We start from the raw sequence: 144179 nt of genomic DNA, 5'->3' as shown, positions 1-144179 counted from the left end.
CAAAACAATTCTTTGCGGAGCAGCAGAGGTCATGCTTGGCTTTCACAACATATAATGCAGAGGTTTCCTTTATTTTTGAAAAACAACAACAAGGTACCAAAGTTAGAATTAAGCTGCATACACACCATACATTTAAAGCACATGACTTTCCCCAAGGAATCCTGGGAATTGTAGTCTGTTGAAGGTGCTGGGAATTGTTGGCCTCTACCAATCTTACAGCATCAAACTGAGTAATATGGCACCACTTATATTAGACAAAAATGTGTCAGGCTCCTCACTTAAATGGGAAACATGGAATGGCTTTTGCTGGTGGTTGTGTGTGTGTGTGTGTGTAAGGAGTGCCGAAAAAGGCCTCTAATAGTTGGGAGGAAAGAGCATTTCAAAATATAATGGGCCTATTTTAGCTAACATGTTGTCAGCGGTTAATGACTAGTGGTGTAACAGATGGCTTTGATGTAATTTCTTTTGAAAACACGAGATTACAAGCAGTTTATTGCATTCCTGTCACTAGACTGCTCCTTGGATACAGCCGAATGTCAACGAGGTCAAAGGTCTAAAGCCACAAGCCAAAGGATTTGTCATCGTTTTACAGGTCACTTGTTGCTATGCACTGGGCAGGCTGGACAACTCCACGGAGCCTACCCAAATGGCAGGATTGACTGTTTGTTCAGAAATCTCATAGGAAAATGTCACTTAAAATTTGATTAATATAGTTTGCATCTTTATATCCAAGTGGTCCTCCACAGAGCTCCATTAGCCATATCTAAGGCTCCCAAGTGGTCCTCTTGATCAGGCACTCACAAAACTTACAGAGTAATCCTCATATGATCTGGGAAGGAGCGGAGTGGCTGGCTCACCAATGTATCTCAAGCCCTTCCAGCTCATTCCGGCCAGGTGGGAAAAGGAGGCAATTCATTATTGCCATGCCAGTTTCAGGCTGGCAACGGCGAGGTGCACCAGAGTCATGCCAGTGGTAGGATCTGCAGGGATCTGCAACCCCCAGAGCCACAAGTGCCCCACACCACAATCTTATATGTGTCTACTCAGAAGTAAGCACTGCTGAGTTAGGTTGGGGTTTATTCCTAAGTGGCTGCTAAAAAGGATGAACCACATTTGCATGTATTGGATTTAACTTTTAAAGAAATGGGGTCTAAGAGGATGGTGCTCAGTGCTTTGAAGATATTGATAGGAGATTCAACTTTTTTTAAAAAAAAAGCAAAAAGAAAATATAGTTGGTCAAAGTTTGGCTCAACAACCTTTTTGGTATTTTGCATTCATAAGGCAACGTTAATGTAACACAAAATATCAAAATATGTAAAAAGGTGAGTGTGCTGCTCTCCTGAGAACCTGACTAACAGTGGAGTAGCATGTGGAATTCTGTCAGTGGATCCTTTTCTGACACAGGTGACTCAAGAGCATTGAGGAGTGTGGTAAATCTCTGTTCCCTCAAAAGATAAGATTTAGCTCGCTTGACAACATTTATTTCATTCGGTTGAATTATTATTATCAAAAGGTTAATGGGAACTTAGCGGACAGAGAGGGGAGGTTCATTGCTGTTGCTCCCCTGTTGTCATTGCTCTGGTAGTGGAGAGGGCAAAAAGGGTCATGTGGAGGTCAGCTTCAGGGCAATGGGACTATTTAGTCTGGAGTACTTATTAGGGAGCAATAAGAGGGGAACACATCACCCAAATCCAGTGTGATGTACAGTTGGACTAGGACCTGGGAGACCAGGGTTCAAATAACCCACTAGGCTCACTGGGTGTGACCAGTCACTTTCTCTAAGCCTAACCTACCTTACAGAGTTGTTCTGAGGACAAAACAGGTGAGGGGGAAAGAAAACAGGTGAGGGGGGAGAACCAGTGTTATTTTTCTAGAAAAAGAGGTGCCGGAACTCACAATGAACACCTCCCTTTTTTTCTTAGAATGGCAATGGTGCCCACCTGAGAGATGCCGGAATTGAGTTCCTGTGAGTTCTGGCTGGAAAAAAAGCCCTGGGGAGAACCATACAGTGGCGTAGGAAGGAGGGTGTGATGGGTGCAGGCCGCACCTGGTGTCATCACTGGGGTGTGTGTGTGTGACAAAATGGCAAAGATGCTTTTTTTTAAAAAAAAAGGGCTCACAGCACTTTTTTTTTTTAAAAAAATAGTATTATTTAAAACAAGTTTAATAACTTCGTCTTACAATTAATTAACTTCAACAAGTCAACATAATATGTATTGAAACTTTTTAGTTTCAAACGCAACCAAACATGGCTGAACTTGATGCTGTGTAATGGAGAGCGTATGGATAAGGAAGGGGAAGGGGGTGTTTCTTTCCTCCGATTCACCAAAGTCTATCTCTAGGGTTTGTACTCGAGCGAGATGTAAACAACAGGTGACTCATCATCACTCAACCCACAACCAATCCTATCCACTGCCGTGCCGGTCAGTCACCCCACGTCACTCTGTTGAGTTAGTTGTGCATTATTACTGAAGATTATAAGTGCCGCGCTGAATTTATTTTTGTTACATTTTTTAGTTCATTGATTCATTCATTGTGATCATCCTCTTCTCTATGATACGGAGTTTGGTAACATAACATAAACGTTATGGTGCATGCTATTTGTTTGTATTTGTAGGTTAAGCCAAAACTGCAAAATTGCAAAATTAAGTAAAAAGTTCATTCATAAGAAACTCCCATTGTGAAAAAAAAGTTTTAAGTGCTTATGCTCACAATGTTAAGTAAATAAACCAGAAAATAACACTTGCAACTGTAAGTATCTTATTTTTCCTTCTTTTAATAATTTCATTGTGTGTGGGGGGGGGGGGTGACAAGAAATTTTCTGCACTGGGTACCACCTGACCTTGCTATGTCACTGGAAAACCATGTACACCACCTTGAGTGCTTTGGAGGAAGGGAGGGCTATACAAGTCAGTTAATTAATTAAGAAGTAGAGAAATGGGGGGGGGAGCCATCACCCTTCCACCACAATTGCAGCAAGACTTTGGATTTGGTGGTTTGTCTACCATGGCCAGTGTGGTGTAGTGGTTAATAGCGGTAGTCACGTAATCTGGGAAACCGGGTTCGCGTCTCCGCTCCTCCACATGCAGCTGCTGGGTGACCTTGGGCCAGTCACACTTCTGTGAAGTCTCTCAGCCCCACTCACCTCACAGAGTGTTTGTTGTGGGGGAGGAAGGGAAAGGAGAATGTTAGCCGCTTTGAGACTCCTGAAGGGGAGTGAAAGGCGGGATATCAAATCCAAACTCTTCTTCTTCTTCTTCTTCATGGCTACTCCCTCCTAAAAAAAACCCTGTAGGACTGCTCTTCCTGCATTGATGAAGGGCAGTGAAGGGAATAAATCACGGAGGGGCCATAGCTCAGAGGTAGAATATTTCTTTTGCATACAGAAAGTCCCAGGTTCAGTCAGTTCGTTACTGGGGCAGGGGGCCCTCTGCTGGTTTTGGGGCCCTAATAAATGCCCAGCTCTGCCAACCTCTGGATTCACCCCTGAACATCCCTTTTCAGTGGTGGCTTCCCAACTGTGAAATGCTCTTCTCATGGCTTCTCACCTGGAATCTAATCTGATATGTTTTAGACATCAGGGTAAGACCTTTCCATTCATCCTTCAACTACTGTTTGATAGCATTTTAGCATATCCTGCCTACATTTAAACAACAAGCCTGATTTAGTGTTCCATTGTATTCTTTTTCGGAAATCAGCTTTGAAGTTGAGATGTAAAAGCCACTGCGGGTGTGTTAAAATAAATAAATAAAGTTGCTTTTTTGAGGAGTTTTACACGTTTTGTAAATATGTTGCCTGGATATGTTTGGAGCATGCTGCCAATTTCCATTCAAAAATGCAGTAGATGTCGTTCTAATGAGAAGGGCTCATCATGAAAATGTACAGTGGTCTCAAGGGAGCACAATTTAAATTGAGTGAAATGTCTTCCTTGGGGGGGGGGAAGTCTCACATTTTGTCGTTTGTTTCATGGCTTCCTTGTAGTCAAAGCAAACACAAACTACCGCATAAAATACCTGTTTAAAAGAGGAGTGAGAGTTTCATAAAAAATTTTTTTAAAAAAGATGCCAGATGCAGAATGATGGACTATCACTTTGCAAACAATTGCACACAGCAGAATTATCTGTAACCCTGAATGTATACCACTGTGCTTGGGAGTTTTCAACCCAAAATAGGACAGCCATAGCCATACAACTCAATTAAACTGAAGGACTAGGATTTAAGACGATCAGTTTCAATGGCAGTAAATTAAGCACTTTCACTTAATCTGACTCAAGAACTTCAACTCTTATGCATGGTTGACTGCGTAATAAATTTGATTTCTTTTGTGATGTATATTGATATTAGATTCCTGGGGAATCTAAATTTATAACAAAATGTTATAAGACCTGAGAATTGCTTTATATATCCTTGATAAATTCATCCTCCCTACCCCTTTAAGTCAGATTCAGGTATATGTGCAAAAAACATCTCCAAGATAGGGCTGACCTTTTTGGCTGGCTTTTGTTAGTAATGATACCAGTATTTTAAAGACACTTAAAAACAGCCTTCCTGGGTCTTCTATTACCCATGTCATTTAAAGCAGGTTAGATTAGGAACACATTTACTGCTAGCTTTATTCAATGCCTATCATGTCCAGAGGAACTAGCCTAAGGGACAGAATAAGAAACCTGACCGCTGCCAGCATCCTTTTGTCCCTCCCCATATGGGGAGGACATGATTCCACAGGATTAGCCCACAATTATGTGCTCTGGACTGATCAGTTCAGTCAATTTACTGTGTAAAGTAAATTGATCCTTTGGAACAAAGGATCCTGTATTCAGCTGTTTGTACTACAGGTAGCTGAGAAAGCCATGTGCCTCTGTAAACAGTTGTCCCTGCCCTCATGTGGAGTGGACCAGCGCCATATGGTGCCACTATGAACTTATTAACTGGTGGATTAACTCATCTCAGCATTTGGGATCCCCAGTTTCCAGCTGTGAGAATGATTGATGGGTTAACTACTGCTTCAGTCTTGAAAGTTATTTCCTCCATTTAACAGAGTCAAGAAGACAGAAAATTGCCCCCTTTGTAAATGCTAATCTCACCACTCCTTCGAACACCCAACATAACAATTTATTCAAGGCAAAGTCTTAAAATTGGTATAGTACACATCAAATGCATACTAATTAGCAATTTCTTTTGAAGGCTCTATCACTTATTAAGGGTCTCCTTTTCCATATGTTCATCATGCCCCACTTCACCCTTTAATTACAAAACAGCACTTTCTATTAATTGTGAGAAGGTACATTGTCCCCGGTATCCGTATTAAATACTACACCTTCAGAGGCCCAGTTTAGGGTCAGAGAAAAGGCCGTCATTAAAGCTTAGTACCATGGCCATCATTTTAAGCATATTCAATTTTTCCCCCTCAGTGGATGTGCTGGTTAAGGAGATTTGCTTGAAAAGAGTTTTTCTTTCAATATGTCAATTTCTGTGTTCCTGTTATAGTACTACTGGCCCTAGATAAAGAGATGGTGATTACTCCACTATGGTTAAGTGGCAATTATTCTACTGTCGACATTGAGCAAGAAAGTGCACGGTTCCCACTTGGAACCACAGCTTCAAGGTTCTCTGTCCCTCTTGTTTTGTAACCTCCCTCCCCCCAAAAAAATACACTGGGTCGTGTAATCAATGTAAGAAAAGTCAGTCCAAAAAAAATCATACATGGGACAGTATTCATGAGAAACTGGTTTTTATTGAGGTTGATTTAAAATCAACGGCAACTAATTGCACCCTTAAGTGTGTTTATCAAATAGGCTAATTCACAGATTGGACATTTCCCAGTTAGTTATGCTATGTATGGGTTATGGGTTAACACAATAAATCTGTAAAAGGAAATACACATGTACTATCAAGAACTGATCTCATGTCCTTTTTAAATTAGAAGTATAGATATTTCTTGAGCTCAACTTTTACACATTGACAAAATAAGCTTGAGGTTTTAAGCTTTTTATGGTTGTTGCTATCTACATCAAGAACTGGCAGAGAAACAACTGCTGGTCAATCTCTTACTTAGATAAAATTGGCACAATTGACAAAATCCTTGTCAACGGGATTGTTAATACTTTGGTTGAGTTTATTCATAGCTTGAAAAATGCCGCCATTAAAGTCTTGAGTGATATTTAAATAAATATATGAAACAAGTATACAGAAACTAGACATGGCAAGATGTCTTACTTCCCTCCCTCCCTCCCCTATTTTCCAGAAATAGTGTTCTCAGAGCATGTTTTAACCCTGCAAAAATAGCCACTGTTGCGTTGCTGCTCCACTTGCAGAATGGCTTTTGATTCTGTGGAGGCACCCACTAACTAAAAAGGAGAGGTGATTTTCTTCAGTTCCCCATTCAGTTCTCCTTCCATGTTATTCTGCAGGGTCCTGCAATCTTTGGAACAGATTTTCAGGGGGCTCAGGAGGCTGCAGTGGGAAGATAGCATCAGTGGAAATTGCCTCCCCTAAGAATGTGAGAGTGTTAGCTAATGACTCCATTGTAGAGGCAGCCCATCGATGAGGCTGAGTGAAGCACCAGCTCAGGTAGCAGAAACACAAGAGGCAGTGCCCAGTCTGCCCTACCACTTCTGCCACTGGAGGAATGTCCCACTCTCACTTGGGGGTGTTCCCTGGTCTTCCCTGGTGGGGATGACAAGCAGCAGTGCCTTGAGGAGCACCCCAGCTCTTTTTGAGTTTGGCGAGAGATTGAGCATTCCTCAAAGCGTTGCTACTCATCTCCCCCCCCCCCCAAGCACTTTGTGGAATGCTCCAGCTCTCACCAAACAAAGAGCTGGGGCATTCCAATGATGGTGGAAGTGAGGGGCAGATGGCTGGGGGAGGGCAGGCAGTGGCACATTCCTGTTTGACCTCAGGTGGCAAAATGGTACAGGCTTCCCCTGCTCCATTAGATCAAAAAGCTGTTCTGCAAGTGGCACAGAATTTCACCCATTGGCCTTATCAGAGAATATTGGCAGATAATTTCTCTACTATTTAAAATAACACGAATTCACATTATACAACCAAGTACTTACAACAGTGGTACAGGCTGTACGATGGACATTATTTCCATTTGGTGTTCCTATGCTACCTTTTCTTCTTATTACTATCATTTCACTTCCATTCCCCACCAGGAAACCTCTTTTGACTGATAAGAAATCCACCTCAGGATGTACCCATCTCGATACCCTTGTTGACAACTCTCAGGCATTCCTTGCAGATGTGGGAATGTATCTCAGTGTTGATTTGCCAGAATCATAAGGAAGCACCAAGTGTCAGGAATCAGCAGGAAAAAGAAATTGGTAAAGAAAGGCAGACTGGGGGGGGGGGTAGGGAATCAGCCTTCAAGGCATGTTTGAAGGCCTGCACTGAAGTTCCATAGGGAAGGAGTTACACAACCATGGGGCCACCATCAAGAAGGTCTTATCCATTGTCAGTGGTCATGCTCATAGCTCAGTGACTCACAGTTTCTGATTATATATACACACACACACACACACATATACATACATATATATATACACACACTTTAAAAGTTGGCTCCATAATGCACAAAAAGATTTAAGGGGCACATATACGTAAAACAACTTTTAAAAAATGAAACAATTTTATCATGTTTAAAAGTAATTCTATACTCTCCAAACAAGTCTGGCAAACAAACAACCAAACAGAAACAAAGCATATTTGTACAGTATCTGTTTTTGTTGTATCCAGTTAAATTATATCATTGAAATTAATGGGCTTAAGTTAACCAAATGAAGTAATTTCAATGGATCTACTCAGAGTAACAGCCATTTAGATTAAAAAAAACACACCATTAGGCAAACAAGAACTCTCAGAAATGAGCAGAACCATTTTTGTCAGGCTTTCAGTGCTTTTATAGCTAGGAAACACTCCACATGGAAATGTCTTAGAAGTTGTCTTTCTCTTGATTGTTCCAAAGAATGGTTTCCCTCCCTGCTCACGCCAGACCCCCTTCTTGGGGAAGAGACAAAATTACATCTGGCTGTCAATTTAGACAATGTGCCAGATTTCAACCTCTTGTATTTTGAAATGGGCCAATATTTTAAATACCCAAACCCATGGTTTAAAATGGAACTGACAGCCTCCTAACTACAGCCTAGCAAATGCTGATGCTATCATAATGAAATGTAATTAAATTGTCTCTGTCAGGGAGAGAGCTGACCAGTCATTCAATGTATATCTTATTGCTGTCATTCATTTAATTAGCTATTAGCTTCATTATCCTTAGGTGTTTTATTTTCAACCAAATGATCACACTTCTCTCATTCCTGACATAGCCTCTTTCTGTATTCATTCCTAAACCAACTTTTTTAAAATAATAATAAAAAATCAGACAACCCCCGCTTCCATTTGACAAGAAGAAAGTAATGCTAATCATTTTATTTCCTTTTTTAAACACAGGACTGCCAGATTGGAACCCCTAAATACTGCCTAACCAGGTGTAAGAGTAATTTCTCTCTAGAGTTTTATGTCGTTTTTTATAAAGCAGGTGTCAAAATTGACCAGTGCAGGGGTTGGCTAGGCAAAACCATCAGATGTCACGCTCTTCCTTTTAGGCACAGGGATCTAGCGGCAGAAGTGTGGGGCACTGTGGACATCGTAACTGCAGCAGGCAGCAATGGATACTACGATGAATGGTACTGAAAGCTGCTTAGAGGTACAAGGGAATCAACAAAAGTCATTTTCCACCTGTCTCTCTCCTGGTGTGGGTCATCAAACAGGGGAACCAAGAACTTCTCCATGACATTCTGAGGCCTAAAGCCAGACTTTCTCCAACCTGCTTGTTATGTACTGAGTTGAATAGGATCCAAACTGCAGCAGTCTGATTGGTCCTAGAACAATAGGATCCAAAATACAGCAGTCTGATTGGTCCTAGAACAATAGGATTCAGAATGCAGCAGTCTGATTGGTCCTAGAACAATGCAGCAGTATGATTGGTTGGCAGGAACCACCCAATCCTGCTCCAGATAGAAGTGAATCCACAACCTGATTGGCTTACAGTAGAATTCCGGAATTAGCCAATCATGTGCAGCCCATTGTGTAAATAATGTATATAAAGCAGATACTGTGAGGGGACATTCATTCATTCCTCCTCACCACTATGAGCTGAATAAAGAGCATGAATTCACTTTGCGACTCTGAGTATATTTCACTGCTGTTCTCCTGTTGTTTTGCCCTGCAAATCTAACCAGCCCCAGACAAATTGCTCATGCTAGCTAGGAGGGGTGGTGGTTGTAGTCAGTGCTATTTTTCTACAAAAAGAGGTGCCAGAACTCACCATGAACACTTCCCTCGTTCTCTTGGAATGGCAGCGACACCCACCTGAGGCATTCCAGCAAGTTCCAGCTTGTAGACCTAACCATCTGAAGGGCACCAGGCTAGAGGAGGCTATTGCTAACAGTTAAACCTGGAACCTTCTGCATGTGAAGCAGATGTGAAGCTCTGAGCTACATCCTTCCACCAAATTTCCTCCCAATTCAAATTTCAGTTTCAAAGAATGATATTTCTCAGCAAGGGAGGAAATGGTTAAAATTCCCTCTCACACCTGCTGCGGCATCATTATCAGCCTGTAGCAGATGCTATTTACAGGGTGGGTATGAATGTTTTAAAACACCCTGGCATTGTCGGCCAACTGGTGCCAAAAAAGGATAGAACTTTTTTCATGTATGCAACAACAGCAGCAAGAATACTGATCGCAAAGTATTGGAAGACACAAGATTTACCCACCTTGGAAGAATGGCAGATGAAAGTGATTGACTATATGACATTGGCGGAAATGACGAGCAGAATTCGTGACCAGGGAAAGGAGACTGCGGAAGAAGATTGGAAGAAATTTAAGATTTATCTTAAGAACTATTATAAACTTGATGAAGTTTAGAATGTCGAGATTTTACAGAGAGAAAGGGTTGCAGTAATATAAGATTAGATTAAGAAAGGACTATGATGAATTAAGATCGGAAAAAACATTTATAAGTTGCTATAAAATTTGGACATGAGGATGCAGAAAGGGGAGGTATGGGGAAGTCCGAGGAAAGAAGTTTATGAAAGGACATTTTGAAATTATATTTGTTTGTTTGTCTGTTTTTCTTTTATGTTTGTTTGTTATAAAAACTCTTGTAAAACCAATAAAAAAATTTATAAAAAAAAATGAATGTTTTAAAACACCCTGCACCTTAAATGCAAAAATGCATTTAACTGGGCTGTTAGGTGAGGTCTCAAGCACCTTCTATGTGCAGGAAGAGAACCCATTTCCAAATGTCACCATCATGGTTTTTAGGACTGTTCAGTCCATTGCGTATGCCCACCATAGTAATCCACTATCCAACAACAACAACAATAAGAAGTTAATGCTATATCAAAAGGTGAAATGCAAACTGAAGTACTAAAGTGCTCAAATTCCGAAATGCATGTTCATTTTGTAGCCTTTGCTAACAGTGTTGCATGAAATTGGATTCATGTTTTGATCAGGGGCACATGAATACCAAAATTCCATTCATGAATATGCATTTGGTCAATTCATCCCAACTCCATTGAAAATTTTTGCAGCTGCTGTGTGCCAACGGAATGTCAAAGGAATCACATGGCCTCTTTCACATCCCAGTTCAATTGAATCACTTGTATTTAAGCTGATTTAGTCCCACTGAACTCAGGCAGTCTTATCCTGTGGGTCCAATTTAGCTACAGTAGCACAAACAGTGGCTTAATTTATTTACCTACCTTCTGTTATGCTTTGACACTCTTACTATTTGCAGCTTGGATCTTAACTGTATGTCCTGTATGCATCTAATAAAAAACGACTGTGTTCTTTTTTTGCTTAGAACATTTATTGAACTTTGGATTTTGAAGGTGTGCTTCAGTTCTAAATCAGGCACTGAAGAGGCCTGGGGAAGGGTTCTGCATAATCTGAAAGTTTGCATCAAATTAGGGTCAAATTAGATATTATTCTAATTGTCTAGTTAGCAACCATGTCTGCTTTTAAAATAAAATAAAGTAAAATAAAATAAAATAAAAAATGTTAGGCATCAGGGGAGACCTGATTGCCATCAGAACTCCAGAGTGTGGGTAGCACTCTTCCTAGCTAAAATGCTAAAGAATATCTTCTCCACATTTAGGAGGTGCCAATGGAAGATTCCCCCCCCAAGATTAATTAGAGTGTGTGTGAATTTTTATTAGGATTATAGCTAAAGAGAAACAGGTGAAACCTCCCTTTCCCACACACTGCAGTCCTGATGAAAATCAGCCCTCTAGTAGTAGTAGTGGTTTTCCCAGTAGTGATGTATGGAAGTGAGAGCGGGACCATAAAGAAGGCTGATCGCCGAAGAATTGACGCTTTTGAATTATGGTGCTGGAGGAGACTCTTGAGAGTCCCATGGACTGCAAGAAGATCAAACCTCTCCATTCTTAAGGAAATCAGCCCTGAGTGCTCACTGGAAGGACAGATCGTGAAGCTGAGGCTCCAATACTTTGGCCACCTCATGAGAAGAGAAGGCTCCCTGGAAAAGACCCTGATGTTGGGAAAGATTGAGGGCACAAGGAGAAGGGGATGACAGAGGACGAGATGGTTGGATAGTGTTCTCGAAGCTACCAGCATGAGTTTGACCTAACTGTGGGAGGCAGTGGAAGACAGGAGTGCCTGGTGTGCTCTGGTCCATGGGGTCACGAAGAGTCGGACACGACTAAACAACAACAACAAAGTAGGAGTAGTATTTCAATAAAAGCAGGCGTGATTTCTAAACATGCAACTAAAGTAATATGTAATTTGGCCTGAAGTGGGCCAAGGAAAGGTATTACCTCAAGGCCAAACAGAATATGATGCCCAGTTGAAGTGCAAGGGTTATTTATTTATCATTAATAGCTGCCAAGGGAGTGTGAAAGAGATTTGTCAGGCCTACAACACACAGAGAGGCGTTTAACTCTTTCCTCTACTGCCACTTACCCTACAAAAACAGTCTTCTCCCGACTCACAGTAAGTGCCCAAAGGTGCTATTAACAATTACCTTTATATTGCACATGAAAGATTACCCAGTCAAAATCTTTTAAGCTCACTTCTGCAGCTTTCCCCAGGAAAACCCGGTTTTTAATCCTGAATGGGAACAAATGGTAGTTCAATGGTAAAGAGAGGGTCTTCATGGAGAAAGCACTAGGGCAAAAAAAGCACTCAAACCCAGTGCGGACCTGTGTCTAGAAATGTGACACAAAGGGAAGTCTGGAGAAGCCCTGATATCTAGCAATTTTTAACTGTCTATAAAATGTGTTTTGTCTATTGATCAGACTTAGAAAAACACATGCAATCAGAGGGTCAGATCTCCCACTCCAATCATTAGGTTTTTCTCTTAGAAGTTGATAGATGATAGATGATAGATAGATAGATAGATGATAGATAGATAGATAGAGATATAGATAGATAGATAGATGATAGATAGATAGATGATAGATGATAGACAGTCCACAGAGGCCCACAAAACAGGAAACAGATGTGGCTGGGGAGCAGTCAAAGAAACAACGGCTGTGTATGTACTAAACACCACTGATAAGCTGAGTCCCCAGAGTACGTGAGACTTCTATAGAGGTGAAAGGGCACAGAATTAATGAGAAGGTCTCAACAGTGAGTGTGAAGGGAAAGGTAAGTCTGTGTTCCTGGCATTGATCTTGAATGTCCTTTTATTGGACACATTGTCCAAGGTCATCAGTTACAAGTGAAGGCTTGTAATGGTCAGGTTAAATTAAGTAGAATTCTAGGATATGCCACCTAACGAAGATACTAACTCCCCACTTCATATTCCAAAAGTTAAGGCTTTTACAAATTCTCTTGCAGAACCATCTTGGCTAAATCATGGGGCCATATTTAATGATCAGATAATCAACTTTCCACTTTGCTTTTCTCTGGTGAAGCTAGATATAGGCACTTCATAAAAGGTACATGACAACTCTTACACTAAGTAAAATATCTGGGGCGGATAAGTTTCTAGGTGCTAGATGTGCAACAACCAGTAGACAGATTTATATTGTGTTTGGTGAGCCTGCCCCTCAGACGATGACACTCTGCACATGCGTAATGGCACAGTTTCCTAAATACCGTATTTTTCGCCCTATAGGATGCACCGGAACATAGGATGCACCTAATTTTTTTGGGGGGGGGGAATAAAGGGGAAATAAAATCCCCCCCCCCAGGCGCGGGGCTGGGGCGGGGGAAGCCTGAGCTTCCCCCGACCCCAGCCCCCAGAACATGCTGCTCTCCTCAAGTGTGGGAGCCCAGCGCCTGGCTCCGACGGCTTGTGGAGAGCTGTGCGAAGCTAAGCCTGGGCACGCTGCGCCTTTGCGCTGTCCCCCGAGCTTGCGGGGCTGGCGGCAAAAAAATGTACATTTTAGAAACGCACATAAAAATGCATACTAATTTTAACATGGACTTAAAAAACAATTGGAATCTCATGTGGGAAAGGGGTGAACCGAGAGATGCATCCATTCTGCTGCTTGCAGCTTCTCATAATGAGTAAGAAGTCCCAGTGCTTTTTGATGCTGTTAAAAAAAGGAGGCACCAGTATTCATATTCTGATCAAGTGCCGTGGGTGCCAGCACAAAATGGCTGCCGTGGGACCAAAACAAAAGAGGTGATGGTACTCCATACTAGCAAATTCTGTCAAAGAAAGACCACTGCTAAGCCCAGGTTTGTTGTATTAAATGGCTCCTAGTCATAACTATTGGCTAAATTGTGGTTGGTGTGACTAGCCTTCCTCCTGCCCAACTATCCAACTCCCTGGTCACATCTCTTTAATGACTAGCATGACATTTTAAAGCATTTATGGTGGTGTTGGTGGTGGTGGGGTGCTGCTGTGATGAGTAGGTGTGATTTGGTCTTCTAGGATGAATTGCAGCTGAAATACATGAATTAATTCCATGGAATAGTAATAAAGGGTAAATACAAAAAGGAGAATAGACATGCCTCTGAATCCTCAAATCTTTATCCTTGGGGATTTGGATTCCATTACAAATATTAGCAAAGATCAAGGACATTTTATTTTAAGGGCAAGTCTAATTGGAAAGGAGTTAATTCTACCAATCTGGAAGTCAGCTAAAGAAATTAAAATTGATGTGTGCAAATGTAGAGGGAAGCATTTGCTCCTTCAGGGTGCAACTTACATTTGAGCTCAACCTGAATCTCCAAGGTATCTCACTCATATATTCAGTTATATACCTGCCTCCGAGTAATGAAAATCTCCACATTACAGTTCATGAAAGTCTCTTAAGGATTTACAACTCTCATGATTTTTATCATGCCTCTCTTTTAGGTGTATTCTTAAATCCTAAATGCCTGATACCAGGTAAAACTTAGCCCCTTTATCATATTATTTTTTGATGTGGTACAGCCACATCATTTTCACACAGTGAACCGCATGTAGTAAGATTTGTGCCCTGAGTTGGTAAAGCTGATCAGGGCAGGGGCTGGGGCAGTCTTAAGGGCCAGGCTGCCTGTCACAGCTTTGGTACAGACATTTTCTTAAATCACTCCACACTGCAGTTGAAACGGTGTGGTGAGCTGGTTGCATAATGTGATTCATGCCGATTGGAAAATGACTCTGGCTCCCTCTTCAGCAGGAGTCTTCACTGTGTTGAAGCCCTTTCTGCAAATGGAGGGGCACATTTGGATTCAACCCATATTTTTCAACAATGTCAGTGTTCTCTTGTTTTTTACATTTTTATTTTTATTTACAAAGAACAATACAACTGCAATAGCCACACGTATCAGCACCTCATCGCAAAGTATGTTTTATATAAGACTTGAGGTTGAGTCCAGCATATGATTACAGCCCTGTGATGATAAATACTTGAAATTTCAGGCCATCTGAATAGTTAACATTACCTTAGCCCAGCTGTTATAAACTGGAAATGTCAGAAAAGAAAAGCTTCAGGGTGGTTGTGTATCCTGCTTTACACAGCACAGTTGTCTATTTGAAAGGATGGCAGAGGGCTGTCCTTTATTTTAAATAGTCCCCTAGCAGAAGAGCTGGTCTAAGTCCAGTCTAAAAATGAAGAACCACAGGAAAGGAGAGTAAGGACCCTGAGGCTGTCCATCAAAGGTTAGCAACTGAACAGCAGATGGGCCCAGCACACAGGTCACCGTCTTCCCTGCTATTTCTACTGAAATTTTAGTCATTTCTAAAACTCCAGATACAAGCATAAATTAGCACATGCCAGTTTTATGCAGACCTCTATCTTCTTTGGTCCTCTTTTTAAAGCAATGCTATGAAAGCAGCCACCATAGGCGCCGACTCCATGGGGCCTGAGGGGGCCCGAGCCCCCTCAAAAATTCATTTGGGGGGGCTCCGCCCCCCAATAATCTCGGGCACCCCTCCAGCAGAGCGCCACCGCCGCCCCTCCCCCAGCCCAAAATGCACAGGGTCGGGCTGCATGCCTCCTGCCCTCCCTCCCGAGCAAAAGCTCCACCCAGTTTCCTTCGGAGCTGATTAATAGGCGCAGCACGCTCTCCCCTATTCGCTCACGAAGAGGCGGCGCCACTTTATCTGCATATTCATGAACTTATTAATTATTCATGAGCTTTTGCGGGCTCCCCCAATATTTTTTATAAGTCGGCGCCCCTGGCAGCCACCTTACTTGCACCACCATGATAAGGCGCAAGTGGCTGAAACATGCCTCTTGAAGAGGCAACGGACATCAAGTGGAGCTCATTGGAGCAGCTTCCATAGATTGGCAATGGTCTGTAAAACATCTCCCAACATACCCAGTAGAGGTTAAGCAGTGAACCAGGAGGAACGCCATTCACTTCTTGATTGGGCCACGAATGCAAGTCAATATTCTCTTAGCCTCAGCATTCTGCCTCTGAAACTAATGTTGGACTATCTCATAGAGCTGTTGATAGGTTTACTAAGCTACTGTATTTGAAGTACATAAATTCAGCTTCATAGCAGAGGAGGCAAACTTGGGGAAAGCAGATAAGGAATAGACCTGTGTTAAGACTGAAAATGTATCCTGTGCCATGCATGGACTTTTGCCCCTCCTCATAAACGGCACATAAAATGGTAAAAAAACAACCGCAAAATAAATTGTGCAAAGTAAGATAAATTATTCAAATGTATGTATAACTCACACAAAGACAGTCCAGCTCTTCTTGGTGTAGAATGTGAGTGACTGTGACAGAGTATTTTGACACACATAGAAGCAGATATAGCTGTACCCAACCTCCAGGTCAGGATCTTGCAACACATCTTTACCTCTGACTTATCTCTACCATGGGCAGCCATTTTGAGTAGCCTCCAAGTGGTATATTATAATTTGATCAGGCCCTTTGAGTTCTTGAGAAAACAACAAGGGTGATTTTCAAACAAAGCTAAAACTTTGCTTACTCTGCATGCCTTGCAGGAAAGTTGCAAGGCTTAGCAGGGAATAGTGTTTTTAATTGCCTAGCAGAATTCCATCATGGAGTCTACTTTAGGCCTAGCCTTTAGTTCTTGGGTACACCTATGGTTTGAAGGATTGCAGCTGGCTCCAAAACAGGCAGCTACTGCAGTTGAGACAGAATGTGCTGTCAAGAAAATAGGAGAGAGAGAGCGCATGTCCTCTGAGAGGGTCGTTCTTCTGGGTCACAGGTGAGGAACAAAAACAGCAGGGGTTAGACTCTAGGTAGCACATGGCTATTTATTAAGGTAGAGGGGAGATGGCATCACAGGCTTTTGTGTCACCATTCTGAAAATGAAACGGGACATTAACTGATTCAGGTGAACGCTGCAAATGTTGCTACGTGTCCCCCTAAAAATAAGATCTTTGCAAACAGACATATACCCTGCTGGTACATGCTCCAGGGATTTGGAATCTGTTGCTTCATCCTGTACAAATAAGAGTTGGCCACTCTGCAGTGTCAGTTCTCTGTTTAAAAGGCTAGAGGTGTGGCAGCAACAGCTTGATTTTATCATGATATCATGAGCTTCAGGGCCACCTTGAGTGTGAGGTTGCTGTCTGTGCCTCCTACCAGTGCTGCTTCGTTATTTAGCAGCAGTTGAGCATGTGCAGTACCAGGCATGAGACAACTATGTCATTGGGAGTGGGTGGGTGGGTGGGTGGGAGTAGTTTGACATCCCACAGGGTGAGAGACTGCTGTGGTGTAAAATTGGGCCCCTCCCAGGTGAGAGATGAAAAAGGAGCATCAGATAGTCTGGTGGTGATGAGGTACAAGCCAATTAGTGCTTCAGAAATGGAAAGTATTTTATACATGTATGCTAGGCAGGGGTCCTTCCTAGGTGATTGGTGAGTCGATGGAAAGAGTGTTTGATATAGTGAATGATTATAGTGGTCATGTTGAAGAGTGTGTGAGATTGGGTGAGTGGTTGTTACGATAATGTGTGTTACAATTGTTTGAATTCTATATTATGCAGGCAACTCCCCATTTACGCAGGGGCTATGTTCCGAGGTACCACACGTTTAAGTGAAATCATGTATATCTGAAACACCATCGGAAAAGCCTGCAAACATACTATAAACCTCTGGAATCCCAAGAAAAACACTCTAAAAAACCAGCAGCACTTAGCAGATGCCAAACTCTGCCAAATTCCACCACATTCACTCCTGCCAAACCTCCTTGCTCAAACTCCAACTCTCCACAGGCTTCAACCGTCAGTGCAAAGGCTCGTGGGATTGCTAAGTGCTGTTTTCGCACCTTTTCTGTCCATTCTCAGCTCTTTTAGGGCATTTTTAGCCATTTTTAAAGTCACTTCCAGGTTCCATTCACTGCATATATGCGTGGTCACACAACAATTGGACGTACATAAATTGGTTGTTGCCCATATTGCTTTTTTAATGCTCTCTGGTTGTATTTGTATTAATATATTATTTATATGTAGGGTATTGTGTACACATTTGTCCTCATATGTAAATTATTTGACATGATTTTTATTGTGTGTGTGTGTGTAGTATTTATCTGTTGTAAACTGCTTATAATGCTAAGTGGTCTATAAATGGGAAATAACAAATAAAAATAAATAACCCACATCCCACTGAAATTAAATATTTGGGTTATGTTATGTCTCAGCAATGAATTCTCAGCACATCAAAGCTCACCAGGTTGGCCTCAGAAATGAGTTCTCATCTCAGAAGAAGAAACAAACATTACAAGGTACCAAACTCATCTGCCCCTTAGATTAAGATTTGGTTTAGAGAAGAATTCCCAGCTTCCTTCCTGCTCTTCACAACTTTGCTTCCCAATGGCATCATCAGTCCACAGGAAGAGGGAAGGAGAGAGGTCTGTCCCTTCCTTTCATTTTCCACTGCCCTCAGTGTGAAAACTTTGTTGATCCTAGGGAGATATACTTCCAAGAAGTCCTGGAATGGCAGATAGGGTGCTGAAGCTGAGAGCCACTTGATGGATTCAGGGCTGGTGGTGCATAGCTATACTTTTCAGCAGCCTTGGGGTTTTTTTAGCTATTAGATTTATTGTTTGTGACCTCAGAGTATATTGCGTTTTTTGGCCTAGAATTTGTAGTGGATGTGTCCACATATCATCTGTGCAAGGTGATGAAGCTGATCTTTCTTTCTTTCTTTCTTTCTTTCTTTCTTTCTTTCTTTCTTTCTTTCTTTCTTTCTTTCTATTTTTATTATTTTTTTACCCAAAATTTGACATTAATTTCAACAGTGATCTCTTGAATGTGTATATGCAGAAGACAGCAATAGCAGGAATCTAGTAATTCCAAGAGTGCAGCATGGCAGATGGTTTTTACCAAGAAGAAAATAAAATAAATGAGATTTTTTTAAAAAACAACAACACATACGGTATATACCTGGGGGGGGGGGGGATATCCAGGATACACAGAAATGACCCAAAAAGAGACATTTCGTCTGGAATTACTGAATGGTACCTCTTGTAAAGAGATCCTGAATTTAAGATTTTGATCCAGAATTTAAGGATGGAGGAGAAATTTGATAATATTTGGATTTAAAGGCAAACCTACCTATTTCACATTTTCTGAAATTTCTTCTTTGGTGATCACTTGTAGCCGAATAGGATTGTCTTCCATAAACACGGTTTTAACAATGAGTCCGTAAGTGACTGTGGAGGCCAATTCTGGACCCACACGTCCTTCCACAGTGGGGACATTGGTTCCTGGGTGGGAGTTGATTACAGTGTGGATTTGCCATGCGTGCCTTCCTCTTAGCACGTTTCTCCCTTGCGTTCTGAGTTTGATTGTCTTCAAAGTCCATGACACCTTTGGTAAAGGTTGTTCTCCAACTGGAGTGCTCACAGGCCAGTGTTTCCCAGTTGTCGGTGTTTAAACTACATTTTTTTAGATTTGCCTTGAGACAGTCTTTAAACTTCTTTTGTTGACCAACATTACGCTTTCCATTTTTAAGTTCAAAATAGAGTAGTTGCTTTGGAAGACGATAATCAGGCATCCGCCCAACATGGCCAGTCCAACGAAGTTGATGTTGAAGAATCATTGCTTCAACACTGGTGATTTTTGCTTCATCCAGTACACTGATATTAGTTCTCCTGTCTTCCCAAGTGATGTGTAAAATTTTTCAGAGACACCGTTGATGGACTCTTTTGAGAAGTTGGCGATGGCGTTTGTAAGTGGTCCATGTTTCACTAGCATACAGTAAGGTTGGTAGTACAATAGCTTTGTAAGCAAGCATTTTGGTTTCCTAGTCTTCAAACACTATGCATTTCAATTGGAAGAAAGCCGCACTTGCAGAGCTCAGGCAATGCAGGATTTTGGCATCAATGTTGACCCTTGTGGAAAGATAACTGCCAAGGTAGGAGAAGTGATCAACCTTTTCCAACGTTACACCATTGAGTTGGATTTGTGGCACTGCAGAGGGGTTATTTTGTACTTGTTGGTGCAGCACTTTGATTTTTTTGATGTTGAGTGACAGGCCAAGCTTTTGTAAGCTTCTGCGAAGATATTTAGGATGGTTTGGAGGTCATCCTCTGAGCATGCACACACTACGTTGTCATCAGCATACTGAAGCTCTATGACAGAAGTTATGGTAACCTTACGCTTTGCTTTCAGCCTGCTCAGATTGAAGAGCTTTCCATCTGTTCGATATATGATTTCTACCCCAGTGGGGAGTTTCCCTTCGACAAAATGTAGAATCATGGCAATGAAAATAATGAATAGAGTTGGGGCAATAACACAACCCTGTTTAACACCTGATCCCACTGTGAATGGTTCACTTTGAGAGCCATTGTTATCTGCGATTGTTGCTGGTATATTATCATGGAGGAGCTGAATGATGTTTACAAATTTATTTGGGCAGCCAATTTTCAGAAGGACAGTCCACAGGGCATTACAACTTACAGTGCCAAAAGCCTTAGTCAGGTTGATAAACACCATATAGAGGGGTTGGTTTTGCTCTCTGCATTTTTCCTGAAGCTGTCGAGTGGTGAAAATCATGTCCACTGTCCCCCTAGAAGGCCGAAAACCATATTGGGATTCAGGAAGGGTCACCTCAGATATTGTTAAGAGACGGTTTGCTAAGATCCTTGCAAAAATTCTGCTGGCCGCAGCTAATAGAGAAATGCCTCAATAGTTTCCACAATCAGTTACCTCACCTTTTAAAAAGAGATTGATAATTTTGGCATCCCTAAAGTCTGCTGGGATCGTATTAATCAGTGATCTGTCTAGCAGTTGTCGGCGCTTGTCATAGTTCTGGTAAGGAGCACATCACGTCAATGTTTAGCACAGACAATAACATAGTCTAAGAAGTGCCAGTACTTTGACCAAGGATGCCTCCATGAAGTTTTTAATTTGAAAGCCTGTGTTGGCAATAACAAGGTTATTCCTTTGAAATTTGCACTTTCTGAATTTTCCAATAAAGTTTCCCAGATAGGTAATGTGGACAAAAATGACACTAAAGTGAAATGTGCATATAAATGCATAGATTGTTGAAAACAATGTGCAAAATGTTGAAAATAACATAGAGCAGTGATTCGGAATGTGTTACTTTGGGAGTAAGGGATGATATCTAAGAATTTTTGTTGGGGTGAACTTACCAGTGGAAGTTGGGCAAAAGGGGCACTGCTAGTCCCCACCTGCCTACTTTCTTACATACACCAGGGAAAGGCACTGGCTGTCACTTTGCTGCCACTCATCTATCTCACTATTGCTGATGTAGCAGGGAGACGGGTGGGACTAAAATAAGGAGGCCCTGCCTGCCATTGGCCTGGGTTCCACCCACTGTTAGTCTCCTGGCCTTCCACCTTGCCTGCCTCAATCTACACCAGTCACCAGTGATCTTACCATAAAGGCAAAGTACTGGAGGGTTTTTTTTTGTTTTAAACATCTTTGCTTTTTTGTTAGCAGCCCATTCACATTCTTCATTTAAAAAAGAAAATGTATCCATGGGACTCTTGCTACATTCTAAGCAGTATTCAACTAACTTTCTGCTTGCACAGAACAAGGCCCTCTAGCGCAACAGGACTTTTCTGCTCTGGAGAGTTGGGAGAAGCTCTGAAACTCACAAGTAAGGAGGGGGCACAGAGCCCCATTGCCCAAGTGCAAGTCCTATTTAGCACTATGTTGAATAAAGTGTTCACTTCAGAGATGCACAATGGACACACAAAAAATGCATCTTTCCTGAATTGGGTGAAGCTAAACTCTTAAAAGCACAATGGCCTTTTGATGCTTTAAGTCCAAAAGGTCTGTGGTCCAAAGTGCTGTAAGAGTGTACCCTCATAATATCCTTCAGGGACTGAAGGAACTGAACAAATTACTCTTAAGTTTAATGACATACCTTATAACCCAGTTCTTCTATTAAAAACGTTTAAGATGGTTCAATTACTTAAATGGCAAGGGAGGATGAGGCATGATGACTACCTAATTTCAAGATAAGTATTGCGTTCCGAAAATGGAAACCCCAAATGATGCCACCCCAATTCTGAGCACTAGATTTGTGCTGCTCTGGAAAAAGTTTCTTTGCAGATACCATAGAAGGTAGGTTTTCTTTCTTTCTTTCTTTCTTTCTTTCTTTCTTTCTTTCTTTCTTTCTTTCTTTCTTTCTTTCTTTCTTTTAAAAAAGGCCTACAGCAAAGTTCCATGGTGCTGAAGGAACTTGCACTTGCACAAGTTTGTTTTCTGTTGGTATGAGGGTGCAGCTTAATGTAGATCTGTTTTGCACATTCAATTCTTGGAATGTAGATCTGTTTTGCACGTTCAATTCTTGGAATTTCCAGCTAGGGTTGGGAATATCCCATTTTTGAAACCCCAGAGAGCTGTTGTCAGTCAGTGCGGACAGTACCGAGCTATCTGGAACAATGGTTCTGACTCAGAGATGGTGACTGGTCCAAGGTCACCCATTGAGCTTCAAGACTGAGTGGGATTCGAACCCTTCTTTCCCAGGTACAACACTCTAATCATTATACCATTAAGTTTTATAGATATTTGTAGACTGATTTTATGGTATCTTCTATATTGCCATCTTGTTATATTTTATGAAAGAGTGCATTTTATTTACAAACAAACAAACAAGACGATGGAGTGCAGAAACATTTGAAGGCATTGAAACTCTTCCTCAACCTGGATGCTAAGCATTTTTTATTTTTTTTTAAGAGGGAGGGTAGGAGAGAATACAATGAAGCAGAGCATCATAAGCAAATCCTTTTCTGCAGTTTGGAAATAGTCTTAAAAATGGAATGGGGAAAGTGTTAAGGCAAATTTAATTAGGTTAGGTCATCCTAACCAGATCACAGTTTTCATCAAAAGCTACAGAGAAAAGTGGCTGCTCTCTCTTCGAAATGATAAAGGCTAGTGGTTCTTCACACACAGTGGTGTAGCGTGGGGGTGCAGGGGGGGCCGGCCGCACCGGGCGCAACATCTGGGGGTTAGGGTTAGGGGGCGCAAATCCACGGGTTAGGGGGCGCAAATCCACGGGTTAGGGGGCGCAAATCCACGGGTTAGGGGGCGCAAATCCACGGGTTAGGGGGCGCAAATTACTTGCCTTGCCCCGGGTGCTGACAACCCACGCTATGCCACTGTTCACACAGCACATAGTTAAACTATGGCACCCACTCCCACAAATGCTGTGATGGATGATTTGAAAAGAGGATTAGATCAATTCATGAAGGCTAAGGTTATCAGTGGCTGCTAGCCATGAGGCTATGCTCTACCTCTATGGTATCAGTTGCTGGGATCACAGGTAGGGGCAGTGCTGTTGTGCTCAGCTTTTGTTTGTGGGCTTTCCAATGACATTTTATTTGCCCCTGTGAAAGCAGCAGAGATACTATATTCTTCATTACTCCATTCTGTCCAATCAAAACACAAAAGGCTCTTGTCAGACAAAGAGAAAATCATGGTAGCCTTATATTATCAAAGGTGGAGGTTACTTTTAGCTGGTGCACCAGTTATAAAAGTCTATAGAAGACAAATTGAGTGGTGTTACCTAGTGGTTTGGGAGCATGCTATTTCTCACCCATTAGTGGGTGGGAGAAGGTATGGTCATCCAATGCTAGACTCCTCCACTCAGATGGCTAAATGTGGGATTCTCCTAAGGAGGGACAAACCCCACAAGTAACTGTGTTGTTCAATTAGGATACCCTTTTAAATGCTTGGTACTCAGCCTGATAAAAACTCTTGATTACTTTTGCTCACTTTTTGTGACTTGTTAATTGTTCCTAATCCAAGTATTACCATAGTTGCTTTTGGAATTTTTTCACCCAGTCACCAAAAGGGCTGCTAGCATTTTCTATCTGCTTTAGTAATATTCCAGTAACATTGTACAGAATGGAACATTAGGAAGCTCCACAGGGTGTCTGAAAAGGTATCGCACCAAAGGCAGCAAGCATTTTTTCACACAATCCTTGTACGTCATTTAGCATTAAAGGAATTAAATTGGGAAGGGATGATGTGATTAGGGCCCAGAAGGGGAAATCCTTTAAAGTCCAGAGCAGATTTTAATAAATTAGGACTATCCAATTTATGACATTGCAGCACTCGATTTTAAGAAATTCTGTCACATCCACAAGTGAAGCTTCTCCAGTTGATGGAGCCAGAGTCCTGCTGTTTTCTAACTACCAGAAAAGCAAAAGTGTGGGATTGTGCCTTCAGAACAATTGTGAAACCAAAGAATCTCATTAGTTTCTAAAACAAGAGTTCATTAGATCTAAAACAACTAATTTCAGCAGTGGTCTCCTAAAGTTTGAGGGCCATTTTCCCTCAGGAATGGCAGCAACTAGAAATGAGCTGTCAGACGAGCTTTACACAATTTTGTCTTCTAGGAGACTCCATGGCTGCTTAGGTCTTTCACACCTTGTCAACAATTTCCTTCCTTTTGTCTCCTTAAAGCAATATGTTCCTATCTCCTCATGTTTGCTATGGAAAAATGGTGAGGGAATCTAGAGAACTGATTTTGTTCTCAGTCCAGCACAGACTCACTATCATCTCTGAAGTCCTCAATGGCTTTGCTTACATATATCACCACCCTAATAGAATCATATATTCCAGCTTTTGCACTTCCTTCCTCCATCTCTACCTTCCTCCATCTCTATTGTCCAAACTTCTATTGCTCTTTCATTACACATTCTTCCTTGCCATACCCCCTCTCCAAGAATGCCACCTAGAAAACCTGTGAGATGCCACCACCATCTCCTTTCAAATCCTTCCTACCTTTTCTGTGAAACCTTGGCCTAACTCTTTTGCCATCATTCCATATTTGTGTGACTGCTCTCCTATTCCTTCTTTGTTATCCTCACTTCCTCCTCTTCCTTTCCTTCTGATGTGTTGTAAACTGTAAGTACTTCAGGGCCAAGATACCCATTTCTGTTACTCTGTAAAGCACTATGCATACTGCAGAATAAAAGCTACAACAAATAGCAGTAATAGCTGTTCCCCTACTTGGCACTCCTTTCCTCTCTCCCCACAGAGGACTCCTAGACTTGCTCTATTTTATGTAAGGTACTTCTAACCTGCCCTTCACCATTAAGTGATGTGCTAAAACCAACAATAAAATCAATTTAAGTCTGTAAACTGTTTATTATTGTTGTTGTCATTAAAGGTTTCTATTGATTTATTGGTTTGTTTGTTGCTCATATAGGATATTCTGTTTTTTAATGTTTGATGCTCTGTTGTGTTTTTATATATGTTGTAAACCATCCAGAGTGGCAGGGGAAACCCAGATTAAAAAAATTATTATTATTTATTTTTATTCCTTGATACCTACTGTCTTTAGCCTGCAGCTGAAAGTTGATAAGTTGAAAGGTATCTATTAAAAATTCATGTCCATTAATAAAAAGGTCAACCTTCTTGTTATTTCCTCCTGAACTTGATCTGCCTTTTTGATGAAGCAGAAATTGTATTGTATACCTGCAATGAGTGAAACATTAGGTATTTCAAATATGGGGAATGTTTAAACAAAAACAAATACACCAAGGAACATAACAGCTAAATTTGCAGGTGCTATTGTTTTCCTCCCTTCATTGTCTAATGAGGTTAATGACCTGGGCTGTTTCTCTTCCCCAAGCCTGGAAATACTCCTAAAAAAAATGACTTGCAAAAAGTTGAAGTACAATTCCTCAGATCTCCTGATTTTGACAGACAATGACTCTGCCATAGAATCAAAGCACTTCCTATCACAATAAATGTAGAAGCATGATTCTCTGGAGGTGTCCTTGGGGCACTGTGTACGTGTGCTTGTGTGTATATGTGTCAGAGAAAGAGGCAAAAGAAAAAGGAATACTGTATAGCATCCAGCACATAGAAGATTTGGCTTTACTGCAAATACAGCTGTGCCAGGGGACCCAGTTGCAACATAGTCTCATTGTGCTGTGCAGATGGTACCTTGACCTTTGAGTCTGGCTATACAATGCAGCCAAGGTTCCATCGATGCAACAAAATAAAACCATGTTTTAACTTGTTCAAGGGACAACTCGGTTGTCGAAGCGCGTTTCCTTGACAAGCACCTTCTTTTTAACACCGGCTAGCCTTTACAAAGCTGGTTATTCTATTATCTGCTAAAGCAAATTGTTGTTGGTGTTATAAAAGTCTCATCTATTCCCATCCTGTAACCTCTGTTGTGCAAAAGGAAACCATTTGCCAGTGGCAACAGCTGTAATTCATTCTTTTCAAGTTATGCTATTATGGATTGTTAAATAATGTAGTTTCAATAAAGCCACAGCTGGAAATTTTGCTTCCACAATGAGCAGAAGAAGAGCTCTGCTGGAATGGACCAAGCATCTATGCCTGTAAGTCCAAGATTCTGCTTCTAAAAGTGGACAGATAGATGTTTATGGGAAACCCATCGAAGGGCATGAAACCTACTCTTTGGTATCAAATAGCAATCATGCCTGAGCATCAAGTGACACTAGCAACAAAATGTAGTACTATATCTGAACCCTAACATGAGGGTTTTCTGTTCAGGGGGTCAGCCAGCCTGGAACAGGAGCCTTGCAGTACTATTCAGGCCTTCAGAGATGAAGAATTCATTTTTCTTTCCCATCCTCACTAAGGCCTCCCACTCTCTATGCTATACCACCTCAGCCAGAGGGTTTAGGTTTGGGGCTGGCGGACAGTTCTGAATTTGCACATTTGATTGCTGTACAGTGGCAAGGGAGATGCTCTGGTGAATGGAGAAGAAAGAGAAAAGAGGTATGAATGAATGTTGCCATAGAGCACAGGGAGGAGAGGGATGCTCTTGCTGCTGCTTCTTTTCTTTTTTTCTAAATGCAGAAACAAAACATCTCATGGCCCATGTGCCCCAACCTAATCCACCAGCCAGGGGTAAGGGAACCTTGTAAGCCCAAGGACCACACCTTCCTTGTGGGCAATCCACATGCCAGTGATGGGCATGGCTAAAGGCAAACGTTGTGGGCAATGGAGGTGATTCTTACCCATGGGTAGGCAAACTAAGGCCCGGGGGCTGGATCCAGCCCAATTGCCTTCTCAATCCAGACCGCAGACGGTCCGGGAATCAGTGTGTTTTTACATGAGTAGAATGTCTCCTTTTATTTAAAATGCATCTCTGGGTTATTTGTGGGGCATAGGAATTCGTTCATCCCCCCCCCAAAAAAAAAATATCGTCCGGCCCCCCACAAGGTTTGAGGGACAGTGCACCGGCCCCCTGCTGAAAAAGTTTGCTGACCTTTGTACTTACCTTTGTACCATAGGCTACATTCCAGCCAAGCCCACACACAGAGAGGCAGACAACCTCTTCCATTCAACTAAGCAAGAGCCCTTACCACAGTTTAATGACATAGTCTAGACAGACCAAAGGACCTGAGGAGGGTAGCAGCAGGGCTGGGGGTGGCTTCTGAATGGGGCAAATATATTTCTCGTGTCTGGGGTGCAAATGTGACCCAGTGGTTTTCTTTTCTCCTTCTGAGCTAGGGACATGTGTGCCTATATATTTCCCCTCAGAGGTGAAAATGCTTTGAAGTGATGGATTTTGAGGAAAACAACAACTGGAAAAGGAAGGATTAAGGGGTCTCCCCCCTTTTCTGCTCAAACTCAGCTTCCCCAATGTTATTTTTTTTGTGTGTGTGTGTGTTTTTCTAAAAATGTAACTGTGTACCCATTTATGCACAGCTTTGTTCCAGGCAGTTTCCTTGGTGCACTCTAAACCTTCATAAGGACCCAAATCAAAGAGTAATTCGGTCTGTTCTCAATGCAGATCAATGCTGAATAAACAAATAAATCCTGGTTTCTGGACCTTTTATTTCTCTGATGAAGGCATCAACCTGCAAATAACTTTTTGTTCTGTCTTGGGGCATGCTGTTGACAGCCTAAAACATAGCCTATGATTGATAAGAGAAGAACGCAGAAGGCGAAGCCAGACTAGATGGGACAGAGGTAGCGCCATTTGTGGGATCTGCTCCATTCATATAGTGTGTGTCTTATTTTGAGCCATACTCTCCCTGTACCCACCATTTGCTTCCCACAAAGGTTTTTCTTCTAATATCAGAGCTCAGCTAAAGGGTGGGAGGAGAAAACACCTGAGGAGACAGTACCTGTGGAGAACTAAGCCAGAAGCATGGGAGATTTTAGCACACCCCGTCCAAGCACCTCATTTCCCTTTTATATATGGTTGAGACGAACCATGGTTTAATCAGACAAGTCTGCTGCCACCACTTCTAGTTTGGCCTTCACACACAAGCCAATATCTTGGCCAAAGGCATCACCACACTGAAAGGATTTTGAAATGACACAATTTGGCCTCCAGGAATTTCAGGCAAATCAACCATGAAAGTAAGCATGACTCCTGCTATTTATAAGTAGACGACTTCAGAAGGTATTTGCACAATTTCTCATCTATTAGCCATGATGTCTATGCTCTGCCTCCATGGTTGGAGACAAGAATGCTTCGGAATACCAGTTGCTGGAAACCTCAGGTAGGGAGGGTGCTGTTTTGCTCAGGTCCTGCTTAAGAGGAAGATGTAGGTTAACCAATTTGGCTTTGATACATTTAGAAGACGCCTGCACAACCTTTTACCAACAGGATTATTTATACAAATGAATGGCTTGCAACTGGGTCTTTACAGCATCATTCTTAAGATTTACCCCAATTCAGCAAAAGCAACACATGCACATCGGAGCTGAAACATGCACGTTATCTACTGGACTGGAAGCCATGCACTGGAAGAACTGCCACATTAGGCCTGGTTCTGGGTCTCACATTGTTGTGTCCATTTCTCTTTAGTGGATCAGGAGCTCAACTTACAGCCCCAGCTGGATGCTTGGCACTGTACACTTTGAGAACAGTCACTTTTGTAGGGTGGCATGGATTCCAACTCACACCACATTCGAGCAAACAGTTGGTGCTGTTAAACCTAGAAGCATTGATTGACAGGAGAGTATGTATAGGGGTGTGCTGTAGCACTAGAATGTAACCATTGTCATTTACAGATTAATGTTCTTCAGTGGGAATAAAGAAATCAATCACATAAGTGGTTTGGAAAAAAATGTACAAAGATGAGTCTAGGTTTATTGCTATTGCACCCTCCACCACCTTCAACTCCCAATATGTTACAGACTCCCTTTACAATCAGGAGAGAAAAATGTTGGAGGGTAGGGATAGTTGATAGTACTGTGACTAGGAATGGGAGGATCTGCCAAGTTTGCTTCTCTTGGTTTCTCATTTTTTCCAGTCATAAATTCAGTTCTTTACATTCTGGGAGCACATGAAAAATTTTCAGCATTTTAATTCAAATTCCTCCTAATAAACATATTTTTGTATGAATCTTTTGTGAATGTACACATTTTTGTAAGCAATTTCTCCACATATAATGATTTTTTGTGAATATAATCATATTTACACTACACACACACACACACATTTTTGTAAACCTTATTTGGCTGGAGAACTGTCTCATAAAATTTAGATAAATGGATAAATGCCAATTTCAAAGGACTGCTGGGTGTTTCAGGTCTCGTACTTTTTCAGAAAGCATGAATTCAATAGATGGCCTACAAATGCAAACTGAATCAACTTTATCCTCCTTTCCTAGTACTGGTGGTACCAAATGACAATGGAACAAACTATCTGTAGGGTTGCAACAAAGCAGAAGGCTGGCAATACTGCTTTCTCCCCTCCTTTTCCCCCCAACAGCCAAATGTTCTCTTTGGTCTGTGAGTAATGGAAGAACTATCAGTAAACAGTAGCACATGTTTGGCTCGAAAACAGTTGTCAGGCTCTGATATAAAGTTTAGAACAAATTTATTTCATGCCAGGGGAAGATTGGAGGCCTCATAAAACTCTTTGGTTTCAACCCAATGAAATAAGGTTAGCAAAATACATAAACTCTGATACAGCAGAGTGAAGCATGCCTTCCATCAGCTGCAATTCACTAGTGGTTTTCCATGAGATATGCCACTGCAGCTTGGTTGCTTGACACTGGTTTCAACCAGTGTTGCATCCTTACAGCTTCTCTTCCTCCTCCCCTCCTGCCCCCACTTCTTCATGCTGTATGCCAGGCTAGGGAATTGAGATTTACTGATTGCAACCATCAGTGCTCAGTACTGATGTTTCAGCAGAATCTGCAGCAAGCCACTTGAATGATAAAGACCGTGTTAGCAAGCACCAGCCTGAGACAGAAATGCACACTTGTAGAATTAAAAACAAAACAAAACCACCAGCAGATGAGCAGCAAAAGTGGGGGCGGGGGTGGTGGAATCAGCTTTGATGATGACTGGCTTATATCATAGGGAGGAAAAAGCACCAGGCAGAAACACCATTTCGCCCCCACTCCTCCATTCTCTTATATTTCATACACCATTGATGTGATGCTGAACAAGTGCTATTAATCAAGCGGTCTGTAATTCATTAGGCACCACGGTCTACTTGAAATGTGATATTGTTCAAAGCTTCTGTAACTGATTGGGAAGAAAGTAAGCCAAGATGAATTAGTGACTGCATTTTTAAAATCAAGGGCAAACATTAATAGGGAATAGTCATTTACTTCCTGTAAACTCCCATGATAATAGGAATAATATACACAGGGCCAGCCCACCCACCTCTTCCCACTGTAGCTCCTGGTGTGATTCCCCAGTCTGCTTTAGAGGATTGAGAGACCCTCTGGAGCAGATTTGCAGGGCGTAGGCAACTGCAAGAAAATGAGAAAAGGGGGAAACTGCTTGTGCAACACTGGGTAAGTTTTATGAATCTCCTCTACTGCAAAAAAAGCTAAGAGAAGGAAATAGAGTTTTCCATAGACAGTGAATACGAATTCACTCATATTCTCAGTTGTTCTGAGTTTTTATTGGTTTTCTTTTTGTTGTGTTTTTATCAGTCTGTATTCTGCTCTATGTGCTAGAGAAGAAACAAATGTACTGCAAATATACCAAATGTACTGCTAATACCAGTTGGTACCTGACACCCAGAAAGTTGGAAAATGTATAAAAAGGGATCCAAATTGTGCTGGAAATGTTAAGAGGTTGAAGGAACCTTTATGCACATGTGGTGAACATGTAAACAAGCCAAAGATTATTGGGAAACGATCCATGTAGAGCTAAAAAAGATCTTAAAATTTACGTTTCCCCCCAAACCCGAGACCTTCCTACTAGGCTTAACATATGATGATATCCCCAAGAATTCACACTGTCCCTTCTTATATGCAACTGTAGCAGCCAGAATAATATATGCCAAAAAATGGGAGGAAAGAGAGACCTCAACTAAAGAACAATGGCAGAACGAATTTATAGAATACATGGAGCTAGCATATATGGCAGTGAAAATAAGAAACCAAATAAGAAAATAAGAAACCAACATAAGATACAGATAAGAGATGAGTGGAAATACCTGGGAGAGTACTTAAAGAGATATAATATTTAAATTAACTTACAGGTAGGAATAGCAGCATGAGCAGCAGTTACTAATAATAAGGGATGTTTATAGGACAAAACAGGGTAGAAGAAAAGGATATGCAGCAAAATAAGGTTTGAATCAGGTGCCATGGGGGGATGGACTGGGAAGTCCTGAGAGAAGTGATTTATTATGGAAAACGTATGATGTATATTCAAAAATCTGGAAAAATATATAAAGAAAAATAAATAGTTGGCATTAAGTGGCAAGTATTTATGGGCTATTTGAAAAGAACCAGGGGAGGAGGGAAGAGTCATGGTGTTACGTGGATTATCTTCCTTTATACCCACTTCTCAATGGGTAATGTAAGATACTGCACTTCTGGTTCTGATGACACAGTTAGTGTGTGTCCAACACAACTGATTGAGAAGCTGCCTTGAGGAAGTCCCTTTAAAATGAATGGCCATTGTACAAGAGCAATATCTGACATATATGTCTGCATGCCCTGTGAAACATGAGATTCAGGGCCAGCATTACAGGTGAGTGAGCTGTGTTTTCAGTCTGGGTGCCAAGCTCAAGGGGGTGCCAGTGTCTTGGTGTGACCAAGGCAAGATACCTGAGAGGTAGGTCTGGGCCCTTATCATGGACATTGCTGGGAAAGCCTAGGAAAAGGGGAATCTGTCACACTGCTAAGTTTTGCAGACTTGTGCAAGGCACATTGCTTGGCAATGCTGCTGACAGGGTGGGGTGCAGCTGAAGGCACTGTTAGCCCAGGGTGCTATTTACCTGATGAATGCCATTAAGTGGCCCTAATCCATTAAAAGAAATCACATTTATATGCTGAGGCGGGTGCACAAATAACACTTCTTTTGGAAGCAGGGTGAGCCCAGCTGCCATGTTGTCTGTCTCTGAAATACTTGCAGTCAGCTACCAGCTCCGTGTAATTCTGGACAGCCATGAACCTCAAGTGGCAGAAGAAAAGCTAAACATTTTGCTTCATGAAGAGGTTTCACAAGACATCTCAAAATGCATTTGACATCAGCCCTATTGAGAAATCTCTTTTGTTAGCGAGGAGGATTTAACTGGTCCTTTCTCTCAGGTTTATGTGTTTAATTAGCTGACAGAACAGCGAAAACAGCAGGAGCCTGAAAGCTGAGGACTCTCTGCAACAGAAAATAAATGTGGAAGCACACAGATGATCTGAATGTGTCAAACACTGTTAAGGAACAAAAACAGGGTGGAATTTAACTGGAGACCTGCTTACCTTCTTCCCATGGGCATGTGGTTGGTGATGCTGAGACTAGATTGTGGACTATAGGACAGCCTTTGGCCTGGTCTACCAGGGTTCTTCTTAGGACTGTTGCCTGACTATTGGAATGAGCTACAACAGCTTTTTGGTGCTTACTAAAAACATGCCTGGGCTCCTGGGCTTTTGCGGGTGCTTAATTTCCAATATAACATCCTTGGGGTTTTTAACTTCCATCTATATATTGCAATTTTCATGGTGATGTCTGTACTTTTCAAGTTGCTGTTTGACGCCTTGGAATTGGATGTGAAAGGCTGTATAGAAATACTTTAATAAAATAAATAATAGAAATAAATGAGAAATTCTTTGTCAAATTACCCTCAAGGCAAAGGTGTAGTGCTGTTCTTCAAGGAGTTTCGAGTAACTTCAAGAGAAAGGTATTTAAGCTGCAATCCTAATCAAGTTTACTCAGAAGTAAGTCCCACTGAATTAAGTGGGGTTTACTCCAAGGTATGTGGAGTTAGGATTACAGCCTTGGGCTGCTAACTACTGCTATGCATGCTTACCTGTGTAAAAGTCTCATTGAACACAGTGTTTGTGTAGGACTGGATTGTCAGAGCGCCTTGGATTAGAATGTCGGTAGAGGATTGGAATGTCAGAGTGCATTACACACCCCATTCAACCTATCAGCAGAAATCTGATTGATTTCAATGGCTTCCTGGATCACAAATTCTGGGAGAAACCCCACCCATAGGAAAATGTGATGCAATCAAGTAATTCCACTTATCTTGCATTCTTGAGAGTATGTCCTATTGAACTCAATGTAGCTTACTTCTGAGTAGATAGGTATAGGATTGCATAGTTCTGTAGTTCCACTGCATTTCTCATTGTTAACAGACGAGGAAATGTTCTGGAGAAAAGGAGAGAGTGCAAACCAAAAACGCCATAATTAATGCTTGCCTATATGCATGGGGATAAAGGATTCCGAGCAGCTGGGCACTGAGCTATTCACAACTATGGCTTGAAAATGGTGTTCCCTTATACTGAGATAATACATTGGTCCGTCTAGTTCAATATTATCTACGCAGGTTGGCAACGGCAGTCCAAGGTCTGAGGCAGGAACCTTCCCCCACTATACTTGGAGAGGCCAGGGACTGAACCTGGGACCTCTTTCATTCAAGGCAGATAATCTACCACAGAGCTATGGCCCTTCTGCTATGTGATCCTGCCCTTAATATCAGCTGGTGAGGTACTTTTCTGGGTTATTCTGCTGACTTATTCCTGCTGAGGTCTGGCAGGTGAATAGTGGCAAATGAGCATCTTTGTGGTGGCACTGTATTTGTGGAACTCCCTCTGCGGATTGGTGCACTTGGTGTGAACACATGTGCATTCGGCACTAGGGATGGGTGAATCCTGTCATTTTCAGTTTTGTTCCACTTCTCATTTTTCCAGTTGTAACTTCAGATCTCCACATTTCCACATCAGTTTGCTTTCTTTTTTTAAAGTACACATTTCTCCTAATTATGCACACCTTTGGAAAGCAATTTTTCTTACTATAATGCATTTTTGCATACTTTACCCTAGCATATGCATTTTTATACACATTATTAGCAGGAGAACTGCATTGCAAAATTCAGAGAAGGGGCCGTTGAAAAGCATGGCTGTATTTTGCTTTGTGTTTGCAGCTGCTGTTTTTATTTCTTTAGGTTCTTTCCACTGAAAATTTATCTGGATTTCTTTCCCTGTTACTTGTTCTGAAAATATAATAGCATCTCAAAATATAATAGCATCTATTAAGAGGCCTTAATAGCTTGTACAAGTACCTTACTCTTTTACTGTTGCCTGTTTCATCAATGTGTCACATGATCATATTTGAACTGTTATCTCTAGCCAGTCAAACTTTCTGTCTTTAAAAAAAAAATGGTGTGGGTGTATGAAGTGGTGGATTATCCAGTACTTCCAAAAGCCTGCTAGCTTGTTATGTCCAGGTGGGAGTGTGGCATTTTTCCTTTTGTCTTGCCTGGCGGATCTCCATCTTTCAGAATTACCCATCCCATTAAAATCAGTGAGGCATGGGCATGAGCCTGGCGTTCATCTGGGGCTTTGGATCCAGCAGATAAAGGCTGCCTCTTTCCTGACTCTGCCCCCAAAATGCCCTGTTTTGAGACCTCACACTGACCATCACTGGCAGTAGATTCATTCATAGAGCCAGTGTGGTGTAGTGGTTAAGAGCGGTAGACTCGTAATCTGGTGAACTGGGTTTGCGTCTCCGCTCCTCCACATGCAGCCGCTGGGTGACCTTGGGCCAGTCACACTTCTCTGAAGTCTCTCAGCCCCACTCACCTCACAGAGTGTTTGTTGTGGGGGAGGAAGGGAAAGGAGAATGTTAGCCGCTTTGAGACTCCTTCGGGTAGTGATAAAGTAGTATATCAAATCCAAACTCCTCCTCCTCCTCCTCCTCCTCCTCCTCCTCTTCTTCATTCCTTAAGAGATTTCCATGGGTATAGCAGAGAGTCTCTGAAGCAGACAATGGACACCGCTGCCCCATCCTAACTGCCTCTGTCCAGCAGACCTGGTGGGGTTAGGATTGTGCTCTCTAATAGGATCAGGACACCAATTTATTTTGTTGCTATCAAAGGTATTTCAAAGAGAATCTAGGTGCCTAAATGCCCTGTTGTTGGCCACTTTGGAGTTAAATATTTCTTCTAGAGGAGCAGAATAGCTAGCTGGATAATTCCCCCCACCCTTTTCCTTGCTGTTTGAATAATCAGCCAGCAATAAATTTACTGATCTAGAGAATTTGGCGCAAAGTGAAAGTACTGTAACTTAATGATATAAAATAACTCCTCCCTAGAAATTGAAGAAGAAAGCCTACACTTTCCTTACATTATCATACATTAGTAACAATCCCAAATAATTGTAATGTATGGAAATTGGGTTTCTTGACTAGAATAACCATCTCTTCGGCATGCAAGAGTAGTGGATAAATGCTTCATCGTCTCAAGTATTCATGGAAGAGGGACTTTTAGCAAGTGAATAAAAATATATCAATGTGAAACATGTTAACTCAGTGTAACAGTGTATAATTTAGCATTCACATTAAATGTGTGTTATAAAAGCATCATCAACTTTATTTTAGTTTTAACAGAGAAAATTAAATGCACAAATTGTGCTAATGTAATGGTGTAGCTCAGAAGTGTAACAGAGAAGTTGAAAAATCAGGATCATGCTCTGCCCCCACCCGCAACTCTGGCAACTTCTTCAGCAAATGCAATGGTTATTTTTGAGGGTTTAATTTAGCACTTAGCTTCATTCAAAAAGTCCCATTTTAGGTGCTTAAGTGAAGGGGATATGTGCTATGCAAGTTCAAATATTACATCAATGCTGGACCTAAGAACCATCTGCATTGCTAACATTGTAGGGGGGTTACACCATTTGGGACTTTTCAGTTTAGGAAAAATGGTGAGTGAGGGGAGAACCCGACAGAGCTGCAGACAATTACGTATGGTGTGGAGAATATGAATAGAGTCCCTTTCTCTCAAAATACTAGAACTCAGAGCCATACAATGAAGGTGAATGTTGGAAGATACAGGTTAGACAAAAGAAAGTACTTCACAGAGCATATAGTTAAACTGTGGAACTCAATCCCACTAGAAGTGGTGATGGTCACAAACGTGGGTGGTTTTAGGAGAATTAGGCAAATTCATGGAGGATAAGATTATCGGGGCTACTAGCCACAATCACTATGTTTTACCACCACTGTTAGATGCAGTTGCCCCCTGAATACCAGGTGCTGGGTAAAACAATTGGTTTGACACAGTTAAATCCAATTAAAACTCAGTGAAAACCCTGTGATCTGTGGAGCTCCAGAGCCTGTTTTCTGAACCATCACCATCTTAACTGGAAGTCATCTTAACCAGAAACCCAGGTGTTACATATACTCAGGTGCTAGATTTTGCGCTGCCATAATGGATATTTATCAAAGGATGGTTTGTGCCACAAACTACGCCTAAACAGAAGGCCCAAAATGCAAGACCTGTGCTCCATCACTCTCCCTCTCTTTTAACTGCTTGTCTTTGTTTTTATCTTTTAAAGTTATGATATAATCACTTTTTAACTACCAGTTTCTATCCCTTACCTGTTTTAAGCCTTATGTGTTCAGTTTATCCGTATGTTTTATCATATGCTTGTCTGTGTCCGAAATAAAGTTTGATACAGGTGTTGGAAATCACAAGTAGGGAGATGCTGTTCTGCTCATGTCCTCTTGCAGGCTTCCCATAGGCAGTTTACAAAAATATGAAATTTTTCTTCATCCTGGAAAAGAGTGACTAGTGGGGTGCCACAGGGTTCTGTCTTGGGCCCGGTCTTATTCAACATCTTTCTCAATGACTTGGATGATGGACTCAAGGGCATCCTGATCAAATTTGCAGGTGACACCAAACTGGGAGGGGTGGCTAACACCCCAGAGGACAGGATCACACTTCAAAGAGACCTTGACAGATTAGAGAACTGGGCAAAAACAAACAAGATGAACTTTAACAGGGAGAAATGTAAAGTATTGCACTTGGGCAAAAACAATGAGAGGCACAAATACAAGATGGGTGACACCTGGCTTGAGAGCAGTACATGTGAAAAGGATCTAGGAGTCTTGGTTGACCACAAACTTGACATGAGCCAACAGTGTGACGCGGCAGCTAAAAAAGCCAATGCAATTCTGGGCTGCATCAATAGGAGTATAGCATCTAGATCAAGGGAAGTAATAGTGCCACTGTATTCTGCTCTGGTCAGACCTCACCTGGAGTACTGTGTCCAGTTCTGGGCACCACAGTTCAGGGAGGACACTGACAAACTGGAACGTGTCCAGAGGAGGGCAACCAAAATGGTCAAAGGCCTGGAAACAATGCCTTATGAGGAACGGCTAAGGGAGCTGGGCATGTTTAGCCTGGAGAAGAGGAGGTTAAGGGGTGATATGATAGCCATGTTCAAATATATAAAAGGATGTCACATAGAGGAGGGAGAAAGGTTGTTTTCTGCTGCTCCAGAGAAGCGGACACGGAGCAATGGATCCAAACTACAAGAAAGAAGATTCCACCTAAACATTAGGAAGAACTTCCTGACAGTAAGAGCTGTTTGACAGTGGAATTTGCTGCCAAGGAGTGTGGTGGAGTCTCCTACTTTGGAGGTCTTTAAGCAGAGGCTTGACAACCATATGTCAGGAGTGCTCTGATGGTGTTTCCTGCCTTGGCAGGGGGTTGGACTCGATGGCCCTTGTGGTCTCTTCCAACTCTATGATTCTATGATTCTATAAAATAAAACATGAAGGTTCTTGATTTTAAAAAACACAGCCTGATTAAAGCAGATATTGAAAGTCAGCTAAAAAGAGATAAAACACATGTAACTTCCACATGTCTGAATGGGTTTACCTCACTGCTATTTTTCTAGAAAAAGAGGTGCCAGAACTCAGTATGGACATGGTCCTTGTTCTCTTGGCGCCCACCTGAGAGGTGCCGTAACTGAGTTTTGGTGAGTTCTGGCTGAAAAAGAGCCCTGGTTTGCCAAAACAAATATGTTTTAAGCAAGCACTGAAAAGACTATAGCAAATGTGCTTGTTTGATTTCAACAAATGGGGCTTCAGCCTGATCCAGAAGGACCAAGCAAATGCGCTTGTTTGATTTCAACAAGTGGGCCTGATCCAGAAGGACCCTTCTGATGACAACCTTGCAAATATGCTACTTCAACATATCCTGGGCTTTCACTGTTACTCTTGCAGTAGGGCTGCTACTGTGTAAGCCATGACACGATTAGAAAGAAGTGGCCACTTCTACTCTGATCAAGGTTGGCCTGCATATGAGGCTGACCGAAATAGTTACCTCAGGCGGCTGAATCCTATAAGGCAGTGGTTCCCCTGTAGGCCCCTTGCCTGCCCCTGCTGACGGGGTCACACAGCTTCACAGGCAGCTGCAGCTTCCAGCGAGATCTTGTGAGAGTTCTGAGGAAGATTTTCCCGTAAGATCTCACCAGAAGTCACTGTGTGTCCCCAGCAAGCAAGGCTTTGGTGGGGGTGGCAGAAGTAGAGGGGCATCTTCCTGTTTTGCCTCAGATAGCAAATGGGACAGGCTGCCCCAACTCTGATAAAAGTAAGAGGAAAGCTTTGAGAATTAACAATTTGAAGTATGCACCAGCATTGGAAACTCACTCCAAGGAACGCTGGATGGGTGCAAAGAACTGGCTACTATCCCGGTTATTGCCACTTAAGTGCTAGGAGAGAGCAGGTCACTGGATCACAACTAGGGGAAAGGAGATATATGCACCAACATAGCCTGAGTGAGGTTGTCTGCTTGTGTACACTGCAAAGAATTGGATTAGACTCTTAGGTTGGAGACAGACAAAGCTGAAGATGGCATGAAAGAGTCATCATTGCCCACGGTATGTGAAATCATTCCACTTGTCATTTCTCTTAAGTTTTGCCGGATTTTGTACCTATGCTTTCAGCTCACAAAAGATACTTGATAGATCCCAACCCAAAATATTTAGAATTTAGATCAGAGACAGCAGAAATAGTACCCTTCAGATGTTCTGGACTACAACTCCCATTAGTCCTAGCCAGCACCACCAATGTTCAGGGATGCTGGGAGTCGCAGTCCATCATATCTGGAGGGCACCAAATTGGCAACCCAATATCTGGATTTCACTAGTGTGAGTTTGCTTTTTTTTTATTTGTGTTTGGTGCATGTAATAGGAACTGAACAAAAAAGAGAGAGCACCTTTCCAGCTTAACATAGGTTTGGCAGACCCCACCCCCAAACCACAAAAATATAATACATTCTTATTACCTGCATCTTACAGATATATCCAGATGCTTTTCTTTTTACCTTTAACTCCTTACTAAAATCTTCCATATAACTCTGATTTAAGAGGTCGTTTGAGGACACTCTGCATTCCACTGTAACGAAGAGCAATATAGTTTGGAAATGTAACAAAAATGGGAACTCCCCAAAAGGATGTGGAAGTGGAATCAAAAAGTAATGGGGCAGTCAAGAGAGAGGTTTATTGAGCCAATGTGGTCCTCCTTCAGGGAAATTAAGAGAATGAACAAGTCAACATTTAGATGTACTGCTGCTCCTTCCCTTATACTTAGGGCCTGAAATGTCCTGGATTAATAGTAATCTCTTTTGCCTACACCATTGCTTTTTTGCTTCTACTTCCAGTTAGGATTTTTGTTTGCTTGCTTTAAGCCTCTACAGCACTACATCAGAAATGGAAGTGCAAGGGGTAGGAATTTATGGAGTGTCAATGAGGAAGACCTAATCATTAAAATTCTGAGCATGAAGGTCTGAGAAGGAGCTAAAGAAAACTTAGAGAATAGTAAAGGTTTGGTACATTAAAGTAGCAAAAGGGAACTTCTCTCTAGACCTATGCAATATGGTTAGAATATGGTTTCTGTTTTCCCCCAACACACACACAAATGTGCATACACATACACACACAGTTGAGCAAAACCTCTTCATTTGAGCTCTTCCGAAGGAGATGCTAATTGGCCTATAAGGAATAATCTCCCTCTGATGCACATGTGTAAATTGGCATTTAGTGAAAATTAATTAATCTAAATACAATGGTAACAACTGGAGGACATGTAATCAGATGTGGGGAGAAAAATAAGGGAGACCAAGCTAGAAAACCAAGATCTTTCCTATATTTGCAGTATTTCATGAGTATAAACCTGTTTGGTTAGAAATCACGACAAAACTTTGTAACAGGAGTCCCAATTAGTGGACCAATATCTTACAGTTTCTGATAATTTTGCACACCCTGTAAAGATGTTGATGTGTCAGATCAACAACCAAGATGAACGGAAGAATTAGGCCAATTTACACCCCACTCCTCACTTTATATTTGGAATGAAGGAGTAGGGCAGACAATCTCGAGAGGGTTTCCCCCCACCCCATGTGGTGATCCACACTATGCAGATGGGTAATCATGAGAAGTGCAATATATCACCCGGTTTCTCTCTGGTGCTGGAGAACTGGAAGTATGGTATGTTGGGAAAAGGTGTGATCGATTCTCTCTGTGCTGGGAAGCATCACGAAGGAAAGGCAGGATTTGGTTTATTTTTCATTTTTCTAAGGATCAAAGTCCAGGGGCTAATTAGCATGATCATCTGGACTGGGGGGGGGGATTTCTGTGGATAAAAATGAAGTGTAAATTTTACCCCCTACAGGCAGTGTGGCAAAATTGTCAAGAGATTGCATCTTCAAGTGGCCACAGTTCAATATGCAGCTACTGTGTCCCATCCCCGCATCTTGCGAGAGGGTGGAAATATAGCACCTAGACTTGTAGTGAAGTGCTACGGCAGCCATTTAACCACAAAGGGAATCATTCAAACCACATTCGCTCAAGCCCCACCACCTCATCACTAAAAAGAGCCGTGTGGTTCGGCCTGATGAATTATGCAGCTGATGAGTTTGCTGCTTGTGAGATACATGTCTCCTAAAGCACACTGGGTGCCTTTAAAGGGCACACATGGCTGTAAATGCACTCTGCTCATGTCTGCCGTGGTGGCAGTGTGGGCAGCACATGCATCCTAATCAAATATTGAGTATTTGTCAGAAGATACTCTGTGGACAAGCACATATCTGTGCACATATCTGGCACATGAAGCGGGAATCATGTTTATTCCCATTAGATATCAATCCAAAATTCTTCCACTTACCTGACTGGCTTCTGGGGTTGACTGCCCTCCAGAAAAATACATAACTACACATGAATATTTTTTATTTCATGTTGACCAAACCTGGTATTCAGGCTGCAGTGGTGTTAAATGCTTGGGTTGAATTCAGCGGCCTGCTTCAGTTTCAGTGGCGTAAGGATATCTGCAAGAGATGAAAACATGATTAATCAGGTGTTTACATTTATGGGTATTGAAGATGACTTTTGTTGTTGTGAACAATCTCTAATCTGTTTAAAACTTAAAGAAATTGTGAATGGTTTTCTCTCACACACCAAACTGGCTGTCTCAGAATAAAAGCATAAGAAGAGCTGGATCAGGCCAAAGGTCCTTGTCCATGGGAAGCCATAATAATAAATACCGTAATAATATTTTTATTATTTATATGCCGCCCATCTGACTGGGTTGCCCCAGCCACTCTGGGAGGCTTCCAACAAATTAAAACACAGTAAGACATCAAACAAAAAATTTCCCTATACAGGGCTACCTTCAGATGTCTTCTAAAAGTCAGATAAAGTGGTGCCTCTAGTTGCGGACACGATCCATTCTGGGGCGCCATTCGCACCCCAAAAAGTCTGCAACTAGAGCAGCGTTTCTGGGCAAGCGCAGAGCACGATAGAGCACTTTTGTGCATGTGCAAAGTGTGCAGAATGCTTTGCTGCGTTCGCAACCCGAAAAGCCGCAACGTGAAGCAAACGCAACAAGAGGTATGACTGTAGTTGTTTATTTCCTTGACATCTGATGGGAGGGCGTTCCACAGGGTGGACACAACTACTGAGAAGGCTCTTTGCCTGGTTCCCTGCAACCTCACTTCTCACAGTAAGGGAACCGCTAGAAGGCCCTTGGAGCTAGACCTCAGTCTCCAGGCTGAACAATGGGGGTGGAGACGTTCCTTCAGGTACACAGAGCCAAAGTCGTTTAAGGCTTTAAAAGTCAGCACCAACACTTTAAATTATGCTCGGAAATGTACTGGGAACCAATGTAGATCCTTTAAAAACCGGTGTCCTGGCAGCTGCTCTAAGTCACCTTCAAACATAGAGCACATCACAGTAGTCCAAGCAGAAGATAACCAGAGCATGTACCACTCTGGTGAGCCAACAAGCAGGACTGGGTGCAACAGCGTTCTCCCAACTCATGATTCCCAGAACTGATCTTCAGGAGCAACTGGCTTCTGACAATGGAGGCAGAAACATACCCATCATGATTGTTATTGTTTATCCAGTTTACATCCCACCCGTCCTTCTGAAGGTGCCCAGGGTGGCAAGGCCTCATAGTCACTGATAGTCGTATCCTCCATAAATTCTCTAATTCTCTTTCAAAGGCATCCTAGGTGGTGGCCATCACTCTATTAAATACATCGAATGTCTTTTCAAAGCATGTATTCATTGCAACACACACACACACACACACACACACACACACAATCTAGACTATATTTCCCTTGATCATATCCGGAGAACAATGTCAAAATGTAGCACAACAACAACGCACCCATAAGCAAATGATGATTGCCCAAACACTCCCAATGAAAAAAAAAATATTGGTCCTAATTATAATCACCATAGATAATTGGTAGGCAATAAGGACAAGCACAATAGTTCATTACAGCTTATCCTCAATTAGTTGACGGCTGTATTTCTCAGCATACATAATGTAATTTGGAAGGAAGGTGTGTCTATTTCTAGACAACGAGGAACAAAAAAAACGCGAGAGTCTTCTTTCCTCCAGAATTTATTATTTAGGTAGAGGACAGGTGCATTTTTAGGTAGCTTAGGCTTGTTTAGGTAAGGCACAGGAACATTTTTGCAAGGAACTGGACAAGAGAAGAATTAACACATTTTTTTGCACAATCTGAAAAATAAGGCACATGAAGCTTGCACAACCACCTCCCCACACCTTGATAATTATTAATAGAAACCTAGCATGCTGTATCTTCCTTTGAAAAGTCAAATCAAATTAAAATACAATTAGCATTATAATTCAGCCAGTTCATCCTGAGTGGCATTTTAAGAAATTAAAGCTCTGTAGCTGGTACGCTATATTTATAAAAAAATTTGCTTAGGAAACTGTGTCAAAGAGAATCACTGCAGTTTCGGCACTAGAAGCTTCAAAACCTGCCATTGCTCTATGCATCTTTTTGTTGTTAAGAGCCAAATGCAATTACAAGTGGTTTCAACCTTCACATTTAGCTCACAATCAAAATATTTATTAATGATGCGCATTCCACAGAAAAAGTATTGCTGGATGGAAGTATTGCAACAGGCATTGAACGAAATCAAAGGTGAACACCGATAGATGTCACATGAGGAAAGTAAATAAACAGAGGCAAAAAGAAACGGAGTAAACAGAGTAAAAAAAAAGGATATAGATCAATCAAAAAAATCAATACAGTCATAAACATATGGTGAAAAGATAATTAATTCTTTTCTTTTGTATGTGTTCCTCTCAAAAGCATCTTGCTTTGTATGCAGCTCTTTCATGTCTCATCACACTTCTTTTTATCACTGCAGTATTTTCTATCCTTCCAAAGATTTTTATCTGTCAGATGTTTTTTGATACTAATATTTTAAACATGCAGCATGTTAGTAGCAGCAAAAGTCTTAATATACTTTCTGCATGGATATCATGAATCACCTCATTGATGAGTGCATATTTGAAGGGTTTCTAACCATCAAACATCAAAACATTTTAGCTATTAGAAAGGTGACACATATTTTTCTTTGAATGCTGGACTACTTTGCTTCATTTTCTTAATTTTTATAACTGTGCTGCTGACTACTGGGGAAAGCTTTTTATATGCTCCCCCTCCCTGGCTCTCTGTGTGCTGTTCTTTCAAATAAGTCTATTAATAATAAATACCCCAAAAGCCCTTATCTTTACATACTAGGAACAGAATTAATATTGGTATCATTATTATCTGAACAATTATTTCATTCTGCACTAATGGCTAATTTGAGAAGTATCACTTCAGAACATTTTGTTGAATCTAGCCATCACTTATTATCATGGCATAATACAATGTCTATTTGGAAATGGATTGTTTAAATCAGTATTTTCCCCCCTCACATTGTAAACTATGCTCAGGAATTACCTCTGACAGAGAACTGCTGTAATTTCTGATACACACGTAAGAGTGAAAAATATGGAAAAGACCTTTACAGCTCAAGTCTATAGCTTGAGTGTGACCGAGAAACAGCACATTCAGATTAAAAGCACTGGCATTGACTTTGGTACGATGTAAGAACTTTTTTTTTTTGCTTTATTATGTTATTTGCTCCTACAGTTCGAAATGCATTTTGATAATAAGGGGGGGGGGTGTCCTCCACTGAACGTAAATAAACACCCAATGTTATCATGAAGAGCTCCTCTAAGCTAACATATTCAAGCAAGACCAAACTGATTGTCACATAGTGAATACTGATGTCTACAATAAATAGCCTTGAAACACAATTGGTCTAACATCAAATATTATCTAGGTCTAACATCAAATATTATTCTGCCTTTTTGAACCACATATATTTTTTGTAGTTTTAAAAGTGCTTTGTACTTCTTTTGAACTCAGCAACAGGTGTTACGAATATTTCAAATTTCCCTTCCTTCAAATCTTGACTTGAATTTTCCACCTATAAGATTGTGGGCACAGCTTCTTGCTGTCTATAATATTGTGGGCACAGCTACTGTTGCAAGATGTTGACACGGCTGTAACTGGTGATGCTGGCACAAATGCAAATTTGTTCCTTATATAATAGTTTGATGGTAAGTAAATAGTTTTATTTATTTATTAAGTGCCTGCATAGGGAAAAAGCACTGGGAGGTTAGCTGGATTTAGTGCCCATTGAAGAAATTGCAATTCTCTGATTCAGTCTACTATTGTTGGTTTTAGTTTAGCTCCCTCTCAATCAATATCGAACAGGGCATGATTTAATACGGTTTTATAATCTCCCAAAAAATGAGGGGAGGGGGTTAAAGGAGAGAGGAGGGCAGTTGTGTTATTGTCATTCATCAAAGGGGCCCTTTCACATTTCTTTGCTTTCACCTGCTGAGACCCATTTGGTCTCTTTCAAAGAGAATGCAATGACAAAATGAATGAAAAATGCAAGAATAAGAGTCCCTTTTTCTATCCAATAGTATAATCAATGGGTACTTGTTATCCCTATTGTATTTCACAGAGGTAGTTGTAAGACAATTAAATCTCGCTTCTCAGGCAAATAATTTTGGTAGTTAACCTGAAATAGCCAACAATATTGAAGAGAATGAATGCATGTGAAGCAGTGATGTAATGGGATACTGCTTTGCCAGGGATTTATTTTTTTTAAAAAACCAATTCTTTACAGCTTCACTAAACTACAGTATATGTGAACTGTAATTACTGACTGATACCATCCAAATGGAAGACAGAGAGAAGTGGAATGTTCCAGCAGATGACAAAAAAAGGTGAACAATTGTGATACCGTCTTTAAAATACAGAAAAGTAAAAGAAAGAGAACAAGCACTAAAGCAGCACAATATTGTATTATCTCTAAAATCTAATTGTATCTTAATAAACAGGAAATGTTTACATAGTTACCAACTATGGTGTAACAACTAATTTTGTTTTAATTCTTTTTGCACCAACCTACATTTGCACATTAATCTTTCCCTCTTCTGACTGAATTGCTTACATGTCGAAAGAAAGATTGTAATGGGTTGGAGCAACAGAACACTTGTTTTATATATTTTTTGTTATTTATACAACCTCTTTTGGAAGGTGCTCAAAGCCCTTTCCCGATCTCAATGAGTTAGAATTTACTTCACCGCCTAACATATCTATAAACCTAAATAAGCTTATACCTCTGTTGAGATTTCTGTTCCATCTGTCTCTGTACAATTAAATACTCTAGCTATTCTTTCCCTCTGGTTTTAGTGAAACTGGTCTCAGCCCTTAACTATTTAATTCAGGCACAGTCTAGATAATTTAACCCCTATTGAATGACAATGAACAAATCTTCTGGTTCTATCTTAATAAGTGGCTCCTGCACATTCTTGGGCCTCTTTCTTTTGTCACGAGACTTATCCATGCACTTGATCAACCTCACATATGAGTGGGTAGCTCATAGATCAAAGATGCAGCAGTTTCCCTGATCTTCAGAATATATTTCAGAAATTTAGAGAGTATGTCCCCAATATAATTGGTGAACGTGGTGCTTCAGCATACAGTACACCAAAGCATGACATAATGTGATGTTGGGCAAGCACTGCAGTGATATTACAGTGGCTTTGAAAGGAGAGAAGACAGTGTACATTTTAGAAGCCCAAGCAGAAAATTCAGATCGCTGGAACCATGGCACACACATGGTTGCTTCAAGGTTCATAATGTGCTGAATCCTGGGTTCAGGGAAGGGAGTCTGATCAAATGGAGGCTTCCTCTGGCAGATATTGGATATTGGTGAGACTTCAGCTCTGATCCCATGACTCTCTGCTTCTTAATAGTAGGACATTGATTACAGTGGAACTTTAGAATCTAAAATTATGGCTTAAGTTATTACAGACCTGGATGCTGGTCCCATTGAAATCAACAAGACTAATGATCCTTTACTGACACTTGCAAAGAAAACCACAAAATGCTCTATTCCATCTCCTGAACCAATGTAAGGTCATGAACTATCATATTAAAGTCACTGCTACTGGCATTTGACTCCAACTTTGATAGACAATTGGTAAATATCCACTCTAGGAGGATAGCTGTTTGCATGAATCACTCTTTTGGTATAACTAGTAGCAGATTGAGTTGAAAGTTATGTGATAGATCCACTGTATTTGTACACCCCCAAAAGTTGCTTGGGGTGCTTTTTTAAAGCCTCCTGAATTCAATGTGACACATGTGCCTGCACACATACATACATACACCCTTCCCAGATGGTTGGAGCAGTCCTCAGTGACAGTGCCAAGAACAATGTTGGGGCAGGTAGGAGATTAAATCCAGGCCTCTGTTCCTCCTTCCATCAGTTGATGGAGCTATTAAAGGTGACATTGTTGACCTTCCATTTAGAAATTACATGCATGGAGATCTCTGCGCACAGAAACATCTGTAAGGATCTGTGGATCAGGACCTCTGTTTTTGTTTTTTTAAAGCACAAAATGTGAGGAAAAAGTCATTATTTTTTCATCAGAGGCAACGAGAACACTGTGATGAAGGGAGTTCTTTTTTTAAAAAAAAAGTACAAAGAAACATCAGTTGCACAGTAAATAATGTGCCTGGGATTGTGGCCTCCAATGGTGCTCACGGATATTTGTTAAGAATAGCCTTCTGCACCATACAGCACTGTCATGATGGATCGAGACGTGCTATGGTCTCAGTTTCATTCATCCCAACACTGGCTTTGAGTCCATGTCAGATTCTGTACCCTTCAACAAAAAATGATTGGCAGATTGTTTCAGACTGAGGCGTAGGGGACCAAGGGCTGTTGTTAGTCAAATTCTACTGTTAATTCAGTGCAGAGAAGCAAATGGGAAGAAGGATAATAGACCTTCCTTCATGTTGTGCAGCATTTCTGGCTGATACAATTGGCCCTCCAGAAAGGAACACAGTTTCTGGAGCTGCTATTGTTTTGTACAGGGAATAAATTGCATTCTTTCTGGCATTCTCCCTCTCCCTCTACCCTCCCGCCTTCTTTCATCAGCACTGTAGGGGGAAGGTAGAATTCACAAAACTAGCCCCTCATTTAGTTTTTTCCCTTTCATCTTTTCCGCCTCCATTATCTTTTATTTATTTTCTCTTATTGTTTATTTATTATGAGATTTCTGATAACTGCCCCTTTGTCAATTAGATATCAGGGAGGTGTACAAAATGAGACCGAAGATGGTTATACAACCGTAAATAACAGCCATGAAACTGAACAGCAAACAAGCAGTCAAAACAACTTTCAGAGGCAGTAAAGAGAGACTATGCAGCTAATACACCCAGAGGACAAACAGACAAGTTTTGACCTGGCATCAAAAAAAGAACAAACTTTGCTGTACTTAATGCCTAACACATTTCTTAGATTTTGGAAAATCAATCTATAATCTATCTAAGTATTTATTGTTTTCTTATTTTCACAATCCCGTTCATATCTCATTTGGCGCTGTTTTAATAGTTTCCCCGCATATTTGTAATATTGTGTATTTAGTTATTGTTATATCTATCATCTATCTATCTATCATCTATCTATCATCTATCTATCATCTATCTATCTACCTACCTATCTATCTATCTATCTATCTATCTATCATCTATCTATCTTTCTTTCTTTCTATCTATCTATCTATCTATCATCTATCTATCATCTATCTATCTATCTATCTATCTATCTATCTATCTATCATCTATCTATCATCTATGCATGCCAACACTTTTTGGAACTGAGTCCAATATTCCTAATCAGATGTCCCACATTCAGAAAATTAGAAATCCTTGTTGCTGGCTACTTTGTCAGAGAGTAGGCATAGAGACACTCTGACAAAGACAAGAGCCAGACTAGATTTAATGGCCAGTTTCGTGAGTTTAAATAAGGAATTCCCTGCTTACATGGAAAGAGCTTGCCACTTCTTACATCCCTGTAATCTCCCTGCTTCCAAGTGCTTTCCCTTCACCCTCCCTGCACGGAAGCCATTTCTGGTATTGGAGATCAGTGAAGGAGGAAAGTTGTGGGAAGATCTCTGCATGCATCAGACATGCACCTCTTTGCTTTCTAAACTCAGATACCTCCCCTAGGCTCCTCCTCCTTTGTGACCAGTGTAGTTCTGTGTTTAAATGCAGTAAATTCCTGCATTTAACATTTAGTTTGGCCCTAGCTAACCCCAAATAAGGTTCCCTACTGACAAAACAGTACAAGTCTGCCAATAAAATCTAAAGCAAATATACTGATGGTCTCAAAACTATCAGGATGCTTTGATTTTAAGCAGACAGACTTGGAAAGAAATCCCCTTGGCTTCAGTGGGATTTGTTTGTAGGCTCACAGCTTAAAGATGCAATCCTGCACCCAGGTAGGCACATTCAAGGTCACTTTACCTGCCATTCCCATTTTATGAATAGAGGGGGAGAAGCATGCATACTGTCTCATTTAAAGTATGATTGCCGCGACTACACAGAGTGATATGTTAGTCGGGATACACTAGCTGTGTATTTTTCAGAAATTCAGATGGCATACCTATTTATTTCTGCATGGAAATTATTTCCATTCAGTGGGAGAAATGTCCTATCACTCCCACTGAAGTAGATGGTTGCAGTCCAGGTGTGTAGGTGGAAGACCACACCGGGGAGGCATATGTAAGCTGCACTGAGCTCTTTAGATGAAGAGTGTGGCGCACGCTTAACAAATAAATGCAGCCAGAGTTAACGATGCACTCACCTGCACTTCCATTTGCTCCACTACTTTCCCCTGGGAAAACCAGCTGAATCAGAACAAATGGCAAGAGGGTTTTCTGAGGATTGGCGTTCGCTCAAATTTACCACTAAAGGGTGGGGGAATGCAGCAGATCAAAGGCAAAACTGCTTGGGCCTATGGCCAGAAGTCACAAAACAAGCAGAAAGCTGCTTGGAACCGTGCTTTCTAGGTATGGCACAAGCAGAAGTGTATATGAGCCCTATGTCTAAATCTCAGTGGAGTTCGTGCTTCTCAGTGCTCTCCATTCATGGGAAGTTCTTTGATTCAGCAGAGACTTCCATGAATGAAAGGGGAAGGGCTATGATTTCCTCAAGTTCGCTTTTCTTCTAAAGCTTTCCAAGCCACCCCTATGATATTTTGGAAAGTCTACTCTACAACAGATGGAGAAGGTCACCAGAGATTGCAGAAGGAAAGGGAATCAGTAAATAAATGACTTACTTCCCCTACTTCTGCTCTTGAAAACTTCTGCTAGATTAAAGAGCAATCCCTGGGTGGAAATGGAACATTAGTTACAGACCTGAGTATTCTAAACCTATGGCTTACAATGGGATTTGGTTTCAACTACCTACTCATTGAATGATGCCCAGTGACAGGTCACACTTGGCATGTGAGTATGTTGTCAACAATGGTTTGCGAAATAAATCTATTAAGCCTTGTTGTCAGGTAAAATTGGATCATCCAAGTTGGTAAAGATCCATGGAATTTCTTCAAGAAAAAAAAAGAACTAGTTCATAATCTGGCATGGTCAGATTTTAGGGGTTGCATGGGAAACTTCCCTGTGGAGAGCTGTACTCACAAAAGCTCACCTTTTCACCCTCCTAAATATGTAGGCATTTGAAATCAGGGTTCCAGAGCACTTGCTATTTGGGCTGGGGAAGAGAGGTGCAATCTCACTGACCACTTCATGTGTTGCATGGATGTACTATTGCAGATGGATTTAATCACCAGCTATTATGTTTTTTAAAAATGGGGGGGGGTTGACTTATGGAAAAGACTTCTGGAACTTTGGTTAGTGAAAGAATGAAGGGCTGGGGGAGATTACATTAATTGCCTTCCCTAAGATGACCTACTAAGCAAACCTAGGGCTATCTGGTGTCAAAATGAGGCCACCCCTCCATCATTTACAATGCCCCTCATTGTTTTACCTTTTTCTGAATCAGGATTATCTGCTATGAACCCATTCTGCGTGTTTAACAACTTCTACCACAGATGTGCTTTCTGGTTTGGGGCAAGTTGATTTCAGTCCCTCTACATACAGAGCAGAAGGTAACTGGTTGCTTCTTCCAGTTATTTTGTAGGCCTCAGTTGAGTTCAGCAAGCTGATTTGAATTGGTCGGCTTTCTGTTCTCTGTGGACTTGCCAAAGGAATAATGGGTATGCATGTTTAGCTCTTTGGAAACTTTCTTAAGAACTACAGTTATAGAAAAAATCTTACTTAAACTTTTATCTCTGTTCCTTGAGAAAGCATTGCTTATGTAATTCTGGAGAGGGCTGGCAGCTAGGGAAGCTTTGGTTGGCTGGTGAGAGTTGTGGGGCAGTCAAGCCTTGAGCACAGACTCTTTTATGAGGGAAATTGCCACTGCGGACATCTGTAGCTTTCAGCTCAATCTACAGTACAATCCACCAAGTGTGTTGAATCCAACCCACTTTCTTCCCAAAGAAGCCTCCTCCTGAAATATTAAATAGCTGCCTTTTAGTGTGGTGTCAGTAACGTTCAACATCAGGTCGTGAATTAAGGGTTGACATTGTTGGGCATCTGCTGAGACCCACACCTAGATGTGGGGCTCACTGCTGGTCACCAGGAGCTCCCTGGTCTTGGTGCTATTTAAAAATAGTGGAGAATTCAAACAGCTTTGGAAACAGCACTGGAACAGCATCAGTTAATGTGTTCATTCCCAACCCAGAGCAGAAATCTGGCAAGTGAATGTGATGGGTATTTACTTCCAATGGTTTTTAAAAGTTCATAAGTGTAATGTGCATAGGCGCCGACTCCATGGGGCCTGAGGGGGCCCGAGCCCCCTCAAAAAATCGTTTGGGGGGCTCTGCCCCCCCAATAATCTCGGGCGCCCCTCCAGCAGAGCGCCACCGCCGCCCCTCCCCCAGCCCAAAATGCACAGGGTCGGGCTGCATGCCTCCTGCCCTCCCTCCCGAGCAAAAGCTCCACCCAATTTCCTTTGGAGCTGATTAATAGGCGCAGCATGCTCTCCCCTATTCGCTCATGAGGAGGCGGCACCACTTTATCTGCATATTCATGAGCTTATTTATTATTCATGAGGTTTCGCGGGCTCCCCCAATATTTTTTATAAGTCGGCGCCCCTGGTAATGTGAGTGATGGCATTCCTGACCCCATTTTCTTGATGTTCCCTTCCATTGAATTGAATGGTGTGGCCTCACATAATGGTCACATATAAATAATTGCATTAGGTTTGGCACCAGCAGACAGCAAGCCGAACAATGTTTTCGCAGAAGCCGAAGTACATTGGGCTGGAAACAGTGCTGCTTGTGGCAAATGCAAGATGCAGTCATACATCCCCAGTGTTCCTCCTCTTGCCTTGGCTACTTACTGACCTACTTTTCTTCCTTTGTAAAGGAGAAGTAGCAGCAGGTAACACTGCCTGTTTGCTTGCCTAAACTCAGCCTCTTAGTGGTGAGGGACAAGCAGACAGAGCATCTTACCCAAGAATTCCCCACCACAAACGCACACACAATCACACATGGGTCAAAACTGATCTGGAGCAGAAACAAACCCTCCATATACTGCTGGATTACACCTCCCATCATTCCTGGCCATTGGCCATGCCAGCTGATGCTGAGTTCAGCAACATCTAGAAGCCACAGTATCCTGATCCCTAGTCTAGGTGATTCATGGATCTGGATTAGGCTGCTGCATATGAGGCTGAGTATCCATACCTCCTATGCTAATATCTACCCCTTGTCTTAATTATTTGTTTTCTTGGATTTGGAAAAAAAACTGGGGGGAGATCCCAAATTTTGAGCACACCCAATGTATTGTTTAGAATCACAATTGGGCGAAATTAACATTGTCTACTTCATTCTAAAATGAACCAGAGGAGAATTAGTTCAGATTCCTAGGTAGGTTAGAAAGCAGCATGCAGATCTTAACTATCCTTAAATAGAGATGCATTTTTAAAACCTCTTAGATTGTAAGAAATACATATGATAACAGTTCAAAAAAGTATAAAATGTATTATGCAGTCTCTGTATAAACACAACGATATCAGTAGCACAGGGAAATAAATTATGCTGCTCACTTTCCCAGGGTGTAATATCTTTTCTGAGCATATGTAAATTTGCTTTAAGAGGTTTAAAAGGAGTTTCTTAAAATGTACTCCAAACTACAACAGATTTGTCATTCATGCACTGCTGAGCATAGAGGCTTAATTTTACTTTTTTTGCTATTATTTTAAATCAAGGCACTTATCCAAAAGATCAAAACAGCTTTTAAATGGACATTTTTGTGATGGGGGAAATGATAATATGTGTAGGAATATGGTAATTTTCCTACTGTGGAAGTAAAGATAGGTACCATGAACATAAACCTGCACCAGGAAAAATTAATCCTTCCTGCAATCTAAATAACATTGCCCAGTGAACAGAAGGGCTAAATTTGTCTCCATCAGCCAATATTGGGACTTGCCAGTATAGAAATATGCTGAGAACGCTCAGTTTCTATCTGAAAATTCAGATGAGGACTGTAATAAACAGAAAGGGTCCAAATGTAGTATTTGAAAGGAAAGGTGAAAAACCCCTCACAGATATTGACTGTGACTCTGCAAACCAAGTTAGAAACATAGCCCCATACTCAGCAATGGAAGACTGAGCAAACTCATCTATGGACTGGCTGTACTGTTGACCAGTGCTATGTTCTCTGTGTCTTTTTTGACAAGTTGTCTGTCGACAATCTGGTTGTCAAAATATATGGAATTAAGCTGATCTAGCCCTTTGGGGAAAGGGCACGCACCAACCTTAAAATTTCAACTGAAATGGATTGGGAATTGACCAGTTTGGAAATGATAATTTTGAACTGGGCTGTCATTTTCTCATCCTTCACAATCTAACCCTTAACGAAGAAGAAGAAAATAATCAGTGGCAGGAAGAAAAATGTGTGCATGTGTATGTGTGATTTCTCTGCATGCATATGCAAAATAGGCCATTGTGAGGAATGGCAAAATACATCATAACTTTATTTATCTGTTTCCAGCACAGAATAATGTTAAGGAAAACCTGAACTATTTACTAAGCAAGGTGGCATAATGATGTTTACCCAATTAATTGTCTTAGTTCAAAGCTAATCCTATTTTTATGCTGGGCGGGGGCGACAATTGTGTGTGCTCAAATCAGGCACAAGAAGGAACCCCCCCCCCAAAAAAAAAGCAGGTGAATCATATGTGACTAAACAGAGCTTGGATAGCAAATATATACAAATGGTTTACCATGTGGCACTGCAGGGATGTCCCAGGGCAGTGCTCTCCCGCCATCTAGTGGAGACAGGCAGTCAAGGAAGCTTCCTAAATCCTTGAAGTCCACAAAATGCACTCAGTGCTGAGCCTAGTCAGCACTCTGGGGTGATTTGAATTTGTTGTTATGAAAAGCTGCCATAATCTTTTCCACCATGTGTGTGACCAGACAGCGATGAGTTTAATACTGTTGTAGAATAATCCTATCCCTGTCTACTCGAAAGTAACTGCTATTTTGTGCAATGGCTCCCAGCAAAGTGGGCTTGAGCCTCAGTTAAGCGTTTTAGCTTCCATCTACATCAGAAACACATTTGAATGTGTCTACACATATTTATAAATGTCCATAGATGTTGCCTAGGTACAGGTGTAATATTGCCCAACCCTCTTCCTGCTCTGTGTTCTCAGCCTTCCTCGACACTTTAAAGCACACTGTGAGAGAATTTTATTCCTAAGTGTACAAATAAGCATTTGAATCGCAACAAACACACATATCTTTATTTCTCCCTTCTCACAGACTGTGAGGCAACAGATTGCCACAGATCAGTTGAGTAACTATACCTTAGATTCCAGCCAACTGGCACCCTAATTTAAATTCCAACCAATTGCAATCCAAGTGTATATTTCAGTGTTACGTATTTACTTGGCTATCCATTCATTAATTTATTCATAAAGGTAAAGGGACCCCTGATCATTAGGTCCAGTCGTGACCAACTCTGGGGTTGCGGTGCTCATCTCGCTTTATTGGCCGAGGGAGCCGGCTTACAGTTTCTGGGTCATGTGGCCAGCATGACTAAGCCACTTCTGGTGAACCAGAGCAGCGCACGGAAACATCGTTTACCTTCCCGCCAGAGCGGTACCTATTTATCTACTTGCACTTTGATGTGCTTTCGAACTGCTAGGTTGGCAGGAGCAGGGACCGAGCAACGGGAGCTCACCCCATCGCGTGGATTCAAACCGCCGACCTTCTGATCAGCAAGTCCTAGGCTCTGTGGTTTAACCCACACATACATACAATTATGAATCACCTCCGGAACTCATAATAATTTTTTGAAGGTGCCTACAGAGTGTGTGGGGACTGAGCCCTTTTCTCATCTGATCCTAGTTCTAAAGTGCAGCCCAATATCTGTCTGAACATACTCAAAGTATCTTCTTACTTTAGAATCCCTACTCTACCAGAACTGGAACAGCTGTTCATTACATTAGTGTCTGCGAGGAGTAATGGAAGGAGAAATAAAAGTATTTCATGTTTTTATATTGTGATTTTTATGTTGTAACTGCCCTAAGACCTGCAGGTACAGTGCAGTATACAAATAATAATAATAATAATAATAATAATAATAATAATAATAATAATAATGTAACATATAAAGGCCTGAACAACCTGACACCGGGTTACTAGAAAGACCAGCTGCCCCTATATGCTTAAGACTTAAGTGGTTCAGAAAGCCTTTTTTGATTGATTGATTGATTGATTGATTGATGATTAGAAAGTCACAAGTGCCTTCTTAAATTGCTGAATCATTGTGAGACTCTACATGCCCCTCTCCACATTTATGTGAAATTAGTGTTAACATATCAGGCCATCAGGGTTTTGTTTTGTTTCCCCCCAAAAAAAACTAAAATTGATTATTACTACTTGTTAGAATAATTTATAGGCTGAACCCTGTCACTAGTTTTCATATTGATTAAGGGGGGGGAAAAGTAATTCAGTCTCAGTTGGATTCCTCCTGAACCCTTCCCACAACAAGCAAATTTAAGTGCTGGAATTAAATTTATTACCTGCTCATGAAACTGAACTACTGGTCTTAAAGTGTATTGTTGAGGCTTAAGTAGCCCAATCCTAAACGCATTAACTTGAAAGCAAGCCCATATGACTCAATAGAATTCATTGAGTAAATAACTGTGATCCAGAGTGCATTCATGGCATCCTGCCCCTCACCCTATGCCAGCTAAACAGCATTGCTCACCTATTGGAGCCGGGAGGCTGGTCTGAATCTCCTTCCTGCACAGTGACATCATCACAGTCATTAGTGCTATCAGAACAGACAACACTAATTATGCATTCAGTGCTGCTTGGGGATACATTGTGCACACTGCTCAGGTGTTGAATATGTGACATATGCAATTGGGGGAAGTGCTTAGGCACCTGTTTCTGCATGCAGATCACTTCCACTATATCACAGTTTGTGCTTTAACGTGACTGTAGGATCACCAATAACCACCCAGATTTCTAGAGCTGATTTCTGTTGTAGTATTCTTGATTTATTTAACGAATTCGTAGGTCAACCTGTCAGTAAGTATCTCCACCCTAGCCAAGTAAATGTTGTTAGAATCGGAACCTTTCCCCTTCTTTTTGCGGTGAGGGGTGTCTTTCACATTATGACAATGAAACTTACATTGGAGAGAATGACAATACAATAGGAAAACTTCTAATTTCTGTTAGGTATCTTGCACTGGCAAGGGATGCGGGTGGTGCTGTGGGTTAAACCACAGAGCCGAGGACTTGCCAATCAGAAGGTCAGCGGTTTAAATCCCTGTGACGGGGTGAGCTCCCGTTGCTCGGTCCCAGCTCCTGCCAACCTAGCAGTTCAAAAGCACATCAAAGTGCAAGTAGATAAATAGGTACCACTCCAGCGGGAATGTAAACGGTGTTTCCGTGCGCTGCTCTGGTTCTCCAGAAGTGGCTTAGTCATGCTGGCCACATGACCTGGAAGCTGTACACTGGCTCCCTCGGCCAGTAAAGCAAGATGAGCACCGCAACCCCAGAGTCGGTCACAACTGGACCTAATGGTCTGGGGTCCCTTTATCTATCTTGCACTGGCAACATCCACACATTCTTAGGCTCTGAGAATCTCTTGTGAATGCAACTGGAGTGAAACCAGTATGGTCTTCTCCCCAGTTCATAATAATTCAGCTGGGCTACCGGCTGTCATAACATGAACAATGTCCCAGCAATCTGGGTGTCATGGGCTGAAACATTTTCGAACTACTTTAATCAGTTTACTGCATGTATCCTCAATGGACGCCTGGCATGGCAAACTGAAATTGAAAGTATGAAATTGAAAGTATGGGTGCAATCCCATCCAATGCAGCTTTAGCACCCTTGTGCAGAGGATTCTGCAGGTTCACTAGGATTACAGAGAGGATAGCATACATTCACAAGCTCGAAATCACCTACTTATACACATGTACTCACACACTTCCCATATCCTCATCCATGCTCTGCACTCCGGGAAGGTTACTGTTGTGTTCTAGAGTGTAAATAAGCCATGCAGAGGGGAGACTAGCTATAGATGCACAGACCTCCTATTTCCCTTCATGACACCTGGTATTCCATAAATGTGTGCTCTCACACATGCAGAAAACAAGATTCTACCAAACCTGTGGGAACTCATGGTCTACTCACAATAGACTGGACATCTAATATTCAGCGCATATGCATTTTTCTACCCTGCATATTCTTACATTCTGACTCCTTTCTCTCTCCCCATTTTGAAGTACAGATGGAAAACTCAGATATCTGAATAACAGTGCAGTTAGCTCTTGCATCTTTCACACGCAAGTTCAGCATTGCATTTTTAAAATGCCAATCATTGCCAAGAATGGAGCCGCTGTTTCTTTTTCATAATTTCTTTAATTAAGGCTGAAGCTGCTTGTGATTATTGTGCAATGATGTTCCTATTTTGTGAAACAGTTTCTTAGCTCACATGCCAAATTTATGTCCAACATGTGTAGAAGCACTGCTAAATATGCAATACAAGTAAGATAGTGTGATTGATTTTGTGATCGTAACACGTTTAAGTAGCTGGAGGAATCCACAGATCATATTCTTGGGAAACGTCTCTTAAATCCACATCTTCATTCACTCATTAGACAAATAGACACCTTGCCTTTCTTTAGGCAAAGAAACCAGAGCAGCTTACAGCAATAAACACTGTATCTATAACAAAGCAGCAGTAGCAAGACTTGATTCTAAGGATGTCTTTGACCGAAAATAACTTGTTAAAAAATGCACTTCACAAATAAGTGCATGGGTGTAGCGCCCTGTCTTAGTACACTAAGGATTTGAATCTGGCACATTAAGGGAGACTGGCAGATCTCTCCCCAGTTCCTCACTGTGCGGAGATTTAAACCAGCATAGAAATAGGAGTGGAAGGAATGTAACACGGATTGATGGTTGAACAGAGGTGGATCCAGGTGTATATTTTTTCTAAAGGTGCTAAAGCATAATCCAGAAAAAGCTGAGCATGCTTAAATCCTGTTTAAGTAGGGTTTATGCAAATGATTTTGCAGTTAGATTCTTCTGGCTCTCATAAAATGTAAGCATGCATAACTCTCTTTTGACCACTTTGGGCATTTTGAAGAAGTGGCAGGAGAAGAGGAAGAGGGAGTCACATATTCATTCTCTGTCACTACTTCTCTGAGAACAAAAGAACATAAAGCAAAAAAGTGGAATCCTCCAAGCATCAGTATTGGGACCTGTACCTTTAACCTGTTTGTAAAGGATCTAGAGTTAGGAGTGACCAGCTGGACCATAAAGAAGGCTGATCGCTGAAGAATTGATGCTTTTGAATTATGGTGCTGCAGGAGACTCTTGAGAATCCCATGGACTGCAAGAAGATCAAACCTCTCCATTCTGAAGGAAATCAGCCCTGAGTGCTCACTGGAAGGACAGATCCTGAAGCTGAGGCTCCAATACTTTGGCCACCTCATGAGAAGAGAAGACTCCCTGGAAAAAACCCTGATGTTGGGAAAGATTGAGGGCACAAGGAGAAGGGGATGACAGAAGACGAGATGGTTGGATAGTGTTCTCGAAGCTACCAGCATGAGTTTGACCAAACTGCGGGAGGCAGTGAAAGACAGGAGGGCCTGGCGTGCTCTGCTCCATGGGGTCACGAAGAGTCGGACACAACTAAACAACAACAACAAGTAAGGTGACCAAGTTTGGTGATGGTACTAAATTGTTCAGGGTCATTAAAACAAAAGAGATTGTAAAGAGCTCCAAAAGGAGTTATCCAAATGGAGTGAATGGGCAGTAAAATGGCAAATACAATTCAAGATAATCAAGTGTAAATGATGTATCTTGGGGCAAAAATAAATAAATAATAATAATTTCACGTATATGCTCATGGGGTCTGACCTGGAGGTGACAGACCAGGAATGAGACCTTGGGGTCATAGTAGATAGCTCTATGAAGATGTTGACCCAGTATGTGGTGGCTGTGAAAATGGCAGATTCCATGGTAGGGATGCCTAGGAAAAGAATTGAAAACAAAACTGCTAGTATCATATTGCCATTATGCAAATCTCTGGTTTGACCGCATTTGGAATATTGCGTACAGCTCTGTACACCTCAACTCAAAAATTATCTTGTATTGCAGAGTTGGATAAGGTTCAGGAAAAAGCAAACAAAATGACCTTTTGGCAACCTATGAAGACAGGTTGTAGGCGAGTAAGAGGCGACATGATAGAAGTTTATAAAATTGAGAAAGTAGGCAGAGAAAGCTTTCCTCCCTCTCTCATTACGCTGGAATTTGTGGACATCCAAGGACGCTGAATGCTGGAAGAGTCAGGAAAGATAAAAGAAAGTACTTTACACAGTTAAACTATTGAACTTGTTCCCACAGGAGGCAGTGATGACCACCAAGACAGATGGCTTTAAAACAAGGATTAGGCAAATTCAAGGAGGAAAGTATAATAATAATAATAATAATAATAATAATAATAATAATTTTTATTTTTACTCCGCCCTCCCCAGCCAGAGCTGTGCTCAGGGCGGCTAACACCAAATATAAATTACAATAAAACGTAATAGAAAAAAGAAAAAAAAACCAGTTAATTAAAATATGGCCTAAAATACAGCTTAAAATGCAGCCTCATTTTAGTAGTAGCCCATAAATCAAGACCATAAAGGGAGGAAACCACAGATATTCACCCGAGCCAGCTATCCATGCTGGTCCTACACAGGCCAGCAAAAAGCCAAGAGAAAATTTACATACCAAATCCCATATAAGGGGTCAGAGTGAGTCCAAGCTGAAGGCCAGGAGGTACAGCTCAATCTTGCAGGCCCTGCGGAAAGATGTCAAATCCTGCAGGGCCCTGGTCTCTTGTAACAGAGCGTCCCACCAAGTCGGGGCCAGTGCTGAAAAGGCCCTAGCCCTAGTTGAGACCAATCTAACCTCCTTGAGGCTCAGGACCTCCAAAGTGTTGTTATTTATGGACCTTAAGGTCCTCCTCGGGGCATACCAGGAGAGGCGGTCCCGTAGGTATCAATGGCTACAAGCCACAATGTTTGTACTCTTTCTCCATGATCAGAGGCAATAATGCTTCTGAATGAAGAGAGAGGAGGCTTTTCTCTGCGGGATATGAGATTATATTATGAGGCATCTTGTCTGTACTGGTTGAAGGAGTGGCTGATGTTGAAAAATCCATATATTTTAGATTTTGAAGGTCAGGATAATAATTTTGGTTGGCATGCCCATCTGTGGTATGAAAAAAGTGAAAGTACACAAAGGATTTACAAACCATATAATCAGAAAAAATTTGGATGGTGTCTGGGATAAATACTAAAACTTATTGGAGACGAAAACACCACTCTGACTTTCAGCATTAGAACCATATATAATGGAAGGATGGGTAGCCTATAGATGTGTATTAAGAGAGGAGGGAGGAGAATTAAAATTAGAAGAATTTAAAGAATTATCAGGAATGTTAGCAACATAGATGCAACCCAGATGGGTCACAGACTGGTAATTACAATTCAGATTCCCCCCCCCCCCCCCCGCATTGGAGTATAATATTAAACATTGTAAATCACAGTCTTGAAAATCAGAAACTGTATATGTCCTCCCAACATTCATTCATTCATTCATTATTTATTTATTTATTTATTATAACAATAATCCATTATTAGCATTTATATCCTAATTAGCATCAAAGTGGGGATAATTTGAACGGAGAGCAGAAGGAAGGAGCATCACATTAGCTTCATCACTTCCCTGAAGTGGAAAAGATGCTTCTAACTCATCATAATTTAAGCAAGATAACAGCAAAAAAAAAAATCTCCCTGGCTTCTAATTTAGACTTTCCAGTAAAGCTCTTCTTGTCACAATGTATAGCTTTCTTCCCTTTGATAAGGTCAGTTTGCCAAAAAGAACAAAGTGCACATGAGTAATACATTACTCAACCACTTGTATACATACATTTATTTTTCTTACCAGGTCTCACTATTCAGAAAGGTAAAGACATGGCACCATGATAAAAAGGGTCATTTAAAAGACTTCGCAGAGGCTCTGTACTGTGAAGGATTGAATTTTCACTTGAATGCCTACATTTCTACATTTCTTTCTTTGCAGAAATATTCTTGTTGAATGGCAGCCTCAGCCTAGAAGGTGGAGTTTTTATGTCACTGACCAGAATCTATAAAATATCTGCGCAAATTTGTCCCAGCAGAGGAGTAAAATTTAGTGAGAGATACAATAATATTCTAAACAAGCCCACCTGTCCTCCCTCCAAGGCTGGATTTAGATGAAGAGAGGCCCTAGGCTACTCTACTTGTGAGGTCCCTCTCCATCCCCCACCCTGACAACTAGAAGAAAATGGAAGAGTGTTATAAGCAAAATTGAATGAAGCCAAGGATGATGACGGGTATTTAAAATTCTGCAATTCACAATTTCTCCTCTAAAGGCCTTCACCCTGGCCGGGCCTTCGCTTATAGTTAAATACCATGGTGATTTAAAAAAATTCTCCAATTCACAATTTCTCTTCTAAAGGACATATATTATTGTTAAATGCCATGGTGATTTTAAAAAATGCATAAAATTAATACTGAAAAACCTTTGCAAGGCCTGGCCTGGGTGGTCGTCCTCTTATATACCTGCTGGGATTGACAAGGCATCTGACCCTCACCTGAATCTCATAACTCTCCAGACAGGTGATTTGGTCTGCAGCCACGGTGTGGAAATAAAGGATGAGATTGCCCACCAGATACCAGGCACTCTACTATTTAAATTAGGTCCCAGTGTTTTTGTTACAATCCCTTTCTCAATGAAGTAATCAATTTTAATCTAGAATTTAAATTCTCAAAACTTGCTTATTTGTTAATTCGAGCAAGTAAACTACTTCTCTCACTTCATTACAAACATTCTTTCTACCTGCAGCACACTTGAGCAAACCTGCTCTTCTTCCTTTCAGATATTTTGTTGCCATTTGCAACTGTAGCTGCCTCTGATTAGTTATCATTTAACTCTTTGGGGAAAGAATTAGCATCACACGTCATGTGCATGGAAGTTGCCAAACCAATTAACCAACTAGAAGGATCACTGTTATTAGCACCAGTTTTCCTATAACTTGATATTGCTGGATAGTTTTGATGAACTGCGAAAGCATTTTTAGTTTGCTTTCTGTTGCCACCCTGGAACTTTTCTTTATTAGTGTCACTTTGTTTTGTATGATTCCTTGCAAATGAAGGAAAACAACTTTTCTGCTTGTATATGTTGATAATATAATTTTGGTTACTGAGAACAAACAAGATTGTACAAAAACAAGATTGGGTGCAGGCCTGGCCAGGACATAGGCGTCCTGACTGTGACAAAGGTGACCTGTGTGCTTGCTTGCTTGATTAACAGCTGTTGGGAACTTCAAGGTCCCTGCTCTCCCTTCTTATGGTCTTTGTACTGGACCTGGAGACTTCAATAGAGAGCATTCCATGTCAAGAAGGAGGGTAAGCGGGCACCCTATCAAATGACAGGGCAGGAGCTACACAGAGCAGGGCCTTTTCATTGATGGTTTCCATTGTATGCCTGGCTCGTCCCAGACCTGCTCTCTTTTGGCCTGTATTTTGGAGCTTTATAATTTTGGAAGACTTTGGAAGAACTGGTTGACAAGTCTTATCAGTTGCTGACGTATGAGTGGATTTTATTTGCTGCTATTCTGGGCTTCTGGTGCACCAGGGTTTACACCAGCGTAATAGAGTTGGCCAGGATGCCAGAAGGGATACAATTTACGAGCTTTCTCCATTATCTGCACAGCAGGGGGTGCTCAGTCAACAATGCAAAGGCTGAGCTGAAGCGTTCCCTGCTGGTTACCTGCTTTCAGTAATAGGGGTCGCTGTTTGGTAATACCCCATTGGTTAGCTGTCAGATTCTAGAGCTCCCTATTGATGACTCTTAGGTAATTCACAAAATACAGAGTCCATTCATAAAACACAGTGTTCATTCATAAAGCAGTAACATAAATCTCCACTGCTATATATTGGGTGTATATTTCAGCAGTTGAACGTACAGGTTTATGGCCATGCTGTAGTGTAGTGCTTATACAACTGTGAACAAAAGGTGGCTGGGCTCATTGTCTCAGGGTTTGGGGGGGAGGTGACGAAACTGATCTCCAATAAGTGCCCCCCTTTATTTCCATAACAAGCCCTTGAGTCTGTACTCTGAATAGTGACACCAGAGACCTAGAAGGTTCAGGGCTTGTCAGTCAAACCCCTGCACAGTCTCATCAGGGCTAACCTTAAGGCAATTGGAGCAATTTGGCCCCGCGTGCTGCCCCTAAGCCCCCCCCCCCGCACCAGGGCAGTCTAGATGGATTTTATTTGCAGACTTTGGCTGTGAACTGGGGCCCTATAAAAAAAAATTCAAGTTGTGCCCCACTGCTTCAAATTGGCCCCACTGGCTAGCCCTGAGTCTAATAGTTGCTGGGACTGAGTTGCCCTGCCCTTGCATGAAGTCTTGGGTTTGCAGTTTTGGGAGAGGGGAGACTGCAGCACTGGGGAGAGGTCAGGCTGGTGAGGCCCCCCTAGATTTAGAGGCCCAAATTGTCCTGCTCTCACATGAAGTATTGGGTTTGCAATTTTGGGAGAGGGGAGACTGCCCGCTGGGGAACACGCAAGCTGGCGAGGCCCCCTGTATTTACTTACTTAGCCTATACATAAATCCGGCTCTGACTCCCTCCCCCCCTTTTTCCTTTTTGGTACTTATGTGCAGGGCTCTTTAAGGATTTTTGGAGAATTTGAAAAAAACAGTCCAATCTTTTAAGAAATGAATGTATAATGAATTGGCGGAAAAAATGCTGAAAATAACTTTTCCTAAGAAACCAGACGTTTTTCTTTTAGGAATTCTAAGTGCGGAGATCCCGAAGGATCAGATGATACTATTTATATACGCAACCACAGCTGCCTGGATTCTATCCCAGAGGTGGAAAGAAGGCACAATTCTGACCAAGGAAGAGTGGCAGATAAAATTGATGAACTATGCTGAAATGGCAAAACTTACAGGAAGAATTAGAAACCAGAAAGAGGCAGATTTTATGGGGAAATGTCATAATTTATTTGAAAAATTATTGTAAACAATTACATTAATTGGTAGATTTGACAGAAAACTTGCAGCAAAAATTTGAACTATGGATTGGCAAAGGATTTATAACAATAGAGTTACGGAAGAGTTGCAGAGGGGAAATCATTATATGAGGATCCATAAAGGGGGAGGGGGGAGGGAAATCAAAGGGGATTTCATGCATGTAAAATTGAAAATGCAAAAGTAAATTATAAAAAATGAAAAATATTTATTTAAAGCATCAACTGCATCCTTTCAGAGAACATGTGGAAGAAGGATAATAATAATACTAACAACAACAACAACAACAACAACAACCACAACCACAACCACACCCTGCCCATCTGGCTGGGTTTGCCCAGCCACTCTGGGTGGCTTACAACTCACAGGGCATCTGCTGTGCATGTAAAATGTTCCACCCCAGGAGCCTCCACACTGGGCTGAGAATGTCCCCTGAAACCCTGGACAAGGGTAGGTTTGACTTGCTGTAAGGTCCCTATTGTTGAAAACTAGCAAAGCAAGAAGAAAGGGTCTAGCCAGCTCTCTGTTTACTCTTGTTTGTTTTTTTATGAAGTGGTTAAGGTTTGGGGACACAGATGGAATCTCCCATTTGATGTGGTGCCATCAATTTTAGCATCTCATTATACTCCACAAGCAGGACCTGCAAACAAATGTTGTGCTGTAGCCTTCCTCTCTAAAGGAAGTCTGCCTGTCTAGGATGCCAGCCAGCCAGCCATTCCAACCTACCCTTGTCCTCTTTACCTTTCAAGCAGTCAGCATTCTGTGGCCACCAAGCATGTTTATTCCTCATTTAGGCTAAGCTAGGGTTAACAGAGGGCCCACGTCTCTTTTCCTCTGTCCTCTTTCCTCTTTCCTCCTTTTACTTTCACATTCTCTCATTTCCTTAGACTGCTGAAATTAATCTATCCCCATCATTTCTTTATTTTTTAAACATTTTGATGCTAATGTATGTCTTTGTCTTGTTGGTTTTTGCTACGCTGCTCCATTATTTGTTACTGCCACTCCATTATGGTTGGGGGGACATCCATTTATTCATGGAAGCTAGCACTTTTCTAAAGAAGGTGTCATTAGAGACTCAAAGTAAACTGTCTGTATTTATTGCTCATCATTCTACTAGCTGGATTCTTCTTTAGCCTCAAAGTCCTAGGGTCCAATTATCCTGTCACTTACATGCTTGCGAACCTAAACCTTTGAAATGGCACCAAGTCCGTACTTTGATTCATTCATGTCATTGCCTTTTAAAATATGTACCGTGTATTTCTAAATGGGGGCACACTTGATTCATTAGTCATATTCTTTTTGATGATTGTTTGTATTTCCGTTGCATTTAGATGCCTTAATCCAGATGAAAGGCTTATTCTGCTCAGTACAATGAGCATATACATAACAGAACACTTACACTAGTATGATCCTACTCCCAAACGAAGCAGGAGAAGATTTGAAGATTACGAGGCAGTTCGCTGAACACTTAAAACACTTACAACAGTGTGGCCTAATTGCTCCTACAAACTATGTACTCCAGATACGCTGAAGTACCAATGATTACAGTATGACAATGATAGGGTATGTGGCTTGAGGGTTGGGCCTTTGTAAATCCTTTAAAAATGATGGTATAAATGAGGGGTGTGAGTGATATGTGTTGTGTATGAATTGCATTTAGGTGAATGCTTTGTGTATGAGGGTGGGTCAAAGGGTTGTTTGCATGGTGTGACTTTGGTGTGGGGGACTAGACAGTGTAACAGCTATGCATGCCTGAAATGCAGATTCAGGAAAGTGCTGGAAGTGAGTTTATATGGGAGACAGAATGGATATAGACAAGGTATTACAAAGAACTTCCCCCTCCAAAAATACATAAGTAAATCCCACACCCACCGTTTTTATGTGAATTGTGCATATTTAATCTAAATTTCATGAGAGTATTTGTGCCATTTATATAAAATGCTGCAGATACAGACTTGGGGAGTCATATTATACCCACTTACCTGGGGGTAAGCCCCACTGAACACAGTGGGGGTTACTTCAGAGTAAATATATATAGGATTACACTGTAAATTAGTTTAACTCAGTTTAACTAAATTTCAATGGGAGAAATCAGACACGGCCTAACTCAAATTCTGTTGAACTAATTGCAATGAATTTAGTCTGACTCTAACCCAGAATTGTCAGTGGCCTATACAGTGGTACCTCAGGTTAAGTACTTAATTTGTTCCGGAGGTCTGTATTTAACCTGAAACTGTTTTTAACCTGAAGCACCACTTTAGCTAATGGGGCCTCCCGCTGCTGCTGTGCTGCTGGAGCACGATTTCTGTTCTCATCCTGAAGCAAAGTTCTTAACCTGAAGCACTATTTCTGGGTTAGCAGAGTCTGTAACCTGAAGCGTATGTAACCTGAAGTGTATGTAACCTGAGGTACCACTGTACTAATATTGGTCTTCCTTGCAGGGCTGCTGAAACGATTACTAAAATAATGACTGGCATCCAGACTTCACTTACACCAAAAGAAGGAGAGACAGGTGACACTAACTGATTTCCATTCCCCCTGCAGCACTTTCTCCTCTATAAAAAATATTCTCCAGAGGGTTGGGAAATAATCCAGAACAGTCTGGACTGCCCAGAGGGGGAGGAATCACTAGAAGTCACTTTCCAATTTTCGTCATCCACTGAATGAAAAGCCATTTGTGGAGGCCAAAGGATGGATGCAACCCAATGTATCTGAAGAACGTTTTCAGATAAAATATATTAAAACATTCATTGTTGTGATTATCAGAATAGCTAGTGTTCCATGAGTTTTTGTCACAGTCTATCCATTTGCCTTCCCAAACTGGTAGGCTAAAGGTCAAGAGACACGTACATCACCTTACTTCCTCTGTGTGATCATTTCATGGGTTTGGAGTTGTAGCTCTTTGGTGTGCCTGTTTCTTAATGGTGCTCAGTATGAATGACACACTTTATCCCCATGGTCCCTGCCAGGCCTAGATGAACTTTGGAACCCGTACTGAAATTTTTCAAGTGACGATGTTGATTCTCTGCAATGATAGCTGCAGCTTAGTGCATCTTGCTACATATTTGCCTTTCTGTTCATATTTTCTTGTTTATTTAGTCATTTACTTCACTTCCTCCATTCTGCGTTCTCTCTCGCTCTACGTTTGTTTACATTCCCATTACAAGGCTCCCCTGCCTCTCCAGCTCCTGCTTGTTTTTGCAGTCACATCTTTCTACACTCTGTGCTCTGCTAATATTTATTTCTTGACCACACCATCTCCTTTTATAATATTTTATAATATAATAATCTCCTATTATTATTATTATTATTATTATTATCATCATCATCATCATCATCATCATCATCACATACAAATAGGCTTGGGCTCTCTCTAGCATCATGCCTCTTATAGCTGCATGGTTTCTCCACACATTTACTGCTTTGGCCATTATGACCATCACATCAGCAATATGATGCAATTCTCACTGTACTGTGTTTATTATGACCCTTCCCTCTTTTAGCATTTCTGTGTGTGTGTGTGTGTGTGTGTGTGTGTGTGTGTGTGTGTGTGTGTTACACAGCATGCTGCAATATTAATTACTGTACTTGGACCAGTTTTCAATGGACTGTTTGGCTCTAAAAGGACATTCCAGTACATTGCCATCTGGATCCTAGATATTTGTGTAGCTGCTGTGTTTAGCAGAGGGTGGCATGTGTAGACATAGCTACAAATGTCAGTGTCCAAGTCAACTCTGGTATGTCTCAGGAGAAATTATATAAGGTGGTTTCAGAGAAGCTGGAACTGTGATGTTCTAAAGGCCCGTAGGATAGAAAGATAGTCATCTCTACCTAGTCCCTAGCATATTACCTCTGCACATAAAATTAAGGCAGGGGTCAGCAACCTTTTTCAGCTGTGGGCCGGTCCACTGCTCCTCAGACCATGTGGTGGGCCAGACTATATTTTTTGGGGGGAAATGAACAAATTTCTATGCCCACAAATAACCCAGAGATGCATTTTAAATAAAAGGACACATTCTACTCATGTAAAAACACGCTGATTCCCGGACCGTCCACAGGCCGGATTGAGAAGGCAATTTGGCTGCATCTGGCCCATGGGCCTTAGGTTGCCCACCCCTGAATTAAGGCAAGCACATCCCTAGTGACATTTTTTTAAGGTAGCGTGTCTCTCTCTAAGCCAGCAGTTGCCACACTTAGCAACAGTATTGGTCCTCCTCTTTGAGGAGGGATGTGAATATTTTCCGTTCCTGGTATTTTTTTCTTACACTCTTGCACAAACACTAATTCAAACTATTGATTTGTTGCTATGTTCATTCCCAGCTTATTTTTTATTACTGGGGTTCTTTTTATCACTGAGGAGTGTGGTTTGTAATTTTAGCTTCTAGGCTACTTAATATGCAGCATGTGCAAATGGATAATCCAAAATATTTGGGGATTCAGAGGTCTGCCGAAATTGATGTGCAGCTGTCATGGGGTTTCACAACTATCAGGTTGTATGGACTTGGGAGTCTAGTGCTGCAGACCTTGGAAGCCAGATGTTGCTGCCCCTTGTGGTAAACACAAGAAGAGCCTGAGGAATCATGCCAGCGGACCATCTTGTTGATTCATGCCAGTGGCCAACCAGATGACTGTGGGATAAGTAGTACCTTATAACAAAGTACATATGCATTTTGGGTAAAGTGTGAAGCTGGCACTGGAAATGCAGTGAGCACACAGTAAACAGGAATGTGAACACGGAAGAAATCTTGTTTCACTGCAAAGCCCTGCTTCCCTTCTGATGGAATGAAAAGAGCATGGGATGGTCCCTGCATGCCTCATCTGAGTGCTTACGTGCAAGTGTGTTGAATGCCCAAATAACTATTTAGAGAAGTGTCAACCCCAAGGCACTCCAAACAATCAGTGAATACAAACCAGAGCATGGTGCTGTTGGCGTCAAAATTCCATGGTCTCACTCAGCAGAAAGAGCAGAGGGTCCCCTAGTCAGAGGTGGCTGGTGCACATTGAGACTGGTGGGGTGAAAGGTAGGGAGGCCAACACTAGGTGGAGCCAGAGCCAATGACAGGCACGGCCAACTAATTTTCATCCCCATCCTCCTTTGTTCTACAAGGGCAGCACTGACAGGCAGTGCCACCCCCTGGACAGGATGTAAGTAAGCAGGCAAGTGGTGGGGCTGGCTGAAGACAGACTGAGGTTGGTGGGGCAATGCCCAGTGGCGAAGCTGCATGCTCTGGTACTGGGGGCAGAGAGCAGGTGGGGGCATGGCTGGTACATGTCCCAGGGGCATGACATGCATCTGGGGGCATGACATGTCACCCGCGGGGGCGTGGTGTGGCATGCCATCCGCAGGGGTGTGGCATGGATCCCAGGGGCGTGACGTGCTGCCCACGGGGGCATGGTGTGTGTCCTGAGGGCGTGGGGGGTTGCCCACGCAGGCATGGCGCCCAGCGCGGTGGAGGCACAATGGGGGTGCGTGGCATGTGGCTGTGCGTGGTGTGTGTTCGGGGGACAGCCACGATGGTATCTCCCTCCCCAATGGTGCAGGGGGCGGTGCGCTCCCCCCGCCCCGCCCCACTTTCCTCCACCAGTGGGAATGCCCCATAAGCCCCAATGGATGCTGAGCAAAATGTTGGACCTCCAGACTATAAATCCGGGAAGAAGTCAAATGAGGTTTCTCCTGGGAGATTGGGACAAAGATATCACTGCCTTAGTAGCTTCGTTTTTAGCCACAATTTTACCAGAAAGGGTTCCCAATGAACCATCCTTTCAGGGAACAGACAGGGCAAAGCAGAATATCTAAGTGCACACCATCACAGTGTGACCTTATTACCCACAACAGCTTCACCCTTGTCCTTTTAATTATCCCAGTGACTTGAAATGTTTTATACTGTGATTCCAATAAAGGCATTTGATTTGATTTGCCCCAATGAATTAGCCTTCACTGCCCCTAATGAAGCAGGGCTGGTGTGTCACATTTTGAAGCAACACACATACCTACCATCTGAAACGGGCCCTCTCAAAGACCAGGATAGTCTAATATTACTGAAGTGCACCACTGGATCCAGAGCCCATTTGCACAAAGATATCCTCTTTCCGTCTTCAGAAATGCCCCTGCCCTGTTATAGAAAAGAATGATGCGGCTTCTCTCCCATTGGGTTGGGCCCTTTCAATTCATAACCAGAGTGATTAAGATTGATCGCTAACTCTTGTGTTTTCTTACTGAAGTCAGCAGATCATCATGGATGCCCCCATTCAAGTGAATCACACCCTTAAGTGCTTTTGAAAATGTCATCCGCTCACTGTAAATGCAATTGCTGTGCCAATGTTCTTTTATAGAGCCCATTTCCAACCAGGGGCTGTGCTGTATTTTTAAAATGTGGTTGGCCAACCTAGGAACTTTACAGTACCCTGCATTTCTCATTATACTTCACCACCACCTGACTCCCAAATCTGAAAACACATCCACATACATTAGCAAGGGAGCATCCTTAAATAAGGATTGTTGCTGTACAGTTAACCGCCGTTATTTGCTGTTCTGGGTGAAAACAAAAGATTCTGGCATTATTTTTCATATAGTACCATGTATAAAAATGAAAGCACATGCTGACTTTGTAACAGCAACAATTGAAATAAATAGTATGAGAAAATGAGTGTTGACAGGAGAGCATCTTGTTCTTGTTAAATATAACACAGTAAACCACTTTGGCAAAATATTTCTCTGTCTCTCTCTCGTTTGGTCAGCCTCCAATTTGCTTCCTGAAAAGTTTAGTTAAGAGAGTGAATGCAGCTGAGAAATAGTGGCTGTTTTGTGCGTAATGTCATAGGCAGTAGCTCATTTTCAACATTGCACTTACATTTCCAAATATTCTGGGCTGGTATTATGAACCTCAATGTGTTATGTAGCTTGATCATTGCGGCCCATGCCAGTAAAAGATCAAGATTCACCTGCTGCAAACCAGCATGGAGCCCGGCATGCTTGAGCCCCATGGATTAAATGGGGTTTAAATGCACATTATAGTGCACTGTGTTATGGCCATTAAGTTGCTAGATCTTAAGACTTCAGCAAAGCTATACATTTCATTCCCTTCAATAACTGTTGTGGTTCAGATTCAAGTTTTAAAATCACATTACCTTCATTTCTTCATGACAAAATATTCCATCATGGACTAAGTGTCATGGCATAACAATGATTCCTAGAGGTCAACCCTATAAAAGTATAGATAGCTGTATTTCTTCTTCTTCTTCTTCTTCTTCTTCTTCTTCTTCTTCTTCTTCTTCTTCGTCTTCTTCGTCTTCTTCGTCTTCTTCTTCGTCGTCTTCTTCTTCTTCTTCTTCTTCTTCTTCTTCTTCTTCTTCTTGTACTGGAACCCTAAACATTGCATATATGGAGACAAAGCTTCTCTTGATTTTATACACACTAAAGCAGGAGTAGCCAGTGTGGTTCCCTCCTTACATTTGTTATTGGGTTGCAGCTCCCATTAGCCCCAGCCAGCATGGTCAATGGCAATGAGAGTGGTAGCCCAAAAATATCTAGGGAGCACCACATTGGCTACACCTGCATATATCAACTTGATGGGGGAGTCTGTGTCTTTCAACATAAGTTTTCAGGGAACTATAAAAGACTAGTTGTGCTTGTGGAGGGAGGTGTTATTACAGCTCTAACCTATAATCTTACAGGCACCTAGATTATGAATGGCCGCTTACCGTCTTGTCGGTGAGCAGTGGTTGTGACTTGATGTGACGTTCTACTTGGTTGATTGGAATCCACGTTTTTCCTCTCCTAACGGTCTTGTAGATGAGGTTATAGATTGGCCTGATAGACACAGAACAGAGTCCCAAACTTCTGCTAGTATTTTTTCTTAAGCACTATTCCCAGGTTACACAGCTAAGGACAATGGCCTGAATGAGGAATGTGGACACTGCTTTACCACAAAGTTCATGACTTAATAATGAAAGAAGATTGCTGGGAATTTCAGGAAATCCTAAAACAGGACTGAATGTAATCTAGTTCCCTCCCCCTAATCCAAAACAGGCTATTCCACGAATTAACAACGCACATGCACACCACACATTAACCACACTGCAGGCTAACTCACACATCCCCCAGTCTATAGTCTAGAATAGGAAATGATCCCTCAGACAAAAGGTGCGGCTATGATTTAAAAGAATAATATAGTAAAACAATGAAGTAATGATACAGTTTAGTCAACAGCTTTGTGCATTTTCACTTAAATGTGGATGAAATGTTATCGGAGCAACATTAATAGCAGCTCAGCAGATAGGATGGGAGTTGGGTAATCCTTAGCAATAAAAGGAAATGAGGGCAACCCAACAGCTAATTGAAATTTAATTTAATTCTTTGATTTATTTGCTTTGTCACTGGTGGGTCATCGATACAGCATGACTTATGATATTTTTGTAGGCATCCCCATAAGTTAGCAGGTCAGCTTACTGTCATTCTGAGCTAATGGGAAGAATAATTCCACAATTCCCTGTGGCACCACATTTAGCAAAATGAATCACATACTGCTTCTTCCCCCCCCCCTCTAAATTGTAGTTCATCAAGTGATTTATTTATGGAGCAATGTATAGTGAGTAAACAAATGCATTCACATTATTATCCGAGCGACCTTCAAATGTATTTAAAGCATGCGTATAAACATCTACCTTTCCCCTTTTCCCTTTTTAAATATTTATTTAGGGAAGGAGACAGAGAGAATCAATGTCTTCCTTGTATGTTTAAGAAAACCGACAATAGTTCTGGAAAATAAAAGGGAGCTGTATAGCTGGGTGTTTAGCAAGAAGTGATTTACATACTGGAGAAGATCTTTCATGAATTACATGGACAAAGGAGAAGAGGGGAGGGGGGAGGGGGAGCTTGCAATGGCTCTATACCACTGTGCATGTTGATGAATCCCTGGCACATGTTAATTAATGCCCTATTGTGCTTGGCAGCTTACCAAGGACTGTGACTGCAGACAGAATGATCCTTTCGACTAACGGAGGCTTAGTACATATATTGAAAAGGAAGGGGGGGAGAGATTTGTATTTATACAAGCTGTGAATTTTCCTTAGGAATAAGCCTTTTTGCTTTTAGTGCAATTAACGGCGACGAGCTGCCATCTATCACAATATTTTAACATTACTAAAATAAAACCCTACAAAGCGTGCTCAAAATCAGTACCAGACCATGAGTGGGAAACGGTCAGCAAACATGTTCTGCCTTACACGCACGTCTAGATGCAGATACGTTCACAAAGGAATGGCTATCTGGTGCAAAGTGATTCAGCAGTGGGACATCTGATGTTGCAAAGTAACAATTCCAGGATATTTGTTCAGATTATAAGCAGATGCATTTAATTCTGTAGGATCATCACCTTGTGTTTTCCCTTCCTTCCTTCCTTCCTTCCTTCCTTCCTTCCTTCCTTCCTTCCTCCTTGTAAATATCAGGGGGAGATTATGATAGAAAAGCTCTCTGAATAAAATTAATCATTGGGGAAGAAGATACACTGCAATTTTATTTAAATCACATATTAGTAAATTTTAGAAAGGGTGAATTTGAAATTATTATTAGGAGCAGAATTCTAACCCTGTGAATTATTTTTACGCAGTGTGGAATACAAATACACTTCCCAGACAATGAATTCAAGCAAAACATTGGGGCGGGGGAGGGGGTATATTGACTACACAGTGAACTGCCAACTAATGAGCCACATGTCCATAATAAGATGCTGGCATCACTATATGGACAATACAAAATCAACATATTTTGAGAACTTTGCAAATAGTTGCAGGATAATGTGAACAGAAGGGGGGGGGACAGTAAAGGGGGGAAAAGACCATCCATCCCATTGATTACTATGTTATGTCAAAGGACATTCATTTAAGGAAAATTTAGTGCCGCTAACTGCTGTAACTGTATGAGGTTATGCATTTGGAAACAGTATAACTATTATCAATTGTGCACCTAGTCCACCAAGGTGATATAATACAGTATATCATTTTATTTCTCTCAGCTCTTCAGACAAAAATATGTGTGGCAAAAAAATGCTTGAAAAGGAAACATTATCTGGAGCAATCATAGTTTTTAGCCCATTTCAAAGATGTTTTAAACTGAAACCGATTAATGCCCATATTGTCACATTATATTTTGTCTTACCCAGGAGCTATTTGTGGACAAACTGCAAGGAGGAGACCGGAATGCAAAATGAAGATTCCTCCCTAATCTTCGACGCATTGCCTTTATAGTGTAAGCATGGCTTTCCCCATTTGTCCCCCAAGAAGGACACCCCCCCATATGGACACATTTCCACTGGGCAAAGGAACTGTAGCACTGTGACTGTGCACCAGGTTTTTGTATTAAAGGTGCTAAATTCAATCCGAGGCACCCTCAGTTTATGACACAGACAGGAGGGCTAGGGAAGATTAAAAGGTTTAAGTGAGCCAGAGGAACCAGTGATCTCAGATGGTGCTGTACGTGTGTGTGGCTGTATGTGTGTGTGCACTAATAAAAAAATGGGGACATGTACACAAAGGGCTTGCCATATAAACACAGCCATTTACTTAAAAATCAGCTTTGTAGATTTCAGTGCAAGCTTTTCCCAAGTGTGCCAACTTCAACAAGTTGTGACACCAGCATAGGAGTTTACAATCAGAGCAAGGTTTACTTATCTATTTGTTGCACTTCTTAACCACCTTTCACAAATGAATCTCCATGTGGTTTACAAACAAGTCAACAAAATACAGATTAAAAATATAACCTATCATTGAAATAGCAATCTAAACTTCAGAACAAGAAAAAGTAGCAACAAATAGAGATTTAACTATATATACCGGTAGATACAGCAGCAGATATATTGCTCCCCCAACTGCAGAACCTTGGAGAGTGCAATCAGCACCACCAATAGCCTGGTTGAAGAAGTCTGTTTTGACTTGGCACCAGAGGACCATCAATGTAGAGACCAGCTGAGCTTCTAGGGAGACTGAATTTCATTCTGGGGGCACCACTTCTGAAAAGGAGCCCAATCCCATGTTAGTGTACTGTGAACCATTCTCACCAACAGGACAACAAGAAGGGTATCTTCTGCCCATTTTAGGACCCATATTACTTGGTAAAGCAAAAGACACACCAATGGATAATAAAGTCCCAAGTTGTTGAGTGCTTTGTCAACATTAACATCTTAATTGTGGCCTGGTGACACATAAAATATCCAGTGCAGACCACACAAAATAGGTGTACCATGATTTTTCACAGATAATTCAGACAGCATCCTAGCAGTAGCATTCTGCACATACTGAAGTTTCCAGATGGTCTTTAAGACATTACAGTAATTACATTACAGTAATTAAGATATTACGATACCATAACATGCAACTAGACTCTCTCTCTCTGAATAACTGTAGCTGGTAAACTAGGCAGAGCTGCTCAAAGGCTCTCCTAGCCACCTAAGCCACTTGGCTTCCACTGATAATGATAGATAAAGGAAGACCACTGGGTTTTGAACCTGCTCCTTAAGGGGGGGTTAGGCCCCATCTAGAACAGGCCACTGACCCCAAAACTTCAAAAACTGTCAGGATTCAGCTTCATCCAGTCCCTTGCTATCTTGAAGCACTGCCATAGCCTCATCTGTTTCAGAGGGCCAGGTTGGGTGTTGTCTGCTTACTGGTGACACTATGCCCCAAATCCCCTGGTGAAGGTGCCTGATGGCCTCATATGTCTATAGCAACAGCATGGGAGGCAGAATAGTGACATGCCCCCTAGTTGTGTTGCAAGGTCACAATACCCCCCCCATATCAGACTCTGTAAGTGGTGCTGGTGGTGGAGTAGAACCACTGAAAAACCATACCTCCAACTCCCAACCTGTAGAGCTTCTCCATATCTCCTGTGATACAAGTAATCTTGCAAAAAGGAGAGAGAGGAAAGAATCTGTTCTGGCTGCAACTTATCCTAGAGGTGGGAAGAGAAGAGAAATAGGTGTTGGCCCAAGTGTTGAAGCCATATTGCTACACCAGCATCCTCCTGCCATCCTGTTTGCTTAGTTGCTGTCCTTCCATCCACAGAGAGCTTGGACTGAGGAAGGGAGACCCTCACATGCATTGGAAATTGCTCAACCAACTGATTGTGGGAAAACTTACAATTCCACCAAAGTGCTTAAATCAATAAATCATATAGATTAATCAGTTAAAGCTTGCTGCCCTTGTTTAAATGCCCAGTTTGGGATTATAGTGCAAATGCCACTTAAAGTGAGCCTTTGAGGTCTAATAGAGAGGTGTCTCTAGGGCAGCTTTTTCAGCCCTTCCCCGGAAGTGTCTCTCTGTGTCTCTCAGCAATCCTTCTCCAGCGATGAAACTGGAAAATATAATTTGTCATCCACTGTTGGTAAATTTGGCCTGGAGCTCCTCCAGTCCCATCACTGCTGTTACTAGAGATGAGTAAAGCCTTTGAATTTCAGTGGTGGGTTTCACTTTTGAGGAATTATGAATTATTGAGCAGCACTCAATTTTTAATGTTTTGCTCTCAATTTCCTACAAATTATGAAGGGGTAGATTGTATTGTGAACCTAATCATTCCCTCCCTCCTCCTCATTGGCTTAAAACGCAAATGATTAGAAGCACAGTAATCTGAAGAACAGTAATGAGAAATACTAACTCTTGGTGCAGTGGATGAGTAGAAATCTTACAATCAAAAGGCACGGGAGAGGGTTGTGTGGATTAAGGAGCTGCCTCACTCATTGTTCTCTCCTGCCTGATGTCAGTGCTGAATGCTACAAAAATCAGCAAGCGCATGTTAGTTTGGTTTGAAATTTAGGACTTATCAGGACACAATGGATCTGGTGTGAACAATAATGGGTCTTGGGGCACCATGAGGACTTTAACATAAAGCTTAAGAAGAACCTGCTGCTTCAGGCCAATGACCCATCTAGTCCAACACCCTCTTCTCACAGTGGTCATTCAGATATCTGTGGGAAACCTGCAAGCAAGATGGAAGTACGAGAACACTCTCCCCTCCTGCAACTGGTATTCAGAATAATACTGCCTCTGGTTTTTGTGGACTAGAGCTCACTTCCACAGATCAATCATTTTGTCATATGAAGTGGAAGTCCATTCGTCTATGATAAAGTGGAGCACCATCCATGGAAGCAGATGCCACAATAAATGCACTAGTCTTTAAGAAGCAGCAAGATCCCTTACGCTTTTGGCTACAATAGGCTACCCTGGCTACCCCCCTCTGGATATCTGGTGTAAGGGATGTTTGCATCTGTGCATTTTTTAAAAAACCGCTGTGGATTCTGGAACCTGCTTGACCAAAACTGACTTTCTCTCTGATGACTTCAGCTTTATAACCCTTCCATTGGTCACATCAATGCAGAAACTCTCATGCCATTGATTTTGGATACAGGCCACATCTGCACTATACAGTGGTACCTCGGGTTAAGAACTTAATTCATTCTGAAGGTCCGTTCTTAACCTGAAACTGTTCTTAACCTGAGGTACCACTTTAGCTAATGGGGCCTCCTGCTGCTGCCGCGCCACCAGAGCTCGATTTCTGTTCTCATCCTGAAGCAAAGTTCTTAACATGAGGTATTATTTCTGGGTTAGCAGAGTCTGTAACCTGAAGCGTCTGTAACCTGAGGTACCACTGTACATTTAAGTGGTAATGATACAGTCATAGCTTCCCCCAAATAATCTTGAATGTGGCTTTTCATCTCAGTGATCAAATTAGTACACGAAATGAAAACAGCTACTTATCTGGGTAAAATCCACTAGATTTTTTCTTTCCCACTCTGGTGAGAATATGCACAATAGTTTGATCCCAGGGGATTCCCACAAGCATTGGGAAACTTTCAGGCAGTGAATACAGGTTTGCAATGCACTGCAGCCACATCCATTTGTAAGAGTTGGATTTTGCAGCGACGTAAGCGCAGAATATTTATGGCGTGCAATTTGCGTACAAGAAATGAGCGGGGGGGAAATGTCTCCTGAAATGGTGCAAAAACTGGAACAGCAAAGCTGTAGAAAGAGATAACAGAGGGAAATTAAGTGGATTAAGACTTGTTCCCTGCAATAACTCTGAAGGATTCTGGCTCTTGTCCATGTGGTAAGTTACATATAAAATCAACGCAGCAAAGCTCAGGAAAGTGTTGTAATGCAAAGAAATGTGAAAAACAGAGTGACTCATTTTATCCTTCCTTGATGGTTTGTCTGGGTGAATTATCTTGGAGACTTCAGTGCTTTCACTGATGGGAAAACCACTTCCTGGGTCATCTTGTGGGTTTTTCACACTTTTACTTACCTTTCCATCATTCATGCATCCATTCTCCCATTTTGGAGGAGAAATATCATGTAGGATCATAGAAAAAGGATCTCTTGCTATGAGCATGGCAACAGTGAGAAATCTCCATTCCATATTACTTAACGTTTGTATATCTTTCAGAATAGATCATATCACCTGTTATACATTACTTGAGTAGCCCATATACAACATACTTTTTGCATGCATTTCAGAGTTAAGTTTCTTTTTTTGGAAGAAAAAAAAAGTCCCTCCCATATTTTACTACAGAACTTTCACTGATAGTCAATTAAGTTTTCCTCAGAGCAGACCCACTAAAATTGACTAAATTAGTTCTATTAGTTTCAAAAGGTCTACTCAAAGTAAAACTTAGGCTCCCATGTGCACAATACATTTAAAGCAGTATCATAACAGTTTTAGTAACCATGAAGTCTCCTAAAAAATTATGGGAATTCTCAGCATCCTTAATAGACAGCAGTCCCCAGGATTCTTTGGGGGAAGTCATAACTGTTTAAAGAGGTATGGTACTGCTTTTAATGTATAGTGTAAATGGAGCTTTCATTGAATGCCACCCTTAACTCTTAATAGTTATGTTTAGTTATGATTTAGCAGTGATTTGCCCCTGAAATTGTGTGATGCTGCGTCTGATCCCTGATGACATTGGAGAGTCATTGCCAGTCGATATCACCGATTTTGAGCTAGAGGGAACAACACACTGACTCAGTATAAGTCATTTTTCTTTATTTTCTTCGATTCCTTTTCATAGCAACACTTCTGGCAAGCAGTGTCACATTTTCCTTCCTGTTGTCTGCTTGTGCTAAACTATAACATGGACAGTAAGATGTTATTTTTCTCTGATTCCATTCATTAAATTTGTCAGAAATGTTAAAGATTTAGGGATCCTGCTTTGGATTATAGAGTTTGAAGAAACTCAGTGCAGTGGACTAGATGATGTACAATTCCGTGATTCACCAATGCAAACAGCTGTAGTATGTATGAGAAACCCTTTTCACATGATCATTGGGGTGAGGACACAATAGTGTGACTTTATGTGGAGATAAAGCAATAAGAAAACTTCCAAACTATTTGGCCTGTGAAATGTATTAACAATTTAGGAAACAGAAACCTGGTATTAGAGAACTGGTGGCTGAAAGCACCTTAAAGACTGACCATTTTATCACAGCCTTTTTCCTTTCTTTTTTGGAAACTCTTGACTAAAACCTAATGCCAGCCTTTGAATTTTTAAAGGTCCCTCCCATTTCAATTCTGCTTAAGTTGCATTTATGGGCTGGTAGCTGAACATGAATAGGCACAAAAAAGCTAAGCACATTTAAAACTACTGATTTCAAAAGGCACGCACCTGTGTGCCTTGTTTAGTTTTTATTGTGGGAAAACATGTATCATGGTCAGGGCCGCCCCTGTCATTAGGCAGACTGAGGCTACTGCCTTAGACAGAAGATGATTAGGGGTGAAGAGCAGTGGGGGAGTGTTGGTGGGCTGGTTTGTGTGTGCCATGCGGCCTGCTCTGTACCTCCCAAGGAGGGTTGCTGCCTTCAGGTACACTGGAGGATGCTGTCCTGTTGTCAGTGCTGAAGTCAGATTCAGCTGGCAGGCCACTCAGCTTTTTCACATGAAATAGAAAGGGCATCATTTTGTCCCTTCCTTCAGGCAGAAGAATGTCATTGGCCAGTCCTGACCAAACAGCTTTTTGGGGGGGGGGAGTCAGGTGGAGAAGCAGAAAGGGTTCCTCTATGTTTAATAGCTGTATAGCTGTATAGCATTTTCTGCGTGAAAATTCCCCTTCCCCATACCTATTCTTTAATTAGAATTTAAATATTAGAACTATGCAAGGCCCTCAATTCAGTTTGTAGCTTGGATCAGGCCTGGAGCAGAGTGAGGCAGGGCCTTAGCAGTTTGGGTTGGCTTGTGGCTTGAACAGGATTGCTAAATTGGGAATAGTAAAATGGTGTTGCTTTCACAGCCCTAGTATTAATTTGTAAAAGTGATATATGTACAAAGGTAATCAGATACCATCATGATAGTTGCATTCTGTAAAGATCACAGAAATCTGTAGATAGATGAGCTTATTTATTACATTTCTTTCCTGCCTTTCCTCCAAGAAACTGAAGGAAACCTGTGTGGATCCCTCCTCTCAATTTTATCATCACAACAACCCTGTGAGGAAAAACTCCAGAACTGGGGTTCCTTTAACAGTACAGTGTGGTTTATATTTTTTAAAGAACAGTATAGAACCAGATCAGATTTTCATTAAATGATAGCAGTTAAACTACTTGGGATCCTACTGAAAGGATGGAAATTGAGTTCACTTGCAAATCTGGAAGTTGCAGAGTGTATAAAATTTGATTTTTAAAAATATATCTTGATGGGAGGTGTGTGGGGGTTTTTTTTAAAAAAGTCATCCTATTCAACTGTAAATCGTATCGTGCATCTATAAGTAAAATTAAAGATAGAGATAAACATATTAGAGGCATCACAGCAGAATTACTAAACAATATTAAAATGGATGCACGGTGGTGAAGCAGCACTAGCACAGAGTTCAAATTGAAAATGATTGGTGATCCAATCTAGAGGCATGGATAAGGAGAAGTTCATATTGGGGCATGCAGGTTGACTCATCCACAGTGACACAATTCAGTGCCAGTCACAAAGTGACACATTTGACATTTTGAAAATCTGAAATATATAATTTTTCAGCTATGCCAGGATGAAACAGAAGTCTCTCTCTCTCTCTCTCTCTCTCTCTCTCTGTGTGTGTGTGTGTGTATGTGTGTGTGTGTGTGTGTGTGTGTGTGTGTGTGTAAGTAAGACCCTATTCCTTGATGGACTCGTAGTGTAATCTACTAAATGCTTGTTTTAAAGGAAATATCTTAATGGTTGTGCCAGGAGTCCAACCAGAGAGACATGTAATCCATAATATGCTGGTGTTGGCAACAATACTCTCAGATACAGATATTCTGGTCTGTGTAACTAATGAGAGAGACTGCCATTTACTAAATATTTTGAAAATGGTTTGCCCATTTGTTTCTTCTCTATGTGTCCAGATGGCTCTTGAGATATCATTGCCAAACTCGGTACAAGGCTTCTGGAGGGAACTGGGGCTCAACACATCTGGAAGCCACCATGCTGGGCTATCCCTGATGTGGGTTTTACATGTGTTGGGGTGCAAAAGCAAAGGAGGAGCCTTGGGCTTTCAAATCCTCCTCCACCATGCCTAGAATTTTGAACATGAACTGGAGCATACAGGCATAAATATGTGTGAGGAGGATAGGCTCCGATGCACATTCAAGACCTACAACTCAGTGGTAAAGCAGATGTGCAAGTCCCCAGATTCAGTTGCTGCCATTTGTAATTAAAAAGATCTCAAAAGTAGGGCTAGAGAGTTGCTTCTACTCACACCATTGGTCTGACTCAGTATAAGGCAACCTCCCATCTTCAAGAAGATCTATGCACAGTGAGGATAGGTGCTAAACCCCAAGAATCACTCCCTTACCCTGCCAATTGTATCATGCCAGGGCTGTGTGTGAGTTGGACCATGGCAGGAGTGGGATAATAGGGCATTTGAATAATACCAGTAGAAGCCTTGAGGAATTCAAGTGTATAGTCAGTAGTGGAAATGGAAGAAGGAGGCTGTAAGGCATACGGCAGATCCATTCCACGAGACCAGGATTTCAGAATTATTAGGTCCTAGTCAATGATCACTCCTGGACTTACAGGGAATTCTGGAAGGAAGAACACTGGTCTGTATGTAACTATGAGCAAGGAAATAAAATAGACCTCTTCATTAACAAACATAGCCTCAGTCCAGGTTCTTGATTCTAAGAGCCCCAGGCCTCTGAACTAAACAAAGGTTGCTCATGGTTTTTAAATGAATGTCCAATGACTGATTTTCAACAAGTCACTTCATATTTATGATGGCTTCAAAATGAATTATATTCAAGGAACTCTGCATGATAATATATGCCAACATTTCGCTGCAATTCAGGCAAGCATATGCTTGTCCACAAGTACCGGATTTTTGCAGAATTTCTTTTTCTGAATGCTAAGAATTATGCTCACAGCTTGAAATACTGGAGGTGGTTATCCAAATACTGTGAGAACGTCCATGCTATGTTTCTACAGAATTCAGAATTTGGTTATAGCATACTGGCTTATTGAGGCACATTATTATTATTATTATTATTATTATTATTTGCATATGCATTCCCACACACACCCTGGTCTTTTAATCCTGTGCCCTTGAACATCCTGGCACAGAAGAGTTTGTGAAACAGAAGGGAAAACCTAGGGGAAATATATTTAATGCACCTTATTTACCTAAAACAACAAGAACAGAGTTCACAACTGTATAAAGGGTAAACACTAAGAAAGGAGTGGGGAACCTTTGTCCTTCCAGATGTTGTAGAAGACCTATCAGCTCTAGGAAGCATGGCCAATGGCCAGGGATAAGAGGAGCTGTAATTCAACCATATCTGGAAGACCAAACGTTCCCCACACCAAGACTTCCTGTATTTGTCATTTAAGATAGGACTTAATAATATTATAATGATATTTTTATCCTCTATAGCAGGGTTTTCCCACACTTGGGTCTTCAGCTGTTTTTGGACTACAGTTCCCATCATCCCCAGCTAGCAGGAACAGTGGTCAGGCATGATGGGAACTGTAGTCCAAAAACAGCAGGAGACCCAAGTTTGGGAAATGCTGCTCTACAGCATAAGGTAAAGGTAAAGGGACCCCCTGACCATTAGGTCCAGTCGTGGCCGACTCTGGGGTTGCGGCGCTCATCTCGCTTTATTGGTCATGTGGCCAGCATGATTAAGCCACTTCTGGCAAACCAGAGCAGCGCATGGAAATGCCGTTTACCTTCCCGCTGGAGCTGTACCTATTTATCTACTTGCACTTTGATGTGCTTTCAAACTGCTAGGTTGGCAGGAGCTGGGACTGAGCAACATGAGCTCACCCTGTCGCGGGGATTCGAACCGCTGACCTTCTGATTGGTAAGCCCTAGGCTCTGTGGTTTAACCCACAGCACCACCCGTGTCCCACTCTACAGCATAGGTGAGGTATAATCTTACCCACATCTATTACAGGAGGTGAGGCCAACAGCCCAACCTCCAGATCTGAGAGCTTCATGTGAGTCAGAAGACATAAACAGATCAATGAGAGAACAACTGTGGGCTTAGTCAAACACTGGGAAGCTGCCTTTCCAAAGCACTTGGAACCATCTGGGACCAGGTTCACATACAATCATACATATTTCACTCCTGCCAAGCCATGAATGTCTTCTTCCCAAGTCCTGAAGTGTTGTGCATGTTTGTGCACACTAGAAGCTCTGGATAACCTGGTTCTATCAGCTAATATCAAGAAGGGAATTGCAATATTTGCTAAAAGAATGCTTGTGATGAAGTGGAATTCTGCTAACTCCACTTTCATACAAAGAATAATTGAAAGAGCTCCAGTCTCAGCCACTGCATTTGTGAAAGAAATGACCCTGTTTAACATAAAGGCCTTGAAAAACTACAAGGACGTCTCTTCTCATATGAAAAGGATGTACCCTGTTGAGATTTCAAATACATCTGCCCCATGACCCTTTATTCTTTTTTCCTTTCTACCACGTTGTGTTATTTCTTTAGGTTGCATTCCAAACCCTGTTAACTCAGAAGTACATCCTGTTGACTTTAATGGAGTTTACCACCAGGAAAGAAGGGTTAGGCCCACAGTCTTAGTCATTCTAACAAATGTCCTCTGCTCCTAATTCAGCTCTAGTCACACACAACAAATCACCTGCAACTAGTGGGTTGCCATCCATGCCAAACGACAAATCTAGCAAATTCTTTGGGGCACGAATGATCATCATGCTGTGACTATAGATGCCAAATCAGATGCATGTAGATGTCTCGAGGTCAGCTACTTATTTTGTTTGTTTTACATTTTATAATGAATGACAAATGAGTGCTGAATTTGTCATGCAAGGTGCTTGCTTGGTATTGTGCCACCGTTTTTGTGGCTTATTGACCTTCCGTTTGGAAACTTGGACATGTTAATATTAACACACACTTATTTTAAGAATATAACTGGTGGGAAAAAGTAAGGTGTAAGCTTTAAAAATATATAGGAATATGTTTATTTTTAAATTGTTTAGTTCCACTGAGTTCAAATGGACTCAATCAGCTTATATCCAGACCCACTGCTTAATTGGGCTGCAGATCAGGATTTTAAATCCATATTCATTTTAATGAAGTGAATAGCTGTAAGGTTTCCACCTGACTTTTCATTTTAAAGAAAAAGCATATGCCTAAATCCATATACTGGAGTGAAATCAGAGAAACCATCTCTCAATTTTGATTTACTATATACTATTAAACCAACCTTAAAAGTTCTTCCTTTAATGCAAGCATTCTACAGGATTATATTTACCCTGAATGTTAGGCATTGAGTTGACAATTTCTTTACCCCTCTGTAAACCCTGAAATTTTAATATGATTGCTCCAGTGTAAATGAGCTGCAAAATGAGTTGTAGAATGCTGCTTATGTTAGCATGTGCATGATTTTATTTTATTTTTTGCAAAAATAATACTAATAATAAATTACATTAAAAACACACCTGGGGGTGTTTCTATTCTATGTCAAATCAGGGAAACAAATTAAACTAAATATAAGTATGTTTCCTTATATATTATGCATCTTCAGCTCACTTCCTATTTCTGTCTATGTCACCGCTTTATGAAAATATGTACGTATGAAATTATACTTTATATATGTTCATGCACTATATAAATACACATTACACATAAATGATTTATTATAGAAATATCAGTGTTGCTAGATTACACAGCATACTAGATGAGCTGTCATTAGCATAGAAAGGATACATAGCTTCTCAACAAAAGAAAAGAATGAGTCTGCCAGAGAGTTGCAGTGGTTTAGGCGTTTGTATGTGTATGTGTGTCTCCCCCCACCCTCCTGCATCCATCCCTGCCAATCTTTGTGCTGCCAGTAGGGAAAACCATATCCATGGCAACCAACTGTACCATTCCTACGCACATCAATGACGCCTCCAATCTAAACTGTCAAATATTCTATGCACATCATGTAAAATAGGTCTCTTTTCCTTATACCTCTGTGCCTTCAGTTTCCGTGGCTACATGTTTATGCAAATGAGAATTGTCCTTTTTCTCTCAGGTTGATTGAACGCTGAATTTGTTTTGCACCTTGGCAATGCACAGCCATGCGGCCTTGGCACCTGCTCTGCCGCGTAATTGTAAAGACTATATTAGCACGATAACTGTCCCAAAATTAGCCCGATTACACCATCTCTCCGGATTGTGCAAGGGAAAGAAATCTGAATGGGCAATAAAGACATTAAACTAGGGCCAAGAGATGGGAGTTGTGGTTAATTGGCTCTCCAGCGTCTGTAATTTCCAGAACTGAAAACCTACTATTTGATCTGGTCTCTGTGGTGTGTGTGTGGTTTTTTTTTTAAAAGTAAGAAGGGGAGGGGGGAATCCCTTATATTCTCAATGAAAAATATGACCATTAGGAATTCTTTCTTTTTTATGCTGGAAAGTCTGGGGGGAAAGTTACAAATCCCAAATGTGTGCCAAGTCTGCACTATCATATACAATTTCATTAATTCAGCAATCACTCCCAATTCTTTCTCTGTTCCATCCTTCAACCCTGCCCAACATACATACATACGTGTGTGTGTGTGTGTGTGTGTGTGTGTGTACCCATACACACAGAGCACATGCTTGTAAACACACATAGAAAATCTCTGTTTCCTAGATAGGCTGGAGATTAGAGAGACAAACAATAAAAAATTACAACAGGGAGAGCTGGGAGAATGTTTAGTATGTGTAGGCTCACCCTATGTAATGTGCTCTCTCACACACCCACACCCTTTGATTTTACAAGCTAGTCCACCATATGAGAATATGCTTTTTATGATGCTCTCATGTGCAATTGGAGAGCAGCTGTGTTTCTCTCTTAGGAATTCATAGTGTACCACTTTACTGAGAACAAAACACATTGCCTTCTGCTTTTACATGCGCAGGATCACCTGCTCCAAAGGTGTAGCCTTCACTGCTTTATGTGGCATCCAGAGGTGTGCTACAAAATGCTCAGATTAGCAGGTTGTCTATGACCGAATGCTAAACACCAAGGCCCATAAGGAAAATGGTGATACATCTCTGTGTAGATGCCTCAGAGGCTAATTCCTAGAAAGGAAGTATAGTTCCTGAGAGTCAAACATAATAAAGAGATTTCATACCAGAGCCATCAATATACTAGAAGCTAGTGTAAAGAAAATGTGTGTTTGGTTTTTTCTACCCCATACTACCTATGACCACATTTTTATTAAAGTTAGAGGGTGGGAGGAGGTCAAGTACATTGTATATTTTCCATTGCAGAGAAAAATCCAATCATTAGTGACTTCAGATTCAATCCACTTTTCCAAAATTTTGCTTTCTAACAGCGTTAAAGGAAAAGCCCACCCTGCCCCACAAATTCTTCACACTAAATGAAATGAATTAAGCTACTTCACAATACAGTGTCACATATCTATCTGTCTATCATCTACCTATCATCTATCTATAAAACTTCTAATGGGTTGACATGACCAATGTAGCCATTCCTAAGTAATCCTACAAGCCAAACACATGTGCATACTTAAGCCATTTTTACTCCCAGAATAAATTGTTGGGTGCACATTCCACTGACAAGATCATTTTTCTGCATATCAAATGATCTGCTATTGAGTCTGCAGTAAAAACAAAAAGTTCCTTGTTTTAATACAATTTTTCGGATTTTTTTGTCTAGTGTGCCTTGATGAGCTGGTGCTTCAGACTTTGCAATAAATTGCTAACTGAATAAAATTGCCACATAAAATAAGCCATGCAACCCAAAATACTAACCCAGACGTTTGGGTTGCCAATCTTTTGGGGCTAGTGGGGACATTTGTCAGTCACAAAATTGCTAGTGTGGGTTGTGCAGCATAATACAAAATGGCTGCTGGGGGTAGGCACAACACAAAATGGCAGCGGCATCTAAAAGAGCAACAACAAAAAAGAAGAGGCAGGCACACAAAATGATGCAAACATACCCCCCCTGCCAATGGGAAAAGGTACCTACAACAGCCACCACTGCCTTTGCTCCTGGTACCTCTCCTTTGTTAAAAGCAGAAGGGAAAATGGGTGTTCAGTTGTGGCATTTACTGAAATGTAGGCATGTTGGAATGAGAATTTCAAAGGAGGAGGCCAAGTCAGTGTAAACAGGAACTGGGCAGGAATAGCAAACAGTTGCATGCGCATTGTAGCTTTTTAAGAAACTATTTGTTGAGTACTTTTGCAGGTGGCATAAGAAGGCACACTGGCATCCAGAGGTGCCAGGCTAGTGACTCTGATTTAGATGTATGCTTTTTGCCTCCATATATGAAGGCCGGGGGCAGGGGGGGAGGGCAATGTTGGCAGATATAACCTCAATTCCACTCCCTTATGTGTTTCAATTCTGACAAGAAGAACAGCTTGAGGCTGAGGAAATAAGAGGAAACACTAAGTGAAAAATGAAACAGAAACAAGTGAAAAAGAGCTTGACTCCGGGGCCAGACTCTCCCACTTCGGGGGGATGAGACTCTACAGCTAGTGGGAAAAGAGTCCTCAGATTTGTTGCTGGATAACTCTGCTTTCCCAGAAGGCTCTCATTTTCAGGAAACCGTGTCACAGCTTGATGAGATCACTCTGATTACGTCTGAGGACAGTCTTCCTTATATTGCGAGTCAACGGTTGCTGAAGCAGGCAAGGCCACTTTTATAGGAAGAGGTGTCTCTAGAAGAACAGAACTAACTTCCCAGACAGGACCGAAGTCCTGTTTAAGTCTCAGTCTGGGGTTCTTTGCGACTGAAGCTGCATCTGGTCAAATGATTCTCTAGTCTAGCCTGAGTGTTAATAGGGAGCTATCCAGGGTGCTAATTGGAACTTGAAAAAGAACTTTTTTTTGTTTTGCATTCCTGAAAACTGCCTTACTTTGCTTGCCCTCCTGAAACCCAAACTCTCATCCAGAACTTTCTGCTTGAGCTGAAGCACATCTGACTGAGACCGTCACCTGGGACAGAATACTATTATTATTATTATTGCTGCTGTGCATCAGAAGTTATCACCGGTGATGGAGAAACAGCAAAGAGAAACATTCAGCAGTGTAGAAATTCTGCACCATGGCTGCTGATCTCTACCAGGAATTTCTCTAGCCAGCAGGGACCAAAGCTATGCTTCATCATGGCTTTGAAACTAGTGACCCTGGATTCCAGGGGAAAAAAGATATTCTAAAGCAATTGCTTATTGAGCTAAAATCATGTATAGCATGCAACTGGAAATCTTCCAAGCAATCTTATAAAAAGCAGTAGATTGATAAAATTTGGGAGACCATGATTATGTGTAAACCTTCTCCATAAGCACAGCAAGCAATGAATTCCAATTTTTAAAAAGTTGATGTTGAAAATGAGCTTTCCATTACCTTGGTTTTCTTAATCTTTTGTTTGAAAGACCCTCATGCTTCTGTTCACATTCCAGTCAAATATGGATGCTTATTTTTTCTGACTATGAGTCACCTCCATAACTTAAACATCCAAGCTCCCACAATGGTTAGCAAGCCTTTCCTCAAGTTGCTTTACTATGAGTGTCCTATAAGCCCACCCACCATATATTAAGACTGAAATTAGGGGCTTTTATTTTCACTTATTTTCTCTTAATAAGTGGTTTTACTGTATTATTACATGGTGTTCTTCCTGTTCGTTGCCTGTCATTTTCAACTTTATTTCAAAGTAAAACTTTCATGTGGGGAAAAAACAGGTACAACAAAGGGTTGCACACACATCATACATTACACCCCCCCAAAAAAATCCTGGGAACTGTAGATTACACCTCACAGACCTACAATTCCCAGCATCTTGACAAACCACAGTTCATAGGACTCACAGGAGGAATGTAATGCGCTTTAAATGTCTGGGGGGTGTTATCAAATAATTGTGTGATACTGTAAAGTAGGAATGGTCCTATAGATGTTGTTGGACAACAGCCTACATCAACCAATGATCAGAGATGATCGGAGTTGTAGCCCAACAACAACTGAGGAGCTACAGGCAAACAGCACAAAGCAAATGCATTTACTCAGCAGTAAATCTCACTATATTCAAAGAGGCTTGTTTCCTAGAAAGAGTGTTTAGGACTATGGCATGAGCTTTCGTAGCCTAAACCACAGTCTATTTTGTCAGATGCTTGTAGTAGTATGGAAAATTTGTAGGTACATATGTACGTATGGATGCAGTCAATGAAAAACAGTTCTGCGTCATGAAACTTAAAGCAGAGGAAGTGCAAGAGATAACAGCATATGATATAATCAGAATTAGGTATCCCAGCATTATAGAAGTCTGAGAATATAGATGCTTTGTGATTCATTCAGACGTAGGTGGGCCCCACTCCCACTGTTGCCAGAGGGAATATGGGGCACCCAACTCATGTCAATTAGTGTTCAGTCTGTGTAGCTAGAAAGATAGCATTAACACCACATGGGGACAATTACTGTCCTCAGTGAGAAAACCATTCATAATGCCTTTTCTACCCAAGAGGGGGAAGTATCAAATTTGCTAATGAACTCTAACTCCACAGCTTCACGTTCCAGCTTCTTTCTGAATGATTTTTCTTTGAGTATGGTGACTCCAAGGTCAGCTATAAACTGTCATGGCAAAATATAATGCTCTCCTTACTAGTCCTGAATATTTCCAGTTCTGGTTTCTAATTTCCCCCATTTATTTACTTGACTGTTTTGTACATATATGCCTTGTATAAAATTTGACTGAAGGAAACTAATATAAGCAAGGCCTTTGAGAATTATTTAATTCTGCAGTTGTGCCATACAAAGGGGGGGGCGGAACTCAGGCAAAACATTGCTGGTTTTATTAGACATAAAATTCATTATCCTGAGAGTTTTAGCTTTTTGTTTAAAAGGATTGTGTTTCTAGTCCTTAAGCTGGTAAGGTTTGAATGCAAGCATGTGTGCAATATCTGTAGAAATCTCAGAAATCAACCAGCTGTATGTGTTTGCACTCAGCAGGTTTGCCAATGATAAAGGACTAGGTCTTCAACAAAACACTTTTTTTTTTGCCTCTACCTATGATGAACAGATGAAAAATAAACTATGTAAAATAATCAATCATATTTGCATTCCATTAATTATACAGATTGCAGAATTTGTGTAGAATTTGGGTTACCATGATGCATAATTTCTATTAATTAGTTTAGTACAAAGTATAGTGAATGTTGTTGTTGTTGTTAGAATTTTCTGAGAATTACTCAAGTAGTTTCCAAAGGGATGTATCCGATGATACTATTAGTAAAGTAGAAGCATTTCCAAGCCCATCAGGTTGACTAAGCAACATGAAGTTTTTGTGGTGTGGGGGTCTTCAGCTTTGACTTAGCCAGTCCTGTTAACATTGCAACCCAACCCAGGTAAGTAAAAAGCACCCTGTTACCATTCACACCTTACATTTCACATAGAAACAATGCGCACTTCTAGCAAGTTCATATGGGAGTAGACATGGGAATGTCCTCAAATAGGTCTGAATAGTAAAACCTGGAATAATTAAAGACTGATCCCCCCTTCTTCATTAAAAAGCCTATACCCACAGATGTTCTGTTTATTGAAAATATACTCCTATTCATAGGATGAAAGAGGCAGTACCAAGTCAAGTTTTCTTGAATGTTCCATGGCCTTTCTACTCACACTGGGAATTGTACCAGGCAGGTATGAACAAGATGTCACATTGGCCAGTGTCCTCTTGTGCATCACCTGAGCTGCCGGCACCATATACTGTATGTCAGTGCCAGATCTGCTGGGTCTTTCCAAGCTCTAACAAATGAGCTTTTTCACTAATAAGCTGCCTTGTGCATTAAGGATGCAAATTATCTGAAGTCTTGATTATATCTCATTGATCCTTAAACTGTCTGTCAGTACTTGAAAGTGGAAGGTCAATTGTTATTCTGAGCACTTGTTGGCAGAGTTAGGTTGGTGTCAGTCTCAGAGGATGCCATCCATCTATCTGCTTCCTGATTGAGACTTATTAGTTTCCACAACAGGTGTTAACCATTGGTGCCCTGCTCCACAAACTGGGCTGTGTTCACATTCCCATTTACTGCATTTCCAGTGCTGGGTTTTTAATCCATGTTCACGTGACATCAGTTCAAATGCATCTGTACCCTTCACTTTGCTATAAGATACTACTGTTTGATGTGGTGTTTCTCAAGCCAGCTTCACACTGATTGGGGTCCTTAAACTGTTCCTAATTCATCTCTAGTCTTTGCATAAGGGCAAGGACATTCCCCCCCTTTAGTGCCCTCTAGTGCGCACATAAACAAAAATAATAAATTGAAATCATGCTGATGTGAACATCTGGGTGGGGGAGTTAAGGTGAGTGATGCTAATTTAGATGTATTCTGGCCACATCCACACCATACATTTAAAGTGCTATGATGTCACTTTAGAATATTTTTGCCGTTTGAATGTTGTTTTATAAAAAGGTTGAAATTTATTTGAGAATGGTAAAAGAGACACACACAGAGAAAGAAAGAATTCTAGTATGCACAAAATTCAGATTCGCAGCTGGGTTTTTTCCAGTGTCTCCAAAGCACAGCTCTGCTACTGAAGCCCTACCCCTGCCCTACAGAATGCCCTTGCGATTCCAGTATGGAGTAGATACAGGCAATCTGAGTGAATTGAACCAGACAACTTTATAGCTCTGTGATGTGCTGAAAGAGTGGATGGGACCGAGAACTGTTTTCATCGTTTTCTGAAGTCCCAAAATATTGCATCAGGAAACAACAGATCATATCACAAAACAAAATGGGGAGATCTGTAGATCTGTAGATCATGTGATCCTCCTGTCATGATTGATGCCTGCTACACTTTTTGCTCCTTGGAGGAAAGGTGAGATATAAATGTAAAAATGAAAAAACAAACAAATATGGAGTAACACGTGCTTATGTGTACATCATGACATTGCTGGATATGATTTGCTGTGGATGGTATCTATAATGTGTGAGTGCTTTTATTTTTTCTTCTCAAGTAGGTCACATCTGCTGCGGGAGGTGGGGACCTGGCATTTTTGTTGTTGTTTGCCCTCAAAATAAATCCCATAGCATGGACCATTGGTATTCCTATTTTACAGATTGGCTAATGATGCTGGGAGATGGTTGAATTGCCTTCAGGCTCCTTGCTGTTTGGGGATTTGAACACAGCTCTTCTGGCAGCTTTTCACAACAGACAATCAATCTATCTGCATTTCCCCTCTGACTTCAACCCATGTTATGTATGTATGTTAAGATGTTAAGAGCATTTGGACTTTCAGAAATACAAGTCCCAGAGTTTTCCAGTGCACCTTTCTAACGGCATCACCACCAGAAAAAGAGCTTTCCTTAAAAAGAGCTTGTTTCTCCCTGCTGTCAAAAAAGGAAGAAATAAATCAGCAGCTGACACATCTTTAAACCTGTAGCTTCCTTAACGCAAGGAAACATGTGTTTACCAGATTAACAATCTTTTGAGGCTTCATTCTTACAAACAGTTGCTTTCCACATGAACAGCGCAATTCTGTCTATTCTTACTCAGAAGTAAGTCACATTGAGTTCAATGGAGTTTACTCCCAGGTAAATGGATGTATGATTGCAGTGTAACTCTTGTATCAACGAAACTGGCATGTTTGTTTCAATGTGCATAAGAGAGAAAAGGGAAAAGAGAGAGACTCTGTAAGCCCCCTATGTTCAGTAAGGCTGCTCCCTAGTACATGTGTTCAGAACTGCAGTTTTAAAGTGTTCATGTATTCCAGTAATCCCCAGGAAGCCATCTCTGTGAAGTTCAATAGTCCTAACCCCAGTTAAGTGTGCGTAAGATTGCAGTTTACAAGCACAATCCTACAGTTGCTTACGCAGACATAAGTATGCTTGCATTCAGGAGCGCTAATTTGGCCATGTGACATTGGGTGCCTGGGGCTGTAGGTGCCATGCAGCTTGCATGGCCCTGGCACTGAAATTTGTGGGTGCTCAGGCACCCAGGGCCTCAGGGAGTTGGCACCTATGCTTGCATTCAATGGGGCTTATTCCCAGGTAAGAATACACAGGCTCGCAGTCTTCGCATCATCTGTGGAAGCCCCATGGATCCAGTGTACCCCCATCGGCTCACGAATCACTCTTGTTTAACCAGGTTATGAACAGAGTGATGAGACTCGATCAACATAATCACTAAGCATGTTTGTCAGCATTGTGTTCTCAATATTTCCCCTGTGGTACCGTTTCACAGTCTGAACTGCCACAATCAAAATCCAGGATAGGTGACTGAAGAATTGTGGATTCTGAATCAACAGACAACAAGAGAACATGAAAAAAGATGAAAACAAAACAAAATACGCTCTGTCTGGAACAGTACAAACCCATTCAGTTTGGTAAGCGTCTTTCAATCATCACTGATATCTGTGCTTTTGTTGTTTGCTTAATTGAAGTTCGACTCTGTCATTAGCAGATCCATCTTGTGTCATTCACTGCCTTCAAATGAATTTGTCTTAAGTGTAAATGATATCCCTGCTCTTCTGGGGAAATTGCATAGCAACGAAAAAACAGTTTCTCTGCTGTCACAATTCAATCCAATCACCCCAACTTTCTTATCTTTGCAGTTCCTCTATCTGAGCTAGGACACTATCAAAAGACCAAATCTTAAAGGCCCTGCTATGACAGCTGCTTGGAAAAAGCTTCTAATGAAATGTTGATGAAAGATGAGAAATATTTAATAGAAGCAGATGTCTCTTTTCAAATCAATTCTACTCAAATCGTAACGGCATCATTTTCATAATGGTGCCAAGAGTATCAGAATTTGGCACTACAGAAACACCAAACGTATTCTCAGAATAAATTACGCAAAGCACACAAATAAATTTAGAATATTTGGGTAGCAGAGGAAGGGAAATGGTAAGAGGGACAAGAAGGCGGCCTGAGAACCCTAAGCCGAACCATGTTTAAGAGCTATTAAATTCCGTTGGGTTTACTCCCTCAGGTAAGTGGAATTAGGAGTGCAGCCTAAAGCAAGAATAGGGACAAATCACAGATATGATTTATTTGTCTATGCCTTTAAGAGGCAGTTTTCAACAGGCTACTTTTTTCTATTTCTGCCTTTACTATTTAAGGAATACTCCACAGACACACACCTGCTTTATTGGTGAACGAAGCAGAGATGTGAGTGAAAAATCAGAAGGTTGTATTTACATACTTTAGAAAGCTGACCTTAATTAATCTGCAATAAATTAAATGTGCAATGATTAAGAATGAGTGACTGATGTTGTCAGCCATTATCCATTGAAGCATAATGGACAGAACGTTTATTTACCAGAAGTCCTGCAATGTGATTTCAGAAATTTTGGGTGCATTTGCTAAGCAGCTGCCCACTTTATCATTTCATCCCAAAACAAAGGTGTGCCATGTGGGCGCAACGCCAGAAGAGGAAGCTCCCTCTGTGGCCTCATATACAACCTAAGCTGATCCTGCAGTGAAGACGAAGAACAGAGGCAGGACAAGCCAGAACTGAAGTTGCCAGCATGTGTGGCCTTCAAGTGTCCAAGTACCACTTTGGTTGGATAGTGTCTCCAATTAACACCATAAAGTGTGATGTAGAGGTGTGCACTGGATTTGGCCAGGGCCCAAATCCTGAGCCAAACTGGGTCTATCTCAGAGATTCAGGCCTCGTCTGAGATAGATTGCTGTGGGTCAGGTTGGATGAGCAAGAGGGATCTGATGATGTAAGAAGGGAAGGGCACAAGGCAGGAAGGAGAGGCAGGCATCACATATCCTGTAAAAAGGCCAAGACGTACCACTGGTTGTGTCTTCCTTGGAGAAGGGAAGAGCCCCCAACTGTCTGACTCCTTCCTGCCTGATGCCCTGCCTGCCTCACAGGATCAACACATCTGTTCAAGGAAAGCCACTTGCAAAGCAGCACCACACAGGACTGATGCCTCTGCAAAACAGCTGTTCAACAGAGGCATCAACCCAGGGTGTTTCTTTGCAAGTGGCTTCATTGCAGAGGAACTGGCCCTTGCCTGCACACTGTCAATCAGGGCTGTATGTTTAATTTGGATAGAGGAAGTAGAAGAAGAAGACCTAATTAACATTATCACCACCCCTAAACTAATTTTAGGCCATATCCAGGGGACTTCAACCTGAATGGGGGCTCCTGGATCAGAGCCCCAGGATGGATCAGGATATGTGTAGGATGTTGGGAAACTGCCAGGGAGATAACGTCCATCATGGCCCCCAAGCCGGAGTTCGGAGATTCCATCGACCTCCCGTAGTCACGCAGATCCAACAGTTAGGGGCACAAAGCCTTAGAAATTCCTAGTCACATTCCAGGGCTTGGTGCACCCTCTTTCAGCAGAAAGCACAGTCAAAAGCTTGCACCGCAGAAGAGCAGAAGAGCATATTTACAGACTTTATTTAGAACACGAACAGAACAAAAGAAAACACGTCCATTCTGTCAGCGTCTCTGAGCCGACTGAAATCGAAAGGAATATCAGAACAAACACATCCTGTCAACAGGACATGCGCAGACTCTGTGACTCCCCAAAGCCTGCTCCCTTTTAAGGTGGAACGGAAATATCCTAACATCCTCCCCCTTTCCGTGTAACCTGTTGTACCTGTGGTTCACCCAATTGCAACCTTTGTACATAAACCTTAAGTTGTTCTTTGTTAACAACCTTAGACAACAGATCAGCAGGAATTTCATTTCCTGCCATGTAGGACACCTGAATCAGTCCTTTCTGAATACACTCTCTTGCACGATGTAGCTTAATCTGCAAGTACTTGGTTCTTTGCTTGCAACTCTCGGAGTTCAGCAAAGCCAAACACGATCTATTGTCTTGATACACTTGTACAGGACATTTCACAGACACTCTGATGTCCTTAAACAGTTGCATCAACCATTCACAATCCATGAGTGAAAATGACAGAGCATTGAGTTCTGCTTCACAGGAACTTAGGCTCACTGTTGTTTGCTTCTTGCACAACCAGTCAAACAGGCAGTGGTTGTACATGTAGCATACTCCAGAAGTGCTTGTACCATCCGTGGTGTCACTTCCAAAACTTGCATCTGCAAAGATTTCAAGACCTCCAGTCTTCTGACTGGTGAACCTCAGCCTGTAGTGCATAGTCCCTTTCAAATAGCGGGCTATGCGCTTCAGAGCTTTCCAATCCTGAACCGTAGGATTGTTGGCATGTCTGCTAAGCAGATTACAGCTTACAGCTATGTCAGGTCTTGAACATCTGGCAATGAAATTCAGCTTGCCTAGAATGCATCTGTACAGCGTTGTGTCAGAAAACGCTTCAGCAGTACTGTCTACCTGGTAACCTGTCACCATCGGTGTGTCTGCTGGGTTTGCATCAACCAAATTCAACCTGGTTAATACATCAGCAATTTTCTGTGTTTGGTGTACCAGAAAATTACCTGCTTGATCTCTCTCCACCTGCAGAGAAAGATAGTTGGATACCTCACCAAGATCCTTCATGTCAAAGTGCTCCTTCAGCTGAGCTAGGGTGCTTTGATAAAAAGCCTGATTCTTCCAAAACATCAGAAGATCATCAACAAAACATAAACAATACAGTTTGTTTTGCCCCTCCTCCTTGACAAACACACATGGATCAGCTTTGCCCTGGTGAAAACCTAGAGAAAGCAATGTCTCAGTGAGTTTTGTGTTCCAACACCTGGCACTCTGCTTGAGACCATATAAGGATTTCCGCAGTTTACAGACCATTCCCTTCTGTATCTGCATTCCATCAGGTGGAAGCATGTACAGCTGCTCCTCCAAAATCCCGTACAAAAAAGCTGTATTAATGTCATGATGGGTAACATGCAGTTTCTCCTCCGCAGCGACCTTGAGCATCAGCCGAATGCTCTCATATTTGACTGTGGGAGAGTAGGTCTCGTGGTAATCCTGTCCTGGTACCTGTGAAAAACCTCTGGCAACCAATCTGGCTTTGTGTCTGACTACCTTGCCATTCTGGTCTGTCTTGGCCTTGAAGACCCATTTGCTGCCAACCAGTCTCATTCCTGGGACTACCGGTACCAATTCCCAAGTTTGGTTCCTGTTCAAGGAATCAACTTCAGCCTTCATGGCATTAAGCCAAGGCTCAGCATCTTTAGAGGTTAACTCCTGAACCTCTTTGAAGCTTGAAGGTTCCCATACCTTCTCTGAGCTACTAAGAACAGCAGTTGCTGTCTTAGCAAACTCATCAGCATACCTCTTTGGAGGTCTGCCCTTGGTCGCCCTTTCAGACCTACGTACTAGACGCAAGTCTTCTGGACTCATCTCCTCTTTCTTAGGAGAAAAATGACCAATGGTGAACAGTGGTTCTTCCAGTTCATTGTCAGATGCATCAGATGGTCTGACTGAGGCCTTTGCGCTCTGGTAGTCTGCTGTGTCATCACTGTCACTGACACCAGCAGCAGCGCCACCCACTGAACTGGAATCCGAACTCTGATCATCATCATCATCATCATCATCATCCTCATCATCTTCAGCAGCAGCTTTCTCATCTTTAGCTGCTTGCTTGACATCACCTTCATCCTCCTCTGGGTAACTCTGGAAAATTCCCACATTTCCCCCCCACTTAGGATTGTACTCAACACTCCTTGTGAACTTTATGGACTTAGAGTCAGTCATCCATACCCTGTATGCACCTTTTTCGTACCCCATGAACAAACCATGTGCCCCACGCTTCCCAAGCTTGTTGGTTTGTTGTGTGCGTACCCACATGTCCGAACCAAAGATTTTCATGTGTTTGGTGTTGGGTTTCTTGCCAAACATCTTCTCATAGGGGGTACAACCAATGGGTGATGACAATCTGCGATTAAAGGTGTAAACCAAATTCCCCAGAGCCTCCCCCCAAAACTTATCAGGGAGATTGGCATCATGCAACAAGGTTTTTATTCCTTGCAGCAATGTCTGATTTGCTCTCTCTGCAAGTCCATTCATCCATGGCGATCTGGGCGTTGACATGTCATGCTGGATTCCCTTCTCAGTCAGGAAAGCTTCAAACTGCTGAGAAGTGAACTCCCCGCCCCGATCAGTAAAAAAACAAGAAATACGTTTACCGTGCACATTTTCCAACCAAGCACAGAATTCCTTAAACTTCGGAAACGCTTGCGATTTCTGTTCGAGCAAAAACACATGAATGAACCTGGAAAAGGAATCAATCAGAATCATAAAGTACCTTGCTCCTCCTAAAGAGGGCGCTAGTGGCCCAACCAGGTCTGCATGCACTAGCTGGTAGGGTTTGGAAGCCTGCCTGCTAGACTCCTTGCCTTTTGGAGCAACCTTCACCTTGTTCTCAGCACAAGATACACATTTCATGTGAAATTTACAGGGTTTGATGTTCAAACCCTCAACCACCTCTGGTATCTTGGCCAGTGCCTTCCAAGAGAGGTGACAAAACCTTCGATGCGCATCATGAATGCAACCTGCATGAAGAACTTTGTTAGTTTGTGCAACACAACAAGAATCAGCCTTAGATACAACAGCAGTGTCATCATAAGTTATATGGAACAAACCATCCATAAACTTTGCATGCAAATAGTCCTCTTTGCCTTTACTGATGACACAGACGCTCCTCTTGAAGGAAATCTGAAAACCACGCCCAGTAAGCTGTGGAACGCTCAACAAGTTGCTTGCAGCGCCTGGAACATATAGTACACCGCTGATGGTTGTGTGCAGACTTGCAAGTTTCACAGTCCCTTCTCCTGCAATCTGCAACGTCCTTCCATCAGCCAGGTGGATCTCACCTTCCTGAGGCTTGAAGGAGATAAAGAGATGGCGATCCTTCGAAATGTGGCGCGTACAGCCTGAATCAACAACAAAGCTGCCTTTGGCTGTTGGAGCAGTCCTTACAGCAAGCAAACCCTTGTTTTCCACTGGTGTGGGCTTTTGCAGCTTGCCCCCCTGCTGCTCCTGGCCAGCAGACGTGCCTTTAGCCTTTGGTGAAGCTGTGCCAGCAAGCAAAACCTTGCTTTCCACTGGCGTGGGCTTTTGCAGCTTGCCCCCCTGCTTCTGGTCAGCAGACGTGCCTTTAGCCTTTGGTGAAGCTGTGCCAGCAAGCATCGCTTGGTTTTTCCCTTGCGTGAGCTCTTCACCCTCCCTCTGCTTCGGGCCATCTGCAGGTGTCTGCCTGTGGCTCTGTTTACCTTTGCCTTTCCGGCCTCTGCAAAGGCGATGGCCTTGGTTCTCACGAGAACCAGAGCTCTCAGCTGCCGACTCCTTGGCTCCCCCTGGAGGCTGGAATGCTGCCTGGGATGACGTGACGGTCAGCTCCCCCTGCAGCTTGCAACCGGTGCCCTCAGCATCCCTGGATTCATTCGCATTCTGGGAAACAGCTAGGACCTCCGATGCAGTCAAACTCTGGGCTGGGATTATTGGCTTGTGAGCTTTTTTCAAAGCAGACCACATTCCACGTGCAGTGGTGTTGCCAGCCAGCGTCTTAATTTCCTCAAGAGATACGGATAGGACTATTACGTCCATCGCTCTCGAATCAGCTGATTTCCATCTCTCTGTCAGAGGAACTGGGGGGGCTTCACTCACGGTATGCCACACCCGAAACTGACGCAGCAAAGATTCACACCATTTTGCCCAGGTTTCATAATTCTGCCCATCCAACTTAGGACACTGAGCAGTTTCTGAGGTCTGTAGGAGATCCATCTCAGCTTTTTACTTGAGCCGTGAGCCCTATTTTTAACTCGAGAGACTCCTTATCTTGGCAGCCATTAATCACGAAGCCTTTCTGGCTCGGCTCCCAGGCCAATAAATCTGCCGGAGATCAAAGACTCTTTGCGAGGTAAAACAGAAAAAGCGTCCGTCCCTTTCGCTTTTCCCCCCTTCATACCTCGAACGCAGTCTGTTGCAGCTTTACTCTCCTGTAGGTGCCGTGAATCTGGGCCCATAACCTTGTTGTTGGGAAACTGCCAGAAAGATAACGTCCATCATGGCCCCCAAGCCGGAGTTCGGAGATTCCATCAACCTCCCGTAGTCACGCAGATCCAACAGTTAGGGGCACAAAGCCTTAGAAATTCCTAGTCACATTCCAGGGCTTGGTGCACCCTCTTTCAGCAGAAAGCACAGTCAAAAGCTTGCACCGCAGAAGAGCAGAAGAGCATATTTACAGACTTTATTTAGAACACGAACAGAACAAAAGAAAACACGTCCATTCTGTCAGCGTCTCTGAGCCGACTGAAATCGAAAGGAATATCAGAACAAACACATCCTGTCAACAGGACATGCGCAGACTCTGTGACTCCCCAAAGCCTGCTCCCTTTTAAGGTGGAACGGAAATATCCTAACATAGGAGAGAGCATGTGGCCGCCCTGATGGTGTTGGACTCCAACTCCCAGCCAGCATGGCTAAATCAGAAATTATGAGAAATAAAATCCAACAACATATGGAGATCTGCATGTTTCCCCCCACACCTCTGTTTAAGCATAGCATGGTCCTTCACCATCAGAACTTTGGGCTTCAGGTGAAGGTGCATGAAACTAATTTAAAGTAGCATTCCTCAGGCATAATCAAAGTAAAAGAATAATATCCCACTATGAAACTACCGGTAGTTCTCTTTGTCTTTAGCTTCCAGGAATCTTAGCAGGCAACCAGGATAATTTCTTTACAAGATAATCTTACGAGTTTGGAGGAACATTGTCTCCAGAGGCTAGCACTGCTGCTCATCACACAGGGAACAACAAACAAACCCTTATGACAGAAGGAGATCTTAGAGCAGGATGTGGAATTTGCTGGTGGTTTTTATATTAGAAGAGAGGCAGGTGGGAATAGTATACATCTCTTTTAGAAAAAGAATCTGGCTAGTGATCATTGATGACGCTCCACCTGACTAATGTATTGGATTTCAAGTTTTGTTTTTTGGTTTTTTTAAAAAAATCATTTCCTGAACTAAGTAACTATTCACAGGAGTGGACCCAAATTCATACTACTTTTTTTTCTTCATCTTTAACTTTTCCATTATTTCCTTCATTTGTGAGAAACTTAAAATAAGGTGAAGAATTATTGAAAGACTTTTGATGTCCAGTTGTCAGCTGGCCAATGAGATCATAAAAGACTGGAATTTCAAGCCTTTTTTTCTAGGTAAAAGGTTAGGATCACCATACAGGATTTTCATCAGGGTATTTCTCCTGCTGCATTTGTTTTCCAACTAGCACCAGTCATTTATTATCATTTTGCTATCAAACACCAAAAATGGGTGTCCTGGAAATAAGATAAGCTGAAGTGGGGCAGGATAGCAGTGGGGCTTCACTTGAACATGTTCATACATTGACAAAACATGGGGGGAGTACATGGGTACATGGCAAGTCTTCTAGCCTTTCTGTAAGCATAAGAACCCTAGAACCATGAAACTAAGGCCCCATCTTCATTATGCATTTAAAGCAGTATCATACCACTGGGGTGTTAGGGGAGGAGTAGTACTTCTGGTGGGGGACACATTGTGCTCCTTCTGGGGTAGTCTGTCCACCTTTGACCCCCACCCTGCACTCAGCTCTCACCTGTGGCTCCCAGAAGCTGTCTGCATGCAACGGTGACCAAACCTTGGAAGACCACTTTATTGGGCCTGCTAAACCAGGGGAGGGTAGCTGATGGGTCTCAAATCCTCAGTGAGTTAGGGACTTGCCCTGAATGCAAAGACAGGCTCCAACGGATTGAGCAGACAAGACCAATAGTGGATCCAACAGTCAAGAAGGCAGCTTCTGCATGTGCTGTAGAGGGAAGTGAGGGTCAGATGGGGCTCATCAGCCTAGGAAGGTAGTCCAGCTAGGAGTAGGAAAACTCTTGTCCTAAACCTCCATTGCTTTGTGGGGTATTTTCAGGAGAAGGAAAGGTTAAGGAATAAAACATACACAAATCTGAAGTGGAGTCCCTAAGACAGTTGGATAGTGTCTTGTACTCCTCCTTCTGGCAACTCCTGCAGCCAAGCTGGTGCTGAGCATTTTGCTCTGCTTCCTTTGGACCATATCAATGAGGCTTGAGAGGCAGGTCCTGTAATATGGGTAGCCCAAGACCTCAACACACAGTGCCTGAGCTTGCGCCCCAGGGAGGTCATTTCAGTGCTTCAAACGCAGTGGTTTGATTTCACCCCTGGAGGTGCACTCCATTGTCTCTTGAGACAGACGGATGCCGACATATCACTTTAAACAGTCCAAAGCTTCCCCCCAAAGAGTTATGGGAGCTGTATTTTGTTTTGAGGTTCTCAGTCATGCTGTGAGCTTCCACGTGTAGAAGAGGTTCCCTGCTTCAGACCCTCCACAATTCATGGACAATGAGCAGAGGGCAGAGTTTGGTGTTCTCATTGCCATTCACCCTGCTCATGTGTAGCCTCTACATGTGAGCAGCACAGACTTCCACTTTCTGAGAACAATTAAAAGTGCTTCTAAAGTCATTACTTTTACAATTCTGAATGGGTTTGGTACCAGGATGCTTGAAGGGTCATCTGTTTAGGGAATTTTTTTAATGTTTGACCTTTTATTATGTTTTTAATATTCTGTTGGAAGCCGCCCAGAGTGGCTGGGGAAACCCAGCCAGATGGGTGGGGTATAAATATCACCATCATCTTCTTCTCCCAGATGCAGGATGACATGTATCCTCTAAATGACAGTCCTCTGTTGGGGGACAGTTCTGCATATGAAAGAGTTCTCAGTTTGAAGGGCTGTCCAATTAGGGACAACAGGGACCTTGACAAAGCTCCTCAATAGCAATGGCCATGTATTTCAAAGCTTTGCTTGAGTGCAAACCAAGCCACTCATTGAAGAATTCATTGAAGACTATTTAACAGTGCAATCCTGTACACATGTACTCTGAAGTAAACCACATTGTAATTACATATTAGGAGTAAGGACTTAGTCCTAGGCAAGTCCTGGCCGAACTGTATAATATAAATGAATAGATAGATAGATGATAGATTAATAGATGATAGATAGATATTATTCACACGAATATCTCAGTGGCCCATCCTGCAAATTAATACATATTCTTAGTCATAACTATAATATAAAATGATGGTTAATTTGATATATATCATGGGTGTGGGAGAAAAAGAAAATGGAAGGAACTTTGAAATAATTTTCCTGCTCTCCAATCCAACACAAAATTCAGGGTGATGGTTGTTGTTTTTTTATGCTAATATCCCTCTAATATCCCAGAAGTCCACTATTCACCCCATTCATTCTGAAACAAGCCTCAACTTGACTGGGATAAATGTGATGTGACACCCTGTATATTAAAGATAATCACATATTCCAGAGATTTCCTTTGATTCACGACCAACATAAGTCTCCTCCTTTCATAGGCTAATAATCCTCCAAAGTATATAGAAAGATTTTTTGTCTTTGTCCCTGAACTGAAAGGGCTGTTTTAGATTCCATTTCTGATCTCCTTCATTGTCATGATTGAGTATTTCTGAGTACAGTTACACATGATGTAAATATTTCTATTTCCATGAATTTAAGAAGTGGCAGATCTCGACAATCAGAATTGGCCACTAAAGAAATTGCGAATTTATGGTTGAAATACTATCGCATTTCTTCAACTCCATCCAGAATAGTAATACCGGCAAACTTGGTGTGACAATTGGGACTGAGCTAATGTTATTTCTCATGCCAATCTATGCAAATTTGTGCTAAAAGGAGGAGGAGGAGGAGGCCCTCAGGCACCAATAGATTAACATATTATTTTGCTGTAGATAGTTATAGTTCTCATTGAGTAATATTTTATGCCATTATTTATTTGCGTGTTCAGACCCAGAAACCTCCCCCCCCTAAATAAATTCACACTTGACTCGAAATTTTGGTTTGGTTTTTTGCAGAATTTAGGTCACAACTTTATTGATTACAGAAAGTGACTGGTTGCATAGGCTCTGGTTTGACTAGTTCCCTGCCATACAGGTAGCGCTGACCCAGGGTTCCAGCATAGGTCAGCCAAGGGTGAACACCTGAATAAGCGGAAAGCTGGGCATGGGCTAACTCCGCCACCCAAATGTCCCCCTGGACTCAGGCACAGGCACAACCCCATCTCAGGGGTTGACCAAGCCATTGAGTCCCTGGATTCCTTTAACGGAATACCCTTCACATAGGGATGGCGAGAGCGTTCTCCCATCCCTATCACCTGAACCAGAGCCTATCCTCAACCTTACAAGTTGTGACGATTTGCTATGTGGCAGGTGAAACCCAAGTGGCACCAGCCAATCAGCCAAGTGGGGAAAATTCCTGCCGTGCCCCTGTCCCAACGACAGATGACACACAATGGCATAGCAAGGTCAAGCGCAAAGCCTCAAAAGTAGGGAGAGGTGGGTGGGTGTTCCGTATGCACACACCGAAAGAAGAAGCTCTGGGTCACATGCATGGGCATAAATAGGTCCCTCGAACTGTTTGGACTGCGTCTCATTGGCCAGATTGTACCCAGCTTCGAGGGACCTACCAATCAGGTGTTGTGGCTGACCAATCGTACCCACCCACAACACAGGGTGTCGGTTTTCCAGGTCTCACCGCAATACGTGCCTTCTTTAAGGGAGGACCCGATTTCCTTGAGCAGTTTAAGGAGACTAACAAGAAAAAGAAGAGACTTCTACCAGTGCATTTTTTTTAAAGGAAAAAGGTGCTAGCACTCACCATGAACTTGTTACAGTAAATGCCACACTTTTAACATTTGTGGGGGAAGAAAAACCAACACTGGCTTTAACCACAAGGCAGCCAGATAAGAGTACAATCAATTGCAGCTCAAAGTCCCATCACAGATGCTCAATATGTGTGCAACCATATCAAGTTCCTCTAGGTAAAGGATGAGGAACGCTTTGCCACCCAGATGTTCTTGGACTGCAACACCCATCTTCCCTGACAATGCTGGCTGTGGTTGATGGAATTTGGAGTCCAGTAACATCTGGAGGACCACAGACTTCCCATCCCCACTCCACATGATCTGTTGGTTCCCTTGCCATCTGTTTATTTACAATGCTCAGTGGTTATACATTGTTCTTTTCACCCTGGAGCATTTGTTTTCCAGTTCTGCATTAAACTGCAATGCTACTTAGCTAAAATTAGAATCAATGGGATATGAAAATGTTGGCATATTGTGTTTTCTACTCATTGCTGAGCTTCTTTGCAATAACAAGAGATTAAAAGCACAAAAAAGTGTTAATGCAATACAGTTGAAGGTCCACAGACAAAACACTAGGCTACACCATTGTAATAATAGCAAGCATTACGGTTATCCAACTTGTGCTCTATTTGTATAATAGGAAGTATTGCTTATTGTGTGAAAGTTGAAAACAGGATTTAAATAAACACCAACACATTATTTTAAATTATTTTAAAGAAATAAGTGAGGTACTGATATCACACCAGAAAGTATTCCTATAGAAGGATTTTAAAACATCACACGAGTCACCTTTAAACAGAATATGGTGAAGTCATACCACATGGAATTATTTTCTAGATTATAATTTTCTTATGTTAAGAGATAATATATGAATGGAAATGCTATATTATCATTCATGTCATTGGGGCTTCTAGAATATTTTACCTTGACAGTGGAAACTCATGATTAGCAGAAAATCAAAATTTCAGCCCAGGAAAGTATCTATCCATTTTGAAAATTTCTGTTGATTTAGCCATAATCAAAATGAAACAAAAAGGTAGCCTACAATCACAAATACTAGAACATTATTTAGAGGATATTGTGCAACACTGCACACGATACATGGTTAAAACATGAAATAAATAAATTGTTGTTGTTGTTAATCTGTTTTTAAAAAAATCTGTAGGAAAAGTATTGAAGTTTATTTATTTATTCCATTTATGGATTGCTTCCTATGGGGCACCTCAAAGCTATTATATTTGCTCATTATGTATCTATTAAGAGGAATGCAAGTTGAGCCATTGTGCACATTCACTGGGCCTCTTGAAGTATGTCCATATAATCTTTCCATGAAGAGGGACCTAGGCATATTTCCCAATCAATATACAGAATTTCCAAAGGGTCTTGGGGAATGTGCATCTCTCTGCTGACATTCTCTGGGAAATGTGCATATTCTCTGGTCCATAGCCACAACCTCCAAGAAGCATGCCTTTTTTCCAATTTCTTGTTCAAAAGTGTGCAAGGTGTGCTCCCTGGGCTGCTCCTGTGCCACTGCTTCATGTCACATCACCCACAGCATACTGTCCCACTAAACAGCTGGGCAGTGGGTGGGTGGGGACTCCAGACTTTTTTCTGGATGTCATGTTCTATCTATTTATAGATTGCTGTGGCCTTTATCTAGGAGCAGTGAAGTCTAGATGTAAAAATATTTTGCTTTTATGAGTCACAGTCATCCTAGAAGAAGCATTCTCTCTTGTACGCGAAAGAGAGCAGAACGACTGTGATAATATGGTGCTGCCATGCCAGGTAGGGCAGCAGCCAATGCCCAGCCAATCAGCAAGGAACTGCCCTCCAAGAGAGGCCTCTGATTGGCCCATTTGAAGCTGCCCTCTTTGGCTGGAAGCCAGCCCCTCAGTCCCACTGGCTGTATAGGAATTTCTCACCAACCTCCAGTGAGCGAATGTGTTCTGGCTGCCGGGCATGCAGGCGGGGTGCGAGGGGCCCCAACTCTGTGAAATTGGCAAGCGGCCTCTCTACTAATCACTCTACTAATATGGTGCCTGCCTGAGGATTTTGTGGTAAAAATAGTTTAATTACTTGCTTGCAAAATAAATAAAATAATTCACCCTTTTTTAATTGATCGCACTAACAGCAGTTAGCATCAGCAACAGTAGTAGTTTTGGATTGTATCCAACTGTGCACCTCTGCCAACCAAAATATTTTTTCAATCCAGAGGAGTTCTGTGTGAGCAGAAATGAAGGGAAGCCATTTTCACTGAATTTAGCGGAGCCCCCGCTCTCCAGATATGCTCCACAAGGCTGAAGAATCTTTGGAACACCATGCAAGTTGGTGTGAGGTGCTTTAAGACAAAGGTGGAATACTATCATGTAAAAATTATCTCCCTTCCTGTCCATTCACAGGAGTCAATGCTGAATCAAAGGGCCTTTTTCCAGAGAAGAGACACAGTTGGATACGATGCATCAAAGTGTATATCCTGTCAACATAGCTTGAAAAATCCCTTAAACCATTTGGATTTTGTATTGTTTTTTGTTCTACGTTTATATTTTTGGAAATTAAATAAAAAATACAGAAAAGAAAGAAAAATCCCTTAAACCTTTGCAGCACATAAAATCTACATATAATAGTCTATCAATAAATCAGATAATTACAGTCTTAACTTTTACTTTCACTGCTGTGGTTTTGGGGCAAAAGATATTAATTTAGATGTGAAAGTCTCTTCACCATGAAACAGATTTTCTGCTGTATAATGTTGTAGGAACCTAAAACCCTAATGTCCCTTCAATGGTGTTTCTAATGTCACCGTGTGTGATTTTATACAGGCATGGTCATAAGAGATATTTTGGCTTAAATCTACATCCTTAAAGTAAGTCTCATTGAATTGTATAGGCCAATATAGCACTATAAAGCATGTATTTGTCCAATACAGTTTTTTTAGACTGAACTGTAAGATGTGAATTTCAAGTCACTCTGGGTATGATCTAGCTTCCTGGAAAAGGTGTGTGGAGGGCAGATTGCAAATTGACATGAATACTCTCACTGTAAATTCCAAGCTTTCCACAGTGAAAGTCTTCTGCTTGTTCAGAACTCTCTCAGTGTGTGCACTGGGATTTTCTTGTGCACACAGGAGATGAGGGTTTGGATTGAGGTGTCTAATATATCAAATGAAATCATGACACCTTGAGATATGTATAGATAGACAGATAGACATGTGATTGTGCCTGTCTCTCAGTATGTCTATATAAAAGTAATTATACTTTAATTGCCCTTTAACAATTTATCATAAATGCAACACTGGTATTCTGGTCTGGTAAATTGCTGCTGCTGCTGCTGTTATTTAGATTTATATCCCACCGTTCAAAAGGAGCCCAGCATGGTAAATACATCAGCACTAAAACTATCCATTTAAAACTTCCAAAAACAGTGAAACCAAACTTCAAAAAAAGATTACAAATGCCTAAAAAAAATCACCTACTCTAAAAACTACCATTTTAGGACTGTCAGGAACAGATATTCCAGCCACTAAATACCTGCATGAACAGGAATGTTTTTAATCCCCCCCCCAAAAAAGTTAATATTGTGGAAGACCTGACACACCTCACAAGGGAGGACATGCCACAGACAGGGAGCCACCATCAATATGGCCTTGTCACATATCATTGCCACCAGGCCAGGGCAACCCCCAGTGGTGGCACCTCCAATAGGGACCTATTGATTGTAGGGCTCATAAACACCAACTTGAAAAAAAATATTGTGGGGTGCCCCTGCTGCCCACCATTCTCTCCTCCCCCCCATCCCTGCACTCAGCAAAGTGGTCATGAGATCCCAACACTTGGCATTGGTCAATATTTTTATGGTAGCACCCAAATCTCTGCATGTGATAGATAAATTAGGAGACAGCTCTTCATTCTGGCTTTTTTGCTTTCCATGTTTGGACAATGTGGCCTTCACAGTTGCTTAGACTACCTCAGCAGGCGCAGCCCACAATACAAACCGTTCTCCATAATGGTGTTAGTTCTGTTTTTAAAACACCAACAAGTGACTGAGTAAAACCTTAAACTAATGGGGGTTTTTTATTTTAAAAAATTAAGGATTCCTAGGCTTAAGGTTTTATTTGAGTTTAAGTTTTATTAGCTGTCAATGTAAGATAATTATGTCAATAAAGAAATGTCACAGAAGAAGTGAATGCCATGTATATCATGCACAGAACTGAGTCAAAATTACAGAGCTTTCTCTTTTGTAAAAGAGAAGCTTTGTAAAAGAGAAGAAATGAAAGGCAGAAAACCTTAGGTATATTAAAATTATCCATTGGCAAAGAGACTGCCTACAGCTCACTGTAGCTGAACTTATCCTGAGGTAAGGGTTTTTTTAACAGATGTATTGCAAGCTTTGGTTTCAGGAACATCGACCCTGACCACAGTAGCAAGGACTCATGGGAAAAAGTAATAATAAGATTAATTATGGTTCTGCTTGTAATGAAAGAAGACTTATTGACAAGGAAGAGAGGATATAGCTGGGACAGGTAAAAACTGAAAAAAGAGATAAAGACACTGGTGTCCAAACTCCCTTTTTATTTTCTTCTACTGATTTAGAAAAAGAAAGAGGGAAAAATGAGTAAATTGGGGTGGAGGCGGAATCCATGCTGCCCAACATACCAAAGCCAAACTGTGGAATTTGCAATTTGTTACAGTCAAGCTGCAAGAGGTCATTGAAAAAATAATTCAGCGGGACTTTCAAAGAACTGGATATAATTTTATAAGCTTTTAACATTTGCTCTTATGTGGGTGACTAGAATGATACAAGGGAGTTTAGACCAAATGCATTAGGCAAGAAGCTGATTACCTGCTGGGGTTAGCAGGGAACGGTATCCCATGTCATTACTCAATTGGCTAGATGGATTATGAAAGGTGTCATCGTGCATGCCTTCAGGCAACCAATGTTCCTTGGCCCTGCCAGAGGCGGATTCTACACTTAACAGACAGGAAGTAATTAGCATCCAAAGCTGAATATTACTTAAACTGATTTTTCCCTTCTGGTTTATACATTCTTTTTGAGGAGATAACTAGAACAGCTCAGAGCAAAGGGTTTAAATTTTTTTTTTTAAGGGGGAGGGGAAAAACCCAGGGCATTAAGCATTTTACTTTGCTTCAAACTCCCTTTTCCAAAGATCATCCTGACCAAGGAAATAAGCTACCACTTTTAACAGCCACAGAAATGTATGGTCACCATTTAAAGGCTACGACATGGCTTGCTAATGCCACTGCCAAATTAATTTCCTCTTATTCATTTAACACCCGACTCCATTGACTTCAGGAACCAAGGTAAGATAAGTCAAATCTGATGAGGCACTTACTAGAGATGAGTGTTTACCTTTCCAGCATGATAGCATCTGTATTTGAAATACTCTAGCTCTCTGTGCTAGCCTACTGTCAGACTCTATTGACAACACCCTTAATTGTTGGGTTCTCTGCATTACTGTGCTTCTCTCTCTCTTGCACACGTATATTTAACATATCCTGCTTCTGCTTTCAACTCATCCACAAACCTGTCAATTTCCAGATATGCTGCTCTCCCTCTGAATGTCTACATTTCTGATGATATTGAGATAACTCACACGAAAGGTATGGCATCCTATTTCAAATATGACACTGTTCAAGGCTGCCAGCCTATTTCAGGAGTTGTATGTGTATGGGTTTTTTTCTTTTTTCTTTAAAGATGAGTTTATCCACATGGAATGATATTTCAACAAAAACATGTGGAAACATTAAGGGATGACCAACTCAATAGTCCTGGATGGCTTCCACTTACATGAACATTATGCCCAGTAGTAAATAGTGATTACTTTTATTTTCACAGCTTTAGCCTCACCTCTCCTGCAAATTATTATTTCACATGCAGCTTCCTATACAAATTGTGGGGGAAATAATGAGTGATATTGTTTACAATATGATTATTTTCTGGTCACTCTCATGACACCATACTTTTTGTTTTTTGTTTTTACGTTTAATATAAGTGTATTGCAATCCCACACTGTTCTTCTATTTAGCCTGGATGTCTACAAAAAGCAAGTAGAGAACATGAGGTGCAATCCACATTCCTTTGAGTCCACCATAGATTCTGGTTTATACTTAATAAGCACAGGAAGGCACTCACAACCCTTTAAACATTAAAATAACAAGAATTTTATTTCATGGCTCTTTCCTTCTGCCTGTTTGTGTGGCACTTTCACCACTTAGACACTTTATATTATTAAAGTAAACCCACTAATGTCCCACATCACATTGAAGCACTATAGTGGCACAAATCACATTGTCCTGAATATGCCTTATGACACAAGAGAAGAATAAAACTGTTCTATATATTCCCTTATCTAAAGTCCCTCCCAGTTTCTTATGGTGAGTTCATGCACAGTGAGACAACATGTATTAAGATGCCCAATGTTATGTGATGCCATCACACTGTGAGGATCACTGCCTCCAGAAATGGCCATCATAGATGTGGTGTGCGCAAGTGGGGCAGTTAGGATGGGGCAGCAGTGTCCATTGTCTGCTTCAGAGACTCTATGCTATACCCATGGAAATCTCTTAAGGAATGAAGAAGAGGAGGAGGAGGAGGAGGAGGAGGAGGAGGAGGAGGAGGAGGAGTTTGGATTTGATATACCACTTTGAGACCCTAAGGAGTCTCAAAGCGGCTAACAATCTCCTTTCCCTTCTTCCCCCACAACAAACACTCTGTGAGGTGAGTGGCGCTGAGAGACTTCAGAGAAGTGTGACTAGCCCAAGGTCACCCAGCAGCTGCATGTGGAGGAGTGGAGACGCGAACCCGGTTCACCAGATTACGAGTCTACAGCTCTTAACCACTACACCACACTACATCCACATCATAAGGAGTTTGGCCTTACCATCAGTCTGTCAAAGACCAGCATGCTGGGTCAAGACATTGCCAGCATTCCATGCATCAGCATTGGTGACCACATATTTGAGATACTTGAGGTGGTAGACAATTTTGTCCACCTGGGTTCCATCAAAACCATCAGCTTCTCCACCAGTGCTGAGCTGGCCAGGTGTACTGGCAATGTAGCTATGGCAATGGCTCACCTTCCCCAAAGGGAATGGGAAAATGCTAACAACCAATATCAAGATGAAGGTCACCAGGTAGTGAGATGTGGGCAACTTAGAAACGTCAGGAGCAACACCTCAGCGCCTTCCACATGGAAGATTTTGGAGATCACATGGCAAGACAGAGTCTCAAAGAAAAACTGGTCATGAATATTTTGAAGGAAAAAGCCAAAGTTTTTCCTTCAACATTGCCCTTCATAGCTATTGCCATACAAATGAATGCATAAAGGAGCGATGGGAGAGGCTCAGGGTCTCAGTGTGCTATTTGAACGGCTGTGGAACCAGATCATTCACCAAGTATAGGTTGTGATTCCAAACAGCATAGTATGGAATTATTTTTCTCCAGAGCGCCATTGTGCCACTTTCTGCTTACACTAAAACAATACAGAAAGGGGCAGGATAAGAAGGCTGAACTGGACTATCCATAGTCCTCTAGCTCTTTTCTCCCCCATTGTCCTGCATGCTGAACAGGTTGACTGTCAATGACTTAAAACAACTAGAGAAAAATGAGTATTTGTCTCTGCATTGCCCTCCATTTATTTTTGCATTGTCCTCCATACTGAATAGGTTGCCTGCCAACGACTCAAGCCGCCCATAAACCTTCCAAAATATATCAGAATCCACACAGACCCTTCCAAATGCACAGTAAAATGAAGCATCGTATAGCTACATACCATTCTAGCCTCTTTGTTTCCCCCAGTTATTTTTGTTTGGGTCTTGTTTAAGACATAGAAGAAGACTGCTTCTTTGCAGTTATTTAAAAAGCGATTAAAGTGCACACAATAAACACAGAAAACACAAAGAGATCTTATTGGCATTTCCCTTAATTTGTGGAGGTGGAGGAACGGCCTGGAAATACTCGTGCCGACAAATTAGACAGATCTAAACAGCTGTAAAGAGAATAGCTAATTATGTGATTTAAATGACTCCATATTTATTCATTTCATGCCCCATCATGTCATATACATCTGTAATCATGTAAAGACACATCAGGGTACATTTGGAAATCCCTGCAGGGTAATTTTATGCACAAATCCCAGAAATAATGACATTTATGAAAAGCTCCAACATAGCCTATTGTGCCGTACACATCAAGGTGGTATTACTTTCTCCATTCTTAGGGATTTTTGCCTTCATCCCATTCAAAATCATGTTCCTCCAAAGGATGTGTGTGTGTGTGTGTGTGTGTGTGTGTGTGAAAGAGGGAGAGAGAGAGAAGGAGAGGGAGGGGGAATGGATGTTCCAGGTCTCTTCCTGCATTTTTTCTGTCTCTTAACACTTAAAAACATGGTTAATGTGGCATAAAATGTCGGAAACAGCCATTTTTAATTTTCTGGAAGTGTGGCTGCTTAATTTTAATGATCTGATGGGTGTGTTTTTTCCTGTTCCTGTGAACATTTGCAGTCTGTGCTTTGTCAGTTAACAATAACCATATTTTGCAACAGACATGCATAACATCTGTGTTTTCTTGATGGTAGTGCAGGCACTTATACATTGCCAAAGAAAAGGAAATGGATGGATTACCAAAAAAAGAGAGAGGAGAACAAGGTGCTATAATATAAAATTTCAATCAACACGCATACATACAATCACTCACCCAATCTCACTCTACACAACTGCTACAACCATTCATTACCTCAAATATTACCTCTGTCAACCACTCAAACAGAAACAACTCACACTCAACAATATTACGACCTCCATAAAAAGGGTCACTGCCAAGCATACATGGGTAAGATACTTTCCAAATATCTGAAGCACTAATGGACTCATGGTCCACTCCAGCTGAACTATGTAATACTCCTCTATAAATAAATATGATACAAACCTCTATAGTGGATATGCCTTTGAGTAGGCCATATATGTGCCTGCCACATCTGCAGTCCAGGGGTTCACTGCTATTGGGCAACTTCAAGGTCCTTGCTGTCCTTTCTTATGATTCATTGTCTTTAAATCAGACCTGGACCGGATAGCCCTTCATAAACAGGGTGCTGCAAACAGAGGACTGTCCTCTGCAAAGTAGGACACAGGACTTCCCTATCTGAACTGACTGCACTAGAAAATGCTATTTTGCACTGAGGGTGGGGATGCTTATCCTAAGCTATCCTTTACTGTCTAAAATCACATTTAGCAAATTTGTGGCCTTTTTTTGCATTTGAAAAAGAAAGGGAAGCTAACCTTAACTTTGATACAATTGTACATTGATTCTAGAAAAAAATGCAAAACCGCAACTGTCCTAAGGTATGGTTCTTAGGTGCTACACATTTTCTCTCTCTCTGAAAAGGTGTCTTGTGAAACTACCATTCAGTACCTCATCCAGCAAGCCCTCCCTTCCCTCACAAATGCAAATAAACCCCACTGCAGCCAACCACAGACAACCAACCACACCCTGGGCCCCCAATCCCTCTCACAACCAAGGAAATGTAACAAGGGACTAGAAAGAGAACCTATCCAGTTGACGCTGACACAGAAGCCCACACATACACTGTAAAAAAATTAAATCTCACCACCACTCCTCCTCTCACCGCCCCCTTATTCCTGACCTTATAATGTACTTGACGCTAATGTATCATAGCAAATGTAACTGATATGTAGGAAAGACTGTACAGCCTGGAAGAAGAAATAAGGCATTTACTAAAATCTTTAATAAAAAAGTATTTAAAAAGAAAAATTTCCCCATGATTATCAAGCATCTTTATTAGTTTAGGAAAGGAAGTCTATTGTGCAATTAAGGGCTCAATTTCACTGACTTCAACAAAAAATGTTATGCCTATTATTCTCCCTAAATGCTTGACAATGGTTGCATTGTGATCATCATTGAAGGCCCCTCTTTATGTGCCTCCATCACAAGGTCCAGAGGGTGGCAACACAAGAATGGGCGATTGCACAAGTGGCTCCCCACTTGTGGAATGCTCTCTCCAAGGAGGCTCGCCTGGTGCCTTTGTTACATATCTTTACATGTACAGCCTTGGTCCTGTATACCTGAAGGAGCATCTCCATCCTCATCGTTCAGCCCAGACACTGAGGTCCAGCGCCAAGGGCCTTCTGGCGGTTCCCTCTCTGTGAGAAGTGAGGCTACAGGGAACCAGACAGAGGGCCTTCTCGGTAGTGGTGCCCACTCTGTGGAATGCCCTCCCATAAGATGTCAAGGAAATAAACAACTACCAGTACCTGACTTTTAGAAGACATCTGAAGGCAGCCCTGTTTAGGGAAGTTTTTAATGTTTAATGCTGTATTGTGTTTTTAATATTTGATTGGGAATCGCCCAGAGTAGATGGGGAAACCCAGCCAGATAGGCGGGGTATAAATAAATAAACAATTATTATTACTACTATTATTATTATAATAATAAAAAACATTACAGTGGTACCTCTGGATGCGAACGGGATCCATTCCGGAGCCCCGTTCACATGCTGAAGTGAATGCAACCCACATCAACGCGTGCACAGGTCGTGATTCGCCGCTTCCGCGCATGCACATGACGTCATTTTGAGCATCTGCACATGCACAAGCAGTGAAACACGGAAGTAACGCGTTCTGTTACTTCTGGGTCACCGCGGAGCGCAACCCAAAAATGCTCAACCTGAAGCTACTTCAACCTGAGGTATGACTGTACTCTTCTCCCAGGCATTTGGCTCATTAAACAATGTATTATCTTGTGTGGAGCAGGGTATTGCCTTTGTTTGTTATTATGGTATATATTTGTTTTGTATATTGTAAAGCACCCTGTGATTTTTGGATTAAAGGCAGTATCAAAATTTGATTAATAATAATAATAATGTTCTTTTTCTCTGCATTTTATTTATTTATTGTTTATTTATTCATTCATTTTTGTATTGGTGTTGTTGTGATACAAGGTTAAAACTGAACTTTTGGGGAAATAAGCTCCACACTAGTTTTTAACTTCTTAGTTACAGCATAAACAATTTTGTTTGTTTTATGCCTTTTGGTATCCTCTTGTTCACTGCATTGTTAACATCTCCCCCCCCCTTCTGAAACAAAAAAAATTCATGCCTGGCGTTCTAGCTAGATTTTCTGTTAATTTGTCTTTTACATAGCCCATTAGCACTCTGCATGGAGGAATAGTAAAGAGGAAGGTCACTGACTTCCCCTTCCCTCAGCCTGGCCCTTACATCTTCACCACCAGTGGGTTGTGGGGGAAGTTAGCTGGCACTATGTGCCTCCCCGCCAAAAAATAAATACCGTATTTTTCGCTCTATAACACGCACTCGACCACAACACACACGTAGTTTTTAGAGGAGGAAGGTCCGTAGGCATGCCACCTGTAGGCATTCCCTCCACAACACGCACAGACATTTCCCCTTACTTTTTAGGAGGAAAAAAGTGAGTGTTATGGTGCAAAAAATAAGGTAAATGCCCCAGCTTAAAATGTGGCTGTCCTATCTAACAAGGAAAACTGACGGCAGGGCTAAGGCCCACCCTCTCATAGGAATTTGATTTCATTGCCCAAACTAGCACATTGAAGCCCACTTCTAAGGTGCCTACAGCCAACCGGTGAAAATCTACCTAACTATTTGGAAATCACGGCACTAGGGCTTTGGAAATCGCTAATTCAAGTGGCTTGGAGCTCAAAAAATCATGTTGAGTTTAATGTTCTTTACTGTCACCCATTGGTCTAATGACCATCTCTGCTGAAACAGCAACAGCAACAAAATTGCAACAATGATATTGTACAGCTGAGATGCCGTCTGCCAACAGGAAATCAACGAGTGCTGTCAAAATCCCATTCAAAAACAGAATCGTAGGCCACTCTGAAATTCGTTTTGTTTCCACTGTGTCTTACTCTCCCCACAAGATGCAGCGGTTCCTAGGATTTCCAAGTATGGGCAAAGTTTTAGTCATTCTCAGGCTACATTACATATTGTCACAGAAGAAGAAGAGTTTGGATTTGATATCCCGCTTTATCACTACCTGAAGGAGTCTCAAAGCGGCTAACATTCTCCTTTCCCTTCCTCCCCCACAACAAACACTCTGTGAGGTGAGTGGGGCTGAGAGACTTCAGAGAAGTGTGACTAGCCCAAGGTCACCCAGCAGCTGCATGTGGAGGAGCAGAGACGCGAACCCAGTTCACCAGATTATGAGTCTACCGCTCTTAACAACTACACCACACAGATCTCAATAGGGATCATGCAGAAAGAACTTTGCCTAGTCATCTCCCTATCTTTTGCTTTAGATACTTTAGAGAATATAAAGGACTGCATACAGTTCCTTCACGTCCTGTGCCACATGTAAGAGAGCCCAAGATGTGTGTCAAACTGTGAGACATGATTGGTGCCAACGGTATGTTTATTTGCTAATGGAAACAACAGAAGCAAGAACTAAAATGACATACCCAAAGCACCACAGTAAGGGGGAACCCATTTTGGATATTTTGAAGTACCCTACCACCCTATCAAGGGACGCGGGTGGCGCTGTGGGCTAAAGCCTCAACGCCTAGGGCTTGCCGATCGAAAGGTCGGCGGTTCGAATCCCCGCGGCGGGGTGCGCTCCCGCTGTTCGGTCCCAGCGCCTGCCCACCTAGCAGTTCGAAAGCACCCCCGGGTGCAAGTAGATAAATAGGTACCGCTTACCAGCGGGAAGGTAAACGGCGTTCCGTGTGCGGCTCTGGCTCGCCAGAGCAGCGATGTCACGCTGGCCACGTGACCCGGAAGTGTCCCCGGACAGCGCTGGCCCCCGGCCAATAAATGTGAGATGGGCGCACAAACCCCACAGTCTGTCAAGACTGGCCCGTTCGGGCAGGGGTACCTTTACCTTTACCTTACCACCCTATCAATAATTATTGATTATGAAAACACTATTTTATTTTCATTTAGTCTGCATAAGAATCAGAATTGTCCAGAGGCAAAAAGAAGGACTAGAAATGGTCATGCTGGGTTTCACGTGTGGCCCATTAACAAGTATCAATCTTTAAAATGGGAACAGAGTTTCTTATGTGGATCAATAATAGAACAAAGGCTGCAAAGTGCAATACAAAACAGAAAGTTGCTACATAAATTATCAATAAAAAGCATGTATTTCAACATGATTTTTTTTAAAAAAAGTTTTAAATGCCTCATGGAAAATCACAGTTGTGTTTTTTTATATATATAAAAAATCAAATTCTACCAACATATATCCTATTTTATAAAGCTTTTAAAATATACATAAATAGGCAATAATTGTAATGCTGTTTTAAAGTTTTTAAAGCATTTTATCTTTTCCCTTGGTAGAAAGCAAGTGTATCACATATATATATAACAATCTGTGAGATGGAAGCATTCTGCATATCTTTTGTTCTTGCAGAATTGTGCCAATACTAAGTTGAAACATTTTTTAATAAGACCTGCTCTGCTTGTGAGAAGAAAAGCTCTAATAATAATTTGAACTGTTGGTATTTAGAGAAACTGAAATTATATGAGTCTGATCAGCTATGAAAGTCTGGATATGCTAACAATTCATTCATTATGGTAAAATGCCCCCCACCCCATTACAGCTATTTTTCTATTGTTAATAATCTGTCAGCATTTTCATTTCCAATCCTGATTATCAGCAGTTTGCAGAAAAATGTCTCCAAAAGTACTCAGATTTTTGATGCTGTCAGAAGAAAATAGAGAATTTTTTTTTTTGCAGAAAATTAAATGACTACAAATGCATTATGGAAGAATAAAATGGTGTGTTAATGGTTTGAGAATACTTGCTACATGTCAGTATTCCCCCCCTTTCATGGGAGGAAAAGGAGAATAAAATTCACCCAAATTTCACATATTCCATAGCATTGTTTTATTTCAAGCACCCTGGTGGCTTGCTTGTGTTAGTTAACTTGCCTTGGGTCACTAGTATTACTCTGAAAACATAAGGCCTTGTTCTCTTGGGGTATAGCGCCATAAACATTTTCAAGAAAACGCAAGTGGTAAGTACTGTGTCAGTACTGACACATTCTTCACTCAAGTCCATGACAACTATTGAGGTTGTGCTTAAACCTTTAGAAATCCTAAAATGTGCCATACTAAGCAGGATGCAAGAACTTTAGGCCAACATAGTATTTGTTCCTTTTCAATGGGTTTTGGGGTTGGTTGGTTTTTTGTTATATGTATATATTGTACATCACGATCCACCCACATGTATGGATGAGGGAGAATTTTGGTTCAGTTCAGATTTATAGGTGAACTCATGTAATTCATACTTTCCAAAACAATACACAACCTGAGACAGTCATCCTTCAAAATTCCCATTTCTCTTAATTTTTCAGGGCAGTTCTCCAGCAAAGTAAAGGGTACAAAAATGCATACGGTGGGGTAAAAATTCACATTCATTCATTCAACCTTTATTGGCATGATTTGGACAATAAAAGTCATAAAAGAGAAAGAGAGAAACCATGCATAAAACATTGGTAATCCAGACATATTAAACACATAAAACGTACACATAAAGACTCAGCAGTCACCACTAAGTAAAATATAAGTAGTTTCAAATTTGACTTTAAAAATCTCTGCCAAACTCACATATTAGTCGAAATAGTGGATTATATAGGGGGAAATTGTTTTGCAAAAATGTGTACATTGGGATTAACTTCCACTAAAATGCTGGTGGATTTTAAAGTGAACTACTTTAACAAATAAATTGCAAACCGATGTGGAAATGTGGAGAACCGTATTTAAGAATGGAAAAATGAGAAACTGAGAGAAACCAAAATTGACAGATTTGCCCCTCCAGTTTTCTCTTGATCATCTGAATTTGTAAAACTCCTATTTTCCTTAATGGCCACCCACCTGTAAAATGAAAAGCCTTATCAAATATAGGAGATCAATAAAACAATGTGCGGGACCACCCTAAACAAGTGAAGTATTTTGTTGCAACAGGAAGAACCGCAGGGGAACTATGGAACGGTCTGTTTCTGTTTCTCATTCTCACCCAGGGCATATGGCCAAATCCCTTGATCAGCTTGATTAGCAGCCATTCACAGTCACATCATGCATAGAAATATAGCTAGTTTAAAGATACTCAGAAGTGAAAATTTTCCAGGAACTTTGAAGTCTTGCCCATGAGATATATAAAGAAGATCTGATCAGCAGAAAACATTTTCATGCTGAAAATTCAAGCCTTGTTCTTTCTGTATTTTCCAGACACTGTAGTCTTGGCTGGAGAATCTATGTGTGTACAAAATGGGCAGCTCCTGTTCATTGTAAAATTTATTGGAGCCAGCACCTCTGTGTGGCAGAGTCTGGGATGAGAGACCTTTGTGTTCAAGGAACTTTCTTTTCCATAGCTGGCACTATGTTCGGGGGTGGAGAAGGTTTCGTATAAGATTCAAAGACAAAGTGAAATAATCATCTCAGTCAATAGCCATTAACGACCTACAGCATCACAGAAGCACCATGCAAAAAAAACCCGAAGTGAGTATATAATTGCCTTTCTGAGATTTTATCATTGTTTTAATAACGCTTCTTTTTAAGAAGGGCTATAAGATCAGATGGAATAAAGTGTTCTTTTTCTTGAAGATCCATCATCATATTTGCAATACCAGTTCAGTTATATGGTGAAAAATCTTGCAACATGCCTTGTGACAGAGAGTTCCAAGCCTAGCTGTTTTAGAGTTGTCTGTCAAGGCCATGCTTTTCTCCCTAAGATATATAAAGCCTGGCATTCATTCTCCTATTATTTAATGCTGTGCTTAAAAGAAGAAGCAGGTCGGAAGAGCCTTATTAATGTCAAGACAGTAATGCTAATTGCACTCTTCTTATTTCTTTGGTTTCCCCTCCCCTCTGTAATTATATTGTGAAACAAAAAATGAATATTCCCATTGATTATAAAATATGGTGCCTAAAAGCATTTAGTTCTTCTCAAATGGAAAAGGGGGATATATAGTCTCCCATATGTTGCCAACCAACCTCCAAAATTTCTGCTTTCAACCTATATAACCTTAAATGACTCAAGCCCGTTATATTTACAATCATGTATTCTCTCATAGGCCCTTCCGTATTCAGTTAGCTTCTTTATTTATTTATTTATTTATTCATTCATTCATTTGTTTGTATAGTTATTTTTTAAATCACGTTCTAAACCACTTAATATTTTAAAATCTCTAAGTGAATTTTAAAATACAACATAAAAACACTAAAGTTCACTAAAATGGTACCATAAAAACAGACAAGGACAGACATTCAGTGACCAGTCTTATGGCTTAAAGAAAGGCAAAAAGATGTCTTCTTACGAGGTGACTGAAGCAATGAATGGATGATGCTTCACATACAGGAATTCCCATCAACGCTGACCATTGGTCATGTTCACTGAGGCTGATGGGAGCTTTAGTCCAACATCTGGATTGGCTACCTTGGTCTTGGTTCTTAACATTCCCCTCTATCTGATGTTTCTGTGCTCCTAGGCTGACTGAACTTCCAGCTGTGGCATCTGCTGGGTCCACAGCTACTCTGTATCCCGACGTCTCTTCATTCTCCAAATGAAGACAGATCTCCACTACAGTGTGTTTGTGTATATATTTACTTTACATTATTGTTACCTACCCCAAACCTTAGTGATGAGGTGCAGGGTGAAATTAAAAAGAACGAACTCCTAGTGAAAGCCTAATATTTAATATTGAAATACAGTTACAACTTCAGTTTATTGAGGAACTATTACCACAAACATTATCTAGTGTATTCTGGAGGTGCTTTGGGCATATTGAGCTCACTAAATTCTCTTAAACTCATGACAAAAATATTAATCATCAAACCTTATCAACGTAATGTGTGAATTCTAGACTGTTTTGCACACTGTGAATTAACAGTGAAATCATGCGCATGTTTCCTTAGATGCCATGACTTTCCAGTAGCAGCAAAACTGGATGCCCTCATCTCTCTCTCCTGCAATAAGACATGTATCAGTCTCTACAGCCACAGCGGGTGCTGTAACTCTCTAATGGCTTGACTTTACTCTTGAAGGCGCAATCTCCCACTGTTTCCCAAGACAGATGCATCCCAACAACAAAAATTCCTTAGTAACTACATTTCAGATTATAGTGTTATAGCCAATGGTGTACTCCCACTTAAAAGTCATTGTCTTTGCTCAGTCATGCAATGGAAAGGGCTTGTACATGGGGCACTTACAAGAAAGCTCAGAATTTTTCTTCTGAGAAGGTATCACCTTCCCATATTGCGACTGACACTCTAGAGTGAATTGCAGAAGCATTCCCATTGTACTTTGCCATTTTGATTTGGAAAAAGTTCTTGAATTAGGGTGGTCCCATTTTTATGGTAGGTTGCTGGATACAAATTTCACAGGATCCAAGTGGAATGTTTCTTTCCTGTTGCTGGCATCCGCGTCCTAAAATATTCACCTGTCTCCCTACCTGCAAAACTATCTTGCAACATGAAGGTGTATAGGATCTTTCCCATTTACCTGCTGGTGCAGCGAGCCTTAGGACTGGGCCGTTGGTCAGGCCAAGGTCCCACAGGAAGCCGGAACAATTTGGATTGATTCAGAGTCTTAGGGAGCTTTAAAGAAACATAGAAAAATACTGTACATGTAATTTGATTAGATTTGGATGTTTAATGGGTCATATTTAACTTGTCAACCCAAGCACTATGGTGCTGAAGTGGAAACAAAGTGTTATTTTGCTTTGATTTTATTTTTAAAGGTTTGAATGCTTGCATTATACAAAATCCTGTATACAACATTTATAATTTTTGTAGTTTATTTTTACTGATATTGAAAATAGCTATAGAGAGAGTGCACATGTACATGTTGGTGTGTAATACACGTATATAAACTGCCATAGCCACACTCTCTATTTAAAATGTCATGGTGTTTATTACAGCTATAAACATCTAATGGCTGAGTATTGAATACACGGTTGTTTATTAAATCCGGCAAGATTTAATTAAACAATTCTTCTGCTTTAAATATAACATTTTCTCATTTTCTGTAATCTTAGAAGGGATTTTCATTGTTCTCTTTTAAACCTTTGAAATTTCCATCAGTTTCCCTTTCAAAATTCCATGTGCTGAGAAATTGTAGCGGGGGCGGGGGGGCGGGTAACATGACAAGCAGGTAATTAAATAAATGTTTTGAAATATCCATGTTATGGAAGAACTCCATTCAGTTCATGTCTTGGAATATGTCTTTTGATTCCATTACAACGAAGAAAGTGTAATTAAGAAAGAAAGAGAGTTGCCCCAGATAAGTAAATCAATAATAATAATAAAAAATCACCACCAAATTGATTTCCTCTCTTGGGATTTGTTTTTCTCTTAGATTCATGAGTATGGTTATTATCAGACCTGGAAAGCTCTTTTTCTATTCAAATTAAGCATCACATCATTAGAGATTCCTAGATAAAAGAACACACTACATCTGCACACATCTGCATTCTCAGCATCACATTACTGTGGTATACCAAGCGATTGCAATGTGTACTCCTCTTCTGCAAGGAGCAGTGTTAAATTATCACCTAAATACAAAACATATCTTTGGTTCAAACCCACTATCAATGCCATGCTTTTACCCACAAGATTTATGACATGTATCCAACCTACCAATTTTGTACTGTTTCATGGCTAAATGAGTGGAGTACGTTTAATGCATGCAACATAATATTCAAAACAGTGGCTGCTCTTTATTATTTATTGCTTTAGATCTGAATGATTATCACTGGTATCCTCATTTTTGTGATCCTTCTGGATCAGAACCTTTTCTGTTAACCACCTGGTGCTATGATGCTCTGTTCTAAACGGATTAATCTTACACAAACACTGCATACCCTTAACCTCAAGTGACTATAAGGTAAAATGGGAAATGGTATTTAGTCCTAACAAATGCATTGTCCTCTAATTTCTCAGGGCCCTTAGGCTTTCATTAACCCATTCCATCTTCAAAGCAATAAAAGGTCCATTTCTTTCTCTAAATGCCATTCATAAAAACAAACAAAAACACCCTTTGTTCCGTGAATAAATACACCCCCCTGCCAAGCCCATATTGGCATACACCAAAAATTCTAATAATAAAGTACAGTAATAAAGAATATAGTGCAGGATGTAAGATCACAGTGTTTGGTAATCCATGTTGTACGAGTTCAATGGCATCTCATTTACATGTTGCTCATGTTTATGCAAGCTACTGGCAAATGCAGCAGTAGTGGCCATTGCAATCAGCTATACAGGAAAAGGCTGCAAATGGCAGCTACTGTCTATATAGTAATACATTTTTTTCCATTTAGAAACAAAAGCAGCAACCAAGATATACAAATATCTGACAGGAAAACCCAGTACAATTTGCTTTGGGAGTGAAAACAAAAAAGAGAGAAACACATATTTTAACACACACACCCTCCTGATATGTTCAACCCAGCCCTCGTCTCCTTTTTTTTTAAAAAAAGGGGGGGGAGAAATGGCTTTTATGTTATAGGAATTCTGCTGGTGATGAAAACACCATACAGCCAATCAAACTGTGATGCTCTAGAGCCATCCAAAGTAGAAGCCTAGCTAGTGTTTAAAATAACCCTGATGAATTATTCATTGAGAGTTGATGTTTATGCAAATTTCCGAAGCGTATGCCCACCTGACCGCCATGGGTTAATGATAGTAAGGGGGGGCAGAAACCCAAAACCATGCATACGAAAACCAAAACCTAAAGCAAACCACCAATCTTTAAGCATTCTCCAGAACCTATATAATCAAATGATAATACTCTTTCATTAAATACATAAAAAGAATTACAACCCTTACCTGCTTAGCTTTGTAGGGCCCTCAGATTTTCTGGATGAAATAACTGTGGTGCAACCAATAAAACTGAACTGAAAAGCTGATTAAGGGCACTTACTTAATGCAAAGCCACTCACTGAATATTCATATGATGCCTGTGTTTATGCAAATTAAGGCAAAAGAAAGCCCAAGGGGATTGGTTGCCATAGACCACAAATACTGTGTACAGCAGGAAGGGGGGGGGGACTGAGAGAGAGAGAATGGTAACAAATAAATCTTGAAATTCATAGCTCGGAAATAGCAATGTGGAGTAGAGTAAAATATTAGAAGTCTAACATGAATTACTGTTTTAAGGAGCTTTATCTAATCATATCATTTTAGGCCTATCAGATATTTGCCTGCCGTACAGTAATCTATAATTATCATCATTCCAAGAGGTGCTGTCAGAAGTGTGTTCAACGTTATTTATTCTGTAACTATTTATGTAAGCAAGGTCCTTAAGCATATCAAGTAGGAGAGGGGGGGGAGAATCATAATTACAACAGAACTGCTGGTGTAAGTACAGTGGGAACAAAACCCATAGGCAAATGCCACCCTTTATTAAGGGTGACTTTTCAAGCAAAATGATCCTAAAAACTGGTGTGTCAGCGGGAGACTGCTGAGGAGGGATTTAGGTCTTGACTTTCTTAATTTGGATGCAAAGAATGCTTTGTTTCCGACGTGCCTTTATTTTCTTTGATGTCCCTAGCCTTCTGCACTGATACGTCGCTTCATTCCCCCCCCCCCATCCCATTCAAAGGGCTTTTCTAGAGAGGGGGGAAACTATTTATAGATTATGTTTGAAGGCTACACCAAAAATTCTGTCTTGTTCAGGGACAGACCGTATTTGCATATGTTCTTGTTAGTAGCCCCATGATGTTAATAACATTTGATACGTTTTCAAATTGGAATGCTGCGGTGTACCAGCTCGACTGCTTTTCTGATAGGCAAGAAATGTAAGATGACACAAAGTGTTCCTCCCCTTTAGATAATTGCTTATGACTTAGCCTTACCTTTTCCATTCCAGTCAATACAAAATTCAGATTTTGATTCGATGATCCCCATTAGGGGCAATCCAAGATTAAACCTGATCACTGTTATCTAAAACTTTGGGAGATTTCAGAAACTGATATGTGCATGGTTTGTTCCTCCTTTCCTGTTTGTGGGTACACAAATAGCATTAATATCCTCATTTCTCAATCATTAGTCAAATGCTATGTCTTATGGTCACTTAGAGATTATTGCACCAGCAAACAATTTCCTAATGAGAGCCAATAATGGTGGTATGATACCTACCGCATTTTTCGCTCTATAAGACGCACCAGACCATAAGACGCACCTAGTTTTTGGAGGAGGAAAACAAGAAAAAAATATTCTGAATCTCAGAAGCGAGAACAAGAGGGATCGCTGCGCAGCAAACCCTCTTGCTGTTCTGGCTTCTGGGATAGCTGCGCAGCCTGCATTCGCTTCATAAGATGCACACACATTTCCCCTTACTTTTTAGGAGGGAAAAAGTGAGTCTTATAGAGCAAAAAATACGGTATATTCTATTTTGCTACTTTTAAAACCTGCACATCTAGTTTCCAGTTATTTCTACTGCCATCTGTTGGCATCTGGCAACACTTCACAGAATTGTATGTACCTTGATGTACCTTTGTATGTACCTTGATTCAAGGAAAAAGCAACTTTGGGAAGGGTGTTTACATTGAAAAAGTGGTAGGAGGGAATGTTTGACCATTCCAACTGCTGCCACTTTTCTGTTCCAAATCACTTTCAGTCAAGCTGCTTTCCCCCACCTGGTAGAGAGCCAGAAAATATGCTTCACCTCTTCAAATGGTACTGGAACCTCATAAAGGAGGGGGGAGCAGCAATTCACAAGTACCTCAGAAGAGCCCTACTGAATCAGACTACAATCTTATCTAGTCCAGCGCCCTGTTCCCCCAAAGTGGCCAAACAGATGCCTCCTTGAAGCCCACACACCAGAAATGAGAGCAACAGCCCTCTCCTCCAGTTGTCTCCCAGAGACTGTCAGTTTGCATTTCTTAGCTCATAAAGTATTGATCTGATGTGTTGAGATCTTTCCTGTTCTGCTTGGTTCAAGAGTGTTCTGGAAGGTTCTTGTTTGGGTTATTCCTTCTGAGAAGCTGAGTACAGATGGTTTAAACTGGTTCTGTTATCTTTCTGTCAAGCTCATGCTGGCTATAATAGTAAGGCCAGAAGAAGCCTAGGTTTTACTTTCTCTTTCTCTTTCTATCTCTTTGTTTTGGTGTTCTGTTCTGTATGCTATAGTGTTAAGGTTTAGTCTTATTATAAGTATTGTAAGTTTTATTGTAAGTGCTGTGACTGGAATTTTATGCACTGTGCCAATCCTGATTGTACTGGATTTGTGACCATTATACTTATTTACCTTCAGTAGCAGTAAAGCTCTGCTGGATAAAGTACAATTGCCTCTGGTCTATTTTTTGGGAACTCTGCATCGTGTTTAAGTTTTTTCCACCCCAGAAGGGAGCAACAGAGACTGATATTGAGACATAGTGCCTCTGATCCTACAGATGACATATGGCCATCCTGACTAGTAGCTTGATAGGTATGAATAACTTTTTCATTTGACTGGTGGAAATTCATTGCAATTTCTGCAGCTACCCTTAGGACATAGCACACTTCTTTATAGACTGCAGGGACAGAAGAATAAGCTTATATCTGCCCATGGTTGGGTTGCCATAGGTCCTCTTTTCCCAGGACACATCCTCTTTTTCATGAGTAGAGTCACCATAGCGATCGATAGTTAAAAGTAGAACTCAGCAAATGTGTCCTCTTTTTTGCTCTCCAAAATATGGCAACCCTACCATGTATGTGTGATGATGAAGAAGAAAAACATAAGTGGGAGAAATAAGTGGAAGGGAATCATAGTGATCAAAGACAGAATAGAAGTGTGGAAACAAGGGATGCGTGCATAGCAAAAAATTAAAACACATTTAAACTGTGGATGGGTTTCCCTCATCCCCATATTGTCTCTCATTCAAAGCCACGCCCAACTTTCGATGACCCTCTCTAATCACTGTAAACAAGAAACAAAACAAGAAACAAAACACTGGCTGGAGATTAAGAGGCAGAGCTTTGGCTTCATGGTTATCAATGGCGGAGGCAACCAAGGTCAGTGAAGGAGCGAGCCAGAAGTAAATCACACCCAGCAAGTTGGAGTTAGTTCTTTATTAGCAAAAAGAGGACCTTCACGCGAGTGTCAGCCCTCATGAGCACAGCAACTCATCTCCAGAAAGTCTTGCCCTCATGAAGCAGTTGCTGAGACAGAAGGTCCCTGTCTCCCTGCAGCTGCCTAAGTCCCCCATCTCCAAGGTCTTTCCCAAGCAATCTGAGACTGTGCTAACTTCTCCACACTCTTGATGAACATTTTGTATGTATGCACTTTTACATGAGATGCATGTTTTTCAATGTGCGCAATTCAACTGGAAGTTGTGTTCCTATCTGCAAGCAAGTTGGGGACTGTCAAATCACGCCACTCCAGTGCAAAAACTGCACCAGATGAATTCATCCTCTGCAGGTAGTGGCATCTACATATCCTGGAGAAGATCAAACACAGAGTTAAGTGTGATTATTAGGCCCATACAGTTGAAGCAAACTATGCTGCTATGTTCAACTATGGCCCCTTTTTGAAATTACTGTGCAGCTCTAGCTCAGATGTTCAAATTCATTATTAACTGCAGAACTGAACCTTAAAACTACTTCCTCTTCAACTCGAAATTCTGTCATCATAAGACCATAAGAGCCCTGCTGGATCAGATCAAAGGCCCATCTAGTCTAGTATTCTGTATTCCACAGTGACCAAGCAGATGCTGGTGGGAATCCAAAAAGCAAAACATGAGGACAATAGCCCTTTCCCATTAGTGTTTCCCAACAACTAATATTCAAAGGGACACTGTCTCTGACCTTGGAGGTAGCATATAGCTATTGCAATTGTTCTATTACCTCCCCATCTGACTCCACCACTCCAAAATATGTGTTTCATAAATTGTTGGTTTATAATGCTCGCATAAAATACACTGAAATGGCACCTGTATTTCTTTCCCCGCCTCCAAAAATGAAACAGCTTTAAAGTTAAATAACACAGAGAGAGGCTGACAAAGTCTTACTACTTCAGTCCCAGTTTTAGCAAAGGTGTGTGTGTGTGTGTGTGTGTGTGTGTGTGTGTGTGTGTGTGACCTGAATGGGTGAAATATTTCTACAATATAGTCCTGTCAATCCCTCACCTTTCAAGACTCACTAAACCAATAAAGTAAATAATTTCAAAGAACCTGGGTGGGGGAGAGAATAACCTGATCCATAAATTGACTTCTTTGTTCCCTCAATTGACTAAGTGACACTTAAGTCATCTTTAAGTGCCTGGAAAAAAATAATAAAAGGCATTTCTTTTGTGCAGCTTATGAACAATTAGGCAATTGTAACACAAGGAATGGCAAAGTGGAAAATGCATGGCAACATTGTTTTCCATATCCATCATCTTGCATCTGTTTTAATTTTCTGCAATAACTGCTAGACACGGAATAGCACACACAATTTCTGCTTTGCTTCCTAATTTGGGAGTTAAAAGCAATTTGAATTTATACTGAGTAAATGTACAGCCTGAGGCAAAAGGAAGCCCATAGAAAGTAACATGTGTGATTTGAAAGGATACTATTATTTTATCTTATGCTGGTCTATGACCATAATAATGATTTGGACTGGATTGGATATTGTTTAAAGGTTTCTTTCGCTCAGCTTGCCCTCACCTTGATCATTCCTATAAGAGCCATCCAAAATCAAAAGGTCTTTTGTTTATCTTAATCAACATTCTGTGAAAAATGGGGGAAATGTATTTGTTGCACAACAGGCACATGCAAAATATGTTAATGTTGTGCTAGGGAATATGTGATTGTCTGCTTAGTATGCGCATATCTAGGGTGAACATGTATCCTCCTTTGCAGAGGACAATTCTTTACTTGAGGAAGCAGCCCTGTCTTTGAGGAGCTGTCTGGTCAAAGGCATGCTTAAACATTGAGAAGGGAGAGTAGAATAATTTTCTACATATAAGCAACAGATGAAGGATCGGAAGTTCTCTTTTTCACTTCTTTTCTTTCTCTCTTTTTCTTCATTTTGTTTTTTGTTTTTTTCTTTCTGGTCTGTGTTTTTATTGAGATTAGTTTTTTAGTCTTGATATAAAGATACCTGATATTAATTTTTGTACTTTCTTCCAAATTTCAATAAAATATATTCAAAGAGAAAGAAAGAGACTTGAAATTGCCCACCATGAGTTAACACCTGGTCACAGTCTACCTCCCTGTTGTCTTTCTATTTAAATGATAGCAATTGTCTCTAAATTTCCATAGAAATTAGCACATGCAAAGCTTATGCAAATTTATGTCTTTTGCCCTTCCAGGGAGGATGATTGTTTCTACTTTTCTGGTGATAGTTAAGCCCCATCTCACACACTTGTTCTTTAGGACCACCTTTTTCAGGCTTGTGCAAACTGTGAGCTAACATGTCCAGTGTAGCTCATCAGCTTGCGACCTGCCAAGTGTTTGACAATGCCCCTTGCTGATAATACTCCTATAGTCAATGTGAGATAATATATTAAGAAAATGCAATAAATGTGTGCAACGTACCCAGGAATGTTGCATTCATTTTCCTGATTATAATGCTAGTTAGTGCTTCTGCTCCATTTTCTAAAGTTCCTTTCACACTTCAGTACCTGTTGGAACTGTGGATTTTTGACTGATCTACCGAGATGTCGGCTAAATTTCATTGGACAACATCACTAATCCCCACCCCTTCTGTACATGTGTGCTTCTGTTGCCCCATGATTTGTCATGAAACAGTAGGAAAGAATTGTATGCCAATATACTGCCTCAAATTTCATCACTTTAAATAGGGACACGGGTGGCGCTGTGGCCTAAACTACAGAGCCTAGGGCTTGCTGATCAGAAGGTTGGCGGTTTGAATCCCCATGATGGGGTGAGCTCCCATTGCTCAGTCCCAGCTCCTGCCAACCTAGCAGTTTGGAAGCATGTCAAAGTGCAAGTAGATAAATAGGTACCTCTCCGGCAGCAAGGTAAACGGCGTTTCCATGTGCTGCTCAGGTTCGCCAGAAGTAGCTTAGTCATGCTGGCCACATGACCCGGAAGCTGTCTGTGGACAAACGCCAGCTCCCTCGGCCTATAGAGCGAGACGAGCGCACAACTCCAGAGTCGTCCGCGAATGGGCCCAACGGCCAGGGGTACCTTTACTGCATCAAATTTCATCACTTTACTCCCTCAATTTTCTGGGTTCAGAGGACTACAAACCAATTTGTTTTGAAATGAAATAACATGGAAATGAGTGATAAAAATGTACTATATTCCGTTAGTTTTCTGGAATTTCAACTACAATGTGGAAATTAGCAGTTAGGAAAACATTGGGGAAATTGAATAAATTGCAGTGTGGATGCAACCTGTGACAATTTTGCCATTTAATTTTTAATGACTCCAAGGACGGACCTTAATCTCACTCCTTTCCTACTTGGAAGGGACCAGGCTATAGTCCAATCACATGCCCAAAATATGGATGGCCCATCCCATTACAGAGTTTAGAGTTGAAAGTTGCAGCGATGTGTGGCAAGCTAGAGAGAGAGTCAGAGCAATGCTTGAGAACAATGTTAAATATCTGTTTGGAACCAAGGCTGTGACTATAGGAGAAACAAGACGCTTTTGGGGTGTTAATGATGTGAACCCCTTTACTGCACACTCAGGTAAGGGGATGCAAGTGGTGCTGTGGTCTAAACCACCAAGCCTCTTGGGCTTGTCGATCATAAGGTCGGCAGTTTGAAGCCACTCAAAGGGGTGAGCTCCCGTTGCTCTGTCTCAACTCCTGCCAACCTAGCAGTTTAAAAGCATACCAGTGCAAATAGATAACTAGGTACCACTGCGGCAGGAAGGTAAATGGTGTCAATTGTGCCAATAATTACAATAAAAACAACACAGCACCAGCACTTTCATTAAAAACAGTCAGTTGGAATAAGGAAGTCTTCACATTCTGTCAGAAGAACAAGGAGGGAACTAGTCTAGCTTCTCCAGGGAGGGAATTTCAAAGTCTGGGGGAAGCCGCTGAGAAGGCTGTCTACCCCACCTGTGAGGGTGCCTGTGAGGGTGATGGGACCAAAAGAAGGGCCTCCCCTCAAAACCCAGGCAGGTTCGTATAAGGGAATACAGTGCTTCAGATAGCTTGGACCTAAGCTGTGTAGGGCTTCATAGGTTATAACCAGCACTTTGAATTGTGCCTGGAATTGTGCCTGGAAACAGACCAGTAGCCAGCGGAGCTGTTGTAGAAAGAGTGTTGTGTGCTCCCTATAAGCATATACACTGATCACTCATACCTTAAGCAACAGCAACACCAATCCACTGGTGGTATCCTAAAATAGCTTTTGCAGGGAGGATGTGGGGAGCATGCAACCTAGTGCATGGGTTCAAAAATTATTTTCACCAGGGAGATGAAAGAGAATGAACTGAAAATGAAACTTTTAATCAATGCAAAGATTAATGGTTCTTTCAACTTTTTCATCCAGATATATTTGACACTGCCTTTCTTCTTCTGTAACTGCATTCTCTGCTGAACTCTTAAAGGTTTGTGAAATTCAGATTTCAATTGATTTGCTATTCCTTTTAAATGATCTTCGCCATCAGTGTTCACACACTGTCTGCAGTTGGAATGGTCTGACTACTTTTGTGTGTGTTTGTGCTTGCTCTGGGTGTTCTTAATGCAATTTACAGGCAACATGCTCACATCCCTTCCTCCAGTTCTCAATTATCTCATATACTTCCAATTCTGGGACTATTTTGAAAATATGCCTCAAATCATGCATTATGTCTTGCTGCAAACTGACTCTCCTTTCATTCGTTGGCTCTTTTGCACTCTGTTGGCCAGTTTCCAGTTCTCGTATCATTATTTTGATAAGGCTCTCTCTGCTTTCTTTGATATACAGTATTGTTCCTTTCTCTTGATTCCAAAACGTGTTTCTCAGAGGCCATGAGTGTAGTAGCAGAAGTAGTGAAAGAGTGTTTGGTTAGAAGACTTATTAACAGAGAAATCACAAAACATCTGTACTCCCTTTCTATCCCCAGTAGATATGGAGAGGGTAAAAACTGAGGAGGATGAAGAGAAGGAGCAACCTCCTTAAAGGAAGAAAGAGCACATGGTAGCCTTAGCAGAAGCCAAAAACAGAATTATTATTATTATTATTATTATTATTATTATTATTATTATTATTATTATTGAAGAAACAGGAGGCGATGGAGGAAAAGGAAGAGAACGAAGAGTCCTTAATGATTTATGAATTGTAGGCAGAGAAATAAAACCAAGGGAAAGAGGAACACATGTTAGGAGGAGAATGACCAGAACATTGGGGAAAAGCAAGAGGGAAACTTGAGGAAGTGAGAGTAACATGGCAACCCATCTCCATTGGTTATCTTCTCCTTCCAACTTCCATTAAAAATATTTTTATTCAGTTTTAGTTTTAAATGCATCAGCTTCTCCACACCTTTCTTCTTTCTTCTTCCCCTTGCACTCTTCATTCTTTATGTACATTTAGCTTCCTAAACAAGACTGTTCTCATTCGCATCATTTTTCCTTAATCGCCCTACCTGTACATATTTAATTTTACTCTCAGGCTTTCCCCTTCTTTGTTCTTTTCCCCTTTGCTCTCTATTTTTAATCTTAAATTATTTGTTAGAGGTTTTGGTCAGGGCCATCTTGAAATAACTTTTTACAATGCCTAGTTCTAAGTGGTTTATAACATAAACAGAGCTCTAGGAAGCACAGGCACCAAGAGTTCAAGGACAAGAAGATAATACATTTTCTGGAGAGTACAGAGAAATGCTTTCTGAAGACCTGTGTGTTCCAGGTTCAAGTGTTAAGAGAAGAATATATAGCAGTGTAAAAAGAAATCTCAAGATTTTTGTTTTCCCTACTGTTAATACATCAACACAATGTTGTTCTAATGTGAATGCATAAATACAGATAATATAAACTATTCAAACTCTAGTAATTGTTATTTAAAATGGCCTTGAAAAATAGCAATTGGTTGTCTAATGCTTACCAATTAATACTCAATTGATGTTGGTACAATGAAACCCCAGGCACATGAGTGAGTAGAAAAATCAAAAAAGGAATTTTTTCTGGGTATCAAATGGCTGAGAAAAGGGTAATCTCTCAAAGGAAGCATAACTCTAGCTTGATAAGGAGAGCTGTTCTGTCCAGCAGCACACGGTGTAACAAGCACAGTTCAGCACTTGACTGTGTAAATGGATCATCCTTGACCAGTGTTTGGAAAACCATTGCTGCTAGTAGAAACCATCACGCTAATGGATGGTTATTATAAAAGGTCTCTTTTAAAAATATATATATAAGTATTTTTTATCAAAGATTTTTAATAAAGAGCACATGCATTGTCTCTTTCTTCAGGTTGTGTTTTCAACAGATCGGTTACATTTGTGGTGAGACATTGGTGTTATATGCAGTATTGGGTTGGAAAGAAAAGAGGGGGGTGGGAGAGGAGGGGTGGGGTGGGGTGGTAAAGCTTATGTTATTTTACTTAGTGTATGCGTGAGGGTTTTGTGTCAGCATCACTTGGGTAGGTTCTCTTTCTATACATGCTGCTTACCTTCTCATTGCAGCGGTACCTATTTATCTACTTGCGCTGATATGTTTTTGAACTGCTAGGTTGGCAGGAGCCAGGGCAAAGCAACAGGAATTCACCCCATCGTGCAGATTTGAACCGCCAACCTTACGATCAGCAAGCCCAAGAGGCTACATGGTTTAGACCACAGCACCACCCACATCCTACTCTGCTGCATTAATACTCATCATAGCAATAAAGCAGCGTGGCAGGATTTCAGCTATTGTGTTCCAGCACATATGCAATCAGTAGTAGTAGTAGTAGTAGTAGTCCACCCATCTGGGTATTTAGATTTGCACTTCTTTGCTTCCAAAAGGATTAATAGCAGCCACTCATATCCATTTTATTTTGTGATGCTGGGCACCTTTAATTTCTGTATTTAAAGTTGGCTGGAGGAAAAGGCTGGTTTAACTACTACTACTACTACACAGCGGGTGGCGCTGTGGGTAAAACATCAGCGCCTAGGACTTGCCAATCGCATGGTCAGCGGTTCGAATCCCCACGGCAGGGTGCGCTCCCATTGCTCGGTCCCAGCGCCTGCCAACCTAGCAGTTCGAAAGCACCCCCGGGTGCAAGTAGATAAATAGGGACCGTTTACTAGCGGGAAGGTAAACGGCGTTTCCGTGTGCGGCTCTGGCTCGCCAGAGTAGCTTCGTCATGCTGGCCACGTGACCCGGAAGTGTCTGCAGACAGCGCTGGCTCCCGGCCTATAGAGTGAGATGAGCGCACAACCCTAGAGTCTGGCAAGACTGGCCTGTACGGGCAGGGGTACCTTTACCTTTACCTTTACTACTATTACTACTACTACTGCAAACTTGATTTCTGCCCCCCACCCTATTTTAATGAGAGAGTCTTAGTCACAGAATGATAGTAATCTCAACGTCTTTTCCACATCGAATTTTGCTTTATTTCTTGCATTCGAGAAGTCCAGTAAATAACAAGTCTGTAGAAAGGAAATGGCAATACTGAGACGCAGTACAAGTGTCAAAAGCGGGGCACATAAAATTGCAAGGATAATTACCTTGAATTGTTTTAGCCTACTTTAAGAGTGTAATAAATAGGGCTATTCACATCCATTCCCTGAAGATGATATTCTTTTATAATGATGAAAGGTAGAGTATAAACCACCATTATTAATGTTATTATGACCATCTTCTGTTCTTGGAGCTTTGCTTGTACTTAAGCGTTTGTGGAATGTTTTGAAATATTTTCTGTAAGCAAACATATAATTGCCACTGATCTCTCGTTGTTGTTCTCAGAGCAAGTCCTTTAGCTTCTCCAAGTAGAAGTAAAGATATTCCTATCGTCTCTATTGCATAGTGGTTTGTCTATTCCATTCATACCACATTTTGATTCAGTACTTTGCTTCTCTTGCTCAGATGTGTTGATGAATTCTTACAGGGACCTGCTTTCAACCTTTGTCCCAGTGCCCTTCTTCGCAATCTAGTCCTCTGAACATTACAAAGAGTTGGTAAGTGTCGTTTTAATTCAGTTTGTCCTTTATATATCCTTCACCCAGCCTATCTACCTACTTGTTTTCTCCCAGTACTTTTAAATTCTTCCCAAGACATTCCAATCTCTTCTTTATTATATAAAATGATTATTGTCACTTGTTTGTTCCTTAGTTACATACACTTTTTTGTCTTCAGTTAGAATAATTACTTAGGCAGTGACACCTCACTTAACCCACACCTCACTTTGCCCATAGTAGGGTTTTTTGTGCATTTTGTTTAAAGCTGTATCCTCCCTCAATCAATATCAATTAGTTAAGTTACCTTAAAGAGATTAAGGGATTAAAGTATTACATATGTCAACAGTAAACTCAATTCTGCTATTTCAAAAATGCAGGATGGCAACCAACTTCTATGGATTTTTTCCCGGTTAGGTTTGTTTGCACTGTCATCTTACAAAAAAGTAGTAGCTGTTGTGAAGGAAAAGGGATGCTTTGAAAAACAGACAGACAGAGCCTTAGATCTACTTGTCTGAATTTTGGCAGGGTCAATACCACATTGGGGGCTAAAATGTCAGCAGGTTTCATGCACCTATGTGGAGAGGAAACCCAAAGTTATGGCTGTTTTGCTTTCCCAATACAAATCTGTGAGAGGACTGAAACGTCAGTTTTCAAATATTGGTTCAGTCTTGGAGTTTAAGATGAAGCCCCGCAATGCCATACCCTCCAACATTTCTCCAATGAAAATAGAGATGCCACATCCCATAATGATAATTTTACTATTTATACCCCACACATCTTATTGGGTTGCCCCAGCACTCTGGGCAGCTTCCAACATATATAAAAACATAATAAAACATTAAACATAAAAAACTTCCCTATACAGGATTGCCTGCCGCTGAAGCCACCTAAGCTCTTAACTATTTACCTGTTATGAAATAATAAATATTTTTGATCAAGCTAGAAAACCAAAATACATATCTACCTAGGTATTACTGAAATGTATACCTACTGTTTCACTAAAGGACTTTTGACTTTGTGCACTCATTTACCAAAGACTTGCCGCACCAGCAGCGGCGCTTGTCAATCACAATGGCAGCGCTTGTCAGACTCAACAAATATAAGTGCATTGTAAATAAATGAGCAAATAAAAAAGTTAGTTTGTTTTTCCTCCTTTCTTTTGTAAACAAGAGATGAGGCGTAAGTGTGGTGTCTGACATATGCATAATAAAAGTTAATTTGGGGGCTAAACTAAATTTGGGGGTGCTGGGCAGATCTTTGCACCCTGGTGGTGCATATGCTAATGACTCCCCTGAATGGAGCCCACAATTCTGAATCCTTGTGGACATGAGCTGTACACCAGAGCCACTGGGAACCACTAACCTTGACTCCCCCAAAGAACTCAGTGACCAAGCATAGGTATAAGGGATCAGGCTAACAGGTTTCCTTGACCCAAGTTGTTAATGGCCTTGTAAATTAAATCAAGAACTCTGAACCAGGCCTGGTAGCATATCAGCAGTTAGTGCAACCTCTCAAGTACCAGAATTATGTGCTGGCAATAGTCTGTCCCCATCAACCCTCTAGCCACAGTGTTTTATACCAGCTGGAGCTTCCAGACCAGAGCCAAGGATAGCGCGACATAGAGCACATTGCAATAATAGTGTTGATAAAAGGCGCTTGTAGCCACAGAAGCTACCTGAGCCTTCAGTGACAAAGATGAATCCAAAAATCCTCCCAAACTCCAAACTTGCTCTTTCAAAGGGAGTGTAAACCTTTCCAGATCAGGCAAGACCCCCCTACTGGAACCTTCCACTGCTCCCTCCACAGAAACTACCATGGGGGGGGGGCTTGCTGGTATGCCAGAAATGTTTATGTACAGAAAGACAGCAATTGCTGTACTGATACAGCCATAGATGTTAGATAGGCAAGGGCTGAATTGGAAAGCATGTCCACAAACTCTCAGAAGAAACAGAGGCTGCTATATAGTTCTTCTTGGTGGCAGAAGCGAGACAGCAAGCAAAGAGGTGGTTCTGTACTTCAGTCAAAAGCAATAATGTACTTTGAGCCTGGCCTGTGACAAATCAGCATTATTCACATTTCAGTCTCAGCCTTAACATTTTATTCTACACTAGACCAGGGTGGCCCTGAAAAAAATTAAATTAGTTGCAGAGATTGTGGCCCCAAACATGTAATTTCAAGTGTCTTGGTGTACAAATTACCTGAGGGCGGTGGTTTAAACTATCAGTGGGGACTCTTTGGGCATAGTAATGTTGCCACTGCTTAGGGAATCTGCCATTAGATCCTTCCGATTTTTGGTTCACCTATTCTGTGACTGTGCTGACAGAATTTTATCATGCATAAGCACTGAAGCATGATGCCATTAATCTCACAGATGTGCCAACATCACTCAGTCCAAGTGCTATTAGAAAAAAATAATAATTCTTTTATACAAGTATTTTTAACCCACTCATTACTGGTAATATTGCAAGTCAGTTAATAAAGTGGATCATATTCTGTGATATAAAAAACATGCATTATATGGTAGTTATTTGTCATCTCATGTGAAATCATATGGAGGGGGAGGACAGGACTAAGTTTTACAAAATAAAAATAAAAATTGGGAGTTCATTTTAACTTGTTCCACTTTCCATTTTAGCTCCTCTTTCTGAATATACGTATTCCATTTCAAGGGCCATGACATCAATATAGAGGAGGAAGGGGGGGACTTCATAGAAGTGAGTAGATGCTTCTCATTCTCCCCCTTCATTTACTTATTTGGGAGCCCTGAATAAACTCAGCAGAATTTACAAGGAGGGTGGGGACAGGTTGTTACTACTAACCATTATATTTTTCTGCTTTAAAAAGGCAGAGAGTAAATAGTGGGGACTCAGGCCCAATTTCAGTGATGACGTACTTTGATGGGACAATTAGCACCACGGATGGGGAACCTTCAAGATGTTGGATCACTGGTCCCATCATCCCTGACCATTAGCCATGCTGACTGGGATTGATACGAGCTAAAGTTGAATAACACCTGGAGAGCCACAGGTTCCCACCCTACACATTTCATTTTTCAAATCGCTTTAATATGGGTGGCATATATTCTAACTTAGGGGCTGTTTGTGGTGATAGAAGACCTGTTTAAACCCTGGTTCACCCTATGAAATGTTAGCTGAAGGGTCCAATTTTTTAGAACAAAGGGGTCGCATGCTGAATCCTCCCCACAATTTACCGTATTTATGAAAAGGCCGAATCTGTTGCTATTTTCCTATGATTTAACTACAAGGGGATACATACAGCACAGGTTGTGATGAATGCCCCCATATCCTGAGTATGATGAGATGACACCATAGCAATTTCATCAGCTATTTCAATATAAGAAGTTCTGGGAGCTCTTTCAGGCTTCTGTGGCATCACAGCCATAGTATGGCAGATCTCAAAGGCACCTGCCTCAGTTCCTGTCAAATTTGGAAAATTGGCAACATGCCACTATTACGTTATGATTTTATTTAATGTCTCATTTACCGGTATATCTCCAGGACCACAGTCAGTATCCTCTTAGTAGCTCTTCTTCATGGTGTGCTGCACTTGTTGGTTACTTTTTGTTATTCCAATATGTGGGTAGCGCTGGGGTCTAAACCACTGAGCCTATTATGCTTGCTGATCAGAAGGTTGACAGTTCAAATCCGTGCAATTGGGCAAGCTCCTGTTGCTCTGTCTAGCTCCTGCTAACCTAGCAGTTCGAAAGTATGCCAGTGCAAGTAGATAAATAGGTATTGCTGCGGTGGAAAGGTGAACAGCATTTCCATGTGCTCTGGCTTCCATCACGGTGTTCCATTGTGCCAGAGGCAGTTTAGTCATGCTGACCACATGACCAGGAAAGCTGTCTGTGGACAAACACCGGCTTCTATGCCCTGAAAGTGAGATGAGCACCACACCCCATAGTTGCCTTTGACTGGACTTAACTGTCCAGGGGTCCTTTACATTTACCTTTATGTGCTTTTTTGTTTATGCTGGATGCTTTAGTGAACACAAAAGTGTTGTATTTGTTCTTTTCAAAAACAGAAATGTATATTTACCAGAATTAGTGCATATGTCCATGTAAGTGATTGTCTGTCAAAGTAATTTCCACTCACTTAGATTTCACACCCTAAGCTGTTTTGCACCTGACTAGTTGCATGGCTTTACCCCCCATTAAAATAGGGCTGACACGTCAACACAAAACAAATTGTGCCTGAAATTGGGACTATTAAAATTCTATGGTGCCATCAGGAAACCAATAGTGGTGCTGCACAAGACCCGTAAAGAGCACAAAAATAAAAACACATGAAATGTGATGCTCCATTCATTGTGGCATAGCTAACATTTATTTTTCAGCTCCAAGAACCTGGTTTGTATTTGCTTTGTCAGGCTATAACTTAAAAGCCAAGGTTGGAACAAACTTGCTTTTAAAGGATTTATAAAGATTTCAGAGGCAAGCAGACCATTTCGGTGGCATATATAGTCCAATACTTTTCAGCTTTAAGGACATTTAGAAAACACAGTAGTCACAAGAACAAATTTACTGTGTCTGGACAATAGTTTGTAAAGGCTTTCTTCCCATGACGGACAGAGCCCTGTATCAGTTGTGGAAGAGGAAGCATATAAAAATGAAAGTCAATAACTTAATAATTTTGATTGATAATGTAGTCAAAACAGATTACCAATGGAGACAAATGAGCTGTGTTGTTCTGGACCACAGGTGACAATAGTTGGACCATTTGGCTGAGCTTGATTTCATAGTTGTTCTGTTGTGCTACTTCCGTTCACTCCATTAGTGCTTGCAGAGGTAGAATTTCCAGTGAATTGTGTTCATTTTGTTCTGTGCTGGTCCAATATATTTTGCTGTCTGAGATGAAGTAGAAGATTGTTCCCTGCCCCCTGATCCACAAAAAAAAGCCAGTTGGACTAGCAATTGAATTGTACTTCAGCACTGGCAATGGAACAGCAACCTCCTCTGCACCTTAGAGCAGGAGGCTAGTTGGGAGGAATCAGCGCAAGCCACCAAAGAAACACACACAGCTCCATGCTCCCATCACCTCACCACTGTTCCCCATCCCCCAGCATCTGCCACCTGAGGCAGCCATCTCACTCTGTGTGTTTGTGCCAAAATGCGCAAAACCTGGATGATATGAAGACATATTAGATTGAAAATATTATTGTGCATTTTTAAGATCACACCCTGTATCCTTTACATTTCTTGAACAATTAACGTGTTCAATACTTACCCAACTCCACCAGTGTTCATTCTCAAATTCACTTTTGAATTTGGATTGGTGATTGAGAGTTTTACTTTAGACATTGGCTTTGTGGACATAGGAAACTGGTCTGCGCGGCAGAAGAAACCATCTTAGGAAACGGAATCCACACATTTTAGAAGTTATATCAAGCTGAGTGAAGAATCCAAAATCCAACAAAATCTGAGTTAAGCTTCCATCACTCCTCCTTGTGATTTTCCATGGTATTTTTCTGCCATGCATCAAATTAAATAATCACAAGTCCATGATGGTAGGAAGGTGGAACAGAAACAGGACCAACATATTGGCTCTTTAGAACATTTCTACCTTGTCCTTCTGAACACAACTAGATGCCTACAGGGAACTCTGATCTAAAAGTGAGATAAATAAATGCCAATAAAACACATACAAGAGTAATTGCATCCTGATCATTCTGCAAATTTTACTAAGCACTGAGCATAGAGAAATATTGACTCTGCAGAGCAGACATGTTTGCCAATTTTATAACCTACGAATTATTCCCAAAGTATGTACCTATGGCCCTGCATGAAGTAGGTGGCATAGATTATCCTTGATAGCATATTTTTAAAGCAAGATTCCCAGCACCGCTGTTGGAATGACACGTTGCAAGAGTCAATTTACACTGCTTCTACAGTGCTACCTCAGCCACTCCTCAGGAGAGCAATAGTTTTAATAACTTCTGGGATAAGCCATTTCTTCCAAAACCAACAAGCCGAGCTTGAACACAAAATAATATTTTATGCTTTTATTTTTATAACTTCATTCCCTAAATCTTCCTTTCCCTCCATCCCTTTTCCTATTGTTGGGGTTTGATGAAAATGCATCTCACTCAGCACTATTATGATTTCAGGTCACCAATTTTAATAACTTGGGGAGAAAGAAGCAGGGTCATATCCAAGTGTGTGAAAAGGTCTAGACCAAGCATAATAAGTACTGCCTACATATCCTGTTGGAGCCCATGGGAATGGAACCATAGGGCTTAAACAGAAGGCTAGATTGCACCCAAGAGTGTTAGAACTGGTTTATAGCAAAGCTTGCAACCATCTGCATGGTTTTCAGTAGGGGGAGGGGGAAAACACATTGCCCTGTAAATGACTCTCCAGTTTGACTGTTCTCCTCTCTTGTTGTCCTTGGAGCTTCAAATTGACATACCTCAGGCGCTTTCTCTTTGTGTCACTAAGAAATAGGCTGCTGAACATTCTAAAAAGACTTGCCATTTATTTTTATTTATTTAAAAATATTTATGTACACTTTTTCATATGGAATAACAAGGCAATGTTCTAATAATGAGACTTCCATCCCTTGGGGTTGGTAGCAATTGATGGAATCTGGGCCATAGATTTATAATAAGATCTCTCTCACACACACACTCCGCTTGGACTCAGAGGGGACTCAATGGATAGGGTCGACCCACCATGTTAGTTTCCCAGCAGGTGGGTCACTGTTGCTTGTCAGGAGGGGGAGAGGTAAGGCAGTGGGGAGGTCAGCAAGATGCAGATGCACCAGCAGAGCCAAGCCGGTGCTTCTGCAGGTGTGTTTTGGCGCTGTGCTGACACCTCCCGGCTACCTCTTCCCTCCCCTTCTCCCTCCTGGAGAGAAACAGAAACTCACCCATCAGGAAGCTAGCATAGCCTCTTTGCCCCACCCAATGAGCAGCTTCAGCTAAGCAGACCTGGGTCTGGTTTCTGCCTGAGTGGGAGGTCCATTCCTTGATGGAAAAAAGGCAAGGTATTAAATGAACGAATAACACTATAATGAAATTAAAAGGTAGTATTGTGCATAGGAGCCAACTCCTAGAGGCCAAGGTCCCTTTGCCCCCCCCCCAAAAAAAAGATTTGAGGGGGCTGCCTCCTCCCAAAATTGATGGGCATTTCCATTCAAATAATGTTCATGCACCACATCATGTGATTGAATATGTGGGTTCCCTCGGGTTCCCTCCCCCAATATTGTAATCAAGTTGGCACCCCTGGTCTTGTGGTATGAAGCATTTGACCAGCAAGTGACCATCACACCAATCTTAAAAGGAAAAAGACACTGGTGCTTCAAGAAGTCTTAGGAGGCCCCATAGTATGACTTATGAAGCTCTGGTGGATAGGTTGATATATTGGGTCTTGGGCATCATTTTGCTTTGGGAGAGGGTGGGTGAGCACTAGATGATATTTGGTTTCTTGCACACCCCTTGTGATGGCCTGGGAATCTGATTCAGAGGCTGAACCGGAGGAATCCCAGCCTGCACAGGAGTCCCCACCTCCAGGGCCGGCTGAGCCAAGGCAGGGGCTTGAATCTGAAGGGCCCCCACCTGTGCTGGATCCTCAGGAGCAGACACCAGCTGAATCTGCTCTGACTCCAGAGGTGATTGAGGACCCATTGCCTGCAGGTGCTCCTCTC

At 41.4% G+C, this 144179-nt stretch overlaps 1 long non-coding RNA gene across 5 annotated transcripts; it reads right to left on the bottom strand.

Moving 5' to 3' along the window:
- Positions 1 to 33327: 33327 nt before the first annotated feature.
- On the bottom strand, positions 33328 to 125444 carry LOC309514733. Of its 5 annotated transcripts, XR_014212146.1 has the most exons (7): positions 125330 to 125444; positions 77127 to 77241; positions 76324 to 76424; positions 72182 to 72290; positions 41232 to 41391; positions 39355 to 39464; positions 33328 to 33431 (listed from the first exon to the last, which is right to left on the bottom strand). It is a non-coding gene; the product is annotated as an uncharacterized lncRNA (long non-coding RNA). The 5 variants fall into 5 exon arrangements; XR_014212147.1 differs by lacking the exon at positions 72182 to 72290; XR_014212148.1 differs by lacking the exon at positions 72182 to 72290 and having other exon boundaries at positions 41313 to 41391.
- Between the last annotated feature and the right edge of the window lie 18735 nt (positions 125445 to 144179).

This window comes from Podarcis vaucheri, assembly GCF_965113315.1.
Source record: "Podarcis vaucheri genome assembly, chromosome: 11".
Classification (NCBI taxonomy): Eukaryota; Metazoa; Chordata; class Lepidosauria; order Squamata; family Lacertidae; genus Podarcis; species Podarcis vaucheri.
Note: the sequence above shows the minus strand (reverse complement) of the source record. Positions and strands in the feature narration are given on the sequence as shown.